The sequence below is a fragment of the Dama dama genome, chromosome 27, assembly GCF_033118175.1.
Source record: "Dama dama isolate Ldn47 chromosome 27, ASM3311817v1, whole genome shotgun sequence".
Taxonomy (NCBI): Eukaryota; Metazoa; Chordata; class Mammalia; order Artiodactyla; family Cervidae; genus Dama; species Dama dama.
The window spans coordinates 37,499,434-37,643,612 of record NC_083707.1 but is presented as its reverse complement, the minus strand read 5'-3'; the positions used below and the strand labels follow the sequence as shown (position 1 = coordinate 37,643,612).

The 144,179-nt window shown below is 39.2% G+C and overlaps 2 protein-coding genes and 1 non-coding gene across 10 annotated transcripts; 2 read left to right on the top strand and 1 right to left on the bottom strand.

Annotated features, from left to right (window-relative positions):
- Window positions 1-23,129: 23,129 nt before the first annotated feature.
- Window positions 23,130-23,262, top strand: LOC133047869 (small nucleolar RNA SNORA70). Its single transcript, XR_009690876.1, has one exon. It is a non-coding gene; the product is annotated as a small nucleolar RNA SNORA70 (small nucleolar RNA).
- A 4,236-nt stretch (window positions 23,263-27,498) lies between these two features.
- On the bottom strand, window positions 27,499-62,878 carry NDC80 (NDC80 kinetochore complex component). Its single transcript, XM_061131350.1, has 17 exons — window positions 62,726-62,878; window positions 60,964-61,073; window positions 59,464-59,541; window positions 55,038-55,161; window positions 54,760-54,932; window positions 53,979-54,081; window positions 51,520-51,609; window positions 49,287-49,380; window positions 48,132-48,238; window positions 47,174-47,318; window positions 45,584-45,789; window positions 41,746-41,898; window positions 39,057-39,146; window positions 31,615-31,707; window positions 31,027-31,157; window positions 30,139-30,241; window positions 27,499-27,920 (listed from the first exon to the last, which is right to left on the bottom strand). Exons 2-17 carry the CDS (start codon window positions 61,062-61,064, stop codon window positions 27,783-27,785), a joined length of 1,929 nt encoding a protein of 642 aa, XP_060987333.1. The 5' UTR covers window positions 61,065-61,073; window positions 62,726-62,878; the 3' UTR covers window positions 27,499-27,782.
- A 100-nt stretch (window positions 62,879-62,978) lies between these two features.
- METTL4 (methyltransferase 4, N6-adenosine) lies at window positions 62,979-89,831 on the top strand. Of its 8 annotated transcripts, none has more exons than XR_009690758.1 (11): window positions 62,979-63,300; window positions 63,957-64,161; window positions 65,133-65,266; window positions 65,924-66,320; window positions 67,780-67,842; window positions 71,479-71,848; window positions 74,229-74,298; window positions 80,404-80,578; window positions 83,011-83,083; window positions 83,466-83,557; window positions 89,629-89,831. XR_009690758.1 is itself a non-coding variant. In XM_061130705.1 (11 exons), the coding sequence occupies exons 4-11, from the start codon at window positions 65,931-65,933 to the stop codon at window positions 89,634-89,636; spliced, it is 1,275 nt and encodes a 424-aa protein (XP_060986688.1). In that variant the 5' UTR covers window positions 62,979-63,300; window positions 63,957-64,161; window positions 65,133-65,266; window positions 65,924-65,930; the 3' UTR covers window positions 89,637-89,831. The 8 variants fall into 8 exon arrangements, 4 of the variants coding, with proteins under 4 accessions (XP_060986688.1, XP_060986686.1, XP_060986687.1 ...); XR_009690757.1 differs by having other exon boundaries at window positions 83,463-83,557; XR_009690760.1 differs by lacking the exon at window positions 89,629-89,831 and adding an exon at window positions 89,358-89,392.
- The last annotated feature ends 54,348 nt before the right edge of the window (window positions 89,832-144,179 follow it).

The following is a 144,179-nucleotide window of genomic DNA, read 5'->3' as shown; positions in this document are numbered from 1 at the left end:
CCCTGTCCTTCACTATCTCCCAAAGGTTGCTCAGATTCACATTCACTGAGTCGGCGATGTCATCTAACCATCTCATTCACTGCCACCCTCTTCTTTTGCCTTCAGTCTTTCCCAGCATCAAGTTCTTTTCCAATGAGTCAGCCCTTCACATCACGTGGCCAAAGTGTTGGAGCTTCAGCATCAGTCCTTCCAATGAATATTCAGGACTAATTTCCTTTAGGATGGATTGGTTAGATCTTCTTGCTGTCCAAGGGATTCTCAAGAGTATTCTCCAGCACCACAATTCAAAGGCATCAATTCTTGGGCACTGAGCCTTCTTTATGGTCCAACTCCCACATCCATACATGCCTACCAGAAAACAGCTTTGAACTATACAGATCTTTGTCAGCAAAGTGATGTCTTTGCTTTTTAATATGCTGTCTAGGTTTGTCAAAGCTTTCCTTCCAAGAAACAAGCGTGTCTTAATTTCACGGCTGCAGTCACCGTTCACAGTGATTTTGGAGCCCAAGAAAATAAAATCTGTCACTGCCTCCACTTTTTCTATTTGCCATGAAGTGATGAGATCGGATGCCATGATCTTCAAATAGGAATCATTTATTTGCTCTTGATTCTGTAACTTTGGCTAAGCTTAACTGGGCAATTCTGTTGAATTCACTGTATATGACAAGCAGCAGTCACCGGCAGCTTGACTGGGGCTGGATGGTCCATGATGGTCTCACTCACATGGCTGGCAGTTAGCCCGAGCTTGTTAATAAGTGGATCTCACGTTCCTCCATAGGCATCTCTAATAGCATAGTTTGGTTTCCCACTTAAGCTGTCACAGAACCTCAAAAGAAAAAGCTCCAATATGCAAGTGCCTGTTCAGCCTGCCTCATGTTTTCTGGTGTCATTGGCCAAAGCTAGTCACATGTCCAAGCTCCTGAGTGGTCCCCTGCCATAATAGAGGGAAGTTTATAGAATTCACTTCTAATCTGGAAGCTAGCACTGATATGTGTGTACTGTGATGAAATCAATTTGATAAAATATTACAAATATGGTTGGCAGAAAGAAGAGGGGAGTAATCTCGTTAGATTTGCTGTGAGACTAAATTCCCCCAAAATGAAAACACCTGAAAAATAAAGGGCAAGGAAAGTGCGTTCTTAACTACTTCTGTCTTCTCAAATTTATTTTGTAAGTGTGTTTCTTTCTGGAAAGGTAAAGTCACAGTTTTAGTGACTTGAGTTTAGACTTTGCCAGCTGTATTTCTGCACTTTCTGTAACGCATGACTCTGAGACCCCGTCTATGGAACTGGTAGCGAACATTTAAGAGCTCCAGTTCCAGTTTTAACAAGTTCCAAGCTCTGGGTGGTGAGCCTAGAGGCTCTCCTTTGTCTATATACCCTCTTTGGATCCAGTGATTTCCTGTTGCTTTTGTACCACTTGGGATGTGGGAACCACTTGCAAGGTTTCTTTTAATCCTAATTCCCTAGATGGACTGTTTATGTATTTAGGAGGGTAGGGAGGACCATCTCGTCTTACCAGCCTAAACAGAATCTTGTGAATCTGGAGGAAAGTTCCTCTTCATCATTCTTCAAGGTACTGTATCAATGCCTCTAAGTCTTTTTCTCACCTCTGAAGTCCTTTTCTCTATCCCCTCTCCAAAACTCTCTGCATTCTCCTAAGAACTTCAGTTTTTAGGGGGGAATAATCTGAGGGGGAAAGTATCTTTTCTACTCTGCACTCTGTTTCAATTATCAATTGCTGTACCACAAATTAGCTCCAAACCCAGTGGTTTAAAACAACTATCATTTTCTTCATTTGGCTCATGCCATTTGGGCACGGCTTGGTGGAACCAGGTTCACATGGTATCAGCCTGGGCAGTTCTGAGGGGAGTCACTTTCAAATGCCTTCCTCACATGGGCTATCAACATGGTGCTGGTTGCTGGCCAACACCTCTAAGATCTCTTTCTGTGCCTCTCCTCTGGGCTAAGGTTGGGAGTCTCACAAAGAGGTAGGAATACTTCTTACCTGAGGGTTGACTTCCCCTGGAGAATAAAAGTGGAAGCCCGTAGACCTTAAGTTGGGCCTTGAAACAGCACTCCTTCTGCCACACTCTGTGGGTTAAGACAGGTCACAGGACCATCCTGGACTGATGAAAAGGGCCATGGCAGAAATAGGAATACGGGGAGCATGGTTCTTTGGAGGCTACCCTGGGACAAAGTTCTCCTGGGGCAAGAAAGCATAGAGTCTGCCATTTTCTTGAATTGGTGTAGGGGGTTGGTTGTGTTTGCCTGAGGGAAAATCAAAGACGGGAAAAAAAGTTAAAATATGTTTAGTCAGTTCAGTCACTCAGTCATGTCTGACTATTTGCGACCCCGTGGACTGCAGCATGCCAGCCTTCCCTGTCCATCATGAACTCCCAGAGCTTACTCAAACTCATGTCCATCTAGTCAGTGATGCCATCCAACCATCTCATCCTCTGTCGTCCCCTTCTCCTTCGCCTTCAATCTTTCCCAGCACCAGGGGCTTTTCAAATGAGTCAGCTCTTCACATCAGGTGGCCAAAGTATTGGAATTTCAGCTTCAAAGTCAGTCCTTCCAATGAATATTCAGGACTGGTCTCCTTTAGGATGGACTGGTTGGATGTCCTTGCTGTACAAGGGACTCTCAAGAGTCTCCTCCAACACCACAGTTCAAATGGATCAATTCTTCAGCATTCAGCTTTCTTTATGGTCCAGCTTTCACATCCATACGTTACTATTGGAAAACCATAGCTTTGACTAGATGGACCTTTGTTGGCAAAGTAACATCTCTGCTTTTTATTTTTATTTTTTTAACGTCTCTGCTTTTTAATATGCTGTCTAGGTTGATCATAGCTTTTCTTCCAAGGAGCAAGCATCTTTTAATTTCATGGCTACAGTCACCAGCTGCAGTGATATTAGAGCCCAAGAAAATAGTCTCTCACTCTTTCCATTGCTTTCCCATCTATTTGCCATGAAGTGATGGGACTGGATGCCATGATCTTAGTTTTCTGAATGTTGAGTTTTAAGTCAACTTTTTCACTCTCCTCTTTTACTTTCATCAAGAAGCTCTTTAGTTCTTCTTCTCTTTCTGCCATAAGGGTGTCATCTATATATCTGAGGTTATTGATATTTCCCTCAGAAATCTTGATTCCAGCTTGTGCTTCATCCAGCCTGGCATTTCGCATCATGTACTCTGCATATAAGTTAAATAAAGAGGGTGACAATATACAGCCTTGATGTACTCCTTTCCCAATTTGGAACCAGTCTGTTGTTACATGCCCGGTTCTAATTGTTGCTTCTTGACCTGCATACAGATTTCTCAGGAAGCAGGTCAGGTGGTCTAGTATTCCCATCTCTAAGAATTTTCCACAGTTTGTTGTGATCCACACAGTCAAAGGCTTTAATTTAGCATGTTAAAATATGTTAATGTCTTATAATATACTTCCAGTCACATGGGCCTTTGTCAAATTTCTCCTGATGCATTACCTCTAATTTCCATGTTATTTAAAGGAACTAACTTTGAATAAAGAATCTTAAAAATTTTAAATTAACTGTTGGTGTTTTCGCATTTTGGTTGTAAAACAGATTCTTTTTTCTTCAAAAATCCATGCAGTTGAGGGACTTCCATGGCAGTCCAGTGGTTGTGACTCCAAACTCCAATGCTGGGGGCCTGAGTTCAATCCCTGGTCAGGGAACTAAGATCCCACAAGTGCATGACTTGGCTCAAAAAAAAAAAAAAAACAAAAATAAAAATCTTGCATTTGAATTTTTTCTTTTTATATGAAAAATGATACTGATCATTTATTAAGATCTTGAATTGCCAGTATGTCTACAAGGACTTTACATTTTCTTGTTCAATCTGTTTTTACATTTTTATATTTACTTCATACATTCAAAAGAGTATGTATAATCTAATTGTCTGTTAAAAGACAAACAGCATGTGTAGCCACCACCCAACTTAAGAAAAAGTGCGTTCCTGACATTCTGGAGGCCTGGTGTACCCCTCCCAAAATGTCATCTCTCTACTATGAGGGTGAGGTGATTGGATGGCATTACCAACTCAATGGACATGAATTTGAGCAAGTTCGGGGAGTTGGTGATGGACAGGGAAACCTGGCGTGCCGCAGTGCATGGGGTCGCAAAGAGTCAGACATGCCTGAGTGACTGAACTGACTGACTACTATGAGGTAATCTCTCTGATCTGAAGTGTGTGCTTTTTCTCTCTGTTTATAATAGGTTATTTGGCTTTTAAATTAAAAAAAAAATTTTTTTTTTTGGCTGTACCACACAGCTAGTTCCCCAGCCAGGGATTAAACTCACAGCCCCTGCATTGGAAACAATGTAGTCTTAACCAGGGAGCCACCAGGGAAATCCCTTATGTTTTTTGTTTTGAATTTATTTACCCTAAAAGAAAAACCACACACTCCTGCTGTGCGTGTCCTCTGCTCTCAACAGTCTACCACAACTCTACTTCACCTGTGACACCAGATGTGTAGGCTTTGCACCCATGAAACAATCTGTGACACCAGGTGGGCATCCTACAGTTTAGTTCAATTCTGACCCTATCTACCTAGAGAAAATGTCAGATACCACAGGTTAAGGGTTCAGTCCTGTAGGACTGTCCCCCTTCCTGACTTCAGATGCCCAATCAGAGGTATAGGTTGTTACCTGAGCTTCTAACCCAATGGCTCTAAATCGGAGGATCCTATGACCTCCACTGCAGTTTCAGTTAATCTGTTAGAGCAGCTCAGAGAACTCAGGAACACAGTTTACTGACTACTTTACACTTTATTACAAAAGGTACAAATCAGGGAACACCCCTGGTGGTCCAGTGGTTAGTAATCTGCCTTCCAATGCAAGGGACTCTGATTCCTTCTCTAGTCAAGGAACTGAGATCCTGAATGATGCAGGTACTCAGCCTGCATGCTGCAGCTAAGACCCAACACAGCCAAAGATAAATAAGTAAGTAGGTACATAAGTAAATAAAGATACTTTCTTTTAAAAAGGAATTAAATAGGGTCTTCCCCAGTGATCCAGTGGCTAAGACTCTGTGCTCCCAATTCAGGGGGTCCTGGTTTGACCCCTGGTCAGGGAACTAGGGCATCAGCGACTCAATGGACATGAGTTTGAGCAAGCTCCGGGAGATGGTGAAGGACAGGGAAGCCTAACATGCTGCAGTCCATGGGGTTACAAAGAGTCAGACATGACTGAGAGACTAAACAACAGTGAACTAGATCCCATGTGGGGCAGCTAAGACTCAACATAGTCAAATAAATGAATACATGTTTTTTTTTAAAGAATCAAATGAATAAAGTTACAAATCAGGTAGGGTTAGATGAAGGGACGCACAGTGTGAGGTGTGGGAAAAGGGCACAGGGCTTCTCTGCTCTTTGGACTTCTGCTCTCTCGAAACTCCTATGTGTTCATCAACACAGAAGCTCTCCAAGACTTTTGCCTTTTTATGGAGGTTTCATATGTAGGCAAGATTGATTAAATAAATCTTTGGCCATTGGTGATGGGTCAACTTTCAACTCCTCTGCCATTCTTGGGAGGTACAGTGGAAGACTGAAAGTTCCAACCCTCTAATCCAGGTTGGTTTCATTGTCAACCAGCCCCATCCTTAGAGGCTTTCCCAAAATCCCCTCATTAATATAAACACACTTGTAGTTGAAAGAGGCTCATTATAAATAACCATAAACAGCTTTATTATTCTTATCACTTAAGAAATTCCAAGGTTTGGGGGACTATATGCCAGGAACAGTGGACAAAGATAAAACATATAAATTCTATTCAGTTGCTCAGTCATGTCTGACTCTTTGCAAGCCCATGGACTGTAGCACCCCAGGCTTCTCTTACCTGTCCTTCACCATCTCCCCAAGTTCGCTCAGACTCAGGTCCATTGAGCTGGTGATGCAATCTAACCATCTTATCCTCTGTCGTCCCTTTCTTCTCCTGCCTTCAATCTTTCCCAGCATCAAGGCCTTTGATACTGGGAAAAATCACAAATTGCATATACATTTATACATTCTTCTGCAACTTTTTTGGCTCAACATATTTATAAGATTCAATCATGTTAATACATGCAGCTGTATTTCATTCTTTTTTTAAACTGTTACATAGCATTTCTTGAAATGAATACACAACAATTTTTCCATTCTCTTACCCATGGACATTTTAATTATTTCCAGGATTTGGGTTTCTTGTTTGCTTGTTTTTGCCTTTTTATTTATTTATTTTCAGTTTTTGCTTTCTTAAAATCAGGCTTCTGTAAATATTTGTGTGTGTATTCTGATATTCTTATGCAATGGATATACTGCACAGGATACATGTCAAGTGTCAAAGAGAGTGTGTATGTTTACAAATTTACCTAATGACACAAGGTTATTTCCTAGCAGGGTAGAAGGCTTACTACTGCTCCACTTCTTTATCAACACTTAGGAGTGTTTTTTACTTTAAAAAAATTGTCATTCTGGTGGATGTAAAATAGTGGTTCACTGTGGTTATAATTTGCAATTCCCTCCTTATAAGTGAGATTGAGCATCTTTCCATATGTTTACTGCCTAACTGTGTTTCTTCATCTGTAAAATGCCTGTTCATGCTTGGGGCTTCCTTTTCTATAGGTTTATTTTATTTATTTTTTTCCTATTGATTCTTAGGAGTTCTTTATATCATGGCTACTAACTTTCGGTTGGTTATATGGGTTATAATATCTTTCCTTAGTTCATGGTTTGTACTTACTCTTTCTGTGATCTTTTAATGAACAGTAGTACTTATCTTAATGTAATTAAATTTGTCAATCATCTCCATTACAGTTAGTCTCTTTTTAAGAATTTCTGGGAATTCACTAGCTGTCCAGTGGTTAGGAGTCTGTGTTTTCACTGCAGGGGACAGGTTCTATCCCCCCAGTTGGGGAACTATGCCAAATAGGAAAAGAAGAAAAAGAAGAAGAAGAAGAATTTCTCTACTACCAAGGTTTCCTCAAATTTTATTCTTCAAGTTTAAAATTTTTCCATTAAAAAATTTGAGTCTTTAATTCATGTGGAGTTGATTTCTACCCATGATACTGGAAAGGGATCCATTTTTTAAATGAATAATTAAATATCTGAGCATCATTTATTGAACAGTAGTCCACCTTTTCCATGCTATAACCTGTGTAACTTTTATCACATACCAAGTTTCTGTAAATGCATGCTTCTATTCTTGGATTTTCTTTTGTCCTTTTTTCCTTTTTGCTGCACCACATAGCATGCAGGATCTTAGTTCCCTGACCAAGGATTGAATCCGGGCCCTCTGCATTGAAAGTGCAGAGTCCTAGCCTCTGGACCACCAGGGAATTTCCTGCTCTTGGATTTTCTAGTCTGTTCTGTTGGTTAATTTCTGCCCCCAGCCCTGCTATTATTGTACTGTCTTCATTTTCTAGTTCTCTTATGTTTTGAGACCCTACTGCGCAAACCACCTCACTTCATGCTTTTTCAGGAGTGTCACGTAGTTGGTTCTTGAGTGTCACCGCAAGAATGATAACTTCCTCCTCTTCTTGCTCAGTGTTTGCTCACTTAAGAGACACTTCAGGTTGTGGTCAACTACATTTCCATGGCAGTAAAGCCCATGGCTCAATAAGGAACTGAGTACATTACAGGAGTTTTAAATGGACTGGTATTGCTTATACTAAGCACTTAGTTGTGCTTGGAACGCTGCTGTTTGCCTCCACATCAAGTTCTTTGAGAAATATCACAAACCCTTTTTCATTTTGTTCGTAATTACCCTGTGCATTCTGATTCAGTTACAGCACTAATACCAGGTTCCTGAACAGCACAGAAGGATCCAATTTTCTAATCACTGACTGCTTAGATAAAAATTTCTCCTTCCTGTGTTTTCATGATTTTCACTCAACTGAACAAAATGGGAAAACACGATTCTGCTGATTTTGCTTGTATATAAACATGCATGAGACTTTCCAGGTGGCTCATAGGTAAAGAATCCACCTCTAATGCCGGAGATACAGGGGACACGGGTTCAGTCCCTGGGTTCGGAAGATCCCCTGGATCAGAAATGGCAACCCACTCCAGAATTCCATGGTCAGAGGAGCCTGGTAAGTTACGATCCACGGACTGCAAACAGTCAGACACGACCGAGCGACTAACATGCATACAGAATGTCTGGTTGGAGATCAATGTGCTATGGAAAAGAGTTTCAAAGAATGTGGAGTCCCAGGGGCTAGAAGGTCACAATTTTATAGCGTGGTTAGAAGACATTTTCTGATAAGGTGACATTTGAGCAGAAAGCTGAGGGAAGTGAAGGAGCAAGTTGTAACGATCTGTTAGACAAACTGAGGGAAAAATAAGAACAAAGATCCTGAGTTCTGAGCATGAATGGCATTGTGACAGTAACCGAGGATGCAAACAGAGAGACAAATGGGGGAAAGAAGGAATACTGTAAAGAACATCGTAGGTCACTGTCATAACTCTGGCTTTTGCGCTGAAGGTAATAAGACATATCGGAGGACTTCGAGCACAGGGGTGATAAGGTCTGATGTATTTTTATTTTATTTATTTGGATGGGGCTGTCTGACATATTTTTATTTTTATTTTATTTTATTTTTTTTTGTCTGACATATTTTTAATGCTTTTTATTGTGGTAAAAGTCACACAATATAAAGCATGCTATTCCAACCATATTTCACTGTACAGTTCAGAGGCATCAAGTACATTCACATTGTTGGACACCTCTCACCATCGTCCATCTGAATTGTTCACTTTCCTAAACAGAAACTGTGTCCCCATCAAACACCAAGTCACCATTCCCCCTCCTCACACCTCACCTCCAGCCGCTGGCATCTACCTGTGTTACCTTCTGACTCTATAAATTTGACTATTCTAGGTACCTTGCATAAGTAGAATCAAACAGGATTTGAGATCTGATCATGGTGGCTCAGCGGTAAAGAATCTGCTTGCCCATTCAGGAGACTTGGTTTCAATTGCTGGGTCAGGAAGATCCTCTGGGGAAGAAAATGGCAACCCACTCCAGTATTCTTCCCTGGGAAATCCCATGGAGAGAGGAGCCTGGTGGGCCACAGTCCAGGGATTGCGTAAGAGTTGGACACGACTTATTGATTAAACAACAATATTTTTAAAGAGAAGTTCTTCGACTTCTAGGTTGAAAATAAACTGTAAGGGGCCAAATGTAGAAACCAACAGACCAGCCAGGAGGCTGAGTCAGTAATCCAGGCCAGAGATAATAAGGGCTTGATCTATGCTGGTAATGGTGGAGCTGAAGGGGGTGGTCAGATTTTAGACAGATTTTGAAGATGAGGCTGAAAGATTTGCTAATGATTTGGACATGTGGCATGTGAAAAAGAGAAATGTCAAACTGGTTTCCCAAACGTGTGGCTCCCCAGGATGTGCAAGATGTACCTGCATATTTTTGGCCACCCAACCTCTCTCTCGCTTCCTAAGTCTGGAGAATTTCCCATCATATAAACCTAAGTGACAGACAGCACCTCTCCAACAGAAGGTGTGACTCCAGTGGCGAACAACTTGTTCCAGTCTCCTAGGCCCCTGAGATGCACCCAGGTGACCAGTCAGACGTTAATGGGGCTCTCAGTATGTGGGCCACGGTGTGGGGCGGAGTGCACTGTGCAAGGGCGGGGCTTTTCTCATAAAACTGTGTGTTCCGACCAAGTCGTTTTCAAGCAAGCTTTGCCAGCCTCCCAGAAAATTCAGTTTCCTAGCCAAAAATACTGTTTCTGCTTTTATTTAGTCTATGTTTTTATTTTTCAGCCACACTGGGCAGCATGTGGGGTCTTAATTTCCCCACCAGGAATTGAACTTGCATCCCCTGTATTGGAAGCACAGAGTCTTAGCCACTGGACCACCAGGGAAGTCCCCGTTTCTAATTTTAAAATAGCCAGAAATAGTTTCTTTTCCTTGTAAATAAAAACTTCAATTGGGGGACTTTCCTGATGGTCCAATGGTTAAGACTCCACACTCCCAATGTAGGGGACCTGGGTTCAATGTTCAGTCCCTGGGTGGAAACTAAGATTCTGCATGTCCCATGGTGTGGTTAAAATTTTAAATAAATAACATATATATATATATTAAGAAACCTCGATTGATACATTAGGGATTGATATTCTTACTATGAATGTTACATTAATAACTGCCTTTCATTGAGTTATTGAGGAAGTTATGCTAATTAATTCTGCTAGATAAAACTCTTTGTGACTTCACGGACTGTAGCCCGCAAGGCTCCTTTGTCCACGGAATTCTCCAGGCAAGAATACTGGAGTGGGTTGCCATTTCCTTCTCCAGGGGATCTTCCCGATCCAAGGATTGGACCCGGGTCTCCTGCATTGCAGGTGGACTCTTTACCATTTGAGCAACCAGGAATACTCCTGTGTTAGAACTGAGGAAACTGAAACATAAAGGATAAAACCACTCTGTAATTGACAGAGCTAGGACTAAAAGTCAAATTTGTCTGTCTCCCAAGTTTGAACATTTATACATTACAGATAAGTTCATTTGGGGCTCATGTAATATTGTGAACTATCATTTTTCCACTAATTGAGTTCTCTGTATAACCTCTATGCATATTCACAAGTACTAAATTTCCTTGAAATCATCTAAAACTATAGAACATAGTGCTGAAATATTAAAATGTGTCATTCTTTTGAAAACGTATTATAGTTTGCCAAAGACCATAAATCTAATTCAAAATAGATACTAATGTTTGTTAGTCTTGTTTGAATTCTGGGCAAATTTTTCTGAAAGTTTTAATTTTAATACATTGTGCCTTGATCAGTAAGAATCTAGAGGTAAAGTTCTATACTGATAAATACACCAAACTCTTCTTTAGACGGCACCTACTATCACTGAGACATTATAGTACCAGGTTTGATGTTAAGAATGAAGACAAATTCAAAAGGACACGCTTTTTTGGTGTTCCTTTAAATAAATTAACTAAAACGTGCATAGTTACCTAAAATAAAAGGCAGTAGTTTTTTTTTTTTTTTTTTTTTTTTAAGGCGGTAGTTTTGAATATTGAAACTCACTGCTTAAAAAAAATGTTGCTTACTAATAAGAGGAGTGACTAAAAGAAACGAAACTGGATTGTCAGAAAAGAAACTTTCAGTTTGTTAGCCTCTGAGAAGCACTCAGAGGAGCAGGTTATTATGAGCATTTTGTTTTAATGGGGCAGCATTAAGGGATGTGAAAACTGAGCCAAGAGTAAGAACACTGGCTCTTAAGTGCCCACCCTACCCCCTTGCTAAGCTATGCAACTCAAGATGATTCCACCAATACTGAGCACAGAATTATTGAGACAGATGAGTAAAACAGACACATAAACATAGATAACCGTGATGCCTTATTAGAAGTGATCATTCATTTATTCACTAATCCATGCAGCATTTGTTGCCCATCACATACTTATTGTGTGTCAGGTACTAGGGCTTCAAAAATGAATGAGAAAAAGCCCCCACCCCCCAACCACCCCCACCTCCATCCTCCCAAGGAGCCAGTGGCCCAGGAAATAAGTGTCCTGTGGCGAGGGACACTGACATTGCATTCCTCCCTTCCATAGACTCCAGTGGTCCTTCCCAGCTCTTCCTTTCACTACCAACCACCCTCCACATCCTTAGTTTAACTCAGTGGATTCAGTTTACACCTTATCTCCCAAGGAAGACTTTCCAGCCTGGGGTTGGGGGGTGTTGTTGCTCTCTTCCCCACACCTCCTGGACCCAAATGATCTTTAGACACTTCAAGCGCTGAAAATATGGTTGTTTCCTGCTCTGAGGATAAAAATACATACACCTTAAAGCAATAAAATGAGGAAAACTACATATAATTAATCTGCTCTTCCAGATATCTAAATCGTGGAAAGTCTAATGCAATTTATCATTAAATTGGATGGGTCCGAGTACAGATCAGCATTTGCAAACACATTCACGGGGCTCAATGATTTTCTGAGATCCATCATGGTTCCCAGATGATACTAAAATACTGTTTATTCTTAAATTAAGAAATGAGTCAGATGCCTAATGGCCTGGACTCACCCGAAATTCTGTCCTCTATCAGGAATACAGTGGGAGTAAGGAGCTATTGAAGGTTTTTAACCTCAGATGGGGCGTGCTTCCATTTGCACTTCAGAAAGTTCTCTCTAGCTATAGTATCTGGGGGTTTCCAGCCTCCTCCAACTGCATGGGGCATGGGTTTGATCCCTGGTCGTGAAACTAAGATCCTTGCATGCCTCATTGAGCGGCTAAACAAGAGAAGCAAACAAACAAACAAAAGAACACAAAAATGGGCAGAAAAAGCTTTCCCTAACAATGAGTAGTTCCCTGAACATATCTGCATTATTTCAAATGTAGTCCCCAAACAAAGCCCAGGGAGAAAAGCACAAGTTTCCCTATGGACAGTTTCTATTTTCTACCTAGGTTTCACTTTCCTGAAAGAGATCTAAGCTTTTTCCTGAAAGCTGAATGCTACTCACCCTCCCCCCTACAGGGCACTTGGCTTGTTAGAGAGTTAGAACATAGCATCCCCACTAGGGGCTTCCCAGGAAGCCTGCCTACAATGCAGGAGACACAGGCAGATGTGGGTTTGATCCACAGGTTGGGAAGATCCCCTGAAGGAGGGCATGGCAACCCACTCCAGTATTCTTGCCTGGAGAATCCTGCGGACAGAGGAGCCTGGTGGGCTATATAGCCCATGGAGTTGCAAAGAGTGGGACACAACTGAAGCGACTTAGCGTGCATGCACATCCCCACTAGAGATACTTAAATGTTATAGCAAGTAGCTCATTTTCTTTTATGTAACCATATAAATTATGAAAAACAAGGACGGCTTGTACTTTTCACATGCCTCAAGTCTATTTTTTTTTTAAGTTGTAAACACTATCATCGATAGCTTAATTCAAATTGACCTTTGTCCAGCCCAGCCAGTTGTTCTTTACAGACCTTCCTCCAGCTTGAGATGAACATTACTTCTGTAATTGACCCACTGCTGCCCCATGGGACTCAGCTCCTAATGCTTCTGAAATGTGATCCAGAGAAGAAATATTCTCCAAAGCAATCAGTAAGTTTGCAGAAATGAAACTGCTTGAATCACACTGGATTCATTGCGCAAAGAGATCCAAGCACTCCCATTCCCAATCACGCAGAGACAAAGTGTGAATTTTTTCAGGAAAGTTAATGGGAACAAATTACACAAAAAATACACAAAAGATGCTCTCAGTTTTCATGTTTTTGTTCTTCAGTTTTAGAGTAGATGTTTCCTGCTTCCTCAGCTGTTGGGTGTGTCCCTCCTGTTCCTGTGTTCTAAAGCTTAAAAAAAAAAAAGGCTTCTCAAAAAAGAAGAAAGAAGTCGAGCAGAATCACAAGTATACACACATATGCGTGCATGCACACACATTCACATGCATATGTACTCACAGAGTCCCCTGAACGTTTATGACTTTCAGATTCACAGTCTATCAACCCTTTCCATTCTCCAGAACGTGTTTGCCTTTCATTGCAAAGCTAAGCCTTTCCAATCCCTGTTGCCTTTGCAGAACAAAGGGAAGTTTATACCAAGTAATGTGTTGTCTTCCACTTTGCTAGCCTTAGAGAGAAACTACTCCCAACTAAAAGCCAAATTCTTCAAGGTATTCCAGCACAGAGCCAACTACAACAGGTAGGGGGAAATGCTTAACATAATGCTGTTCTTGCCCTGTGAGCCTAAGTCTTCTCACGGAGTAGGATCCCCATGGAAGTGCAGGAAGAGTTTTTGGGTGTTCTAGGTGAGGTTCATCTCAGGTATTCCAATAACTGCGGAGGGACCTCCTTCCTTCACATAAGCTAAACTCCCCACTTTCCTCTGCTCAGGTGAATTTTTCCTCGAGTTATCTTCTGGAACCACAACCCTGCCGAGGCCTTTCGATGGTCTTCTAGTCGGCCAAATGACCTTCTCCAACCTTCGACCTCTAACCCACTTAGGACCTGATTAAGTGCAAAGCCACTCTGCTATTAGTCAGACTGTGTTAGACAATGTTTTGAACAGGACACAGTCAGGCCAACATGACAGTGTCTTGCTGACTTTGACAGTGTCTCTAACCAAACACACTTAAGGCTATACTGGGGTTGGAAAAATGACTAACAAGCCATCCTTTCTCAGAATTGACCGGCACAAGCGCGCACACCCTGCTCTGTCTTACTGAGACATCCCATGAGTAGTTCTTTTGCACACCAGGGAGTTCAATAAAGTCAGCCTTTTCCTAGAGGTGTGGCTTGTTGATCTTTTCTTTGGTTGGTGGGCTTTACCTGGCTTTGGCTGGCTCCGGTAACTTCTTCAACTGAGCGATGTCCCATAGAACTGGGGTCACCTGACTCTCTCTCTTCCTAGAAGCCAAATTTTCCTGTTCACTCAATACATGTGCTTGCTAAACTGCTCAGTCATGTCTGACTCTTTCTGACCCTATGAACTCTAGCCCACTAGGCTCCTCTGTCCATGGGATTCTCTAGGCAAGAATACTGGAGTGGGTTGCCATTTCCTACTCCAGGGTATCTTCCCAACCCAGGGATCGAACCCTTGTCTCTTATGTCTCCTGCATTAGCAGACAAGTTCTTTACTACTAATGCCACCTGGGAAACCCATTTACTTGATGGAACTTCTCAAGTTCCCTTTCTCTGCACTAATCTTTAGCTGCAGCATGTGGAATGTAGTTTCCTGACCAGGGATTGAACCCAGGCCTCTTGCATTGGGAGTGCTGAGTCTTAGTCACTGGACCACCAGGGAAGTTCCTCCCCTAGAGATTGAGAGCACCCACAAAGGGGGATTTGGGGTTTGCTGCCTTCAGTATCCACTCCTTGCTCACTACCTTCCATCTGAGGTTTCCTGTTCGACGTGTTAAAGCCTCACTCCTTTCTCCACTGGCCCGATTCAATTCCAAAGCTTTCCTTGCTTGTCTCAGAATGGATAGTTTCAAATGATCAGCTATTTCACCTCTCCAAATCACTCTTCCAAGAAGTGAATCATGAGGGTGTAAGTAGACCAACACATCTGGGATTCCCTTTCAGGATCCAAATAACTTGAACATTGACTCCTCCTCCCCCAAGGTGCCTGGAAAACCAACTCTCTCAAAGAGACCTAACCTCCTCTCCCCTACTCCAAAGTTGTTTCATACCTGGGGATCGAACCCGGGTTCCCTGCGTTGGGAGTGTGGAGTCTTAGTCACGAGACCATCAGGGAAGTCCTTCCCCTACACATTGAGAGTTTTACATCCATTCCGTTTCTCTCCCCTCATGCCAGTGGAGTTTTGCCTTCTCTACTCTCATGAGCAAAGGACCTTCCCTTAAGAGCCTGGACAACTACCTTATTCTCTGATTTGTAAAGAACTGATGCTCTTTCTACTTCTGATGTTGAAAGATAAGCAGGGAGTAATTTTCCCCTCTAATGACATTGCTCTGTCTTCTTGCAGACTGAAAGACTTTCCTAAGACAGACCCATTTCTGCCAGTAGAAGACTAGCTTCTTGAGCACAGATATCTTTCTCCTTTCTTAGGAGTTGGAAAGCCTGCCAGTGGAGAGCAGTTCATTACCCCACCCTCTACTACAGTGGCACCGTCACCTCCCTTTTGTGGGCAAACCACTGGGGACCTTCCCTCTTTGTATCTCAACCCACACTCGTCTGGTGGGTAGAATCTCTTCAGAGCTGATAATTGTCCTCCCAGTTGGAGGTTGGAAGGTCTGCAAGGGATAAAATATCCCTCTATCATCACCCACTTTTTAAAAAAATGTGGAATTCTTTTTTAAAAAATACTTATTTTTACTTATTTATGTTGGCTGTGCCAGGTCTTAGCTGCAGCATGAGAACTCTATGCTGAGGCATGTGGGATCTAGTTCCTTGACTGGGAATCAAACCCGGGCCCCCTGCATTGGAAGCGAGGAGTCTTAGCCACTGGACCTCCAGCGCTATGCTCACCCTCTTACAGATGATTGGTGGAGAGTGTCTCCCACTTGTTCAGTTGCTTGACATTAGCCACTTACCATTCCCAACTTGACCTCATGCACCTTGCCCTGCCACACCACACCCTTGCTAAGTACACATGCCCTTGGCAACTTCACTGGCCTATAATCCCCTTAAGTTTCAGTTCCTTTTTTGAGAGTCTTGTTACATTCGTACAATCACTCAGCTTTTCGGAGAATAAACTGACTTCCCGACTACCTTATTAAATTGCTTCACAAGCTCCTGTACCCTTTTTATTGCTTTCATGTTGTTCCCTTGGGACACCTCTCTGTCTCCTACTAAATGGTTTAAACCCCAAGTGACACCATACAGAGACAAATCTAATGAATGTCCATGGAAGGCAGGTGGTATGATAGTTCAGAGCTGAGGTTCGGCCATCATACTGCCTCAATTCTGTTTCACCATTTACTGATGAATTTTACCACTAACTATTGAGAACTCGGCAAAAATCACTTCACCTTCCTTTTTCTCAGCCTGCGAGAGATCAAGTACATAAAAGATAAGTGAATTATGGAGACCTTAGTAATATGATTGTCAATTGTATAATATAGAATTATATATAACATAATTGATAAGGTAGATCTAATTGATGATATATTAATAGCACATAATACATCCGAAAAAAGAAAATGCCCTTTCCTTTCGATTGCTTGTGAACATTCACAAAAACTACGAGGCCAGAAAGAAAAACCTCAGTAAAGTGCAAACACTGAATAGTAGAGATAGTATTCTCTGATCACGGTGCAATATAACTAGAAGTGAATAAAAGTGAGGGGGGCAAAGCTCCTTTTATGTGGAAATGTCAAACTATGTTAAACAATTCTTTGAACAAAGAGAAACCACCAACTGAAACTGTAGATGATGAAGGCACAGGATCATGAGAACCTGGGGGGTGGTGGGGGGCTTGCTGCAGCCACCCCGGCTTGTGGCCTCCCGCACTCAGCCTCCGAGGGTCACAAGGCAGGGAGACATGGATGTGCTTGTCGTCGACTGTGGCTTTGACATGTGCAAAACCGGCTTTGCTGAAGATAATACCCCTAGCTGTGTTCTCATCCATCGTGTGGTGCCCCAACAAGACAGTGGGTATGGGGCAGAAGGACAGCTACGTGGAGGGCAAGATCCAAGGAAGGCTCAGTGTCCAGACCCTGGAGTGCCCCATGGAGCAGGGCATCATCACCCACCCTGATGACGTGGGGAAGATCTGGCACTACCATACCTCCTACAAGGAGGATGTGTCCCTTAGAAATGGGAGCTTAAGCCTTGCAATTCAGGGCTTGAGATGAGCACAGTCCCCAGTTGGTGACTGGGAGGGACGGCCGCTGGAGAAACACTGGCTTCTACCCCTAGATTCCCACTCCCATGAAGCCTTCCTACTGGCTTCCCACCGAACTCTCTGACTTAATAAACATGTTGCATCTTTTCTTTTTTTTTTTTTTTTGGCCAGGTCAAATGGCTTGCAGGATCTTAGTTCCCCAACTAGGGATCGTATCCCAGTCACCACAGTGAAATAAATCTCAGAGTCCTAACCACTGGACCACTGGAGAATTCCCATAAATATGTGGTATTTTAAAGGTTGTGGACTTATCCCTTCAGTCTGCTTCCCCTAAGCTGGCGTTTCAGTTGCATGTTTAGAAGAATAGTCCCTTGGAGGGACTTCCCTCGTGGTCCACTGGCTAAGACTCCCTTACTCCCAATGCAAGGGGCCCAGGTTTGATCCCTGGTCAGGGAACTAGATCCCACAAGTCACAAGTAAAGAGTTCACATGCTACAACTGAAAGCCGGGTGCAGCCAAAAAAGAAAGAAAGGAAGAAAAAAAAAAAAAGAAAGAAAGGAAGGAAAAGAATAGTCCCCTGGATAATCCAGTCCAAAATAGACCAATGTATTCTGTGGTCACGAGCTCAATCCTCCATTTCTTTCATTGATCAGATGTTATGTGTGTGGAACTCTGCATGGGTGAGTCAAGCATTCCTAAAGCCCCAGACAGGGCTGCAAGTTGAGGCTACGTGGGCAGGAAAGGCAAACTCTCCCTCAGAATAGGTTTCTATTTTGGTCAAGATGAATTGCTGCCCTTCCAGGACAGACAGGGCCTCGTGTGGTCAATTTGCCACCTAGTGGCCAGTTGGCCTCCTCTAGCCATAGTGCTAGAAAAGAAAGACCTGGTGAGCTACAGTCCATGGGGTCAGAAGGAGTCGGCCATGACTGAGCGACTGAACAATAACGAGCCACAGTGTTGTGCCGGGGGCATAGTGTCGGTCTCTGTGGCTGACAAGACGGACATTCAGAAGGAGCGGTAGCCAGATTAGTCTTGGTAAGTGGGAGTCTTTGCTTCTGGACCTACATGGAACTTCAGTCTTCTCTTTTGCCCCTAGGATCACCATCTCTATTAACCAGCTCCACGGCATCTTCAAATTAAGCCGCCTTGACTGCTTTCCTGACTTTCTCTGCGCTGTGGGCAGCCTCCTGCCTTTGTTACTTGGAGCTCCATTATCCCCATGGATGTTCATGAGCTCATTGTCTGCCCCCTCACTGTCATGCCAGCCTGCAGAGGGGCCAGCACTGAACTCCCCAGTGATGCAGCTACCCCTGCCACCAGGGCAGTCCCTGTGGACTCCACGGATGGGGTGTCCTTGGGGTCCTCCTGTGGAACACAGGGGGCCCATCTGGCTTCAAATTATGTATTCCAGAGAGCTCACTTTCCTCGACTTTCCTGTTGTTCAGTTGGTAAGTCGTGTCTGGCTCTTAATGACTTCACGGACTTCCGGGTCCTCTGTCCATGGAATTCTCCAGGCAAGAATACTGGAGTGGGTTGCCATTTTCTTCTCCAGGGGATCTTCCCAATCCAGGGATTGACCCCACGTCTCCTGCATTGGCACATTGGTTCTTCACCACTGAGACACAAGGGAAGACTTCTATTTCTTCTTATACTCTCTGTCAGAGCAACCTAGGCACTCCCCCTTTGCTGAGAAAAAGCCATTGTCTTATTCAGCCTCCTAAGAGTGGTGAGTTCATCCCATCCCCTGGGGTCCTTTCCAGGGTGTTAAATCCACATTCTTAAAAAGTCGCCTTAGGCCAATGAATTCTTGAATATTTGACCTGTATTCTGGCTCCCATAATCAAGCACATGTGTGGTGTTGGATTGGAACTGGAGCTCTCGGTGTGAACTCACGGTTTTTAATATATTGATACAGATATAGATATATGTATATGTATAGATATATAGATAGATGTCTTTATGTATGTAAATACTTACATTTTCTACTTCTGTACTTGGAGATGAGCCAGATGTATTGGTACCTTAGGTACAATCAACACACACACAGTGTTAGTTTTGGTTTCCAAATATTATTGTCCACTAACACACACTTGGCATCCTCGGAGAATGGCTGATTGCAGGGTAGGCAAGGAAAGTATAGAACAGACCTGGAACATTTTCTTGTGCCAGAAAGCAAGGAAATGCTCAGAGTGTGTTGGAGAAATTTCAAAAAAGGACAAGGAACCAGCCTGCAGGGGCTCCCACTGGTCAAGTCTGAGAGTTCCACATAGGTCCAGAAGCAAAGACTCCCACCTACCAAGACTGATCTGGCTACCACTCCCTCTGAATGTCCATTTTGTTTATTTTAAACATCAAAATAAATGATAATAGTATTACAACTCACTGATTAAGAATCCACGGATTCATACTGATTTAAATGAATAAATAGAGGAGAAGGGAAAGTTCTTTCTTACAGTAGGATGTCAACTAATTAATGTAGAAGTAAGTAATAGAATTAGAAATGTAAACATTACTTTTTGGCATTTTTAAATTTCTAGAACTAGAAATTTTTTAAATTGCTTAATTACAGCACTGTGTCTATAGTTTACAAAACTATATCGTACATTTAAAAGCTTCTAAAAAAGCAGATATTAAAAGTTCTCATCACACAAAAAAATTGTAACTACTTCTGGTGATGGATGTTTAACTAACTCATTGTGATGGTCATTTTGCAATACATACAAATGTCGAATCGTTATGTTGCACACTTTAAACTATGTGCCAACTATATCTCAATTAAAACATCAGTCTTTGGCAACACAGTAATGATTCATTCAGGGCACACTGATGTTGAATCTATTAAGTGAAAGCTTGATGACAAACATTATATTTATATAGCTCAGTTCCAGGAGATAGTGAAGGACAGGGAAGTCTGGTGTGCTGCAGCCCATGGGGTTGCAAAGAGTCAGACATGGCTGAGTGACCACAGAAAGTACCCTCCCCCTTTTTTTGTCTTTTTGCTGCACTACATGACATGTGGGATCTCAGTTCCCAGACTAGGGATCGAACTAACATCCCTTGCATAGAAAGTAGAGTCTTAACAACTAGACCACCAGGGAAGTTCCTCCTCCCCAATTCTTAATTACAGGGAAAGAGTAATCTTGCAGATACCATCCAAACCAAGTGACTCAAGTTAACATTCAGTTCAGTTCAGTTGCTCAGTCATGTCCAACTCTGTGACTCCATGGACTGCAGCATGCCAGGCTTCCCTGTCCATCACCAACTCCCAGAACTTGCTCAAATTCACGTCAATCGAGTTGGTGATGCCATCCAACTCAGGCCATCTCATCCTCTGTCGTCCCTTTCTCCTTCTGCCTTCAATCTTTCCCAGCATCAGGGTCTTTTCCAATTAGTCAGTTCTTCGCATCAGGTGGCCACAGTATTGGAGTTTCAGCTTCAGCATCAGTCCTTCCAATGAATATTCAGGACTGGTTTCCTTTAGGATGGATTGGTTGGATCTCCTTGCAGTCCAAGGGACTCTCAAGCATCTTCTCCAACACCACAGTTCAAAAACATCAATTTTTCGGCATTCAGCTTTCTTTATGGTCCAGCTTTCACATCCATACGTGACTACTGGAAAAACCATAGCTTTGACTAGACGGACCTTTGTTGACAAAGTAATGTCTCTGCCTTTTATTTATTTATTTATTTTTTTATGTCTCTGCTTTTTAATATGCTGTCTAGGTTGGTCATATCTTTTCTTCAAAGGAGCAAGTGTCTTTTAATTTTATGGCTACAGACACCATCTGCGGTGATTTTTGGAGTCTCCAAAAATAAAATCTGTCACTGTTTCCATTGTTTCCCCATCTATTTGCCATGAAGTGATGGGACCAGATGCCATGATCTTAATTTTCTGAATGTTGAGCTTTAGGCCAACTTTTTCACTCTCCTCTTTCACTTTCCTCAAGAGGTTCTTCAGTTCCTCTTTACTTTCTGCCATAAGGGCAGTGTCATCTGCATATTTGAGGTTATTAATATTTTTCCTTGCAATCTTGATTCCAGCTTCTGCTTCATCCAGCCCAGCATTTTGGATGATGTACTCTCCATATAAGTTAGATAAGCAGGGTGACAATATACAGCCTTGATGTCCTCCTTTTCCTGTTTGGAACCAGTCTGTTGTTCCATGTCCAGTTCTAACTGTTGCTTCCTGACCTGCATACAGGTTTCTCAAGAGGCAGGTCAGGTGGTCTGGTATTCCCATCTCTTTCAGAATTTTCCACAGTTTATTGTGATCCACACAGTCAAAGGCTTTGGCGTAGTCAATAAAGCAGAAATAAATGTTTTTCTGGAACTCTCTTGCTTTTTCGATAATCCAGTCCTCTGCCTTTTCTAAAACCAGCTTGACCATCTGGAAGTTCTTGGTTCACGTATTGCTGAAGCCTGGCTTGGAGAATTTTGAGCATTACTTTACTAGTGTGTGAGATGAGTGCAATTGTGCGGTAGTTTGAGCATTCTTTGGGATTGCCTTTCTTAGGGATTGGAATGAAAACTGACCTTTTCCAGTCCTGTGGCCACTGCTGAGTTTTCCAAATGTGCTGGCATATTGAGTGCAGCACTTTCACAGCATCATCTTTTCAGATTTGAAATAGCTCAAGTGGAATTCTGTCACCTCCACTAGCTTTGTTTGTAGTGATGCTTCCTAAGGCACACTTGACTTTGCATTCCAAGAAGTCTGGCTCTAGGTGAGTGATCACACCATCCACGGTTATCTGGGTCATGAAGATCTTTTGTGTATAGTTTTTCTGTGTATTCTTGCCACCTCTTCTTAATATCTTCTGCTTCTGTTAGGTCCATACCATTTTTGTCCTTTATTGAGTCCATCTTTGCATGAAATGTTCCCTTGGTATCTCTAATTTTCTTGAAGAGACTTCTAGTCTCTCCCATTCTATTGTTTTCCTCTATTTCTTTGCATTAATCACTGAAGAAGGCTTCATCTCTCCTTGCTATTCTTTGGAATTCAGCATTCAAATGGGTAAATCTTTCCTTTTCTCCTTTGCCTTTCACTTCTCTTCTTTCCTCAGCTATTTGCAAGGTCTCCTCAGACAACCTTTTTGCCTTTTTGCGTTTCTTTTTCTTGGGGATGGTTTTGATCACTGCCTCCTGTACAATGTCATGAAACTCTGCCCATCGTTCTTCAGGCATTAATCAGTTAACATTAATGGAACCATAAACATCATGTACCTTTTGAAGCAGTGTACTGAGAAGAATGTGACATCAGTTCTGTCATATCCTTCAAGGTCTATATACCCTATATAGTCACAGGAACATGTTAAGAAAAAATTGAACAACAGTCTAAGTCACTGGAGTCTTCAAAAATGTCAAGGTCATGAAAATCAAAGACAGAATGAGGAACTCTTTTGGTGTAAAAGAGATTCAATAGATCAGGCAACTATTAATAAATGAAATATGTGATTCTGAATTGCATCTTAGAACAGGAGAAAAAGTCCTAAATAAAGGACATTATTGGGACAACTGGAAAAATTTGAGTAAGTTCTGTAGATCAGGTAATAACATATCAATATTAATTTCCTGATTTTGAAATTGCCTTGTGGTTATATAAGAGCTTGTCATTGGTTTTAGGAAATATGCACTGAAACATTAGAGGTAAAGGAGTATCATGTCTGCAACTTACAAGAGAGTCAAGATAGAGAGCTAGCTAAATAAATAAATAAGTAAATAGGGAGGGCAGGGGGAGAGAATGATAAATAAATGTAGTAAAATATTAGTTATGGTATTTGTGTGAATGGGATTATTTGTATGTATGCATCTTACAACTTTTAAAAAGTCAAATTATTTCAAAATTAAAAAAGAAAATAATTTTCTGCCAGTTAAATCGACTGTGTTCTGTTCCCCACGGGGGCCTGGTGTGCAACGGTGGCAGACAGCAGCCTTCTCGGTAGTGTATGCCACCTGTTGCCTGTACAGGTTGTCCTGAGGGACCTTGTCCAGTGGACAGTCACGACTGGCATGCTGGGCCCAGTCTAGGCTCCAGACAGGTATGTGTGTTGCCTTTGGAAAGACCCAGGGTGACGTGGCCAGGGTCCATGCCAGCCAGGTCATAATGTCCATCCACACCAACCTGCAGAGCAAGAAGCGTGTGACTGAGGCCCTCCGCAGGGCCAAGTTCAAGTTCCCTGGCCACCAGAAGATCCAGTCTCCAAGAAGTGGGGATTTACTAAGGTTCATGTGGATGAATTTGAAAATGTGTCAGAAAAGCGGCTTATCCTGGATGGCTATAGGGTCAAATAATCACTAATCGTGGCCCCTGGACAAATGGTGGGCCTTTACTCATGAGACCCTTGGTACTGTTCCTGCCTTACTCAAGCCCACTAATAAATCCTAGTTTCCTGTCCAAACAAAAAAAAAAAAAAAAAAAAAAAAAAGGAAGAAAGAAAGAAAAGAAAAAATACTCCTATAGAGGAAAGGCTTAAAATAGTAACATCAAAAGCAAAGTAAAATAACAAAGATCAAAACAATTGAGGAAAGACTGACTTTATCAAACACAGGATCAAATATAAGATATATAATAATAAATAGACAACCAATGTCACTGAGTGGAACTGGAAACTATGACCAGCCAACTGTTCTGCGACAAAAAGTCGAAACTGGAGGAAGTTACACAAAGGTAGATTTTGGCCCAATATGAGATAGAACTTTATGGCAAGCAGTGATGCTCAGTCATTAAATGCTTCAAAGGAATGAACCATTTGGAAGCAGTCCTATCATCACACTAACCAGATGAGGGCCAGGTAACCATCTACAGAAATGTGATGGGAGGGGTTCCTCATTGACCTGTATATCTAAAGCCTTTTCTGACTCCAGGATTCTTGGAACTTGTAACTGGAACAATATCTATTGTACTGTAATCATGTTAGTTCTGGAGAGAAGTGTGTCCCTAAGAATTCAGAAGAGAGCATGTAGAGTGAGGTAAAAAGTGTTAAGTGAAAACTGAAAGTACAGGCATCATTTCTGTCTCCTGAGCACGTTCCAAATTGTGCTGAGGTAATCATTTTGGTTAAACTTAGTGCAATTTTATTGTCATTCCTAGAGTTTCTATTAAATAGTGTCACGTTATGGATATTTAACTAGTGGTGACTTTCTCTTTTAAAAAAAGCAGTGCACCTCAAATTTTAATGTACATATGAACAACTTAGTGGCCTTTTAAAAATGCACACTTGAATTCAGATTTTGGCTTAGTAGTCAAAAGTATAAAACTTCTAGAAAAAACATAGGTGTAAATCACAGTGGTATTGGCAAAGATTTCCTGGGCTTGGCAAAGATTCCTTAAATCTTACTACATGATATGCAGAAAGTAGTTTATATAAAGCAATAAATCTGGCCTCATCAAAATTTAAAACTTTTGTTCGGGTTTCCCTGGTGGCTCAGTGCTGAAGAATCTGCCTGCCAATGTAGGAGACACAGGTTTGATTTCTGGTCTGGGAATATCCCACATGCTGCAGAGCCACTAAGCCTGTGTGCCACAGCTATTGAGCCTGTGCTCTAGAACCCGGGAGCCACAACTACTAAGCCCTCACGCAGCAACTACTGAAGTCTGTCTGCCCTAAAGCCCGTGTTCTGCAACAAGAGAAGCCACCATAATAAGAAGCCTGTGTAGCAGAACTGCAACTAGAGAGTAGATCCCATTTGCTGTAACTAGAGAAAAGCCCAAGTAGCAGTGAAGTATAGATCCCCCCAAAAAGTATAAATATGAGACTAGATTGGGAACTTACAAAAAAGAGCCCATTAAAAAAAATAGGGCTTCCCTGGTGACTCAGATAATAAAGAACCCGCCTGCAATGCAGGAAACCTGGGTTCAGTCCCTGGGTTGGGAAGATCCCCTGGAGGAAGGCAGTAATCTTGCCAGGAGAATATCCATGGACAGAGGAGCCTGGCAGGCTACACATGGGATCGAAAAGAGTTGGACACAACTGAGTGACTAAGCACATTAAGAAAATGAGAAGGCAAATCACAGACTGGGAGAATACATATACATAATGTATATGGTTGATAAAAAACACATATGAAAAGATATTTAACACCTTTGTTCATTAGGGAACTGCAAATTAATATCATAATAGATAGAACCACATACCCTTAGAATGGCTAAATTAAAACCATACAACTGTGAGTAAGGACGTAAGCAGCTCATACACTGCAGGTAGGAATCACGTAAGGAAACATTAAGTTTCACAAAAGTTAAATATGCACCTGCCACATATGAACTAGCGATTCTACTCCTATGTGTTTACCCAAGCGAAATGAAATGATATGCCCATACAAACATCTGTACATGAAAGCTCATAATGACTTTATTTATAAAATAGCCCCAAACTATAAACAATCCAAATGTCCATCAACAGGTAAATAAATAAACTCAATATATACATACAATGGAACACTACTCATCAATGAAAAGGTATGAACTATTGCAACATGGACCTCACAGCTTTATAAAAGAAACAAAAATGTACATACCATATGGTTCTACTTAGAGAAAATGTAAACTGAAGTAACAGAAAGCAGATCAGTACTTGCCTGAGGATGCATGTCAGGCAGGTGTCAGGTAGGGGCAAGAGGAAGGACTGAAAAGGGCCAGGAGGAAATTTTAGCAGTGATCGATATATTCATTAGCTTGTGAGGATGATTTTACAGGAGGATATATATATATGCCAGAACTTAAGAAAAGTTTAAATACGTAAGTCTGTGTCAGTACACTGCAAAAAGTGCAGATTCTGATTTAATAGGTTTGGGGTGGGGCCAACAGTCTGCATCTTTAACGAGCTCCCCAGTGATGTGGGTGCTGTTTCCATACTATGTTCTGAGTGGCACAGCCCTGAGTATGTATTTTGTTGTATATATATATATCATCCGAGTACACAGTAGATTCGAATGGCTGGTACCACACTGGTTAGTGAAGACAGAACACTTCCATCATTGAATAAAGTTCTATTAGATGTCAGAGTCAAGATGCTTGAATACACTGGTAACCATTAATCTTTCCATACCTATTAATTATCTCCCAGTGATGACTTGTCTTTGATTGGACACTCCAGGCTGAATGCCCCTTCCCTGCCCTTCCTAAAAGACATTCCATTCTGTATATGTTTGTGTTTAATTGCTAAGTGGTGTCCAACTCTTTACAACCCCATGGACTATGGCGCACCAGGCTCCTCTGTTCATGGGATTTCACAGCCAGTGATACTGGAATGGGTTGCCATTTCTTCCTCCAGGGGACCTTCCCAAAAGAGGAATTTGTGTCTCCTGCATTGCAGGCGGATTCTTTACCTGCTGAGCCTCATGCTGTATACTGCTTATGTTTCATTTTATCATGCTTTTCACTCTGATGTGCATTAGAGTTGGAATAAAAAGAATAGAATGTTCAACTGGAGGTGGATGCGAGTTCAAGGAGAGTCCCAATTTAGACCTGTCAAAGAAACTTCTTTTTCCAACGTGACTCCGTCCCCGTCCAGAACATTCATATTTCAGGGCTCCTGTGGTCAGGATTGAGTACAGGTTTAAGAAGCTGAGGGGGGGCTTCTGCCACTAAGAGGCATGGCCTGAGGTAAATCAGAACTTCTGTAGGAATAAATTTTCATCTCTAAAATGAGAGGGGTTGAACGAGATTATTTCCACTGATTCTCACATTCCACATCCTTCAGCTTTGAAAAATTCAGAGTAAAGATAGCATGGATCCAGATATTTAGTTTCTCAGCTCTGGATACAGTGGGTGTGAGCATGTGTCCAGAGTGATTAGGAAAGGTTTTCAGTCGGTCGGTCAGTGCCAACCTGGGTAGTTTACCTCAGGGGCTGGCAAACTTTCTGTAAAGGGGTGGATAGTACACATTTTTGGCTTTTCAGGCCATCTGATCTGTCACACACAACAAATTCTGCTCTTTTTTCTTTTTGGCTACTGTGTGGCATATAGGAGCCCAGTTTCCTGACCAGGGATTGAACCTGTGCCCCCTGCATTGGAAGCACAGAGTCCCAACTACTGGACCACCAGGGAAATCCTTAAACTTCTGTAGGGGGAAAGCAGTCACAGATGACTTGTCAATGAATGGGTGTGATTAGATTTGCCCTAATTAGTTTGCTGATTCCTGTTTAATTATACTTTAAAATTCTTATACTCAAAATACTTATTTTTCTAACCATGTCAAGTTAGGCAGAGAAATCAGGGGAAAAACACACTGTATTGAGGCAATTTATTAACTCCAGGTACATAATACAACTGGTCTTTCATATCTAAATGTAACAATCCAAGAAGTTACCATAATTTCAGGTTCTACATATCTTAAGTTAATGAACTAGATTTAGAAAAGATATAAAAATATTTCACGGGCTTGGGAAGATGTGGTCATGAGACTTCATTGTAAGGAGGGACATAGGATATGCTAAAGATTTTTCAGACCTACAAAGGACGTTTCAAAATTTACACTGTTAATAAAGTTCTTGCTTAATCAACACTTTATCTTCATTCATCAAGAGCCTGAATTAGAGCAGCTTTCTTCTTGTACTTGTCTCCAATTTCCCTGATGTTTTCCAAGAGATCTTCAGATGCGTATTCTTTACATTCTCTATCATTTTTAGCAATCTGTTCCTCAAGGTGTTTCTAATGGAAACAATTAGCAATTGTTAATGTAAAAACATCGATTTCTTTTAAAGCATTTAATTGTGAAATCTATAAATAAGAGTGCAACATTTGTAAGAATAAGAATAAACAGAACACTCTTACATCTGCCTGGTCAGCCCCTCCTGTGCTCCTTTTGTATAGCTATAGCTTATTCATGTACTTCTATATAACATTCTATTGAATGAATATATCAACATTTACTTATACATTTTACTGTTAATGAATTTTTGTTCCCAGGTGTGGCAGGCTGAAGACACTCCTAAAAGCTGTCCATGTCCTGATCACCAGAACCTATGAATGCTATGTAACATGGTCAAAGGAACTTTGAAGATGTGAACAAGTTAAGGATTTTGAGAAAAGGAGATTATTCTGCACGATCCTGACGGGGCCAGCGTAATTATAAGGGTCTTTGTGAGAAGGAATCAGCTGTGTGGGAGTCAGAGAAGGCAGGCATAAGGACAAAGAGAGGTTAGAGAGGACAGATGATGCTGGGTTACTGGCTTTCAAGATGACGGAAGAGACCACAACCCAAGGACAACTTGTGACTTCTAGAAGGAGTGCAGCCCCAAGGGATCATTTTAGACTTCTGACCTCCAAAAATGTAACCACTCAAATCATTTTCTGGTCTGTGGTCCAGATGAAAAATAACTCTTGAACAAGGAACCATGAAAGGTTATGGAGACACTGAGTAGTGGAACTAGGAAGATGTGGGTAGAACCCAGGTTTTCTGACGCAGTATTTCAGGGTGCTTTTCTTAGTTTTTCCCACTAAGCAGAAAAGAGCACTGGCCAGCAAGTGAGCAGAAGTTCAGTGTCATTCAGGAGAGATGAGGGGAGAGAAGATCACATGCTCTGTTGTCTAACAAATGAAAACCTTTTAATGTGATATTATGAGCTCCCCCCAACTTTATCTCCTAGTGAATTTCTAAGGACCTTCAGATTTAGCAATTTATTTTAGTTTGTGGGCTCTGCACAGCAGGTCACAGAGATAGTTTTATTGTTAAACCTTCAAGCTACTTGAAAGGTGGAGACAAGGTAAATTACATGTTTCCAAAATACTTTATTCTGTGTTTACATACATGAAATTAACAGGAAAGAATGTTAAAAAGAAACATCAGGCTCAAAATGGAATCACTTTAGCTAAGCTTACATCACTAAGGTGGGACTTAATACTCAGTCTAACTGCAGTTTCAACCTTCCCCAGCAATGTCATTATAACTGGTCCTTCTGGAATTTCCTGGTTGGCACCAGTGAGGTCATCTGCCTAATACAACCTCTGTCCCACAAAGGGAGGTGACCTTGCCACCTTGCCTGAATAACCCTGTTTAAATTTATGACTTCTTTGTCCCACCTCCTCTGACTTTTAAAACCTTGTCTTTTCTGGAGCTCCTTTTTATCTGCCACATGGGATGCTGCCCAAAACATGAATCACTGAATAAAGCCAATTTGATCTTCAGATTGACTCAGTTGACTCTTGCTTTGTAACAGGAAAAATATTTGTTATTAAAACATGCTCTTTCACCTTAATTAAATCTTGTATGTACTAATATGTTTTTGGTGTGTAGAATATGGCCTGCCACATCATTATACACTGTTGGATGTAATAAAATATCATTGCATATTGCTTATGCAAATAAGACAGATTACTTATTTTTTATTAAGGGCTATGCTATTTTTTGTATTTATATTATAACTCAATGAAAACAAACATGTCTTAAGGAACAAGAAGAGTAACTTAATCAAGTGACAAAGCTGCACAACCGTCACCACAACCTTTGTGCCCATCTGCCCTTATTCCCACCCCAGCCCCTGGCAACATAAACCTACTTTCTGCCTCTGCGAATCTGCCTTTTCTGGACATTTTATATTAGTTAGTCATAAACATGTGCACTTTTGCATCTTTCACTGAGTATCACGTTTTCAACATTCATTCATGTAGCATGCATCAGTGCTTCTTTTCTTTTATTGATGAATCATATACCAATAAATGGGTATAATCATTCATTAGTTAAAAGCCTATGTAAAACAGATGACTACAAATTCACACTGCTATGTAAGACTCTTCTGATGAATTTTTACTAGATCATATTTTCCAGAGAAATAAAAATTATCATTTAATTTCTGTAGAAGCAAAACAGAAATACATCAGAGTTTGAAAAAGCTTTCTTAGATTGTAGGAAAGACCTCCATACACTTACCTCCACAGACCCGACATGTATAGCAACCATCTCTAAAAGACGCTGCAAGTTATTTCCCACTTTCCGTCTCTCTTCAGTTGTGGTCTGCACGACTAGTTGGTATCTGTAGGACAGAAACTCTTGTTTGAATTGTCTAGGAGAAAACCTAACATGTCAGCTCCTGCTAGCTCACTTCTTTTCGTATTTCAATAAAACTAGGCTGTGGTTGTCTATGTTCTGCTTGTTCTGTGTCTAATTCACAGAGGTCCAGTTTGTAATCAAACAGAAATAAAAACATTTCCAAGGATCCCATGCAAACAACAGCACCGAACAGTACCAAACCTTCACACTTTTAACGGATAAAACTTGGAAGCATACTGTTTACCCGAGTCTCCAAAAGGATTATAAATGTAAATACTTTCAGGGACAATACACTAAATACAGATGAAGGAGGGAACAGGAGTCCTACTTTTAGGCATTCGGATTCAAATTATAAACAAAAACTATCTGCCCCCAACACCTTCACCTGAATTTCCTATCCCTGGGCTACAAGTAAGGAAACAGGGACATGTGACTTTAAGGATTACAGTTCCAGACTCGAAGAAAGATTTTTTTTTTAAAGTTTTTTGAGTGTATTTGAATATAAATTAAATAGAGCCTATGGATTGTAACCATTCAGTTCTCTCCTGACTGGAAAGGTAATGGGGACAACAGCTGTGACGGAGAAGAATGTATCATCCAGGGGAAGTATCTTAAGCTGCTCTGCTTCATTCAGTTCTACTCACGCTCCTTCTCCCCAAACCAGCTCTAAAATGTAAAGCCAAGCAAATAAACCAGGTCCAGTTTTACAAAAACGGTAAATAATTGAGCAGAAAGCACACATGGCAGATCTGGGCGAGCTGGACTTACTCCCGCTGAACAGCGTCTAACTCGCTCACAGCCTCACTGAGGCCCTCGTTAACCGCGCCCTCCAGCAGCTGCTTGTGCTTCTCCAGGGACTCCAGCTCATCCGCGCACTTCTTGTCCTCTTCCTCAGCTTCCTAGCAGGATAAAGTCACAGTTATGGTTTTTCAGTATTCACATTCTATATGCTCCAGGGGGATGAAAAAAAATTTTATGTCAAGCATTTAAAAAAATCAGGTGGCATCATCATTTGTATTCATAGGATTGTTTACTGCTTTACACGTGGTAAGACTTTAAACAGTCTTTCGGAAATTTTGTACTATAAACATAAATGTGACCTTTCGAACAGGCCTATACTGCATTCATTTAGCAGTAATTTCAAGCCTGTATATAGGAAATATACTGAATCACAAATCTAAGTATAAAATAGTAGTGGAATATTAAACATGGTCTATGGTAAAATAGTGGAATTCCAGAAAAAAGTTCTTTAGAAAAAAAATAACTCCTTACAATAAACTTTGGACAAGATTACTGTAGACAAGATATAGGACAATGTGGCTTTGGAGAACCTAAACAAATGGGCAAAACGCTCACCTTCACTTTTTGTTGGTAAAGATCATCCAGCTTTTGAACTTCTTCTTTCAGAGTTCGTACACTTCTCCTGCTTTCTGTGATCATCGTACTTAACTTGAGGAATAAAACTTTGGTTGAGAAACCATAACTATACATCAAAAATTTTTTAAGAAGTTATAAAACTTTTGTATTATCAATCAACTAACTGAACCATTTTTTTTTTCTTCTAATTCTTGTGGACTTACCTTTCATGTCATCCAAATTTATTACTTTTCCAAGAAAAGTTAATTTCAAGAAGACATTTCTTTAAATACGTAATATTTAAATGCAGAATGGTATGGCAGGGCATTAGTTAGGAATAAAAAAATTTGACTTAAAAAAAAAATTTGGCTTAATTCTCAGAAAATAAAGATACCAATATCTGATTTTCTATTTTTCTGTAGCTGTGAGAGTCCTTAAATATAAATTGTTTTGCTCTGTAAGTTTTTTTTTTCATTTAATGGATAGGTTTTATTTTTTATTTATTTTAAAAATTGGAACAGAATTTGCTTAACAATGTTGTTAGCGTCTGCTGTACAATATGGATCAGCTATATGTATACCTATATCACTTCCCTCCCCCGCCATCCCAGTCCGTTAGGTCATCACAGAGCACCGAGCTGAATTCCCTGTGCTATAGAGCAGCTTCCTACTATCTATTTTACACATGGGAGTGTATTTATGTCAATGATACTCTCTCAATGAGTCCTACCCACTCCTCCCCCTGCTGTTTTGAAGTCTTAACTTTATTTAGATTTTATCTACTTTAGTTATGTGGCTTTCATTTGTGTGTTCGCTTTCTGGGATGTTAAAGAGAACTACTCACACTGATTTTATTTGATAATATTTACTAATTGGTTCTAGTCAATGCATTCTTCCGGAGAATAATCAAGTTAATATTTAATCTTGTTGAAGTTTGAGCTTTAAGATCTGCTGAAACCAAAACAGGGAAGAAAAAAAGTGTTACTTAAAAAAAAAAAAAAAAAAAAGGTGTTTCCTTCATTTCCTGTTACAAGCGCTGATACCAGTTGATACCAGTAATTAATACAGAATAGTCTCAGCTAGATCAAGAGGGTAGTATTTGCAACAGGAAACAGAAAGTAGTTGACTTCTTTCTTTAAAAGGATTATTCTACACACACATAAATTTAAAGCAAAACATACGATTTGGGAAAAATTTAGTGAAGCTATTGTTATTTGGTAAAAGGTAGGATGGTAAAATGACTAAACTTATTTAAGAAACTTGCAGTATAGTACTGTCTTTTTTTTTTCTTGCACACAGTACTTCTCATTCAGTCATCCAAAGTCCCTTGAAAGGGACATTCCTTTTCTATTCACCAGAGAGAGAAGAGTGGGTTAGAAAGAATGCAGTTTACTCAGGATCATTCAACTAGCATATGCCCAGAAATCAAAACTAACTCCAAGGACTTTTTCTACATAACTTGCCTTTCACATTTTAAAGACCAGTTTCTGAAGCTATAAGCTTTTGCTTCCAATCTAAAGATGCTACTTCTGAAGTAAACTGTTTCATTAAATTCATTTGCAACCAAAATTGACACTCCAATAACCAGAATTTCTACTAGGCCCTCAATGGTTGGTCAAATGTGTTTACTTTTAACTGAGTAGCGCTTCTTGCCACGTCAGTTTTACCAATTAATTAGACATTTCCTCTCCCCCCTTTTGATTATGAGTACACATTCCATTGCAGTAAACAGGAGAGGAATTAAAAATTAGTCGCCAATAATTCTGCAACTCCTAAGAGCTATTAATATTTGACTTCCTCCTTCCCTCCCTTCTTTCTTAGCTCTCAAGTCACTTATAAACAAAGAAATCATCAATTAATCAGATGAATTTTTTCTTTTATAATTGATAGAAGCCACCAGACTGGAATTCCATCACTTCTTGCCTCCAACCAACCAACCAACCAACCAACCAACCAACCAACATGAGACCTTTCCTTCTTCCTTCCAGTTAGTTTAAGGATGCAAGGCACATTTTCTTCATGAAGAGAAGTAACCTCTTCAGCTCTTTTCTGATCTCGTGCCTTTGTATTTCTTCATGGATCACATTCAATCCAACAAGGTCTTGTGTTCCTGCTTTTTTAAACTTCATCCTTTTCCCGTTGAACTCTCCCCCTCATCTTCAAAACCAAACAACCCTCTCCTATAAAAACAAAAAAAACCACACACCAAAACCAAAAACCTTTCCCACACACCACTTTTCAGCCACAGTTTCATTGCCTTTCCTTGGATTCAAACATTTGCAATAGATTTGTAGCAGCCCATGAAGAATAACCTATTCAGATTATAGTATCTTCCTGTTTCACCATTTACACTCCACAGTAACATGCTTTCTGACTCCTCTGGTTCATGTTGCTTTTGTAAGTGTCAGGAGGAACATCATTATGGTTAAAGCCAATGTGCACTTTTCAGACTTAATCTGAATAAGATCTGTGGTTACTGACCACTCCCTATTGAAACTTTCTTCCTTGGTCTCTAAGATCATGCAAACTCCTGGTTTCCTCTTTAAGTCTTGGGGGGGGGGGGGGGTGTCCTTCTAATTCAATAGATTTCTTTCTTTGCTTGTACTTTGGATGTTCTCCTAGTAGTCTCTCTTTGGCTGTATCCTCGTTTGCTCACTTGGGAGAGCTCTCGCTCATTCTCATACCTGGGGAATCTCCTGGCTGTTAATTACATGCAAGCTAAAAATACCTACCTGTATCTATATTACTTCCAAACTCCAATTGCCTACTGGACATTCTCTACTTTGATGTCCCAGAGACCTGCAACAGCATGTCCCAGCCTGAAATTCTGTTCTACAACCTTCTTCGTATTTTTCATCAAGGTTATAGAATATTGTCACTGACAAAGAATCTCTTTTTGACCAAACTATTCAGGATCTTCTGAACTCTTCTCAGTTAGGTTGACTTTTGGGCTTTCATGTTTGTCACTGTGTTATCCAATTTTAAGCAAGAATCCTGCCAAGTGACTTAAACCAGAATCTCCTATCCTGAATATCTGATCATTCCTCATCCCCTGCTCCAGGTGATGACTCGTCACCTTGGCTGGCCTTCAGAAATAAACCTATTAGGATGGTGCTTAGACAGAATACCCCTACTCTGATATTTCCAGCTGCTGATCCCTACCCTACCCTGCCCCTTGGCTATAAATTCTCACTTTTCTTTGTTGCATTTGGGATGAGCCTACTACAAAACTCCACTGTAATAGCCCCTCGTGAATACAGTCTAACTTAACACTGCTAACAAGTGTCATGAATAACTTTTCTTTGATATTGTATACAAAAGCTGGACTCCTGGACATTCTTAATCTCACTCTCTTCCTTAACCTTCACATCCAAGTGGATGACTAGATAATGTTGCTCAAATCTTTTTTTTTTGGTAGTGCTGCATAGCTCACAGGATTTTTAGCTTCCCGACCAGAGATGGAACCTAGGCCCTCAGCAGTTGAGAGCTTAGAGTCCTAACCACTGGATCACCAGGGAATTCCTTAATCTTTAAATCTCTGTTCTCCATCCTCACTGCAATAGTGTTGGTTTGCCTCCTTACCATTTATGGCTCAGGATACTGTTCGGTCTCTTAATTGTATGTCTCCAGTCGCATTTACCTCCTAAAGTATTCTTCAGAATGTCAACACTGTAAGCTTACTAAGATACACAGGTTTTATTCCCTTCCTTAAACCTTCAGTGGTACCTGCTGCCTACAGAATAAAAATTCTACCAGTAAGTAAGAACAAGTAAGTCTTTTCAGAATTAGGTTTTTGTTTTTCCAAGTTTCTTCCCTATCCTACTTATACTGAAGGTAATTCTTTAACACATCATGGTCTTCGGTGTCTGGGCCTTCAGAGGCAGGTGTGTGTGTCTGTGTTTGTATCCTTTTGTGCATCCACTGGCCAACTCCTACTTGTTATTCACAACTCATCTCATCTACTACCTCCTTCAGAAAGAACTTATGCTTATCTTAGGTAGGTGTATTGAGAATCCACAACATGCTGCATTTATACTCTAAAAATGTTATGAATTTGTTATAATTGTTTTCACGCCCACCTTTCCAAACAAATAAGAATTCACAAAGACAGATATTATATCACCAACATTGACTGTAGTACAGGCATATATAGCAGACTCTTAAAAAAATTACTTGCTAAACAAATTTTAATTGCTAATATTTAAACTTTATACTTATATCCATAAGTGTGATTGGTTTTTCTTCTTTTGTGGTATCTTTGTTAGGCTGTGGTATGAGGGTTAAACTAGTCTTATAAGCAAAATTTCTTAAAGATAGATTTTTGTATTACTTCATAATTTAAGTAAATTCCTCCATATTTATAGTGCATCCATTTCTCATTTTTTCTTGAATGGTTTTGGGAATTATTTTAAAGTACTTATCAGATTGACTAGTTTTGCTATTGTTTAACCTTTACTATTTCAAACTGCTATTTTATCTTATGCCATCTTAACCTGGTTAAACTACTTGTCAAATCAAAAAATAGTTTTAGCACCCTAATGTTCACTGTAGCACTGTTAACAATAGCCAAGACGTGGAAGCAAACTAAATGTTCATAGACACAGGAATGGATAAAGAAAATGTAGTATGTATGTATATGTATGTTATATATACATACACACACGCACACACCATGGATATTACTCAGCTATTAAAAAGCATGAAATAATGCCGTCTGCAGCAACAAGGATGGACCTAGAGATTGTCATATTGACTGAAGTCAGACAGAAGGAGAAATATATGACATCTCTTAAGTGTGGAATCTAAAAAGAAAAGATACAAATGAACTTACAAAACAGAAACAGACTCACAAATTTAGAAATGAAATGAACTTAAGGTTGCTGAGGGGAAGGATGGAGGGAAGGGATAGTTAGGGAGTTTGGGATGGGCATGTACACACTGTTATACGTATCGCACAGGGAACTCGGCTCAATGTTACGTGGCAGCCTGGATGGGAGGGGAGTTGGGGGAGAGTGGATCCATGTATATGTATGGCTGAGTCCCTTCGCTGTTCACCTGAAACTATCAGGTTGTTAATCCGCTATAAAAGTTAAAAATAGTTTCAGTTTTTAGTCTCTGGAGCATGACATCTCTGATCACTCTCTTTTTTTCTAGTTTTATTGAGATATAATTGACATATAATGTTGCATTGGTTTACATGGGTAGACCTATGGCTGTTTCACGTTGATGTTTGGTAGAAACCAAGGCAATACTATAAAGCAATTATCCTTCAATTAAAAAAAAAAACATTGCATGGGTTTAAGATGTACAGCAAGATGATTTATGTATATATCGTGAACTCTTTGGTTCATGGAATTCTCCAGGCAAGAATACTGGAGTGGGTTTCCTTCTCCAGGGGATCTTCCTGACCCAGGGCTTGAACCTGGGTCTTCTGCATTGCAGGAAGATTCTTTACTGTCTGAGCCACCACGGAAGCCCCTTTTCACTTACTTTTCATATACTGTGAACTCTTTACCACATAAGTTTAGTTAGGGTCACTCTTTCTTCTTTACTTGGCTTTTACAGTATATCCTCCCTCTTCTGATTATTCTCCAACTATTCTGTCTACTTCCTTCCTTTGCCAATCTTTTGCCACTTTCTTCTACACATTTTAAGAAATGTCACCCACACCCCTGGCTTCAGACCCAGTATCTTTTTTATGTTTTCAATCTATTGCTTCAGCTTCCTTTTGGTTGTCTCTCATGGACAGCAAGCTCAACATCTCCTGCACTGCCCTGGCCACTCCCAGCCTCGTTTTCCTAATTTACGCTGCCCACCCCAGAAAAATGGAAGTCACTGTTGCTCCTTCTTTCTCTCCTAGCATTCATTCAGCCACAAAATGCTTGGGTCCCGCCTCCTTAACATTTCTTCAGCTGTCCCCTTTCTTAGTTTCCCCCCTTCATTTCCATAATTTCCAAATTGAGTACTACAGCTTAACCTCTTAATTTCAGTTGCCTTCTCTCTCAGTCACTTTATTCTATGACCAAAGGAGTTTTGCAGGGGGAAAAAAAAAAAAAAAGCAAATCTGATTAGCATAATAGCATATGTTAGTCTTCTCCGAATGAGACTTTATATTTCATATAAACTTTGGTTATATTGATCTTTGGGACATTAACATGGGGCCTCAACTATAGTAGGCATTTCATAATTGCCTCCCTACCCTGTCCAAATTTTTCTGCCTATAGACTTTAAAAAGTTTCAAGTCAGTCTGAAACAGATTTCAGTCAAGAGGCTCCTACTGCTTGAAATTCATACTTTTTTGAGTCTTCAGGTTTACTGCCCACTCCAACCAGAAAGAAACTGAACTGAAGTTGGCTAACACTTCACCTCAAATAACCATTACCACTGGGAATCACCCGTTAAAGCAGTCCTAATTCTTATCTTTTCCCCACATTGTGATGTCACAAAACCCATGCATTTGTAGAAACCCCAAATTACAATAACAATAGTGTCAAGAAACTCTTCACTTATCTAACAACTTTTATGGGAGGTGTGAAAAATTCTTTCTAATACAAAGTAAGTATTGATGAAAATTTGTTAACATAAAAAACATGTTTTATGTTAACATAAAAAAAAAATGTGGGTTACTTTCAAAGTTATTTGTGAAATGCATAGATTTTCAGATGAGAAAAAATTAACAAGCTTCTATTCTCAGAAAAGATAGGATTTCTTTTATATCTTAAAATCTGTTAGCCAGAACACATAGTTCTCAAAGAGATGAATTAGCCAGGGGATTCCTTTAATTGTTCCCCTTGGGCAGAGGAGCCTGGAGGGCTGCAGTCCACGGGTTTAAAAGAGTGACTAGGCACTAACCATGTAAATAATACCTTTTGTTTGTATTTGAGGAGTTTTTAACTTTTCTTAATCTACTATAACAATGTTTACCCTACCCTAAAGGTTACTGAATACAATAGTCTTCTTTATCAGCTATATTGGTGATTGTATGTTTCAAGTATCTCAGAGGCAGGAATTCTCTGAAACTACTTTCAGAAGCAGAATTTTATAGGCATTTAAAGTTGAATCTCCCTGAATTCCATGGTCCTGAAGAATCTGGTAAAAGGAAGTCTCTTAATCCATCATAGCTAGTTAGCTTCTAACTGCAAATGATATATACTCACTTTTAAGGTAGCCATCTCAATTTCCTTTTACTATAAAAAAGAATATTACTAAATCACCTCAAGTTATAGGAGGTGATTTGCCATTAGAAAAAAAGGGAGATTTACTCAGTTTCATATCACTTCATCATCAATGATATGTGACGCTTAGAATGTTTAAGTTACTTAAAAAGTTACTTCAAGTATTTCTAGGTCAAGGGTATACCTCTCATTTTTCATATTTTATTAAAAATCCATTCCTTAGCAATTGGAAACCACAAAACATTGTTTAACAACTGTTTTTACTTACTTGTTCTAAAGTATCCTCTAAACCCATCTTTTTATTTAGAGCTTTATTAATTTCTTCTTCAGTTTGGTTCAAGAGTTCCTTGAGTGGTGCCTATAAAACATATAGGAATGCCGGTTACATATGACATAGTTCCAAAAGTTCTCTCACGAGGAATCTTTTGGAGAAAAGAAGTGAAGCCATAGTGTTTTTATATCTAAGTTAATACACCATCAATAAGAAAATAAAACTAATTTTAATGCAATTTCCATAACTATGGAATGTAACTTGCTTTTGGTTTTGAATACTTGCAAAATTCTAGATTGGCTTCTCTATTCTGGAAATTCACTGCTATTACTAAACATTCTTTAAGTACACATAGTTCAATGTTATCTTTCTTGAAAACAAATTATATGCAGGTTTTATTTTTATGCTCTGTTCTCTAGATGCATCATTTTCCCCTTAATCCTTTCCAATTCTTTAGCCTTATAATTATATTTCTTCTTCATTTTTTTGCTCCTCATTCTAACTCTGTTGTTAACAGCAGAAGACTTGAAATAAGACAATTGTCCACCAAGTAATGGATGCAGAAGCCGCGCAAAGTAGGACTGAGGCTGCAGAAGAACGAGGAAGATCTGGACCCCGTCAGAGAGAGGGCAATTTCCCCCTATGCCTTTCCTGAGTTCCTGTGGGAGGACTTAACACAACAGGAGAGAAAAGGGGCTCTCACCACTTTCCGTTCCACTGGCTTTTGTAGTCTGAGGTCTAGGAGGCTGACGAGGTAAGAAAGCTTAGCTCATACCTGCCTTTGTCAGATGTCCCAGGATTTCTCAGCGGCCAGTTTTCCAGCTGGTGATTGCTTAAGTTGGCGTGCCAAAACTGGGAGGCAGGAGGGAGGCTTTCTCTCACCCACACCTCTTTTAAAGTATATAGCTCCATGGCATTTAGTACATTCACAAGGTATTCTCATTCTATAACAATTTCATTGCTCCAAAAGAAAACTCTGTACATGTTTTCAAAATCCTACTATGTTTTCAGTAGGTCTTCTGAAATCTTTGCTGAGTTTTAAATTTTGGGTGTTGTTTTTTGAAGGATACAGTTGACTCTTTAATCTCTTTAAGAATCTTTCTCCAAATACTACTTATGACAGTTGAGGCTGCATCTACTTGATGATATTTCTATTGTCCTATTATCATGTAAAACTATTTCCAGGGGGCAAAGAAAAGCTTCTTCTTTTCTGAGCATATGCATTCATTTTGCATTGGGTAATCTTTTCTACAGTAATTTGATCCAGAAATTGTTTTCTTGCACTAACACATCAAACTACTCAAAATACAGGTGAGTAAACTCTATAGTCCTGGGTGTTCATTGGAAGGACTGATGCTGAAGCTCAAACTCCAATACTTTGGCCACCTCATGTGAAGAGTTGACTCACTGGAAAAGACCCTGATGCTGGGAGGGGTTGGGGCAGGAGAAGAAGGGGACAATAGAGTATGAGATAGTTGGATGGCATCACCGACTCGATGGACATGAGTTTGAGTAAACTCCGGGAGCTGGTGATGGACAGGGAGGCCTGGCATGCTGTGATTCATGGGGTCGCAAAGAGTCGGACACGACTGAGACTGAACTGAACTAAACTGAAACTATCTGCCTATCTACCAAGCAGCTGCTTGAGAAACAAAATAGTAAAAGATTAAATGTTCATTGGATGCATTTTTTTCTATTGAAAATGAGCTTAGATTTATTTAATCAAAATCTGTCAGCCAATAAACAACAATATGGAAAGTAGGGACTGTATCTTTACTTTTTTTTTGTTGTTGTTTTTTGGTTGTGCTGTGTGGCTTGAGAGATTTTAGTTCCCCAACCTGAGATTTAACCTGGCCCTGACAGTGAAAATGCTGAGTCCTAACCACTGGACCACCAGGGAATTCCTCTTTCTGGGTATTTTATCTCAGCATCTGGCTGGTATGGAATGTAGTTGATACTCAATAAATAATTCATAGAATGAATGAATGATTCTCAAGAGAAAAATGCATGATTTTAGACTTTAACTGACATCCTTACATTAAAAACTATTTTGAAAATTAACATTTTTGGGGAGGACTTAAAATTTTTCTTCCTCAAATTACATCCTTGGCCATATTTGAAAATTATGTACAGTACTCTCATTATTGGCCGCTGGTGGTACTTAATACTCTGTTATAGTTCATGCCTTCCTGTGTGTCCTTGTGCCTGAAACCTTTCCACAGATCACCCCATAAATATCTCATCTTTGAAGATTTCATTCCAGGTTCACCATTGCTGTAGAGACTTCTCTCAATTGAGAAGAACTGATCTTGTTAGTATACCTTGTGAAGACTTCTAATAAAGCATGTATAAAGTATTTATTTTGTCTTTCTCCCCTGAGATGAGTAGCAACTTGAGAGCAAGCATCAGGTCTCATTTTTGTCTTAATAATCCTTGCATCTATTTTATATATAATCACATCTTTTAGAGGAAGAGAAGATGATGAGGCTTTATAATTCGAAGAGTAAGGTACAACAGACAGCAGGTATCTACTACCAGGAAGAAAGAAGGCAAGTTTCAGTGTTGTATCTTTACATCTAGTCTTGAGTTATGGACTTGCTGAAGTTTAAATTGTTAGTTATAAATATTATGAGCAGACATCAATCATATCACTTAAAAACCTTCTGAAGTACTCACGATTACGTACATAAACTTGAGCTCTGTATTTGACAAGGCAGTTGGCACCAGCATCAGGATTAAACTTAATTTCAAAGTCATAACCTTTGGAATTTTCAGCACCCTTAGGGATAAGTTTTAATTTTCTAGCCAATTTATGATACTCTGCTAATTGTGTTTCAATCTGTAAGAAGAGAACACAAAAAGAAACACTGAAATAAAACAGTTCCATTCTACAAGTTTTTCAATTGGCTTTTTTTTTTTTTTTTTTGCAGCTTTACTCAAAGATTATGTGTTTTTCATTAGTTTTAAAGTTGGCATTTTTAGTAGTAACAGTAGCAGTTTTAAAATATAAAGAATGAAAGATTTTATTCACACTAAATTTTAAGATAGTTTTAACACCATAATTAGTTAGTAAGCAATACAGTTAGACAGCATCACTAACTCAACGGACATGAGTTTGAGCAAACTCTGGGAGATGGTGAATGACAAGGAGGACTGGCGTGCTGCAGCCCATGGGGTCACAAAGAGTCAGACACGACTTAGTGACTGAATAACAACAACAAACTACTACTGTTCTTCCATTTATCTGACAAGGAGTTTGGAATAAAAGTCCATGTAGAGGTATTAACTGAAATTCACTTTTTAAAGTACCAGACAGAGAAATTATGAAACAGAAACAAACCTTAGCTTTGTCAATACACAAAATAAAACATTTATTTAAAATGAGCGAACTGTAGTCACTCAAGTCTCTGAATGTTATTTCAACTGTTTTGATAAAAATATTTTACTAACATATTCCACATTCCTGGTCTTCTTCCCTCCGTTCAGGGTTCTGCTCACATTACATCATCAGAAGGCTTTCCCTCTAACATTAACACCCCCAATTTCTCTACTCTCTAACTTTATCCTTCAGAGCACTTGGTATCACCTGACAGAGATTACTCTTGTGTTTATCTCCATCTTCATCTCCATCACCTGAAAGCACGCTCCGTGAGAGCAGCTGCATCCCTAGCAACTAGAACAGTAGTTGGCAGAGTACTCAGTATCTGACGAAATAAACGAACCTGCAGAGTCCAGGCAATTTGTTTTCATATAGTTACCATCTATAAAATGAATACTTTGAAAGAATGCAAGGGCAAAAGTACCTATCAGAACCTGCTTAAATAATCTTCAATTTCCAAAAACTTAAAAGCAACACTTATATGCAAAATTTAAGATTTCATATTAATAAATCAGGAAATCATTTCAATTACTATAATTTGTAATAGCTCTCCAGGGATGACTGCTGTATGGAGTTCTCTCTGGCCTTATACTAAGTAATCCTAGAACTATCCTGTTTTTCACTGTGATTTTGTTGCTGTAATAAAGCAATTTTCACAAGGCCATGCACTCCATCCTGCCAGACTGTGGCGACAGCAGATGTACGACACACTTCTCCTTCCACCAACCAGTTCAGACAGAGAGCATGTACCACATTCCTCCTGAAGAGTCTGGAGGTAGCCTCAATGCCCATCTCAGCAAAGAGCTCCAGAAGGGGACTCCCAGTCAGAGGTGATGGGTGGGGTAAAAATCAGTCTGGAAAGAAAACTAAGGGGTGGACTCTTTATGCTGGACTTTAGTATCTTGCTTCCATTCTTTAATCTCTCCTACTCATTACCCTAAGGTTTTCTTCTCACTGACCACGGCCCAACTGGCCCCTCACTAGGCCACTGCTTACCCACTTCCTGGGTAATTTTCTTCTTTCAGCCTGATCCTCCAAATCAAAAACAGCACTTGAGCTAGTTAACAGAGTTCACCTAGTCTAGAGATTCATAACTTCCCCTCTCCCACACAGTGCTTGAGAGGCAAAATGTACTAACTGCTGAAGTGACATTTCAGGTTCACCGACCTGGTCCACTCACACTTCAGTTTGTAAATAAGGAAACTGAGGCTCTGAGAAGTCAGAGTTGTGCTGAGGTCACATAAACATGTGCTGGCAAACCCAGGGCTACAACACAGGTTTACCAAATTCTGGGTTCAAAGACTTTTGCGATCACCATACCATCATTGGCTGTTTCTTAGAAATGCATATTTTTCTCTTTTATACACAGGGACAGAGACGAGCAGGTCAGGAGTAAGAGGGAGCACAGATAATTAAGGCAAAGCAAAAATCTGTTGAAATGACTCAAAAAATGAGGCAGTGCTTATTGCTCAGGCTGAACTGTGCATTCCATATTAAGAATTACATATGCAGCTGTGTAAAATACAGATTTTTAATAATGTAAAACAGTTAAAATGTGACCAAGAAACTTTCATTATGCTTATAATGAACTTCACAATATGATCAGGGTGAAAAACCCGCACTGCCCCATAGGCAAAGGTAGATGCTTAAAGGAGCCTTTTTAAAAAGACATGCCTTCTGGGACTTCCCTGGTGGTCCTGCCCTTCTAATATAGGGGATGCAGATTCGATCCCTGGTAGGGGAACCAAGAACCTACTTCCTTTCAGGCCTTTCTTAAGGGGTCTCTGTCCACTCCCAAGATGCTGGTATTTCCAGAATTCTATCTTCCTCCTCTGTATTCTTCCTTGGTGAATTCGTCTACCCTGTGGCTCCAACGACAACATATAGATTTTTACCAAATCTATACTGCAAACCCAGGTATTTAACACTGCAGTACAGGCCCATGTAAAATAGTCTGTAAGATAATTTCATTTAAATGCTGCATATGGGCACAACATGTCTAGCCTACCATCTCTACTCCTGACTGCCAACTTCTCCATCTCTTCTGTTCCTAAGTGAAGGATACTACTCATTGCCTGCCCCATCACTCAAGCCAGACCCTGGTGTCGGCTTCCTTTCTTTCATCTCTTTATTCATTCTACCTCCTAAGCAGACAGAATCCACCCATTTCTTTGAATTTCCACTAGCATTATCTAAACTTCAGCCTGTAATTCCTACTAATTACTTCCCACAGATCCTTATCTGACTGCTTTGCTTCCTTCTATCCACTTTTCACATTATCAATGAGATCTTCCTGAAATGTGATCTTATGTGTTTAACATATTAATGGCCTGCTTCCTGGAGCTTTCAGGATAAAGTCTAAACCTGAGAAGATGTTCCCCACCTGGTCTTTCTTATCCTTGAGTCTCATCTTCTGCACAGGCCGCATCCCCTGCTGTTAGGCTCTAGCCACACGGAAAGCTCAGGACAGCAGACTGCCTGGTGCTGCTTTCTCCCTAACTTCCCCACACACGTCACTTGCTGGCTCCCCAATCTGGCCAGGCTAATCCTCCCTCCTCACATTCCCAATTCAGCTCAGGTCTTACGTCTGCAAGGAAGCCTTTCTGAAAACCACCACCATCCATCACCCTACACTACGCACACCAAAATCTTGGTCATGTGTACTATAGGCTTCTTCAGTATGCAGTGGAGGTCTGATCTCATGGTAGAGAAATGTCAACTAGAACAGCAGTTTCTTAAGTTCCTGTGTCTCTTTATCCTCCCTCTGCACCCAACATAGTAAGTGGTACACAGCAGATGTTAAATACATGTCTGAGCAGTGAGGACGTAAATGAAGAAGTGACTCATGTCCACTTCTAGAATAAGAGGCCTGGGACTTAAGAAAACTATTTCCACGGCTTTAAAGACTTTTTTGGTTCATTTCTTGGTTCACTATTGGAAAATACAGGATATCTTAAGTATGACTGAGAAATTGGGCTGTTACTGAATTGACATGAAGAGATGAGTGTTTTTAGTAAAATGTCAATGCTGAAAAATTTTACCTCTTTCGCCAATTTATTCTACCCACTTAGTTCTTCCAAATTGGGATGGACCTTTACAAAGGGAAGTTCTGATGAGGTGCTGCCCTGGGAATGGTAAGACATACCGCCTCTTTGCCTCGGGCATATTTCAGCTCTTCATTCCACAACTGCTGCTGTTCAGCCTCTAGGTCCTTGGTTAATTTATTAATGGTCTGCTGCAATTCATTTCTTTCATGATTTATTCTCTCAATGTCTGCAACCGAGTACTTCTGGTTGTCAACAATATTCTGTAGTCGAGAATTCTCCTGTTTCATTGTTTCACATTCTAGTTCTGCATTGCAAAAGAAATAAATTAAGTTCCTTCAATTCTAGTTGATTAAGATGTCTAAATTTCCTTGTCATTATGGAGAACAAATATTAGTGGTCAAGTGTGAACTATTTAAAGAGCTGATGTAGAGCAAAGCTAATATATGTAATCAGACTTACTTGGAAAAAAATAAATCAATTTAGCAAATACTCCAGATAATTACTGTCCTTGATATGACAGATGATTAATATTCCAAAGAATAAGAGTTAAATCAAATATCCTAAGGAGTATCTACATAATTCCTACATGAGACAGACATAGCCGTAAAATCCTTAAAAGAATAAAATCAAAGTAGGCAGAGACCTGGGAAAATAGTAATAGTAGGTCCACATAGCTATTTATTTTGTAAATTGCCAGCCAATTTCTCTGTGATGTGTAGCTATCTTTCTTTGTGCTACTTTTGGCACCACAGAAGCATCCCATAGAAGCAACTCATGGGCCACAGTATTTTCAGTTTTATGATTAAGATCCATATGTGTTTATGAAACCAAGGTTAGGAGCACACAAGATATAAACAAGCTTTCTTTAGTTAGGCTTTTATAGCATCTTTTCATGTTATTTTCAATCAGGTTAAGCTGCGGAGTAGCCTAGGAGGTAGTGATAGTGACAGAGAATAAGGCAAATATAGCAGACTGAGGCTAGCAAAGATTTAAAACCTGGCATATTAATTACAAGGTGGAACTGAAGATATGTTTATGTTCAGGCAGCATATGTTCTTAGGTTAGGTCCCTCTTGGCTTCAAAAAGCCAGGTATCTGAAAACATGTGAGAAGGTATAGTAGGTTGAGTCATGGTCACCCAAAGATATGAAGTCCCAGACCCTGGAATTTGTAAACAATACTTTATTTGGACAAGGAGTCTTCATAGATGTGATTAAGTATTTTGCAGTAAGGAGATTATCCTGGATTATTGAGGTGGGCCCTGAAGGTCATAAACATTCTGAAAAGACAGGCAGAGAGAAATTAACACAGAGAATGCAGTGTGTGGATGGAGGCAGAGACTGGAGTGGTGTGGCCACAATCTCAGGAATGCTGGAAGACTCCAGAAGCTGGAGGAGGCAAGGAATGGGTTCTCCCTCAGGGTCTTCAGAGATGTGGCCCTGCCAATCTCCAGCTTCTAGCCTTCTGTGAGTGGATAAACTTCCACTGTTTTAAGTCACCAAGTTTGTGGTAATTTGTTACAGCAACCTCAGGAAACGAATATAGAAGTCACCAAAAACTTGCCCTGCTACCAACATTTACCATTAAGAGGCAAAAAGATACAGATGACAAAGATGGCTCTATATGTGGTAAGTCCCATGTATGCTCCCACCCCAGTCTACATGAACTTTCAGCACTAGTTGTGCTTACCTACTCTAGAAATTTCTTCATCGAGACCATTCAATTTCTGGTCAAGAATGGCTGAATGAGACTCCAAATTGCTCATGTATGCCTGATACTTCTGAACATCTGCTTGTAAAGAAGCTTTCAGTTTTCTCAATGACTCTAGACGATTCTTTAAAAGAAAAAAAATATGAAGTTAGTTATTCTTGTCAATAATCATTCCATACTTTACTTGAAAGTAAAGCAATACTCAAATTCATCTTAAAGAAAGGTAAATTAGAGTTTTCTTTTCATTTTTAGAGGGAGTCAAAAAGAACTAAAAGGGGAGTTTACTCTTATTACCCAATTGAGAGGAGTACTTTTCAGAAGCCAATCTGGGATAGAAAAGTCAAGGGCCAGATTGAAAAAGCACAAACATTTAAAAATCTGTTATTTTATAGAACATTTCAGTATCATAATACACAAAATAACATTAGATATCTGGATATCATCATTTAGCTTTTAGAAAGCCCTCAGGATACAATATATTATATAAACTCGTTAATTATCATTCTCTTTCCACTGACTACAAAGTTGAGGGCCTCTTGTTGGTGCTCCCATGAGGTATGTAACATGGGGACCTTGTTCTAAAGATCCTTTAGGTCTGATGTAAGTAGATAAGATTCTTTCATCATATTCTGAACACCGTTAGTCCAAGACCAATAGACCACAAGGGAAAACAAAGCTCTAGGGAGACCAGACATGTTTTCATTAGGAGTTGTGGCCTATATAAAAAAATCTAACTTCGAAGCTTATTTTGCTAATGCATTTACTAATGCATTTGCTAATGCAAATTTATGCATTTAAATGCATTTTGCTAATGCATTAAAAAATTTTCTTTCTCTATATAGCTGTTTCTTCATAAAGAAACAGCTAGTTTTCTCCACAGAGATCCAAGAGTGTCAGTAAGCGTGTAAGCCTATTGAAGATAAGCATGTTTACTAACCGGTTCTTTTTCTCTTTCTTGCTCCAATCTTGCAATTTGTTCATTCAATGCTCTGTTTTTTGCTGCTAATGATTCCAGCTTGGAAGCATCTACGTTAAATAAATCCTCTGGAGAAAAAAACCCCCAAAATTTCATAAGGTCTCAGATCTGCCTAGAAAATTCTTCCCCAGGTTTTTACCATTGCTCTCTCCCTCACTTCCTCTAGTCTCTACGTGAAACCCTCAGTGAAGGACCTCCCACCATCTGTAAAACTGCAATCCCTCCCCGTGGTCCTCTGTACTCTCTGCCTCCCAGCCCTGCTTCCTTTTCCTCTGTAGCACTTACCACCATCTGACTTATTGTTCATTTGATTATTGTCTCTGTCTAATAGAATGCAAGCTCATGAGGGCAGAGATTTCTCTCACTCATTATTGTATCTCTGGTGCCGACATGGTGGGCGGCACACAGTATGTATGTAATAAATAGTTTGAATAAATGAATATAATTTATATGCCTGATATAACCGAAATACCAAAGAAGTCACTAGTGCTTTTGGTTTTAGATCACTATGAATTTTCCCCTTTAAAAAGAAACCCAACATCATATACTCTGCTTGCTCCCTTTCTCATGTGGACACACTTGTCCTTACTATTCCTTAGGGAGGTATATCCCATGGATATGCAAGAGAATGCCTTCTTTTTTTGGGCTGAGAGTGGCAGGGTATCCTCCTATTCTGAATGATTCTAGTCTTTGGAGGATAGCTTTACACAGCTTAAACTGATCTATTTTATCTACCACTCTGGCATTTTATATATGACTATTATAAAAAAAGAAAAACGATGTACAATACCTCTGGAACATTTTTTAAAAGTTAATCAGTAAGTTCTGTATGTCACTAGATCATAGTTAGAGTGCAAAAATAATTTCTTTCTTTGAAAATACAATGGCCCCTTAGCTTCCTGACATAAATTATGGGAGACCATAGATCTTTTCACTAACTGGTACTTTACTTACTAAAATAATAAGGCAAGGACATCCTTTATTTCTCTCCACCAAAGAAGCAGTTATAATAAAAATCAGGAGGTATCTAAATACATTCAAAGTGAGGCGCTCATACAAACATTCGGCATAGTAAGATAAGCTACACACCAGCACGCTAGGAGCAAACGCACTTACTCAGCTTGGACTGCAGCTCTGCATTCATCTCGTCAAAGCTGTCAGCGCCAGTCATGAAACTTTCATAGCATTTTATGGTGTAGTCCAAAAACAGCTGGTTGGGTAAAGCAGATTTAAAAACTCAAGTCATGAGTCTCTATTTAGTTTGTTTCACTTTTCTAAGTGAAAATTTAAATATGAATTAAAATAATGAAAGTCAGGAATACCAAGTGGTCACATGAACTCCTGTAAATGAGACACAAATCTAGGGAATATCATTAATTATGCTGCACAGATTTACTCAGTCTGCTACTTCTAAAGTGAATAATGAGGATTAAAAGAACACTTAAATTTGAATAAAGGTGTTATTTAGTAAATGGTTAAAAAAAAAACCCCACAAAAGCCCATATCTTCAGAGAAGGGTTTTGAGAAGGTGAGATGATGCTTATTAATGCAAACATAAGCATCTCTGGGGATAATCTAACCTATGAAAAATTTAAATGAACTGCTAATCATTGAAATCCAATTAATCTGACAAGATTTGGTTATGAAAGCCAGAACATAATTAACAAAGGCTATAATTTACACTGTAACTTCAGGTTAAAAAAATGGCATGGTTAATGGAGATTTGAACAGTAGAATATTAGCACTCGATATTTATCCAAGGGAAAGTAACATTCCATTTTGCAGTTCTGAGGTATTCTGGTCACTAAGGATGTATCCTTTGTTAGGAGGCAAGGAGAGCTGATAAGAATTTTCCAGTCAGATGAAGTCAGCATCCCTTAAGACAAACCAATTCCCTTTGCCCTGATGCTCTGCTTAGTAAGCAACCTTCTCATTACTTGGTTGATACGGAAGGGGTACCCTGAATGGGTGGCATGAGTATTCCTGTAACTGGAAAGATGGATCACTGGGGGGAAATAAATAGATTTTCATTTCTCTTCAGGTGTGAATTTAGTAAGAGTGAATCAGTTTTCTTAAGTTTGGTTGATTTTGATTTTGAAGGTTAAAAAAAAAAAATTGAGTCTCTAGATCCACAAAGCAGAGATTCAGAACCTGGTGAAGTTGGGTATTTTGGTAATTCTTTTAAATTAAATTTAAAATTAATTTTTAATTTAAAATTAAATTAAAAATAGTATTTTATAATTTCCAAAGTGCTTCTTCATATATATTGTCATGTGAAATAACAGCTAAGATAGCAGGAATAACTTTGACTCATTTAATCTTTAGGATGACTATCAAGAAATTAATATTTAATTAGTTTAGTAGGTATTATAATTTTATTTGGGTAAAAACTGAGGTATAATAAATTTAGTCTAGCAAACATATTGCAACATGGGAGGAGAATTCTCTCAAGAGGATCAGAGGCTTTCTAGCTGCTTTTCTAGCAGGGATCACCGATAAAGTATTAAGTTTAAAAAAAACAAACAAACAACTAGGCAACACTACCATGGTAGTCAGTAAATTTACCTTTGAATTTGAACCATTCCCTAGGTAGTAATAAAAGATGAGGTTGAGGCTATTTCCACTTTCTTTTTATAACAAATGTTCCAGAAGGTGAAGAACAGAATTAGAACACAGAATGTTTATCTTTCATCTTAGGGACCTGCATAGTGATCGGTCTTTTATATAAGCTAGGGGAAACTGATGTTAAATCTCAATACTATAAATTTATTCCTTGGAGTGGGTGTTTGCTCCATTTGGAGAAGTAAATTTGTGTGTTTCAGGAAATAGGGCGGAGTTAGTTACATAGTTTAGGCTCCATTAAAGGACAGTCTGGGAACCAATTTAGACTATCTATTTTATCTCAGTCACTTTTAGAAGTGGCAACTATCCTAGCTAAAAATGTCAAAACAAAACAAACAAAAAACCCACATGCCATCTATTTTAAGACCAGTCTTTTATGCTTTGTGTCCACAAAATACATTAGAATAATGATGCCAGTATTGATTATCTTCATTCTAAAAGACAGGGGAGAAAAAGAAATATCTACACATAAATAATAACATGTTATGTTTTAATTCTAATTGCCTTGTCTTTTTTACTTAACATTTTCAAAGTTCTGTGCTTATTTATTTTTAGGAAATTATAGTTGTGAATCCAAGAGTAAATCCATTGACTAGCATTTCCAAAAATCAATTTTAGATTTTCAGGAAGCAAAAAAACAAGTTCTACAAAAGATTATGTTAATTTCAATAATGACACACTTAGTTAATAATATCAGGTGACTAATGTTTATGGTAAAGTAAGGTACCTTATTATGCATAATTCCATCTTCAGTTTCTTCTCCCCAAGGCTGTCCATCATCAAATAAAGGTGAGCTTTCTTTCATGGCATTATGTAACTATTCAGTATACAAACAACATATTAAATTGATTAACTTTATGAGAAAAACACATTTTTCAAGTTTTGTCAAACTTGTTTTCAGTGTCATTTTTAGAAGCATTTACATTATTGCATGATAAAGTCTCTTGAGAGGTTATTCTTTTAAACCTTACAATATAATCCTTTTGACAGTTTAATAACTAAGTCCCTTAGGATTAAAAAAGAATGGGATCCATATTTAGTTCTATTCTACAAAGAAAAATATGCTTTCCTCGGGGTTCAGTTGTAAAGAACCCGCCTGCGAATGCAGTAGACCTAGGTGCGATCCCTGGGTCGGGAAGATTTCTTGGAGGATGGAATAGCAATCTACTTTAGTATTCTTGCCTGGGAAATCCCATGAAAAGAGGAGTCCATGGAGTCACAAAAGAGTTGGACATGACTGACTGGTTAAACAATAATAGAGAAAAATATGCTGATCTTTTACACTGTTAGTAGCCCATTGAGAACATATGTATTGCTACACATTTTAACATAATTTTGAGAATTGAAAACAGAACTGCCATAAAAGCTAGGCCAGTAATAATTATTTCTCTTAAATGAACTTAATTTTGGTGCTCGAATGTTATCCACTGACTCCTTCAAAATGTTTAAGAATGTACCTTAGGTTGAATTCTACAATATAAAGTCTTCATTTAAACAAATATTTAAGCTGAAAGTGATAGCAAATAATAAATTATAGCAAAACATTCAGATGTTTATAATTAACAAGCCGGCAGGAAAATGCCTAAATGTTTTTAAGGCACAGAAATTCCACTTCGGAACTTCTGTTTTTTTTTTTTTTTTCATTTATTTTTATTAGTTGGAGGCTAATTACTTCACAACATTTCAGTGGGTTTTGTCATACATTGACATGAATCAGCCATGGAATTACATGTATTCCCCATCCCGATCCCCCCTCCCACCTCCCTCTCCACTTGATTCCTCTGGGTCTTCCCAGTGCACCAGGCCCGAGCACTTGTCTCATGCATCCCACCTGGGCTGGTGATCTGTTTCACCATAGATAATATACATGCTGTTCTTTCGAAACATCCCACCCTCGCCTTCTCCCCCAGAGTCCAAAAGTCTGTTCTGTACATCTGTGTCTCTTTTTCTGTTTTGCATATAGGGTTATCATTACCATCTTTCTAAATTCCATATATATGTGTTAGTATGCTGTAATGTTCTTTATCTTTCTGGCTTACTTCACTCTGTATAATGGGCTCCAGTTTCATCCATCTCATTAGAACTGATTCAAATGAATTCTTTTTAATGGCTGAGTAATATACCATGGTGTATGGAACATCTGTTTTATAACTTGTTTTAAAAATAAAATTAAAAAGAATTTGCTATAAAACCGAAAGATACAATGTATATCCAGTATGATCAACACTGGGCTCTAAAAAAAATGGACTATGCATTAGGAATATAAAAGAACAATAAATTTTCTTAGCCTAGCACTCATTTACAGGATTGCTGAGTGGGGATACTGTTCTGAGGCTAGAGTTGATTGTCCTATCTGCTCCTTTGCTGTTCCAAAGGCACTCAATCCCTTTTGTCTATCTAGAGTGGATGCAGGCAAGCTCTGTCAACTCATCCTTTACCTTTTCTTCACTTGACAAGGCCTCATGTGACAATCAGATTTAATTAAGACTGAAAGACATGCATGGCACAGACCAAGATGAAAAACAGAATCTCCTACCTGTCATCAGGGTAGATAAAGACAGTTTCTGTTGCCGTGTCAAAGGTCCTTGTGAGAACTCTTGCTACTCTGCAAAGTTCAAGGTGAGCCTTATAGAGGCACAAACAGATTCCCAGAACTAGAGAAAAAACTCTTTTACTACAAGAACTGAAAATTCTGAACTGAGATTTGGTTGAAAAAATTTCAATTTGTAATCATATAAACTAGAAATATGGACTTGAGTAAACTTCTCTTATGTAAAGGTGTTATTTACTAACAAACCACCACTCCTCAATATTATAAAATATGAGAGGAGAAAAGGACTCAGAGGAATCTGAGATAAATGTTCGGGGGAAGTTCCTACTGACATTATTTTGCTGTGTGTTTTTTTTTTTTGGTTGTTGTTTGTTTGGGTTTTTTTGGGTTTTGTTTGTTTCTAGCTGTAAAACCTCATGAAAACAAATGATCTCCTTGCCTTTTGGATATTGCCCTTCCTCTCCTGTGGACTCATGTAGTAACATTTTGAAGAACATAAAACCAAACATGCTCTGAAAACTGACTCAGACTTGGAGCTAATTGGTAAAAGCAAGATTGGGAGAGAAAAAGAAATATTCTGAGGAGAGGGGAAAAAATCTTTCCTATGTATATATTTAAAATGAGAAATCAAATACCTTGATGCAGTCTATTAGCCAAACCAAGGCTGCCACAATGTGAGGCCATGTATGAGGGGCCCCCACTGTATACATAGAGCTTTTCGATAATGCAAAAGGATACCTATGAAAAATGAGAAAAAATAAGCTGGCATGTTAATAATGGCTAAATTAAGCAAGAAGTTACATTAAAAAAATTCCAAGTATATACCAACAGTCTTGACTTGTTCAGAAGTAAAATATTTGAAGAGATTCTTTCCTTTGTCATCTTACTCTCAAAGGATTTTGTGTATTTTTTTGAAGATTACTTTGTACACGTATCCCCTAAGCTGCAAAACTTGACTTACAACCAACAGGCTGGACTTCTCTTCTGAAAGATTATTTGTTCTCTCAAACGCAATGTACCCTAAATAAAACCATGTATGTACTTCTCCTCCTCAAATCCACCTCTCCCTGTGTTTATCCTACGCAGGCTTTTCTGGACTCTTATCTCACTCCATTTTCACCAGGTTTTGACACCTATCCTTTCTGATCTATAAAATTCACAATATCTAGTCCATCCTATCTATTCCTTGTCACATGAGTAGTTGAGGGCTTTAGGATCTATCATCTGTACTTCAGTAAAAATCCCCAAATAGTTGTTTATTTTTGCCTTTTCGATTGATCTTGCATATGTGACCCACAGGGGCCATCTTAAAATGTACTATTTCTCTAACTCAAAATCTTTACACACTTATTGAGTTTCATTCTTTTCTGTGTTCCAATAATCTCTCTAGGCTAAAGAGAAATATAACATACAAACCCAAGATCTCTAAAGATTCTTGGAACCTCTTCTTCAAACTTTGTGTCAGGAAGTTCATATGAAGGGCAGAGGAAGCCATAAAGAAAAGTGAAGATCTTCAGGAAGTCTTTAACAGAAGGAGCTTGTAGAGATTTCATGGATACACTATATGCATAACCGTTTTCTGAAAGAAACTACAATGATTTTTATGAAATGTCAAATGTTTCACAATAGGAAAATTATTGAAAATTACTTAAAGAGAACACTCACAATTTACAATATTAAAGAATATAAAATACCTCACAGAGTTGTCGAATACATTGCTGAATGAATGCTTTGTCATTAAGTGGTCTTGGGTCCTTGATTTTTTCAGAAGTGGAAAATATACCAAACTGACTATTCCGGGATCCATGTCCACTAGTTCTGCAAACAAAATCAGTCAAAATTATTTCCTTCTGAGCGGAAGCCTAATTATTCCAAGGCGATCTTACATATTTACTCATTTGGCCACGCTGGGTCTTAGTTGCAGCATGTAGGATCTAATTCCCTGACCAAGGATGGAACCTTTGTCGGGCCACCTGCATTGAAGTCTTAGCCCCTGGATCACCAGGAAAGTCCCATGATTTTATATTTTAACATCAGCATCAAAAATTAAAATTCTTCAGTTTTTATTTAAACAGATTTCTCTTATTCAAAGCAGAGAAAAGAAGAGCAAATAATGAAAATTAAAGTATAAAATGAGGCAGGAAGAAATACTCTTTTGGTGGTTTGCATCACTAACACACACATTATTCTCTAAAAATGTGTGTTCTGAGTCTGGCAGGTTCTTTGCACCAACTGTTTTCCAGGTCTCAACAACCCAGATCCTTTCCATAGCCTACTCACCCCTTCATGACTGCTCCTTTACTTCCAATCTCTTTATTTGCCATTATTTAATGTGAGACAATTACCTTTGAGATGTTGAAATAGATTGTGTGGGCTTTCTTCATGAATGTTCTTGTCATGCGATATTGTGTATCTGACTGTGATTTACCATAAATAAATGTGTTACTACTTTTTGGTCATTAATAGCTATAACATTTATGCTCCATTCTAAGCGCCATCTCCCCAAACAAAACTTCCATTTGTTTAAACCTTTATAGTAACTCCTTTTGCTAATCTTTGTGGCCCAACTTACCTAACTATTCTAGTTTATTAAGTATACTTGGAACAGTACTTTTCTTTACTGGACAGACTCCACAAAGCTGAGTTACAGTGAACATTGCTCTAATATCTCAACTCTGTTCATCAAAACAGAGTTTCTCCCTGCAAGTTTGCTTGCTGCTTTCAAGTTCTCTTCTGCCCAGGCTCTAAAAGTTCTTTAGCGTGGGCCCTCTTTCACTGCTACTCTGACTAATTAGCTAATTTTCTCCCTGAGAATTTGATAACTTGAGAATCACTCTTCTCCTTACTGCTAGCAGTTAATCTTTAATATGTATTATTCTACACAAACACTAATAGCTTTTCAAAAGCATTAATAGCTTTTGAAATTATAAAAGTATTTCCTAACCAATCAAAATACTGTATTACTCAACTTACAGTTTAAGAGCGTAGGGTCTAGAACCAGAGTCTGTGGTTAAAAAAGCTATCTCTGTTACCAGTTGTATGACTTTGGGTAAATTACTTAACGTCTCAGTGCTTCAATTTCCTTATTGATAAAATGAAGACAGTGACTATCTACATATAGGGCAGTTCTGAGGATTGAACAGACGAGACATAAAATAGCACTTTTCTGGCTTACAAAAATGCTCAGCAAACATTAGATTTTATCATCATTATCCCCATTGTCTCTGAAGTTCAGCTCTGAGATGAATGTTACATTATAAAAATTCCTTAAGATTTTTCAGCTAGAGTGAACACCAGAGACAGTTTAACCTGGGTTTATGACAAAGATTTCTCATAAGGTAACAAATACGTCATCTCTAAATGTTTTCAAAATAGTTAAATCAACACCTGTCTTAAAGTTATATTTTAAATTTTGGTGAAAGTGGCCACAGGACTGGAAAAGGTCAGTTTTCATTCCAATCCCTAAGAAAGGCAATGCCAAAGAATGCTCAAACTACAGCACAATCACACTCATCTCACACACTACTAAAGTAATGCTCAAAATTCTCCAAGCCAGGCTTCAGCAATACGTGAACCAAGAACTTCCAGATGTTCAAGCTGGTTTTAGAAAAGGCAGAGGGACCAGAGATCAAATTGCCAACATCCGCTGGATTATCGAAAAAGCAAGAGAGTTCCAGAAAAATATCTATTTCTGCTTTATTGACTACGCCAAAGCCTTTGACTGTGTGGATCACAATAAACTGTGGAAAATTCTGAAAGAGATGGGAATACCAGACCACCTGACCTGCCTCTTGAGAAACCTGTATGCAGGTCAGGAAGCAACGGTTAGAACTGGACATGGAATAACAGACTGGTTCCAAACAAGAAAAGGAGGACGTCAAGGCTGTATATTGTCACCCTGCTTATTTAACTTATATGCAGAGTACATCATGAGAAACACTGGGCTGGAAGAAGCACAGGCTGGAATCAAGATTGCTGGGAGAAATATCAATAACCTCAGATATGCAGATGTCACCACCCTTATGGCAGAGAGTGAAGAGGAACTGAAAAGCCTCTTGATGAAAGTGAAAGAGGAGAGTGAAAAAGTTGGCTTAAAGTTTAACATTCAGAAAAAGAAGATCATGGCATCTGGTCCCATCACTTCATGGCAAATAGATGGGGAGACAGTGGAAACAGTGTCAGACTTTATTTTTTTGGGCTCCAAAATCACTGAGGATGGTGACTGCAGCCATGAAATTAAAAGACGTTTACTCCTTGGAAGGAAAATTATGACCAACCTAGATAGCATATTAAAAAGCAGAGACATTACTTTGCCAACAAAGGTCCATCTGGTCAAGGCTATGGTTTTTCCAGTGGTCATGTATGGATGTGAGAGTTGGACTGTGAAGAAAGCTGAGCGCCGAAAAATTGATGCTTCTGAACTGTGGTGTTGAAGACTCTTGAGAGTCCCTTGGACTGCAAGGAGATCCAACCAGTCCATCCTAAAGGAGATCAGTCCTGGGTGTTCATTGGATGGACTGATGCTGAAGCTGAAACTCCAATACTTTGGCCACCTCATGCGAAGAGTTGACTTATTGGAAAAGACCCTGATGCTGGGAGGGATTGGGGGCAGGAGGAGAAGGGGACGACAGAGGATGAGATGGCTGGATGGCATCACCGACTCGATGGGCATGAGTTTGAGTAAACTCCGGGAGTTTGTGATGGACAGGGAGGCCTGGCGTGCTGCGATTCATGGGGTCACAAAGAGTCGGACACGGCTGAGTGACTGAACTGAACTGACTGAACTGACTGACTGAGATTTAAAAAAAAAAAGTTTGCTTTGGAGTTGGGAATTTCTTTAAAAAAATTAAATTTATTGAGGTATAATTTGCTTAGAATAAAATGCACCAGCTTAAAGCATACAGTTTGATGAGGTTTGACAAGGAACACACCTGTGAAAATTCTAACATGATCAAAATTAAACATTTCCATCATCCCAAAGTCTCATCGCTCTAAACAGTCAATCCTTACCTCACTCTAAACAACCTCTGATCTACTCTAGACAGCGCTTCTCCAAGTGTGATCTAGGGGATCTGAGAAGTCAAAACTCTTTTCACAATAAAATTAAGGTTCTTTTTCACCCGTTTCGTTCTCATTCTCTCTCTCCTGAGTGTACAGTGGAGTTTTCCAAAGGCTGGCTACATGATGTCAGATACTGCAGCAGACTGAGCTCAGAAACAGATGAGAAGCTAGCTACCTTCTATGAAGCCAGACATTAAGAGACTGCAAAAATGTAAAACAATGTCACCCTTCTTACTGAAATACTTTTGTTTTTAAAAAATGTTTTAAAAAATAAAAGCATGTTATTTATGTTAACATGTAATGGGTTATTGTTATTTTAAATTCAATTAATAAATATTAAAAACTTCCCCTTCAGTTTCAATTTCTAATATAGTTAATATCTATAGATATGGCCCATAAGAGTCCATAATATTTGTTTTGTTGTTGTTCAGTCACTAAGTCATATCTGGTTCTTTGTGACCCCATGGACTGTAGCTCGCCAGGATTCCCTGTCCTTCACTATCTTTCAGAGTATGTTCAAATTCATGTGCATTGAGTCGGTGATGCCTTCCAACCATCTCATTCTCTGTCGTCCCCTTCTCTTCCTGACCTCAATCTTTCCCGGCATCAGGGTTTTTCCTAATGAGTCAGCTCTTTGCATCAAGTGGCCAAAGCACTGGAGCTTCAGCAGGAATCCTTCCAATGAATATTCAGCATTGATTTCCTTTAGGATTGACTGGTTTGATAATATTTAAGAGTATTAAAAAGTCTGTGACTAAAATGTTGGGCTAGATGACGATTCCGAACCTTAAAATGCTCTGATCCCAGAGTGTCTATGTGAAGAATTTTCCATCAAGTATTCACTTGTAACAATGAAACAGTGGTCTGAATGTTCTGATGTATCTTTCAGCATCATTTAAGGCAAATATAACCAATTTAACCATTTAAAACAGAGGAAAACAAGATTAAAACTTTCTCTTAAAAGGGATCATGATATATAATTTTTTGTACTTTGTGCATTTAACTCAATGTATGGCTATAAGAATCTTTTCCACTAAAATTAATAAAAAATATCATTACCTTTTACCAAATACAGAGGTTTTTCTTTCAGATGTGGGTCTGTTTATATTCAATTTTCCAAAGGTTGATCTCTCTTTGCTTTAAGAAAAGGAGAAAAACAAACTCTTCAAATGAATGGAAAAATATTAGTTCAAGAGACTTTTGGAAATACGTTACCCATTTCCTACAAAAATAATCCAAAAGCATGAAAATTTTCAGCAGCAATTACAGTTGTTATAAATGGGATAAGCTTACAATATAGTATATATTTGCTTAACTAAAGTGTTAAGAAGTGGGAAAAAATCCACATCTACCTTGTTACTTTAATTATCTTAAAATATGTACATTTATGGATAACAACTTCAAAGGAAAATGAATAATTTAAAAATAGGTATTTTCAATCATAGACTGATAGTCACACTTAAATTTTGTTCTTTTGAGGCTTACTCTTTATTAGAACGTGGCTATACTCAAGAACATACATTCTGTCAATTACTGACCAAAAATATTGACAAAAAAGCAGTCTTTTACCTTCTGACACAATTTAAGGCACAAATCTTTTGCAGTAGTAATGTACAAAAGTACAAAAAATTTGATTTCAGAAGAAAAAAATGTATAAATATTTCAGATTTCTAAAAGTAGCAGAGGCTCATACAATGTAAATCTAAGTAATTTAAGAGCAATTAGCAAGTAACTTGTACCTTGGTAATATAAGATTGATACAACTCACATAGATTACAAATAGCCTTCTCTTAATTTTAAGAAAATCATTCATAGGGAAAAATTAGCTTATGATTGAAAGTTCTCCCCCCACAGTTGATTTTTTATTTAAAATTTAAAAAAAAAATTTGAATCATAGTTGATTTACGATGTTACAGGTATACACCAAACTGAGTGTTTATTATATAGGGTTGGCCAAAAAGTTTGTTGGGATTCCTGTAATATCTTGCATATATATACGTATATATATATATATATATACATGCATGTACTTTTTCAGATTTTTTTCCATTACAATTATTATACATTATTAGAGGATATTGAACACAGTGATAGCAAGTTCTTCTGGACACCTTTTTTGGACACCAATGAATCTCCAGGAAATAGTTCAGAGAAGCAGTGTTCTATAGGTGGCTCCTAAACTGCAGTTAATTGTCAGAGCAAGTAATGGTTTTGATTGAGAACTGTGCTAGTTGAATAAACTGCAGTAAACTGAAAATTATAGCACAGAACCTGCTAAAACAAGCAGCTCTGAGGAAAGCAGGAAAATAAAAATGAAAGAGCACTGAAGGGGAATTGGCAGTCCCTTAGGGATTGCCTTACAAAGGATGTGGCTTTTGAGATTTAAGTATCAAATGAGATAAGACACAACACAAGTGTCGGGCCCACTCTCAGCCTTCATTGACTCCGAATCAGGTACTGCTGACAACAGACAAGATTCATCACAATATTACACTACATCTTTGCATTAACCACCTTTACAGATTTCTCTGCCAAGACAATAAGGCATGTGGTACTCACGTTTGAGGGGTATGGAGACCTGGTTTATTTAAGTCCTGGGATCTTAATTCCTGCATAGACAGGCGGCCAGCACCACCGGTGGAAACTGAACTGCGTTTCATGCTTATGACCTGCATTCATGAATTTGGTATTAAACAAGTCTTTCCAGATGTAGATGGTACATTAAACCTCAACTATTATCTTCATCCTCAAACAGAAAGGCAGCAAGTTTCATTGTTCCTTCCTGGGTTATCTTGTTCATGTAAGGTGAGGTCCTCATTTACAGGGAATATTTATCTATTTGATTTCCTTTAAAAATACTCAACACACGAAAATACTTACTAACTGCCTACCATGTACAAGGGAGTGTGCAAAGCAGTGCAAACAATAGAAAGGTGAAAAAGGTATGATTCCTCTTCACAAGGGAATTTATGGTAGTTAAAACCCTGAATCCTAACTCAGATCACATCACCACTGTTGGCTGTGCCTATTTAGATGGGAAGTCAGGCCACCTGACAACAACTACCTTTGATGTTTCCTTTGGTCTCAAAGGAAACCATCCTGTTTTCTTTTCCTAATGTCCATCCTCTTTAGCTCTGTCCTTAACCTTCTCTTTCTCATTTATATTCTTCATTTACTGGCCCTCTTGCTTCAATCTCCCTTTTATCAAGGATAAATTATCTGGCCTACAGGCCACTTCCACTTCCTCAGACTACATTCACCTCTCACTCCCTTTCCACCTCCTGGAGTATCTTTCACTGACAAATCTTCGGATCCTATTGTTACTGAGTCCAACCTCACTTGATTGCTGCAGGACAGGCCAATTAATCTGAGACATGGTGTTGAAAGAGCTAACTGAAATGCCAGGTTCTTTTATAGATCAGAGATGCCAGGGAGGTGAGGAAATAAAGTAAAATGGCCATTAATCTTGAAAATATCTCTTAGAATGGCAAGCCTTAGGCAGGGGACGTGTTAATTTCTTCCCTCCTGTTATTTACAGGGGGACAGGGTTCTGAACAAAGGCACTTTTACAGTCAGACAGAGGGGCAGGATTCTGAGGTTGGCCATAATGTATGATTATAATAACAAAAGCAACAGAAAACAAGTCAAAGAAACAGTTCTAACTAGAGTCAGAATTGGCTTTTCTCTGCAACAGGATCTTGTCTTTGAGGCATTAGACACTGTACTCCTCATCTTTCCAGGTCCTGCCCTGGTTTCCAGGACAATGGACATCTGTGGTTATCCTTTTCTCTAAGCTCTCCTTTGTCTTTGAAACTGATACACTCTTTCCTTCTTTGTGTGGACACCCATTTCTTCTTCAGTATACACTTCTGTATCTATTAAACTTTTCCACTCTCATCTATATGTTCCCTCCCAATCTCCACTTAAAATGTACTCTCAGAATCTGAGATTAATACTTCTGGATGTACTCCGTACACGGCAATCGGGATGCTACACCAATAGCTCAAACGCAAAAACAGCAAACAGTTCCTCATCTTGTCTTCCTCTGTGTGCTGTCATGAATTCTTCCCTTTTTCCTCTCTCCAGGCCCTCTTCTTCCCATCAGTGTCCGCTTGGCCCTCCCCTTCTCCCTCGGAAAATCACTGCCGTAAGAAATTTACTGGACTCCGGGAAACTAGCGCCTCGTACCGACTGGCTCGAGAGGTCTGTTACAACAACAAACATCAAAACGTCGCCTCCCAGGGTTTGTGAATCTAACTTGGCGACCTGGCGTTCTCTCTCCCGCTGCCCAGAGCAAAATTAACCCAAAATCATTAGTTACCTTTCTCCCAGCTTCCCGACACGATCCAGGGACCGAATTACTGTAAACCCTGCAACTGCCCGCTGGACAGGACAGCAGCCGCCAAAACACAAACTCCTTCCACCCGCCGCCGCCTTTCGAATTTTAAAATCTCCGCCAGCGTGTACGTCATCGTGCAGGACGTGAGCGCGCGTGCGCAATTTTCGTGCGCAACTCTCGTACGCAATTCTCGCGCGCTGCTCCTCGTCGCCGGAAGTTTTGCGTGTTGCTGGGGCGCCGCCACCTCACCGGCTGCACTGGCATTTCCTGGCCACTGTAAGCGTCCTCTGCAAAGTTAGGTCCGACCTTTGAATTTAACGGTGAATGTCGGAGCGCTGTACATCACTGAGTAGCGAGCAGAGCGCTCCAGGCCTGGAAACACGTTTTTTTTTTTTTTCTTTTTCCGTACAGCAACATGGCCGCTCCCATCGACTCTTAGAAAAGGAGAAATTTTGTTTACCACCCCCCTCCCCCACTTTGTTCTGAAAAGCGTGTCTTTCAGGATCTCTGGGTTAGACGCGTGCTGTTTCATGAAGCAAGTCTGGGAAGGCGGCGAGGTAGGCGTTAGTGACGGCGGAATGTGGGCGCAGTCGGCCTCAGGGTCGCGCTGCTGATGTAGACAGATTCTTTACGGTTGAGCTAGCAGGGAAGCCCAGTAAGCTACTTTGCTAAAACGGGACATCACCCGCTTCCCTGAGTTTGAACTCAGAGGCAAACACAGCCCCAAACCTGAAAAGTGGTGGGAGTGACAGGGGAGCTCAGAGCTCCAGGACTGGATACCTGGGTCTTGTAGCAGTTGTGCCATCAACGAGTTGTACATACTGTCGTGGTCCGCGTGCGGGTTGGAAAAGGATTTCCAGACATGAGACAGAATGAGAGGGAAATACAGTTTATTAGAATGGGAGACGCTGTTAAAACAGCGGGCCAGCTCAAGGGAAAACCGACGTTGAACAGGGGTCCTTAGTCCACTTTTATCCCCAGGGTACAAGGAGTGGAATAGGGGTCTTGCGGGTCATTTGCTGATTGGATGAGGCATGTATACCGGGTGGGGGGAGAGTAGGGCAAATACCTTCTCTTTATGGAGTAGGAGGGGAGACAGGTTATACTGTTCCATTAATAGTTAGAACATGGGGAGGGAAGGACCATAAGGGTCTGGTTTTTCTGTTCCTGCATTTCAAGACCCTCCTTGGTTTTATCTGCTCTTTCGTCCTAGGGTCACCACATACTTTAGGGCAAGTCACCTTTCCTGTGTGAGTTTCAGCCTTCCCATCTACACTTCTAGCGTGCACTATCCGTTTTAAGATCGCTTCACCACAAGTGATGACTCTGATGCTCAGTTGCCTCCACTCTTGATACCCCATGGGCTGTAGCCCGCCAGGCTCCTCTGCTCATGGGATTTTCCAGGCAAGAATACTGGGGTGAGTTGCCATTTCTTCCTCCAGGGGATCTTCCTGATCCAGGGATAAAATCCCCGTCTCCTGTGTCTCCTTTGGCAGAAGGATTACTTTACCACTGAGCCACCTGGGAAGCCTGATGACTCTGAAGGGAGGACCAGTAACAGAATTACTGTCACCAGTAGTAGTTATTGATTGCTTTGTGTGAAACAGGAGCACACACTTAAAGTTAGTTACCTCAAATAATTCCCTAAACTGCCCCCTAAGATGTCCTAAAATGATAAAATCGAAGCTCAGTGAAATCAAATGACTGGTCCGTGGTCATAATGCTAATGCAAATGGTGTTAGAAATTTCAATCTATATACATTGCTACTGTTATTAACTGCGCTATTAACCGCTTAATGTATTTCTTATTTTATTTTATTTCTTATTCTATATCCCCTTTTAAGTTCTCCACTACACAATGTTTAGTAAGGAAAATCCAGAACTTAACGCCTTTTTTGGTCTTTTTTTTTTTTTTTTTTTTGGCTGTGCCATTTGGCCTGTGGGATCTTAGTTCCCTGCCTGGGACTGGAACCAAGAACCTGGAATCCAGACTCTGTGAAAGCCCAGAGTCCTAATCACTGGACTACCAGGGAATTCCCTAAAAACTGTCTTTTAGGAAAAGATAAGTTCTGAAAAAACCTAGTTGCCAGAAGAGGACTGCTTAGAACCAATTGCAGATCCGGACTCTTTACCTTGCAGTTTTACTAGGGGTTAGTGCTTCTGATAGCCTGTTAAAATTGCATTTTGCTCTGTTTTGACTCTTTCTGCACTCCATTGGTAACAGTAATTAGTAAAGCAGTTGTGCTGGAGGGGCTTACTGTAGTAAGTGTGGTTTAAAAACGAGCTGACACCCCAACAGCTCCTATGGAAATTCTGTGGTCTTCTCTAGGCTTATGTCATTTAACAGGCTGAATTCTCATAGGTAATGCAATATTCTTTGGTTTGACAGGACACTCACCATTTGAGGATTCAGTGTCTTCGTGACTTGTAGCTGTAGACCTACTGGCTAGAGCCAAGTGCCAAGCAGGAGGTTGTAGGGAGGCTCGAGAAACAGGAGGATCTCATTGGGATTCCAGAAATAAGGTCAGGTTTTCACCCTCTTTGGTCAAGTTGGCTGAAATTTTTGAATTATCAACCCTGAAATTAAAAGTTTACATTGTTTTAGACATAGAGAATAGACTTATGGACACGGGGAGCTGGGAGGAGAGGGTGAGATGTATGGAGAGAGTAACATGCAAACTTACATCACCGAATGTAAAATAGATAACCAACGGGAATTTGCTATATGTCTCAGGAACCTCCAACAAGGGCTCTGTGTCAACCTGGAGGGGTGGGATGGGGAGGGAGACGGGAGGGAGGTTCAAGAGGGAGGGGATGTGTGTATATCTATGGCTGATTCATTTTGAGGTTTGACAGAAAACAGCAAAATTCTGTAAACTAATTATCCTTCAATTAAAAAATAAATATTGAAAGAAGTTTATATTGTTTTAATGTTTCATTGCAATGTTTTATTTTAGTTTTTCTTAGTCCTACTATACATATTAACAACTCAAAACATTTTAAATTCGCGTCTGTGTACATTCAGCTTTATATACTTGCACATAAAATCTATGTGTGTATGAAGTATATTTTTATTGAAAAATAGGACATTTAAGAATTTCTCAGGGAAGTTTTATTTCTAGTCAAACTAGCGTTTTACTTCTAGTCTCTAATTCCAAGAGGTGTTTGGATGTTTTAAAGGAAGAGAATGTCTGTGGTGCATGAGCTGTTACCCGGATGGCTGCTGGATCACCTCGCTTTCATTAACAAGATAAGCTATGAACTTCACCAGCATCATGAGCCTTGCTGTAGTAAAAGCCAGCCTACTTCTTCTGTTCACCTTGATTCTCTTCACATGGATTCTGTGTCCTCTTTTGGAGCCTCTGCTACATTTGTTGCTTCCACCAATAAGCCAAAGAATGATGATAGAGGAAATTGTGAAATGTTCATACAGAAATACGTATTTCGATCTGAACTGTTTGATGTCAGCAAACCTTATATAACTTCAGCTAGTCACAAAGAGTGCCAAGAAAGTAATGAAAAGGAAGATCTAGTAGATGATGTTAAGAAAGAAATCTCCATTTCTGTTAATGGCAAGGTAATAACTCTTAAGAAATTTTTATTTTTCTACAGAGAACACAAATGTATTATTCCAGTGTCTCAAATATCTTGTGATTTACTAATTATAAAGAATAGTCAATAAATCATAGTGATACTTTAGCATATCCAGAGTAATTTTAATTTTTTTGCTAACATTCTACCATTTTTAGAAAGCCAAATTTGCATATTTCAAAAGTAAGCAAAGTTGATTCAAAAGTGAATGCTTTGTAAATTAACAAAGCTACACACACACAAAAACCCTGTTTGCTTAGGTTTCTGTATTATGCATGTTTTTACATATATTTTTGCTCAAAAACATGTTTTGTTCTCTATAAAATTCTAAAGCAGTGTATAGATTTGGGGGGAATTTTAGAGATTTTTCCTTTGGGGATAAACTGGTATAATAAATGTTTGGAAGAAGGGTAATATTTTTGAAAGATTTCTAGTAATAAAAGTAGAAAGTTACTATGGAAAATGTGTATATTCTTAAAGTATATATATTTGTAGACACATCGGTGTTATCAGAAGTTTTGAGAATGCCATTAGGGTCAAATTAATTATGCTTTAATACTTTTTATGTACTTGAAGAATTCAGAGATAATTATACCAAGTCCATTTCAGATAGATTATATTAATATTTTTTTTTGTTGTTAGAGATAGGAGTTACATTCATTATTCAACCAATAAATGTTTCTATATGCTGTTGCAAACAGAGTAAGGAAACAAGATAGATATAATCTGCTTTTTGGATCTTATAATTGAGTGGGGAAGAAAGATAACAAATAAAGCATGTTGAGAAGTATAATAAGGAAAGTAATAGAGATTCCATTTATTTATTCAGCCAGCAAACTTTTGTTGTTAGCCTGCTAGAAGTTTGCAACCATGTAGGCATTGAGATTTCAGGAACAAAAAGTAGAAAGTCCCTGCTGTGTGTTGTACTCACATGTTCTTTGGAGTTGTTAGATGTAGGACAGATATATCTTATTTGTACCCAATCTTCAGATTGTGCATAAAGATCTATTAAAAGTACATTGCAGATTTTTTTCTTTGGTGTAGAAATTAAGAAATTTCAGAATAATTACCCCATATAGCAACTGATAAATTACACTGGTGACTCTTTATTACAGTATCAGTTTCCTTGTGTCTATGGATGTCAGTGCTGCATTTTATTATATTGTTCTAGTTCTTTCTAATAGGAGATGAGGCCTAGGTGGCCTTTTATCACCCATTAAGTTTGCAGTAATAGTAATAATAATTATGATTATTTGAGAAAGTTTACCTCCCTAGTCCATACTCTTTGCACTTCTTTCAATCTCAGTAGTTAATTATTAAGTCTTAAAGAATGTGATAGACAGTATGGAAAATGTGAAAAATAAAAAAGAAATATTAATGTATTTCAAAATATCAATATTGTGATGGATGGCCATAAAGTTTTTTCCCTGTAATTTACTCTTTAGAAGCGAAAGAGATGTGTTGCTTTCAATCAAGGTGAACTGGATGCTATGGAATACCATAGAAAGGTACGGTGTAAAATGTTCATTGATGACATTGAAAGGTTAATGTGAACTAGTATAAGTAAAAGGACAATGTGAATAAGGGTGGTCTTAAAAATCAAGCAACCATTTTGATCAAGGTTAGAATTTAACAGTGGAGTGGTTTACTGTTACTTTTATAGTAATTAACAATTTAAACCAATTTTTATTAAAACTCCATATACTTAACATACATTTAACATACATAAACTTATGCTATATTGGTAAAGTCTAGAAATTTTTTAAGTTATAAAAGTGTACTGTCAGTAGGTAAAAGATAGCATAAACTTCTGCTACATTGCTTAAGCATATATTTCACATAAATAAACTTATGTTGTATGAGTGTGGTGATATCTTATTGAGGATTTTAGCTTGCATTTCCCTAGTGACTAATAATGTTGAGAGTCTTTTCATTGCTGTACATCTATATACATTGTTTGTTAAAGTTGTTTAGGATTAATGTTGATTCATCTTTGAATATTTTATGTGATTCACCAGTGAGATTATCTAGGCCTGGAGTTTCCTTTTGGGGAAGGTTTTTAGTAATAATATCAGGTTCTTTAGTAGAGCACAGGGATTTTCAGATTTTCTGCTTTTGCTTATGGCAATTTTGGCAAGTTGTATTTTCCAAGAAACTTGTCCATTTTATCCAAGTTGTCAAATTTATTGGCATGATGTTGTTCATAGTATTCTTTTTCCATACTTTTAATGTTTATAGGATTTGTGATGATAAATGATCACCCTTTTCATTGCTATGTTGGTGATTTGTATTCTTTCTTTTCTAGCGTGGGTCTTGTTTTTTGGTTGTATTTTTCAAAGAACCAGTCTTGTAAAAAAATTTTTTTGGTAGCTTTTTTTCTTTTTTGTGGCTATATATAACATAAAATTTACCACTTTAACCACTTTTAGGTGTACATGTTAGTGGCACTGAGTACATTCACATTGTTTTCTAATCATCACCATTATTTATATCCAGAATGATTTTGCCATCCCAACTGAAATTCTACCCATTAAACAGTAACTCCTCATTTCCTCTTCCCCCTACATGCCACATTTTATTTATCTGTTCTTCTGTTCATCCACATTTGGGATGTTTCTGCCTTTTGGCTGTAGTGAATAATGCTGCAGATATAACATGTATATATAAACATGTGTAAACACATACATGTTTATACACTCACACATAAACATGAGTGTCCCTACTTTCAGTTTTTTTGGGGAGTATACCCAGAAGTGGCCTTACTGGATCATATGATAATTCTGTTTCTAATTCTTTGACGAACTGCCTTAGTGTGTTCCACAGTGGTAGTACCATTCTGCCTTACCACCAGCAGTGCATAAGCATTTCCAGTTTCTCCATATCCATTTCAGCACTTATTTTCTGTTTTTATTTTTTTTCAGTTGCCATCCTAATGGGTAAGAATGGTGTCTCATTGTGGTTTTGATTTACATTTTTCTGATGATCTTTGATGTCGAGCATATTTGTATGTGCTGTTGGCCGTTTGTATGTCTTCTTTGGAGAAATGGCTGTTCATGTCCTTTGCTCATTTTTAAATTGGGTTTTTGTTGTTTTTGGAGTTCTTTTATATTCTGAATATTAATCCTTTATCAGACACATAAAGTGATGTCAAGTATATTCAAAGAACCAGCTTTTAACTTAGTTAATTTTCCTTACTGTCTGTTTTCTATTCTGATGATACTTGTTCTCTATTATTTTCTTCCTTTTGGTTTACTTTGCTCTTTTTCTGTTAATAACATCTTAAAGTAGAGCCTTTTGTCAGTGAATTTAGATCATTTTTCTTTTCTAATATAAGCATGTAAAGCTGTAAGTTTCCCTTGAATTGCTGCTTTAGTTGCATTCCACGTATTTGGATATGTTGTATTTTCACTTTCATTCACTTCAAAATATTTTCTAATTTCCCTTGTGATTTTATCTTTGACCTATATGAATTATTTAGAAGTCTGCTATTTCATTCTCAGATATTTGATGTTTATCTTAATATCTTCTTGTTATTGATTTCTAGCTTAAATCCATTGGAGTATAAGAATATACTCTGATGTCAGTCCTTTTAAATTTATTGAGTTTTATTTTACAGTCCAGCATGTGAATTATCTTTGTGACTGTATTGTGTGCTATTTTTTATGTATTTTTGAATATGTATTCTTTAGTTGTTGGATACAGTGTTCTATGAATGTCAGGTTAAGTGGATTGATAGTGTTGTTCAGAACTTCTGTCTTTAGAGATTTTTGGTTTATTGGTCTATCTTTTGTTGGGTCGATTTTGCTTGGGTGAGTTTAAAATGAGGATTTAAGTCTAAGGCTGATGATTATTCCCTTTTACTGACACAAAACCTGTTATGCACCCAGTACCCCTGTCAAGAACAATGATGAACTGTCTGAGATCTTACTTTATTTGGAGGCTAACAGGTTAGCAAGATTTTATTAAAACAGATTTAGATCAAAGTAATAAAGTAACGAGTTTATTAAATTAAGAAGTCACATGTATGTACTGGTCACTGCTCAGCTGGAGACTTGACCTTCTGCAACTCTCAAGAGCTCTCCGTCTGTGCAGCTCTCTGCTCTGGTGTCCTCCCTGCAAACTCTCGCCGCCTTGGCCTTTCCAGACTCCCAGCTCTGGTTCCTTGGCTCCGAGAGACTGCTGGTCTCTGAACGAGTCTCCTCCCTGTCCTGCTACATGAAAACTTTCTCAAGGCAGTAAGCTGGAGCAATTGGGTTTCATTTTATTTAGGGAGTACAATTCTGGGGCTTCCCAATGGTGCAATGGTGAAGAATCCGCCTGCCAATGCAGAAGATGCAAGAGATGCAGGTTCAGTCCCTGGGTTGGGAAGATCCCCTGGAGGAGGACATGGCTGGAGAATGTCAGCCATGAAGAATTTCTGCCTGGAGAATCCCATGGGCAGAGGAGGAGCCTGGTGGGCTACAGTTCATGGGGCCACAAAGAGTTGGACATGGCTGAGTACATGTGTAATTGTATTAATAATAATATTCTGCAGTGCTTGACATCCACCCGAGGTCTGAAAGCCTTTTTTCTGAAAATAACTTTTTAAAAGTAATTTCAGATGAAAAGTACTCCATCTTATCCAGAAGCAGTACTGGCTTTTAATTTTATAATTATTTTGGTTCTGTTATTGCAAAACTTTTAAAATTATATTCATTTTATAGAGTTGACTTTTTCTTCTTTAACAATTCAAGCTATATTTTTATGAAATCAAAGATATGTTTATTTTAAAATTAAATTACTAGAAAAATTAAGATTAAATGTGATTAAAACTTAATTCTTTTTATAGACTAGAATTTTCACTGCTAGAAACATTATCAAATTCATCTTATAAATTTTTAAGGCTTTTTTAAAATATATATTGTTTGGTTATTTAGTTTCCAGTGAGTTTATGAGATTTATATTATTCCACAGTTAGGAAATAGCCGTTCAAAGGTATAGTCACACTTTCTTTTTCTTGTAGTATAAAATTATTTTATTGTAGGCATTAAGAATGTTGGTTTTAATCCATAAGTTGAAATATTCAAAGCATAGTAGGAAACTTTATTATTTAGAAAATTGTTTTAATGTCAGTGATGTTTTAATATACTTAAATTCTATTACAGATCAGGGGGCTGATTTTGGATGGATCCTCACAGTTAATCCAAGAAGGTCTCACAAGTGGCTTTCTTCATTCATGTTCTGAAAAATGGAACAAGTGCAGTGAGCCAATTACTCTACCACTTGATACCTGTAATTTGTCAGAATTGTGTGAAATGGCAAAGCATTTGCCTTCTCTGAATGAAATGGAACTTCAGACGTTACAGTTGATGGAAGATGATGCCTCTGTTACAGAGCAGGATTTATTTTCACGGGTTGTTGAAAATACCTCTAGCTTTACAAAAATGATTACTTTAATGGGACAGAAATACCTGCTGCCACCAAAAAGCAGTTTTCTTTTGTCTGACATTTCTTGTATGCACCCACTTCTGAACTGTAAGTAGTTATTATGTTTATTATTAGATAATTTTTCTGTGGCCTCAAAAGTCAAGAGCAAGTCTGAATGTTGAGTGAGCATCAGCATTTTGTGATAGGGTGAATAATTTTCTCTGTTTTTTTTTTTTTTTAATTTAAAACTTTAAATTCAGTTTTAAAGTGCTGACTTATGCTTTAAAAATTAAAAAAATAAATCTTATTACAAGCAAGCTATCAAAAACTTAACTAGTCCCCAAGAGAATAAATATATTTACTGCTCTATACTTAGGAATTCAGGGTACAATTGTGTTTGACCAAATAATTTTTTTTTTTGACCAACTAATTTTAACTTTTATTCATAGCAAAGTAGAAATGCTTCAAATATGAATGTTAATTCCGAAACTATTCTTAGACTTTTAGGTTACATTTTAAGCTATTTTCAAGTTTATTATCTAAAGTTTCTCAAAAGTATTTTCCCGTGTAAAGTTGAAAATTTAGGTATTGATGTTCAGAGTTATCTACACGTAAATTTGAATTTGGATTTCTGAAGCTTAACTATGAGTCTTTACACACTTCACAAAACTGAGCCTCAGTTTCCTAATCTATAAAATGGATATGATGATACCTACTTCTGAGGGTAATTTTGAGGATTAGTTGAGATAATTTGCACCACAAGCTTAGCTCAGTGATATGTTTCCAATAAATTATAACTATCATAATATTCTAAGGGATGAGATAAGAGATATATTGGTTAAATTGAATTTAATCTGCTCTATACTGTTATTTGTACATTTTGTAGCAAAATTTTAGGTTATTAAAGTAACATAGCTTATTAATGATAAGCTTCTTTTAATTACTTTCAAGCCGTTTTAAACATGAGTGGTTATTCATGTCACAGTGTCATAAAATTCTTCAGGGTAAATGACAAGATAACAAAATAATGAGAAAATCATGCAATATTTGAACATTTTTTTCCCCATTCTTTCTCATCTTTGTTACTCTAATCGTTTAAAAACCATTACATCCTTATTTTAATTTGCATTCTTTTGATTACTTATGAGATTGTCCACTTTAAAAAATATACCTTTGTGTATAAAAGGGAAAGGGACAGCTTTTCCTTATAGTAAAATCCCAATTAATAAATGTAGGTGGAAAAAAAAATAAATGTAGATGGAATGATGTAACTAGGAAATTTCTGTTTGACACATAGCTTAGTACTTGGGTGTCAAAATAGTGGGTGAAAAGATGAGATGCAGGCTATTTGCAGAGTCTTCAAGTATGTCCCTACCAGATAGTTAATAATTACTGAGGTAGAACTGGAGAAACCTGGCTGACAGCACTTTAACCAAACAAAAGACTCAAGGTGGTATCACTGATCATGAGACACTCTGACACCCTGTGCTTCCTGCTGATGACCAGCCAGTAGTAGTCTTCAAAAGTATCAAGGTCAAAAAAGATAAAAACTGAGAAACTTTTCCACATTGGAAGAAATTTATGAGACATAGCAATTAAGTGTGATTTTGCTGGGGATCCTGGACCAGGGAAAAGGATACTCATAGACAATTGGGGACATTTTATCAATGTTAAGGTCAGTATGTCAGTTAAAAAATTGAAGTTTTATTTCATGTAAAAAGTGAAAAAAAAAAAAGGCAAAAAACCCCACATCCATCCTGTGTTTGAAAGGACCATTTTAATACGGCTGCCAAGACTTACATAGGGCATTTACAAATCCTCGATGTCTAGCTAGGGGCTTCCCAGGTGGCACTAGTGGTAAAGAAGTGAAGTGAAGTGAAGTCGCTCAGTTGTTTCTGACTCTTTGCAACCCCATGGACTGTATCTCACCAGGCTCTTCTGTCCCTGGGATTTTCCAGGCAAGAGTACTGGAGTGGGTTGCCATTTCCTTCTCCAAGTGGTAAAGAACCCACCTGCAAATGCAAGAGACAGAAGAGATGAGGGTTCGATCCCTGGGTTGGGAAGATCCCTGGGTTGGGAATATCCTCTGGAGGAGGGCGTGGCAGCCCATTTCAGTATTCTTGCCTGGAGAATCCTATGGACAGAGGAGCCTGGCGGACTACAGTCCATAAGTTTATAGAATCGGACATTACTGAAGCGACAGCACAGTGTCTAGCTAAGGGAGCTGTAGTTATTTTTAGGAATGGTGCAGCAGGTGCAATTACATTAAAATCCCAGAGGTACTAAATTATAAGGGGAATCTCAGTTTTTTTGGATGAATTATTCTATTTGAATAAATGCCACAAATCCTTTTTTTTGCCAGCATATTAAATATATTTGCCAGCATATTTATGTCCGTAGTGAATGCACTTCATTGTTGAAGAACATGTTTAGTTTTTAAAGTGGTACAAGTAGAAGGTATTTTCTGAAATCCTTTCTTTGTTTTCAGGTAAGAAAACATATGATGTGATTGTGATAGATCCACCATGGCAGAACAAATCAGTTAAAAGAAGTAACAGGTAAGTGTGTCTGTTACATATGCTTTCTGAAAGCTATAGTTGTTTGTACATTATAGTTACATAAACTGAAAGTGTTACTTTATGGTACACAGTGTCTGAAAAACTAAAACACTTTAGTTTTAAAATTTTAATTCCATTAAGTGAGTAGGTTAAGTAGGTAATTCTCTTAAACTAGAACTATATATAGATATAAGAATGTTAAAAGTAAAAAAAAAAAGAATGTTAAAAGTAATGTTTATTAAAGATGAAGGTTGCTGACTGAATTAGTTCAGAAATATTCCTATAACACCAAAAGACAACATTTTTGCCTTCTTTGAGGCTTCCCTGGTGGCTCAGATGGTAAAGCGTCTGCCTGCAATGCGGGAGACTTGGGTTCGATCCCTAGGTCAGGAATATCCCTTGGAGAAGGAAATGGCAACCCACTTCAGTACTCTTGCCTGGAAAATTTCATGGACAGAGGAGCCTGGTAGGCTACAGTCCATGGGGTTGCAAAGAGTCGGAGACGACTGAGCAACTTCACCTTTCACTTTGCCTTCTTTGATATCAAACTCTAAAGTTTTGAAATATGTGCCAAAATATAGTGTATTCCTTAGTAATCTGCTGTGAATGAAATTGTCTAATTCATTCTGAAATTTGTTTTAATTTATGCCACTGTTCAGTTTATGTAACCTTTTAGAGTGATAAGTTCAGTTAGTAAATAAGAAGAAGTTAAATAGCTTTTCAAAAAACTAAAAATTTCCCTCTAGTTCCGGTGAATATCTTCAGTTATATTTCGTCTCACTCTTCAGTCTTCTAGACTGAACAATTTCTGTTACCTTGACTTAAACTTCGTGTGAAATTTCTTCTCCTCCACAGTTATCTTCAGTTTCCTTATGTTTTTTGTTTATGAGCTGTACCAATAATTGGATTTTTCCCTCTTAAAAGTTGCAAGGATCATACAAAAAATTCATCTATCTATCCTCTATATGTGTGTATTTGTGTGTGTGTGTGTAGATATCTGTATATATATATAATTTTTTTCTGAACAGTTTGAGAATAAGTTATTTAGGAGAAAGAGTAAGTTACTCTGAAATATCTATTCTGTATTTCTTGAAAACAAAGATATTTTCTTATATAATCATAGTGCAGTAATCAAAATAGGTAATTAAGTTTCCTTTTCAATTTTCTAGTTTTCCTTTATTAATAAGAATCATACAGGGAGTTACTGTGATATATGCATTGTTCCCAGTTTTACCATCTGTGATAGGCAAAATAGTGTTCTTTCCGTCCCCACCCCCTACCCCTGTTCCACACTCCCTTCCATGTCCTTATCTTAATCTCTGGAATTTATGAGTATGTTAGGATACATGGCAAAAAGAAATTAAAATTCCAAATGGAATTAAGGCTGCCAAGGAAAGGAGATTACTATGCATTATGTGGATAGGCCAGTCCATAGCTAATCACAGCTAGTGACCGAGAGGAGATCCCCCACGTACAAGGTCAGGAGCAGCGGCTGCGCTTTGCTGGACTGGCCGTGAGGAGATTCCCCACTTCCAAGGTCAGAGAAACCCCAGTAAGGTGGTAGGTGCTGGAGTGGCTGTGAGGAGATACCCCATGTCCAAGGGCAAAGGAGAAGTCCCAGCAAGACTGTAGGAGGGGTGAATTCGCGTTTAGAATCAAACCCCATTCTCGCCAGAGACGCTCAGAGGGCATAAACAAACCCTGTGTGCACCAGGACCCAGAGACCCCACAGAGACTGAGACAGAACTGTGATTGAGCGTCTCTGTGGAGGTTCGGGTCAGCAGTGGCCTGCCGCAGGGACAGGGGCTCTGGGTGCAGCAGACCTGGGTGTGGTGTAAGCCCTCTAGGAGGAGGTCTCCATTTACCCCACCATAGAGCTGCCAGAACTTACACAGGCCTGGGAAATAGACTCTTGGAGGCCACAAACAGAACTCTGTGCACCAGGACCCAGGAGAAAGGAGCAGTGACCCCACAGGAGACTGACCCAGACTTGCTTGTGAGTGTCCAGGAGTCTCCAGCGGAGGCGTGGGTCGGCGGTGGCCTGCTGAAGGGCTGGGGGCACTGAGTGTAGCAGTACATGCGTGGGATCTTCTGAAGGAGGTCGCCATTCTCTTCATTACCTCCACCATAGTTTGGCCCTAGGTAAATAGCAGGGGTATCTCCTCTCAGCTGCTCGTTGCTCCAGCGCCATGCATTCAGGTATGACCTAAATCAAATCCCTTATGATTATACAGTGGAAGTGAGAAATAGATTTAAGGGACTAGATCTGATACACAGAGTGCCTGATGAACTATGGATGGAGGTTCGTGACACTGTACAGGAGAAAGGGATCAAAACCATTCCAAAGAAAAAGAAATGCAACAAAGCAAAATTGCTCTCTGAGGAGGCCTTACAAGTAGCTGTGAAAAGAAGAGATGCGAAAAGCAAAGGAGAAAAGGAAAGATACCCATTTAAATGCAGAGTTCCAAAGAATAGCAAGGAGAGATAAGAAAGCCTTCTCAGTGATCAGTGCAAAGAAATAGAGGAAAATAATAGAATGGGAAAGACTAGAGATCTCGTCAAGAAAATTAGAGATACCAAGGGAACACTTCATACAAAGATGGGCTCAATAAAGTACAGAAATGGTTTGGACCTAACAGAAGCAGAAGATGTTAAGAAGAGGTGGCAAGAATACACAGAAGAACTGTACAAAAAAGATCTTCATGATGCAGATAATCACGATGGTGTGATCACTCACCTAGAGCCAGACAACCTGGAATGTGAAGTCAAGTGGGCCTTAGGAAGCATCACTACGAACAAAGCTAGTGGAGGTGATGGAATTCCAGTTGAGCTATTTCAAATCCTTAAAGATGATGCTGTGAAAGTGCTGCACTCAACATGCCAGCACATTTGGAAAACTGAGCAGTGGCCACGGGACTGGAAAAGGTCAGTTTTCATTCCAGTCCCCAAGAAAGGCAATGCCAAAGAATGTTCAAACTACTGCACACTTGCACTCATCTCACACGCTAGCAAAGTAATCCTCAAAATTCTCCAAGCCAGGCTTCAGCAATACATGAACTGTGAACTTCCAGATGTTCAAGCTGGTTTTAGAAAAGGCAGAGGGACCAGAGATCAAATTGCCAACATCCGCTGGATTATCGAAAAAACAAGAGAGTTCCAGAAAAACATCTATTTCTGCTTTATTGACTATGCCAAAGCCTTTGGCTATGTGGATCACAATAAACTGGAAAATTCTGAAAGAGATGGGAATACCAGACCACCTGACCTGCCTCTTGAGAAACCTGTATGCAGGTCAGGAAGCAATGGTTAGAACTGGACATGGAACAACAGACTGGTTCCAAATAGGAAAAGGAGTACGTCAAGGCTGTATATTGTCACCCTGCTTATTTAACTAATATGCAGACTATATCATGAGAAACCCTGGGCTGAATGAAGCACAAGCTGGAATCAATATTGCTAGGAGAAATATCAATAACCTCAGATATGCAGATGACACCACCCTTATGGCAGAAAGTGAAGGAGAACTAAAGAGCCTCTTGATGAAAGTGAAAGAGGAGAGTGAAAAAGTTGGCCTAAAGCTCAACATTCAGAAAATTAAGATCATGGCATCTGATCCCATCACTTCATAGGAAATAGATAGGGAAACAGTGGAAATGGGCTGACTTTATTTTTCTGGGTTCCAAAATCACTGCATATGGTGATTTCAGCCATGAAATTAAAAGATGCTCACTCCTTGGATGGAAAGTTATGACCAACCTAGATAGCATATTAAAAAGCAGAGACATTACTTTGCCAACAAAGGTCCGTCTGGTCAAGGCTATTTTTCCAGCAGTCATGTATGGATGTGAGAGTTGGACTGTAAAGAAAGCTGAGCACTGAAGAATTGGTGCTTTTGAACTGTGCTGTTGGAGAAGACTCTTGAGAATCCCTTGGACTGCACGGAGATCCAACCAGTCCATCCTAAAGGAAATGAGTCCTGAATATTCATTGGAAGGACTGGTGCTGAAGCTGAAACTCCAATAGTTTGGTCACCTGATGCGAAGAGCTGACTCATTTGAAAAGACCCTGATGCTGGGAAAGATTGAAGGCGGGAGGAGAAGGGGACAACAGAGGATGAGATGGTGGGATATCATCACCGACTCAATGGACATGAGTTTCAGTAAACTCCAGGAGTTGGGGATGGACAGGGAGGCCTGGCATGCTGCGATCACGGGGTTGCAAAGAGTCGGACACGACTGAGCCACTGGACTGAACTAGCATATCTGTAGATAGGAGACCTAACTGAGGGCATTTCTTTTTTCTTTTCTTTTATTTTTCTCTTCTCCTCTTTTCTTTTTCCCTCTTCTTCACCCATTTCCCCCCAGTCTTTTCTCCTCTTTCTTCCTTTAAAAGGGTATAGTATGTAGAAAAACAATAATGAAAAAGAAAATAAAAAGTAAAAGTGTATAGTATAAGCATATTTATAGGCTGATGGTAAGAAACTACTAGAGAGGTTGAAAATACAGAAGGAGGAGAGTACTTAGCATTACTCATAGACTAGAAGATGGGAATAAAAGAACATAGCTGTAGGGATAAGCTTTAAACACATGAAACCATGCTGTTTCCTTTAAGAGAAAATTAAGAGAAATAGGTAAGTGAAGGTGTATAATGAGGGTTATTATACACACCTGGCAGAGGGTTAGGTGGTTGAAGGAGTCTGAAGACCTTTATTTTGACTGATATTTGGCATATTTCATCTGCCAAGAGTGTGTTTGGGCAAAGGACTTAAGAAGAGATGAGAGTTTGTAGTAGTTGACCAAGGGTAAGTAAAATAATTGATGAGTAGTTTTGAGAGCCTGAGAATGGATTGCCAATTTTCAGTTTAGCATTTTTCTCCATCTGATTTTTTTCTATATGAAGTTGAATAGAATTGTGTTGAAGTTGAATAGAATTTAAGATTGGAGGTTTGCAGGAGTTGTAAAGTAAAGGAGTAAGGGGGTGGTGATCATAGTGCATACAATTGTATTTATTTAGGGGAAGAATAGTTGAGCGTGCACCTCATTTAGATTGTCCTTTGACATCACCCAGGATACTGGCAAGATTTACTTTGGCTAGGCATAAAGATCTTAGAACTTAAGTCTTCATTGAGTATGAAGAGTGAGGATGTAATGGGTTCCATAAGAAGGCTGGAGGCTAGATAGCATAATTCTCAAAGAGAAGGGGGTTTCACACAAAGGTAGATGACTGACAGCCTGGAACTGGAGGGGAGCCAGGAGAATACCGACCTCTCCTCTCATGGCAGTGTATGTTGGGATTGGACAAATGACCACATTGGTTTGATGGGGAGTTATGGAACAAGTAGAGTTCTAACAAGAGAAACCAGGCTTTGTACTACTGATGGCCGGGAGGTTCAGGGCTGTAGAATTTTTTTGTAATGAAAGCATGAGTGTTTCAGAGAGCCCAGTAGAATTGACTGAAGGATGAAAGAAGCAGGATGATAGATTGAGTGTTGGAAATGTGGTGGGATATTGAGACAGTTTCCAGAGTGTTAACGGGGTCTCTGGGCTTCCCAGGTTGTGCTAGTGGTAAAGAACCTGCCTGCCAATGCAGGAAATGTAAGAGACACGGATTCAGTCCCTGGGTTGGGTTGGGAAGATCCCCTGGAGGAGGGCATGGCAACCCACTCCAGTATTCTTGCCTGGAGAATCCCATGGACAGGGGAGCCTGGTGGACTACAGTCCATCAGGTCCCAAAAGATTTGGACATGACTTAGCAAATTCACAAGCGCATGTGTAGTGTACAGATCATCACAAGATTATATTTGCTTAATTTTAAATGGTATAAAAGCATATAGAAAATATTAGTAAAATTACTGAAATGTAATACATTCAGAAGTGATAAAGAAATTTGGCCTGATCATTTTGAGTTAGTATAAATGAAAAGTGGTTATTTCCAACTTACCTGTAACAATGTGTCCACTGGGTGTCACTGTGGCTTTGTATTTAGTTACACAAATAAATAATTGTAGCTTTGTGTTTGTGGAATCAGTATTATACAGGTCTTCTCCTTGCTTATTTTTCTCTTTTGCAGTGAATTTTGCTAATATTTTTTTCTGTTTATTTTTAGATATAGTTATTTATCACCACTGCAGATAAAGCAGATACCTGTCCCTAAGCTGGCTGCTCCAAGCTGTCTCATTGTTACGTGGGTGACAAATAGACAGAAGCACCTGCGTTTTGTCAAGGAAGAGCTTTACCCGTCTTGGTCTGTGGAGGTAGTTGCTGAATGGCACTGGGTAAAAGTAAGTCCCAAAGTTAACGTATTCGTTAACTTTATTTGTTCATAAGGTGCAATGTACAAGTCACATAAAGGTAGCACCTACTTTTTAATGTTTAACATGGCATCACTCTACTTCTTCAACATGGTCTAATTAAAACATTTACTTTGCTGCTAAATACCTTTGTCTTCTTATTCTCAATGCTTTTTGCCTATTTGTTTTGTATCTTTTTGGAGTAGAACCCCAAACTCCTGGTCGTAGGAAATCACTCAGATGGATATCAGGATGATACTTTAAAAAGCTCTGATGGTCTGTAGTTTGAGAGATAGTAAGCAAAAACCTTGGGGGATTTGTCCACCACTAAACATAGAAATTGTCTTACTGTTCATCTTTTTCCTCTTTACTCATCCAAAACTTCAGCTGCCCTTTGTGACTTCTTTTTCTTTTTTCTTTTCTTTGTCATTTCCCACTCCCCCCACCCCCCCCTTATGTTGCTGGGGATGGAAGGGAAAATAGCAAAGAAACCTAGTGTGGAAAAGTTGGGAAAATGCTAGCAGCAAGGCCTTTTATACTGTGAATCTTAACTGTGTTCCTCAGTGCTTGTTTTTGAAAGAAATGATTCCAACTCCTTGATGAGTTGAAAGGTCTTTAATATTAATCTTTGCTTGGTTTCAAGAATACCAAAAAATATAGAAAAGTCATGTGTCATTCAAAGTTCATTGGCTATCCTTTTAAAGGTACGCTGTCTACTTAAATGAATTCCACAAAAGCCATCCTAAATTTTAAAAAGACAAACCAGGTTTTATGGACTGAATGTTTAACATTTATGTTACTGGTCTGTTCATTTTAGACACAGGAGAGGGCTATTTTTAATGTGCTCTGTAGTGTACTGGAGCATCTTCTGAAAGCTGTGTGCATTGTTTGTTTGTACCTATTTTATGACACTTGGCAAACAAGTGCTTATGATTGTTTGTTTGCTTTTGCAGTTGTACTCTGGGCTTAGCTGTGGTTGATTTGCTATAGGATCGTTACGGGCATGTAAAACTCCATTCTACTCTCTCTGTTACGACAGTCCTTTCATAATCAGAAACTGGGACCAAAGTCAGGAAAAGGTTACCTTCTGAAATTAAAACCAGTAAAATGTTAATACATGAAAACTAAGACTGTTTATTTCTAGTAGTAATCAGTTCTAAGAGGTGGTATGATAGTTTAAAAGAAAAATATGTTTTGCTTATTTATGAAATATGTACAATATGTAAACATATGAAATACTTATTAGGTGTTTGCATATGTTGTTACATTAGAGGGAGTAATCTGTGTTGAGTGTAAAGGAATCTAAAGCGTCAGAGTTCGCCAGTGTTTATACAGTGCTGTGTGGAATAGCTGCTGCTATTCGCAGGCCCTAGAGGTGATAAAAGGACTTCACTGGTTTGGTTTTTAGGTACCTTGATATACGCTAAAGGATTCCATAGAGGATATATATGAATATTATGATAGTGCAAATATCTGCCTCCATGCTTAATTAACGAATTGAATATTGTTTTAAATTGTGTTATGAGTTTGATTAGTTAGAGTGAGTCTCTGGGAGTCTGATCAATCACTCCAGGATGAAATGATGAGATTGAATTTCTGGATTTATAATGCCAAGAGGTTAGAACTTGCATTGTCTGTCTCATCAGTTCCCAAGCTACTTTCATTATTAATTTTGACTCTTGACAGTATTTAATGACACTGTTTCCTATAAATAAAGGAAAATACTTTATGGCAATGTGCTTAGTCACATTGCCAGTAATGTAGGTAAATGTTATTTGAATGAACAAATGAATAAATGATGGCATGGTTTCTAGTAACATATTTTAATGAAAAATCAAGAGTTTTATGTGCAAGATGACAGAAATTTAAAATAATGTTTTAGTCATGTAATGCTGCCCTGCCCACTATGGTATGGTATGGTATGGTAGGTGTCACCAGCTATGTGTAGCTCTTTAGCACTTGAAAGGTGACTGGTCCACATTGAGATGAGGTAATAAATGTCACATGTAAGTCTTTTGAATTTAAAATACTTAATATGAAAGACTGTAATATACCTCAGTAATTTTTTGAATTGGCTACATACTAAAATGATAATATTTTAGATATGTTAGATTAAATTAAAAATAATTTAAAATTAAAATATAGTTAAAATGAATTTTACCTCATTCTTCTTGCTTTTTTAAAATGTTGGTACTGGAAATTTTAAATTACATGGGTGGCTTCCATCTGTGGCCCACATTACATTTTTATTGGATAGCAGTAGCCTTGAGGTTTAATAATTCTTTTTCTTTGGTAGAAACTGTATACTGGAAGGAAAAAAAAACCCAATCCTTTTCCTGGATATTTATGGGTGTATGGGTTGTTTTTGTTTGTGTCTCCTTTTTGTCAGATCACCAGTTCAGGAGAGTTTGTGTTCCCATTAGATTCTCCACACAAAAAGCCTTATGAAGGTCTTATACTGGGAAGAGTTCGAGAAAAAGCTGCTTCACTGTTAAGGTAGGAAGGATGATTTTTCAAAGTTGTATAAATGTATTAATTTTCAGACTTTCAAAAATTAACACAGTAATCATTGGTTTTCCTGAATTTTTACATTTTTGAAAATCTGGAAATGGCCCAGACAAGAAAAGTGTGAATGCTAATGGCACATGAAATTGTATATTATCATTTGCTTTATCTAATGTGTAATAGTCATGATTGTAGAAGAGGAAACTATCTGAAATTTCTTAATACTTAAATTGTTGATTTCCACTATTCTCTTCTTAAATTTATTATAAATGAAGATGCTATTTGAAAGATGAAAAGACATCAAGACAACTGTGGCTTAAATGTAATAAATTTTCCTTTAAAATACAATTACGTTGTTGTTCTGTTTCAGTAGGAATGCAGATGTGAAAGAGCTGCCCATTCCAGACCACAAGTTAATTGTCAGTGTGCCCTGTACGCTCCATTCACATAAGCCACCTCTTGCTGGTATGTTTCTATAAAATAGAATTGTTCTGACTTCTATGAAATTGACAAAAGGATTGATTATTGCATTTGAATGGTCTAGAGATTTGGAAATTCAATCAGATATGTGTTATTTTAATTAATATTCTAAAATCATATAGCAGAATTTGGGCATTAGAGAATAGATTGTTGTTTTTTTGTCTTCTTTTTTTGCTCCAGAAACCTTTTATTGTTTGCATTTGGTCCCTGGCTTTGGGGAAAGGGCTCCAGATGGTTAACCAGCTGCTGGTTAACCTGGGAGAGGCTCGGCCAGAGGCCCTGACATCAGGTAGGGGAGCCTGGCCTCCGAGGGGGAGCTGGGCTCGCTGGCCTCTTGTGCTCTGGGAGCGTCAGCCTTCCCAGGAGGTACCAACCTGGCTGGCCTGCAGAGGTTGGTCAGGTGGCCACCACATCCAGGAGGTGGCGCTTCAGGAAGGCACAGAGATGGGGGATCTATGCGAGCAGAACCCAGGGCGTGCAGATCCAGAGCGGCCTGGTTCAGGTCCTTCTCCAGGCCCGTGGTGGCATCCAGTGCTTGTCCCACTTGTCTGGGGGCGGCTCGGGCCTCAGGGAAGGGGGGGATGCTGCCGCTGCCGCTGCGCTGGCTCTGCATCTTCAGAGGCTGCCGGGCCAGCGCATGGGAGGAGCGGGGTCGGGAGCCCTCCAGGGGCACATCATGGCCTCGAATCAAAGCCCACAGAGAGGTGGGTGTCGGAGACCCGCCCACCAGTGGCTGACCACTTCCTCCGCTGGGTGGAATAATTCCCATGGGTCTGGGAGCACATCATCATGGTCGGCAGTAAGGAGCTCACAGCAAAAATGGTGCTGAATGGTCTTGGAGGTTGTGATCTGAAAGAAGTCTGGAGGGTGGCTGGAAAAGGGGTCTGTTAGGTCCAAACTCTGTTGAAGCAGAGATGGATCCGTGGGAACACCCAGGGGACAGTATAGAGTCGTCTTACCTTACCTCAGTCTTTCCTCTCCCACTGTGTTTTAGGGTCCCCTGACTAATGGGGCTCATTGGCGCAACCCAGTGAAGACTGGTGGTACTTCTGAGGACTGTAGTTCGGGGGCTTTATTGTACTGTCAGGGCTTCACCCCTTGCTTGTTCTAAAGCCCAGAGCTTAGAAAGCAGTCTGAGAGATGCTTTGGAGAAGGCAATGGCAACCCACTCCAGTGCTCTTGCCTGGAAAATTTCATGGATGGAGGAGCCTGGTGGGCTGCAGTCCATGGAGTCGCTAAGAGTCAGACAAGACTGAATGGCTTCACTTTCCCTTTTCACTTTCATGCATTGGAGAAGGAAATGGCAACCCACTCCAGTGTTCTTGCCTGGAGAATCCCAGGGACGGGGGAGCCTGGTGGGCTGTTGTCTCTGGGGTCGCGCAGAGTCGGACACGACTGAAGGGACTTAGCAGCAGCAGTAGCAGCAGAGAGATGCTTACAATTCCCTTGATATATAGTAGACAGTCTCAGTTTTATGTTGAGTAGTGTTACTCTTCTGAGCCGTTGGAAAGGTAGTTGCTGTATCTTGCAGTTCTTACTAGTCTTAATGTTTTAGCATGATGTTCATCATTTAATGAAACTAAACAGCAAGGAATAGTGGAAAGTTTTGGCTTTTCAGGTTGACCTAAAGGACCTTGAATCCTGGCTTTGCTACTTGAGCAAGTTACTGATAATTTTCCACCTCAGAGTTGTCGTTTGAAGAGTGAATAATGATATTTAGTCTTTCAGAGTTGTGAGGATTGGTTGCATTTGAAAGTCTGTCACATATAGTAGAAGATCAGTAAATGCTAACTTTTTCAACTGAAAGAATAAAAAAATAGGAAGGAATATAAGTACTTGAGAAATACTGAATTTGACATTCAAAGTTCATGAGCTAGGATACATAGGAAGGTGAATTCACATTCCCAAAAGTATGTTTACTGGTAGCACTCCAGATTTCTCGTATCTTAGATTGCTTATGCAGAAGAATCTTTAGTGTTAATTCATTTGAGAAATATTCCGATGTCTACCTGTTGATCCATTTTTTGACCTAGAGGGATTCTCAGTGAGTAATTGCCTTTAAACTTTGGACTGTGATAGATTCTTTAACGCAAGTAAACATTTGACTTAAATGGAAAGTCTGTACTGTTCTTTGAGAAAAAAATTATGTTTGCTACCAGTTATACTCAGTGGAGGAAATCTAAGGTGTGTTCTTCTCATTTGAATTTTCATTATCATTTGGTGAGTATCAAAGTTTAATAAAAGGTTTGTCTTTAGGGCTTATTTTTTTTACTTTGAAAAATTCAAAAGCCAGACCCAAAAAACCTTTCATTCCCAAATGATAGTTAAACTATTTCTCACTTCATTTTACATAGATTATGTTTAAAGATGAGTCTTAAGATACAAGGTTTTATAAAATAGTGATTAAAATTAGTGTTTTATTACTATTAATAAAAATTAGCACTACATTTTATAGCTTGTATTTATGAAGTGCAGTTCTTCTGTATACCCAGTAGAGAGCAACACAAACACATTTTTAGGATTGAGAATATTTAAAAAGAAAAGTTAGATTTTGAGGGGAAAATTTTTGCATGATTCAATATATGTAATCCTTATGTTTTGGTTAAGTACTGGTAGACAAGAAGTATTTATAATCCTTTATTTTTGAGTTCATGTTTCTGTATAGTAAGTGTCTGTGTTTTGAATGTAGAGCTACATAAGGCCATCAGAAAGAAACTTTCAGATTTCTGCAATATATTTTATTCTGAAATTAGAACTCTAGGATTTGGTTTAATACATGCTGTCTATGTAATGCTTAAAACTTTTACATGTAAATGTTCTTAAAGTGCTTTTTGCAAATTCACAGAATGAAGTGTTCTCTCCTTAACTTCTAAAAACACCAAGGTGTTTTTTTTAAACAAATTTTAGTTTGTTATTTGTACTGCAAAATTTAAAGAACACCAAATTGGCAGCATATTCCATTTCAAAATGATGCATTTACTCTTTTTAAGTTTTGAAATTTCTTCCTGTGGATTGAAACATAAGCCAACAATAGCTATGGCTTTCTAGCCTAATGTAAATTTATAATCTTTTAAGTTTAAAGATTTAAGGTATGAATATAATGAAATAAAAGTATTTGAATCAAAATTTTGGTTTTCATATTGCTCCTTAGAGGAGTTTCTGCTTCTTTTCAGTGCTTTACTCACTAACAGTTTGTATCTGGAGAGTTAAATACAGTTTGATGAGATTCTATGCACTGACATTTGAGTACTTTTCCCCCAGCTGCCTCTTGCTCCCAAGCAGAAGGGGAATGAACTAGCTATATATGAACTATTTCCTCTCCATTGGTTAGAAGTATGTTTTACTAATGCCAGATGTTATGTAATTATTTATATATATGTCATATTTAAATTTATACATGTGAATTTACTTTTAAAAATTGGGATATAAATGCCATATGACATCATATTAGTTTCAGGTGTGTAATATATGATTCAAGGTATATATACATTTTCACTGATCACAATAAGTCTACACATAATTATAATATTTTTTCCTGTGATGAGAACTTTTAAGATCTTACATTTTCATTTAAATTGATATTTAAAATTAGTAAGAATAAAACATTTCCATTAATTTGCCTCTGTTTCTTTTGCTTTGTTTTGAAATTAAACATATGTAGTTAACATTGTAAAAACTTGACTCCTTGATTTTCTGTGTTTTGCAACTAAAAAGGAAAAAAGTGATGCCAAAATGTGTTCCATTGATAAAGTGGGAGAGGATAAATGGGTTTAGGTTTTATGTATTTTTTTCACTTCAAATACTTGGCCATCTTTTTCTGTTAGTTTGTGAAGTCTTAGAAAACATGGATATCTGTTTCTTTTATTAAGTCCCATAGTGCTTATAATGGGTGCTCAGAAATAGTAAACAGTTTTGATTGGCTGATTTCAGTTTGGATTCTAGTTTAAAATGCCAAAGTAGAGTTATTAACATCTTTGTACTGAAGAACTGAACAAACAAGCAGAAGCAAGAAAACAAAACCTTACTACAGTATAATGTTGCTGCTGCTGCTGCTGCTAAGTCGCTTCAGTTGTGTCTGACTCTGTGCAACCCCATAGATGGCAGCCCACCAGGCTCCTCTGTCCCTGGGATTCTCCAGGCAAGAATACTGGAGTGGGTCAGTATAATGTTAGACCACTTTAAAAGTGAGTTGAGGCTGGTGAGGCATTGAATTCATGGGGCAAAATATGGAAAAGTGATATAAAAGTTTATTGTCCTTTAAGACTCTGGGGAAATGTTTCTCACTCAAGGTTAGTAGCATTTAGTTATACACTTTTGAAAGGACTAGAGGTCTCATGTCAGCATCTCCTGCTGCTACTGCTGCTGAGTTGCTTCAGTCGTGTCCAATTCTATGCGACCCCATAGACGGCAGCCCACCAGGCTCCCCTGTCCCTGGGACTCTCCAGGCAAGAACACTGGAGTGGGTTGCCATTTCCTTCTCTAATGCATGAAAGTGAAAAGTGAAAGTGAAGTCACTCAGTTGTGTCCGACTCATAGCGACCCCATGGACTGCAGCCTACCAGGCTCCTCCGTCCAGGGGATTTTCCAGGCAAGAGTACTGGAGTGGGTTGCCATTGCCTTCTCCGTCAGCATCTCCTAGAAGCTATCAAAGCCCAGATTTGAGTTTGTTTGAGTTGTAGGCAATGAATACTTTTGATTCTTTGATAGATAGGATCAGTGTTTTTAGACAAACAATTATTTTGCTGTGAGAGCAACTAAAGAACTTCATGAAATATAAAATTTTTCATATATTACCTTTTAAATCTAACCTCTATGAAGTATTTCTAAGGAACCCTTATCATTCCTAAAGAGAATTTGATGGATTTCTTTGAAGCTCAATCCTATAAAGCTATTAGGAACTATATTTTGCCTGTTCTAATGACTTTTCATACTTGAATTGTTATTTTCATACTAAGTTCCTGTTGAAGAATAAATATACACCAAAAAATATATAGCTCACCAGCAACATGATCAAGGTTAAACCGACTTAAATATTTGTCATTCAAATGAGCATGTGCTAAAAAAAAAAGCTTCTGTTAGTGTAGATTACAGCTATGAGATGCCATTTTCCGAACAAAATACAATGCTCAGTAGTTATGAATATATTGAACAAGGAATGTTTAACTGTGGAAATAATATAGTGAAGTTTTAGGTAAAGAAGTATCTGTAATTTGGAATTGAAGGAATGTTCTCAGTACTGCCAAATTATAGCTGAGGAGGTAAGAGTTATTTGTTAGGAATATGTTCTGAATGTTTATCTGTGTGTCAAACTCTTAACACTAAAGTATGTTTTTGTGGAAACTTACCCTGATATTTATCTTAGTTTGTAAAGTGGATTGTCTTTGTATTATTCCTATATATTTTTGTCCATGCATGGATTACATTTATTAAAAAATAAATTAAGCTAGTACTTGGGAGCTATGTCAGCATTATTGGAAAACTGAAAAGTCACCGGTGTGGGTGTTAAAATCCTCATTTCTCCTCTACAAATGAAAACTGATAAATCAGGACTATTGAAAGTTCTGATGGTATTGTTCTCAATCTCAAGGGTGCTTATTTCAAATGACTTTCTAATTATAAATAGTGAAGTCTATGATGAAATCCTTGAAATTAACTTGCTGTTTTTCTTTTTTAAGGAAACATCTCTGCTTTTCTCCTCTTAACTACTAAAGGAGGTTGATTCCTTCCTTAATAATAATTTTTGTGGTTTTTTTTTTTTTTTTTTTCTTTTCTCTTTTTTGGACAGAGGTTCTAAAAGACTATATCAAGCCAGAGGGAGAATGTTTGGAATTGTTTGCTCGAAATTTACAGCCAGGTTGGACTAGTTGGGGCAATGAAGTTCTCAAATTTCAACACATGGATTATTTTGTTGCTCTGGAGTCTAAAAGCTGACGAGGCTCTTAAAATTGTGCTTTTCTTCGGTTTTTCCTTACTCCTTTCATTCAGATTGATGTTTCCCTTTTTTTTTTTTAACCAACAAGTATGCTTAGAGATGTAAACAGAACTTTGTTTTTCAGCAAAGTGACTAGAAGTGACTGACCGTCATATAATTTCAAGATGAATTTTACTTCAGGTGCACTAGTATTCCACATTATTCTGGACTCTCTACAAATAAAAGAGGTAAGCAGTTTGAAAGAAGGCAAGACTTTGTTATTGAAAAAGTTCAGAAAGCATGCATTATGGACCTGAAGTCATAATTCTGCATATAGGTGTGTTTGTTTAGCCCACGTGGTGTTGTTAAAAAAAAATTTTGAACCATAAGAGAATTTCAGGAAATCAGGAAATTTCACATACTAAGTCTTTAATCATCAGAAGCTCTGGCTAGACAGTCTGTACTGTACTGGCTATACAGTCTGTAGTTTTTGCTGACATCAGTCTGTGGGACCCAGTGATGCCAACATTTGGGAAGGGCCGTGTACTCTTCAGTTTACTAAAGTAACCTTGCCCCATGCCAATCAGTTATATGTTCTACTTGACCCCTGTACAACCTGAATTTAGAAGTTCTTGTTTAGTGTTACATTCTGGAATACATTCAAAGGCCTGTCAAGTACCACATCATTGTACTGAGTTCATGAGACTTTTTTTGGAGGGTTTTAAATTGCATTCATGGTCACTTTTCAAGTATTTTTTAGTTTTGCTTGTTCCTCTAGAAGGAAAAAAAAATTCTTACAATGTTAGAGAGTAAACATTGCTTGGACTTAATTGATATTTATAGACTATTCCATCTGAAAGCAGCAGAATACACATTCTTCTCTAGTGCACTTGGAGCATTCTGTAGGGTGGATCACATGCTGGGTCTCAAAACAAAGCTCAGTAAATTTTAAAAAGTTGAAATCACATCAAACATATTTTCCAACCACAATACTATGAGATTAGAAATCAACTACAGGAAAAAGCTAGTAAAAACTCTAAAAACTGTGACATGCTGATGAAAGAAATGGAATATGACACAAACAGATGGAAAAACACACTGTTCTTGGATTGGAAGAATCAATATTGCTAAAATTACTATACTACCCAAGGCAATGTACAGATCCAGTGCAATCCCTAACAGATTACCAATAGAATTTTTCACAGAGCTGGAACAAAAATTTAAAAATTTGTATGGAAACGTGAAAAACTCAGGATATCCAAAGCAATTCTGACAAAGAAAAATGGAGTTGGAGAAATCGGGCTCCCTGACTTTGAACTGTATTACAAAGCTACAGTAATCAAAGCAGTATTGTACTGGAACAGAAACAGAAATATAGATCAATGGAACAAGATAGAATGCCTAGATAGAAACCCACGCACCTATGGTTAGCTAATCTCCAATAAAGGAGGCAAGAATATACAATGGAGAAAAGACAGTCTCTTCAGTAAGTGACACTGGGAACACAGATATATATTAAAGAATGAACTTAGAATATTCTCTAACACTGTACACAAAAGTAAACTCAAAATGGATTAAAGGCCTAAATGTAAGACCAGATACTATAAAACTCTTATAGGAAAACATAGGCAGAACAGTCTTTGACATAAATTGCCTCAATATCTTTTTGGATCTGCCTCATAGACCAATGAAATTAAAACAAAAATACAGAAATGGGACCCAGTTAAGCTTAAAAGCTTTTGCACAGTAAAGGCAACCGTAAGCAAAGTGAAAAGACAACTCACAGAATGGAAGAATATATTAATATTTGCAAATGAGGTGACCAACAAAGATTAATCTCCAAAATAATACAAATAGCTCTTGCAGCTCAATATAAAAAAACCCAAAAATAACCCAGTTTAAAAAAAAAAGGGCAGATCTAAATAGGCATTTCTCCAAAAAAATACATACAGATGGCCAAAAAACACACGTAAAGATGCTCAGCATTGCTAATATTTAGAGAAATGAGGTATCATCCCACACTGGTCAGAATGACCATCATCAAAAATCTACAAACAATAGAAGAGGGTGTGGAGAAAAGGGAACCCTCCTGCAGTGTTGGGAATGTAAATTGGTACAACCACTATGGAGAGGAGTATGGACATTCCTTAAAAAAACAAAATCAGCCATATGATCCAACAATCCCACTCCTGGGCTCATATCCAGAGAAAACCATAGTTCGAAAAGATATGTGCACCCCTGTGTTCATTGCAGCACTAGTCACAGCAGACAAAATATGAAGCAGCCTAAATGTCCATTGAGAGAGGAATGGATAAAGAAGATGTGATATATGTACAGTGGACTGTTAGCGATAAAAAAAGAAATAATACCATTTGCAGCAATGTGGATGGACCTAGAGATTATCATACTAAGTGAAATAAGTCAGAGAAAGACAAATAGCATGTGATACCACTTACATGAAAAACTAAAAAGTTGATGCAAATGAATTTATTTACAAAACAGAAACAGACTTATAGTCTTTGAAAACAAATATATGGTTAGCAAAGGAGAAAGGCTGAGAGGGGGGAGGAATAAATTAGGAGTTTGGGATTAACAGATGCACAAACAGATAATCAACAAAGACCTACTGCATAGACAGGGAACTGCACTCAGTGTTCTATAATAACCTGTATGGGAAAAGAATCTGAAAAAGTGGATGTTTATTTGTGTATAATTGACTCACTTTGCTATACACCTGAGACTAACAACATTGTAAATCCACTATACCCCAATATAAAATTTAAATTAGAAAATAAAAGTAAAAAAAGCCCCCCCCCAAAAAAAAAGTAAAAAAAAAGTAACCACTGCTTATGATTGTGAAAAAGTTTTTATATATTATTTCCAGATTTTCTACAAATAAGTGTTTACTAAGTAAAATATTTTTACTGGAATTATTCTTTGAAAAGCATGCTGACTTATTATGTGTAACCTGTAAAAATTTTTTTGAGGTATATTTTTTCATAGAATAATGTTCTCCAGTTTTCAGTGTAGAATTCAGTGAGTTTTGAAGATGTATATATAGGTGTCTGTCTACAGCCATAAACATTATATAGAACATTTCCTTCATCCCCTGAAATTCATGTGTCCATTTGCGTCAGTCATATTCTCCCACCTTTGCCATTGTCAAATAATGATTTGTTTTGTATCATTAGTTTTGCATTTTTTAGAATTTCATATAAATGGAAACATAGACTATGTAATCTATTGTGTTTGGCCTTTTAGCATTTTGAGAAAAGTGTTTATACTATTTACAGATTTTCTACAAATGTTTATCTACTAAGTAAAATGTTAGATTGAAATGACTGACTGACTGTCAGGATTGCCAATTTACTTGCTGATTTTGCCAAATAAAAATGCTGTTTTTGAAGTTTGTTAATTCTTTGAGTATGTGAGTTTCAGAGGCTTAACTTTGAGCCTTACTTTAGTTGCTGCCTTTGTTCTGACCTTGTAGACTCTATCTGCCTTGTCCTGTTCTAGTCATCAAGATTCTGGACTCAAACTCACTCTCACCAGAAAACCCTAGGCCCCCAAATCTTACCTTTCCAGGCTTGGAACTCTAGAGACCTATCTTCAGCGATTTTTATGTATTCAGCTTCAGAGAGACATTGGATTTTTTACTGACTGTGATTCAGAGGAAGATTATAATCACCTTAAAGGGCTTTCCCTTCCTTACAGATGCTGCTTAATTCACTTCATTTGACTCACATCATGTCCTGTTGGGTTACCACATGCTGGGAAGCACCACAACACTTTTGGCATAGTTTTTGGGTTATCAGAGTTCTTTTACTTCAAGTTATGTCACTTTATCCTCAAAGCAGTCTTATGAAGTTGAAGTTATAATGAGGGAACAGTTTCATAGAGGTGAGCCGACATGGTTAATAAATGATAACCAAGATGTGAATTCTATTCTGTTTCCTCAGTTAGGACACTTCATGTTGTACCATGTTTCCTAATGAACTTGAGGTCTTATTAGTAAGCATATCAGCTACTAATCAGAGGATCCACCATGTGGCCTGAAGCAAATTTAGAATGGTTCATAGGTAGTCATCCAAAATAACTTTCTCAATATATGATGCCATCAGTCTTGGATTAGGAACACAACATTTTTTTGTTAGGGATTTTAGTGACATTAGTTGGAGTGACAGCCTGTGTGTGACTCAAGAGTCAGACGGGCTGTTAAACCCTTTGACATAGGCTGTTAGCACATTTACCATGCAATTGTATTTCCTCAATCAGAATAGCCATTTTTTAATTCACATTTTTAAGGAAGCTCTTCTGCAAGAGGTAGACTTGGCCTGGAAGGTGGCGGTTCTGCTTATTAGAATAAGTGACAGAAGTACAGGTGCAGATAATTTGATGCACCATGGTTATCTGCCATCAGTGTTCGGTTGTGTAGACCAATCCCAAACTCCATTGAGAATCTTAATCAAATTCATGACTCTGTTGATCAATCTGATCCAGGTTGAAAGCAAGTCAGAATACCAGAATACCATGATAATTTCACGGAATATTTTTTTCTAAATATTCCTAGGAGTTAACATAGATTTTCTACGGCTTCTGTGAACTTGAGTGAAAACTACTGGACTTTTTCAGTATCAGTGCAAGTACTTGGGGCTATATAAAAATGAATTGATCTCTAGGAGTGGAGAGCATGAGGAAAACTTTTTTCCAACCACTTTTACTGATTAAATTTTGGCCTGGTCATCAGATAACTGTGACACAGCAGTGGGGTAGCTTTGGATGACAGCTAAGGTGAGTGAATGGTCATTTGTAGCATTGAGGTCAGGCCACAGCTGTGAAAGCGAGTCCTAAGTACTAGACCACCAGGGAACTCCCTGGAAGAATCCACTTTCAAGTTCATTCAGATTGATAGCAGAATTCAGTTGTTTCCTTGCGGGCCATTGGCTAGGAGTCAACTCAGCTTCTAGAGGCTGTTCTCTGGTCTTTGCACATGACTCCTTCCATCTTCAAGGTCACAGAAGTGCACTGAGTGCTTTTTACCCTTTGATTCTCTGACTTTGCCTTGTATTGTCATCTAGAGAAAATTCTGTTTTTAAAGTGCTTTTGTGATTAGATTGGACCCACCTGGTTAATCTCCCTTTTTTAATAGATGAAATAGTCATGGGCGTGATAATTCATCATGTCACAGGTCCCCACCAAACTCAAAGGGGAGAGGGTTATACAAGCAAGAAGGTCAATGGGAGTCATTCTTAAGATTTTGCCTAACACAACACAACCCCTGACCCCCAATAATCCATGTCTGTCCCACAAGTGAAATACATTTACCCTATCCTCAGGTTCAAAATGGAATCTTTCTATTACAGCGTCACATTCAAGTCCAGAGTCTATTATAAATTCTACCAGCTTAAAAGTCCCATATCTCATCATCTAAATCAGATTAGAACAGGCTCTGGTGTAATCCATTAAGTACAGCTCCTGGGCAAAGTTCTACATCTGTGGACCTGTGAAACTAAAGAAAATGTGACCTGCCTCCAACACTTCCACAGTAGTTGAATGGGCTTGGCATAAGAGTTACAGCTTTTCCAGTTAAAAAATAGGGGAGAATGGGAAACAAATAGCATTTTTACTTGTCTGCTTGTCCAAAGCAGTTTAAAAATCCAGCTAGGTAAACTCCAGGCAGAGTTCCTTGATTAGAGCTTCAAGGCTGGGCAGTAATGGGTGGTTTTCAGCTCTGCATTTTGGGTTCTTGGCTCCATCCTCTGAGCTCTAATTCTGCTCTCTGCTTTTGTTTCCATCTTTTGAATCATTCTTTTTTGAAACATTGAAGTATAGTTGATGTACAGTAATTTACTGGTGTACAACATGGTGATTCACAGTTTATAAAATGCTATACCACATTTATGGGCTGCCCAGGTGGCGCTAATAAAAGAACCAACCCTCATGCCAATGCAGGAGATGTAAGAGAGATGTAAGAGACGCAGGTTCAATCCCTGGGTAGGGAAGATCCCCTGGAGGAGGGCATGGCAACTCACTCCAGTATTATTATTTTTTTAAATTAATTTAATTGGAGGCTAATTACTCTACAATATTGTAGTGGTTTTTGCCATACATTGGCATGAATCAGCCATGTGTGTACATGTGTTCCCCATCCTGAACCCTCCTCCCAGCTCCCTCCCCATTCCATCCCTCTGGGTCATCCCAGTGCACCAGCCCTGAGCACCTTGTCTCATGCATCGAACCTGGGCTGGTGATCTGTTTCACATATGATAATATACATGTTTCAGTGCTGTTCTCTCAAATCATCCCACCCTTGCCTTCTCCTACAGAGTCCAAAAGTCTGTTCTTTACATCTGTGTCTCTTTTGCTGTCTCGCATATAGGGTCATCATTACCATCTTTCTAAATTCCATATATATGTGTTAATATACTGTATTGGTGTTTTTCTTTCTGACTTACTTCACTGTGTATAATAGGTAGGTTCCAGTTTCATCCACCTCATAAGAACTGATTCAAATGCATTCTTTTTAATAGCTGAGTTATTCCATTGTGTATATATACCACAGCTTTCTTATCCATTTGTCTGCCAGTGCACATCTAGGTTGCTTCCATGTCCTGGCTATTGTAAACAGTGCTGCATTGAACATTGGGGTACACGTGTCTCTTTAAATTCTGGTTTCCTCGGTGTGTATGCCCAGCAGTGGGATTGCTGGGTTGTATGCAGTTCTATTTACAGTTTTTTAAGGAATCTTCACACTGTTCTCCATAGTGGCTGTACTAGTTTGCATTCCCACCAACAGTATAAGAGGGTTCCTTTTTCTCCACATCCTCTCCAGCATTAATTGTTTGTAGACTTTTTGATAGCAGTCATTCTGACCAGCGTGAGATGGTACCTCATTGTGGTTTTGATTTGCATTTCTCTGATGGTGCCACTCCAATATTCTTGCCTGGAAAATCCCTAACCCTAACAGAGGAGCCTGGTGGGCTATGGTCCATAGTGTCGCAAAGACTTGGACATGACCAAAGCAACTTTGCATGCACATGTCATGTTTATAGTTATTACAAAATATTGGCTATATCCTCCATATTGTATAATAAATCCTTGTAGCTTATACCTAATAGTTTGAGTTCTCCTTTTCTATGAAAGGTAGCATGTATTTACAGTTGAATTATTTTATCAGCCTGCTTCCTGTCCGTAGAATTTGGGAGATTTGACAGCCTTTTCTTTTTTCATTTTATATCCTCTCCTGTTCAGTCCACATTAGTCTTGTGTCTGCTGATGTAAGATTCTGAAGAACCAATGGATCTTGTTTGAAATTCCCATTCACTCCCATCAGACAAGACCCAAATCCACAAATCTTTTTTTTAACAATAGAAAAATGAACATATAAATATACACACATGTATATATGTCTCATTTACACGAGATGCCCAGAGGAAAAAGAGAACTCCTCTAGGTGGTTTAGAATTCCAGCTTATATAGTATCTTCAACAAACAATAATAACTTTGTGGAGAAATAGCAGGACAAAGAAAAGCAGTTTCAGGCTTCCAGGGGTGGAGATAAAAGGCTAGTTAGTAAAGTTTGTTATGTGGATTCCTCTGGTGCCTTCTCCAGGCTGATAGGGTCTAAAATTGTCTCTGAGGACTAACCTTTGTCCTTCCAGATAAAGAGAAGGGACCCTGTTTTTAGGCAGACTGAGAGAGGTCACAGAGATTTTCTTCTATCTACTTCTTTTCAGTTGTGAAGTTTTCTTCCTATTGATTTCATCTTGGTAGCAATTATTCTCCAAATACTAATCTTTACATGTATATTGACCTAATTCAACTAATTAAAGTGGAGTTTCAGAGGTACTCAGGCCACTTGACAGGGAGAGATTTGTGTTCTCTTAGCTCACCAAAAATGAAACTAAAACCAAAAGCTTAATAGACATAGCAGATATGGGCAGATCCAAATAAATCTTGTATTCCCAGGAGGCTCAGTGGTAAAGAATCTGCCTGTCCATGCAGGAGACACTAGAGAAATGGGTTTAATCCCTGGATCAGGAAGATCCCCTGGAGTAGGAAATGGCAACCTGTGCCAGTATTCTTGCCTGGGAAATCCCATGGACAGAGGAGCCAGGCCAGTTACAGTCCATGGGGTGGAAAAAGAGTCAGACAGGACTGAGCGACTGACTACACACACACATACACACCCACAGATAAATGCTGCATACAAAAAAAAAAAAAAAAAAAAAAGCCACTTAGGTTTCCTCCTTTGTGAATTTTTTTTTTTTTTTTTTTTTTTACCATTTTGACAAATTCAGTACTGAGCTTCATAAAAGAAAACATGATTGAACTGGTTAAATTGATAATGTAGAGGCTTCCTCTTTACTCTGTGTGGGCTCTGGAACCATGCTTGTCCCTCCCTTTTAGGGAAAAGTAATTTAGATGTTTAAAGAAGTCCTCAGGTGCATACAACTAGACTGTGGTGTAGAACTTGACATAAAGAGGGAAGTCAGAGAGAAGTATAAGGAGGTTAAAAGTACTTTTTCTGCATGATTTGTTGGGGAGCAAGCATTTATTTTGGATCTCCTCCTCTCCCTTTTCCTTCCTTTTCACTGCTCTTCTCTCCAGTGTGGCCCAGGGCTCCCTCCCCTTTCACTTTCGCCCTTGGAAAGCCTAGAAGGACTAGGGTGGAGTACAGAGGATGAGTGGAGGGTATGATTCTAGCCTTGAAAGGGGTTTTGCATCACTCATGGTCCATCCGAGCTCATCTGGGTAGGAGAGGTCTCAGGCTTAGGACCAGGAACATGCTTTTGTGGATCTCTGCTGAGGTTAGGCAGTCAATGGAGGAATCAAGGACTCAGAGCTTCTGTCAACCTTTCCATTGGTGAAGACTAAGAAATGTTATATTTTTGTTATTACATCACATTTTTATTTTAAATGTACTGATGGAAAAGATGGTTCATTGTCTCCAAGGGCACATTGTTCTATAGCATGTTCAGCTCTGAAAATTTTTAATGAGATAAAAGGTATGTTTCCTTTCTTGACATTCTTAAAAGTTAGCAAGCGAAAGAGCAGAAAGAAAGGAAAATGAGAAAAAAAGCTTTGGTTAAAAAAAATGTCAAGCTTTTTGATTATTCTGTACATGATATGTCTCAAGGTTGTTCTATTCTTTCAAATACAATGGGACCGCTGAGCCCATACGATTTTCTCCTTCCTCTTGACTGTTCCTTCTTTTGATCTTTAGCTCTTAGCATAGTACTTTATTGCACAGTGGGAACTCAATAAATGTATGTTAAATGTTGGATTGGAGATACTTGTGTTAAAGTTGAAGGTGAATGGAGTGGGGAGAGAACTTGGACAGGGCGAGCTGAAATTTTACATGCCAAATACAATACATTATTGTGTCTCTAAAACTTTGCAGTTTACAAAGGGCTGCTACGTACAGGGTCTTAGTTTTCCTCACAACAACCCTGTAGGATATTCCTGTATTCCTCTTTTATTTATGCATCCCAGAGAGGTTAAGTGTCTTGTCTTACCTACAGGCAGAGTTAGGTCTCACACCCAGTTCTCCTTTCTCCCCAGCTGTAAGAGAGAAAGTTTTCCAGAAGCAGGGGATTAGCAGAGGATTCAGAGATGCAGAAATTTTAAAGAAGATATAATTTTGCCATAGTCTTCATGGTTTTGCTGAGAAAAATCCATTTCGGAAGAGTTAAGGATGGGAAGAAGACTATAAGAGTGGATGCCCTTACTTTCTTCAAGGGGAAAATCCTTTCTAAGTAAAATTGTTTTCTCCCATATTTAATAACTGAAAAAGTCAATGATTTGAATAACTCCACAAGATGTCCTATAATATTAGCCCAATTGTAAATGTATAGTTTATGAATGATTTCAAGTTGCTAAAGTGAAAAAAAAATTTACAAAGTAAGAGAGTATTGGTCAATTTGTTTTGCACTTAGAAGCAACTATTTTCTGAAATATTTAAGGGCTACCAATCTGTACCCTGTTTCTTTAAGTATTCATAAATATTTGCTAAAAGACATATGTTGGTAAGGATTGTTACTATGCACAATATACTTTAGGATTTTACTGTATTTCTTATGTCATTCAGGTTTTTCATGTCATTTTTTTTTCAGTGTTCCACAGTTGATTGCTGAAATATCTGTGGAACTCAATATTTTAGAAAACTCTCTTCTATACATGTCAAGACATTTCTGTGTAAAATTATACAAATGCTGCTGTCTGGTAGTCATGAGCCCACTACCGCCCCATGTCTAAATAGAGTAGCGCATGCTCTCACCTGTAGGGATGAAATGAATATATGGAGCTTGTCCCCAAAGCAGTGAAACCTAGAAGGTATCATGTGTTGATATACTTTATTTTTATAATATTCTTAGCATTCTATGTGCAATTTCTTTTTTTGCTTTAAGTTTGCTTTAAGTCCTTAATCTGTGAACTAATGCTTTTGCTCATACCCGAGAAAAAGGGCCTAAAAAATGACACGAGAATATTTTAGACATTTTCTCTTGAGTTTTTTGGTACATCTTGAAAAAGTGGGAGATAGACGATAGAGTGTTTGGCCCCTGGGTCAACAATGTAATTCATTTACTAGCTCAAATATTTATTGTATACCTACCTATCAGGAACTGTGCTGGGGAGATAGTGTGGAAAAAGACAGACACTGTCCTTGGCCTCCTGGGCTTACAGTTTATAATTAATTACCAGATAGCATATAGAATAGAAGCAAAGTGATTGAAAATTTGTGTAAAGATGAAAGTAGAACAGGAGTCCTGTGAGTTTGTGGGTGAGGACAGAGGATTGCCTTGATGCCCGTTATTCTGCTTCCTTAAAAGGTCATCAGAATGCTGGTCACTTCTCTTGTGATATGGGCCTCTCTCTCACTTGGCAACTCAGTCCACTAGCAGCTATAATTTGCTAAAGCATAAAAGTTTTTTTATTTTTTTAAAACTGATGTTCAATTCAGAGCACAGATCAGATCAGTCCTCTACACATTAGAGATTTCTGCCTGCACTGCAGTTAACAAAGGCGACACGCAATAATCCATTCTGTCCCAGTGCAGTAACCTGTGATGACTAGTTAACCTCACTCTGCCTCCAAGCCCTGGCATCTTCCATGTCCCTGAAACGTCAGCCCCTTTCGGCCTGTGCCCTTTCCAGTGTGGCTATTCCAGCCTGGCTCTGTGCTGCAACCCTTTCCTCTCAAACTGTCCCCTTCACTGCCCTCTTTGCCAGCTTTTCCACCTGCCATTTGGACCTCCTATGTGCTGGAATCATCCAGATTAACAGGGCTGCCTATCATGGAAAAGGATTCTGTAGTTTCAAAACTGAGTTCATTGAAGTGTACCATATCAGTTTTGATTATGTGATATATAAGTTTACTGCCATGGAAGTGAAGCTGAATCCAACAGTTAAGAGCCCAAGGAGCAGAGACAAAGTGATTTTATATGGATTGGAAGAACATCGGGACCTTTCTTCCGTGAGACCTAATGCCTGTGAAATAGTTTTTCCTTCTCATGGGAAGCAGATGGGAGACTATAGAGTGTGACCATAACCTGCTGTGTGTAAGTGAGATGACCCTCATTTTTGTGTCCTTCCCAGAGGTGGGCTATGTGATCATCACAAGAAAACATGGAAGGGCTACTCATCTGCTAGAAACCTTTTCAGTTAGCAATCATGGTTGTTTGCCTTACAAGTGTTTCTTTCAGTAGCCCCCATAAGGTAAAGGGAAATTATAACTAGATATGCAGTTGGAATTGTAACTTCTTGCCCGAGTGAAACAACTAGTGGGATGGGAACATGATCCTCTTCCTACTTCTCCCTCCATCCTCTGCCCTGCCTTGAAAAGACTGTAGACACATCAATGGAGGCTTCACTGTCAAGGTCAAGGAACATCATCTAAGGAACTCATTGCCAAGGATGTTTCACAATCTTTCAAATCCAGAAATGCCTACCTAATTGTGGAATCTCACCTCCAGGCAGCATGTAGGAATTGTGCAAGCAGTACTACAAGGCTCCACATTTGATGAGAAATAGAGACTAAAATCTTTTGACAAGTTTTGTCTCATATAATTTCTTTCTTATGGGGATCAAAACAACCAACACATGGTCTTGATGAGAGAAGAGAAATATTCCTAATTTTGGAAAGCTGTAGGACACCTCAACATTTTCTCATGTACTTTTGATTTGCCTTTTAATTTTAGCTATGGTGTATTTGGACATGGAACTACTTTAATTTTTCCTTTGTCACATCACTTTTCTCCTTTGAACTTTTGCTTTTATGTCTAGCAACTCTGTGACGCTTCTAATATTACAGTTTAGAGCTCTCAGGAGAGCCAGGGACTTTAGCATAGTGCATCCTTCATTCTGCCTCTGAAAGTAACTTGTCATCTGTACCCGTTAGAGTTGCTTGTTGCAAACAAGAGAAACCAACTTTGGTTAACTTAAGAAGAAAAAGAATTCATTGTGAAGATGTCTAATAATGGGAAGGATTGAGAACCAGGCTCAGGAGAAGAAGGTAGGTGATAGGGTGGTGAGTCTCTGGGGGAGGAGAACCAGACATAAGTGGAGTAAAACCTTAAAGCAAAGTTAGGACTCTCCTCGAAACAACAATCCCCCATGCGACCTAAACCATGGAGAATTTCTCAGGTTGGCTGCACTCTTGTGTGACTGCCTCTGGGGTGGGGTGGTGTCAACCATGGAACTGGCCAAACCTGGACACAAGTTCTCTTTTCACTGGGCAAGGGGAACGGAGACTGCTTCTTCTTTGGCTTCTTTTCTTTTTTATTCCCAAGGCCAAGGTCTGGTTTGGATACTGGGGGGCCAGAAAAAGAAAGAAATCTAAACCTGAGCACTTGGCTTTCCTCCAGAATCCCCACTCCCTTCAGTGCTACAAACTATAGACCTGGGAACGGGTGAGGTGAAGTCGGTATTCATTTGTCCTCGCTAACCCTTCAAAATCTTTGTCTCTCCTCTCTCGTTGGACCTCCCTTGGGGCTTATGCCGTCAGCTAGAATACCCTTTACACCATTCTGGTTGGGATTATATGCTACCCCCGCCCCCCACTCCTTATTTGTTAAAAATACATGGTACCCCATTCTGCTAACTGCTCCTGCTTCTGCCTGTGTCCTGAGAAGTGACCGTCAGTGGAGTTATGCACAAATCATCTAACACCATGACTTTACAATTAAGGTTGATCTTTAGGCTGAATGTACGGTACAAATTGATCTCCATTTGGATCCTATAGATAAATCTACTTTAATATGTTAAACAGAATTTATAATCTCCTTCCAAATCTGCCTCTATTCCTGAATTCTCTTAGGGGATAGCATCACTATCTTCCAAGTTTCTCAAGCCAGAAATCACTGAGTCATCCTGTACCCTCTCCCTTTCTGAGTACTCCGTACACCATTTCGTTTGATGTAGATAACCACTTCCTTAAACTCTCTTGAGTCCATTTCCTGTTTTGGGTTTGTTTTACTATTGCCTTAGTATGAGTTTAGATGTCCTTTCATGCAGAAAGCTGAAATATCTTTCTAATGGATTTCTATTTTTAAAATGCTTTCTGTTCAGTCTATTCCCACATGCCAAAGTAATCTTCCTAAAACAAATCTGATCATCTCATTCTTCCGCTGAAATCCTTTTGTGGCCCTCTCAGCTCTCAGAATAAAAATCAAGTTCATCGCTTTAAGATAAAAGTCTGTTTTTGATATGACCTTTGACTATTTCTGTAAATCAACTATTGTATCTCCTGTAACATGTTATTTTGTTTCAGACAAACAGAGTTCTCCTGATTGGTCTTTTAATCCCTACTTCTTTCCTATGCCCATTCCTATTAATGTTTTAAAACTCAGTTTGGCTTTCAAGTGATATATTTTTAGATAGGTAATATGTTGACATTTTTAGCATGGACCTGTGATAACAGCTTGTGTCAATCAGAGTCACTGTCTGGGACTTTTCTTCTGGAGGGGCAGGAAAGATCAGATCTTGCCTTTTAGGTAAGGTTGCTGCAAAGATGCGAACTTGGGGCCCCTGTCACTTGCAGGATATTCATTGACGGAGAGAATGAGGCCAACATCCACAGAGAAGCAGAACTAAAATTGGAAGCACGGTAGTACTAGGGGAGTGAGAAAGCAGGTCTTGGTAACATTGGGCCCTGGATCTAATGTGGGTAATGTGGATCTGTGACGATTCTTTGCAGTTTTTAGCTGATTCATCCACTCCCCCCTTTTCTTTCATTTAAACTAGGCTGATTTCAGTTTTATCACTTTAGACCAAAAGAGTCCATGTAGATACAAAAGAATAAAAGAGTTAACTAACATTATTTATAAACTTAGTTTTTACAATTTTGGCTCTAGCTACACACAGAATAATTTTGATGATGGTTTTCAAGGGAAACCTACAGGTTTATGTGTGTGTGTGTGTATGTTGATTTTTATTTCTACATAAAGCAAGTTCTTCTTAAAGGACAGTTCTAACTTTGCCTGAATTGGCACTGGAAGTAGACAGAGGGAAAAATGTAAGAATTTTTTTTTTTTTTTAAAGAAGGTTTATGTGTAATCTTGTATCATTTAATGATTCTCAACTCCAGCTGTACATCAGAATCACTGGAGGGACTTTCTTTTTTTTTTTTTTTTAATTTTAAATGCTTCAATTAATTTTATCTTTTTTTCCTTTCTTTTATTATTATTATTATTATTTTTTTTTCCAGTGGGTTTTGTCATACATTGATATGAATCAGCCATGGATTTACATGTATTCCCAATCCCGATCCCCCCTCCCACCTCCCAAGCAATAAATGCTGGAGAGGGTGTGGAGAAAAGGGAACCCTCTTACACTGTTGGTGGGAATGCAAACTAGTACAGCCGCTATGGAAAACAGTGTGGAGATTTCTTAAAAAACTGGAAATAGAACTGCCATATGACCCAGCAATCCCACTTCTGGGCATACACACTGAGGAAACCAGATCTGAAAGAGACACGTGCACCCCAATGTTCATCGCAGCACTGTTTATAATAGCCAGGACATGGAAGCAACCTAGATGCCCATCAGCAGACGAATGGATAAGGAAGCTGTGGTACATATATACCATGGAATATTACTCAGCCATTAAAAAGAATTCATTTGAACCAGTCCTAATGAGATGGATGAAGCTGGAGCCCATTATACAGAGTGAAGTAAGCCAGAAAGATAAAGAACATTACAGCATACTAACACACATATATGGAATTTAGAAAGATGGTAACGATAACCCTATATGCAGAACAGAAAAAGAGACACAGAAATACAGAACAGACTTTTGAACTTTGTGGGAGAATGTGAGGGTGGGATATTTCAAAAGAACAGCATGTATACTATCTATGGTGAAACAGATCACCAGCCCAGGTGGGATGCATGAGACCCCTGGAGGGACTTTCAAAACTACAAATGCCTGGGACTCTACCAGACAAATTAGAATCTCTGGGGCTGGGGCCCGAGCATTGGTATTTTTTAGAAGCTTGCAGAGAAGGCAGTGGCACCCCACTCCAGTACTCTTGCCTGGAAAACCCCATGAACGGAGGAGCCTGGTAGGTTGCAGTCCATGGGCTAAGAGTCGGGCATGACTGAGCGACTTCACTTTCACTTTTCACTTTCATGCATTGGAGAAGGAAATGGCAACCCACTCCAGTATTCTTGCCTGGAGAATCCCAGGAACAGAGTAGCCTAGTGGGCTGCCGTCTGTGGGGTCGCACAGAGTCGGACACAACTGAAGTGACTTAGCAGCAGCAGCAGCAGCAGTTTTCAGCTTTCAGCACAGGGTGAGAATCAGTGATCTGACCTAATATTTTCCCTCTGTTCCTTGAGGAATTCAAGTTCCTTACACATGACTTTTTGTTGATCTCTTTCCCTCATTGTAATTTTCTCTGTAATGAACAGAACATGAGAAATCAAATCATTGACTTTTGTGCTGTCTTCTAGATTGGGCTTTCCGTAAAACTGGCCAGGGACATACGATTAGGCAGTGCTCACCTTTAATTTTGAATTTAATAATGTGGCTGTAAATGCAAATCTCTATAAATTAAGTTATTCTAAGTTGTCTTGCTTAGATTTATATTTTCTCAGACTTATTGAGATAAAAGTTATCTTTAGGGAAGTGACTCTGGAAGTAAGATGGTAACTTTCAATAGTAAAATTAATGCAAAAGAACCTATTAGAATAAAATAAAAAACAACTTATGTTATTAGGAGTTTAATATGTAGGACAAAACGTTCCTTATTAATCAGATATACATTTTGGTCTATTTCTTCTAAGAGCTCACCATTATTCTCTTGCTAAAACTAGGTGCTGTTCAATAATAAAAGTATTTTTATTTTTGAGACTTCCCTTGTGGTTCAGTAGTTAAGAGTCCACCTTCTAATGCAGGGGATGCAGGTTTGATCCCTGATTGGGGAACTAAGATCCCACATGTGTCAGGACAACTAAGCCTGCATACCATGAGGAAGAGCCTTCATGCTGCAACTAAGACCTGAGAATATATAAATACATAAAAAGTATGTTTAAATTTTTGATGATGTGTCTGATTAAAGGCAGACATATTTTTCTTACTTTTAAGTTTATGACATCTGCCATAAACTTATTTTATTTACTTTAATTGCAATTACATTTAAAACCACAAAAAATAATAGATTGCAAGAAAACAATGTTAGAGAAATGTAGGGATTAATTAAATTTGCTTAATTAATTAATCATATAAGAATTTAGTAGGAAGACTTCTTGGTGTCTAGCATTGCTGGAAGGGCTGAGAGAAGTACAGTCCTGATCACCTGAAATTTGCAATTTAACTGTAGCGATAAGACAAAGCAGAAACAGTAAATAAACTTGCTGGGAGTATGTGGGTTGATGCATCTGAAGAGGGATAACAATAAGTACTGCATCTTCGAAAGGGTGAGAAGTAAGCTTTCTGAAAGACGTGGAAGATTGTTTTGACTTTTCTCTGTATATTTCAATACCCTGTGGTGGGTTTTTATTTTTTAAAAAATTTACTTATTTTTTTGACCATGCTGCACAGCTTGTGGAATCTTAGTTTCTCAACCAGGGATTGAACCCAGACCCTGGCAGTGAAAGCTCCTAGTCCTAACCACTGGCCCTCCAGGGAATCCCCCAGTTTCATACTTTAACCGGGTTTCTCAGGTGGTGCTAGTGGTCAAAAATCCGCGTGCCAATGCAGGAGACTCAGGAGATGCAGGTTCAATCCTTGGGTTTGGAAGATCCCCTGGAGGAGGAAATGGCAACCCACTCCAGTATTCTTGCCTGGAGAATCCCACAAACAGAGAAGCCTGGCAGGCTATAGTCCATAGGATCACAAATAGTCGGACACAACTAAAGCGGCTTAACATGCGTACTTTCAACCAGTTCCAAATCACAGGTAAATTCCCTGGGTGGCCAACATTTTGTTTTCACAATCTATTCTTTACCTAGTATTTTAAAGAAAATTCTATGATGGTGTGATGTGGGGTAGTTGTGAGCTTTTAGACTGGATTTTGTTAATTCTGATTTCCTACCCTCAAAACGGGCTTACCACATGACACAGTGGTAAAGAATCTTCCAATGCAGGAGATGCAAGAGATGTGGTTTTGATCGCTGGTTTGGGCAACCCATTCCAGTATTCTTGCCTGGAAAATCCCATGGACAGAGGAGCCTGGTGGGCTACAGTCCATGGGGTCACAAAGAGATGTTCATGACTGAGCATGCATTATTGATTACCCTCAAAGTATAAGGCAGTGTGACTTGTGTAGAGATGTCTTGGCTCCTGGTGTGGAGGACTGGTTGTGAGTGGCTGGTTTCAGATCCAGAAAATCTTTTAACCTGTGGGCTTCCATGAACTTGTTGACAAGTGGACAGATACGTTGGCCTTCTCTAGAAGCTCCAGTTGCCCTTCCTAGTTTGTCTCACTCTCTGCTTGGTAGGGCAACAACCTGAGTTGTCTAAATCGTGAGATATATTCCATGTAATGAATAATTTAACTTTCCCCATATAGTACCTACCCCACAAAGATGGTACAGTCGCACATTAACAATTCTAGAGTTGAAGAAACAGGATGAAATATGGTGAAAAATTGCAAATCTACATCCTAGCTTTTTTAAAAAATTGCTTGTGGGAGATACCTCTTAAAGGGAAACATCATTTGGTCATCTGTCATGTGTCTTGGAAAAAAAGGATATGAAACAGTCACTCTAGTATAAGGACAGAGCTATTTCTCCCTGGTCTCATCCTTCCTTTTGGGGAGAGAAAGTTTTTTTTGTTTTTCTTTTATCTGCGTCTCAAAACCACTTTTTGGTGGCTGGTCAAAATTGCTTTCCTTTCAACCACTTGAACGCCGATTCAATTAGACCCTCTCTCCTCAGGACACCTAGCCCTTATTATAAAAAATCACCTATGATGTCCTCAATGTCTAACACCACCATCCAATTCTAACAACCTCTTACTTTAGTTTTTCTCCTGAAGTTCTCTAGCTTTCTGTACAAGTTTGCCTCTCTGGCTTTTTACTTTAGCTCCTCACCTGAGAATCAAATTCTGGTCCATTGTCTCAAATAAATATTAGTGTATCCACCAACTAATTGCATTTCAAACCCTCTAGGCTCAGGTAGCTTGGGATTTCTTGAATCTCTTTTGATTTGGTAAAAGATTTTTTTCTTTTAAATGTTTCCACTGCAATTGTTTAATGATTCAATATTCATAGAAACCCAGACTTCAGAGGAGCACATAGCCTCAACATAAATCTAATTAAGCTCATGTTACTCTAATGAAGTAGGGAGAATAAGTAAGCAGGGAGGCTGTAGTTTCCTTGGAAGCCCATTTAAAAACAAAGTTTTAAAAATGTTAAACCGGTGCTAATCTGCGTGACTGCTTCAGGTTTCATTGGAGAAAGAATTGTGGCTGCTAATATTATCATTAAAATATGTGTATCTATTTCCATAATCAGAGCCCTGTGGGATGGCGCATAGATTTAATGTGGCTTTGGTGCTTGCGTGTTTTCCAGTGCATCGATTAATACTGTCCTCTCAAGTGGAACCCAATCAGGGGTAACCTGCCAGAGGACTGTTTTCTAAAAATTTCAGCTGAACTAATATCTGCAGAAACCTTAAGACTAAAGGAGAGTTGATGAATAGACCACAATTAAACTTGCCTTGTGAATTGAAGAATGGGGTAGAGGATAATGAACATGTTGAAAAGATTCCACATGTTTTATGCATGACACATTTGTAATTAAAACAGATCCTGAAGGTAAGTTTGCGTATACTAATATGATGATTTCAGAAAAGCAGAATGTGTTATTAAATATCTACAGGGCATATTTTCCAAGCAGGGAATGTGAAAATTTGGCTCATTTTGCTTCTTCAAGAGTTGTTTATCAGAAATTAGAAAAAAAAAAAAAAAGAAATTAGAGATTGAGTGTACCAGCGAACCACACTTGTTAGGAAATTTGTTTATATTGATTAACTATATGCTTATTGTATAAATCTGTCAGTTTACCCTCAATATATAGTTTTCTAAACAATGTTTTATGAATAACTTTAATTTTAATTACTCAACTAAACTTGAATGTTTGTCAAAATTCCTTGGGCTTCCAGAAGCCTTTGAAACCCTTAACAGTTCAACAGTGACTATACATAGCAACTCAAGGTTGCATGGCTATTGTAGCCAGAGTCATTTTAGGATTTAATAACAAAAATTTATACCTGCAAACTATATCAACCCCATTGCAGTTTATAAAATATTATTACAAACTTTTAAATCATTTGATCCTTAAAGTAATCTTGTAAGGTAGAAATAAATATTGTTACTGTTTTATAAATGAGGAAAACAGAGGCAAATAATATATTCTATACTTTGATTTTTAGGTTATGAATAAGTGCTAGTCACCAATAATCTGTTAAAAGAGTTATTAAAGTTAACTACAATTTGGTCTTCATGGGCTTCCCTGCTGGCTTAGTTGGTAAAGAATCTGCCTGCCAATGCAGGAGACTCTAGAGACACAGGTTCAATCCCTGGGTCTGGAAGATCCCTTGGAAAAGGAAATGGCTACCCACCCCAGTTTTATTCTTGCCTGAAAAATCTCATGGACAGAGGAGCCTGGTAGGCTACAGTCCATGGGGTTGCAAGAGTCGGACATGACTTAGCAATTAAACCCCAACACAGAGGCCTTTCATTTAGCATTTTAGTGTTAGTTGCTCAGTTGAGCCTGACTCTTGGTGATCCTATGGGCTATAGCCCACCAGGCTCCTCTGGCCATGGAGATTCTCCAGGTAAGAATACTGAAGAGGATTGCCATGCCCTTCTCCAGAGGATCTTCCAGACCCAGGGATTGAGCCTGGGTCTCCTGCATTGTAGGCAGATTCTTTACCTTTTGAGCTACAGGGAAGACCTCATTTAGTACATTAGTCAGGCTACTATGTAGTGCTTGGCAAGTTTATAAAACTTCTGTTGCACTTGTTCACATGTGGATAGTTGCAGTTGCCATGGTATCAAGGAGAAACTGTCATCCCTATATCACCCATGAATGATATCATCTTGAGTATGGGATGATTTTTAGCGTTCTTTTGCTTTGGAATTATAAATAAATTACTGTTAGAGTGTGCTGAGTTGTTTGGTTAATCTTACAGTATAAAGTGTTGCATCTTTGCAGCAAATGTATTCTTGGTCCTTACTTTTCATCTTAAGTAGACTTTAAGGTGAATTGTTATCTTAAGGTAATGTAATATGTATACATTATATATACAAGTTTACCTTAAGGTAAGTATATATAACATGTATTAGTACATACACGTGTGTATTATATGTACATGACATAGCTTTATATCTATACATAGTTGTGTATGCCAACCACTGAGTTGTATGTGCCCCACTGAGTTGTGTATGCACAGATATAAACCAGCATACTTCTATTAATATATTTAATGAAGCAGTTGTTCCTTGCAGTGAGAGTGGATGAAGTGGATGGGTCTGGGCTTGCTAGGTGGCGCTAGTGGTAAAGAACCTGCTTGCCAATGCACAAGACATAAGAGATGCAGATTTGATCCCTGGGTTGGGAAGATTCCCTGGAGAAGGGCATGGCAAACCACTCCAGTATTCTTGCCTGGAGAATCCCACAGACAGAGGAGCCTGATGGGCTACAGTCCATTGGGTTGCCAAGAGTCAGACAGGACTGAAGCAACTCAGTACATATGCATGAATGGTCTAGGGGTCTTTGACATTCCTCAAGTGGGCTGCATTGGGAAGTGAAAGCTACCTGTCTTCAGGAGTTGGAGAGTGACAGGCACCTGCTTACTTGACATGTGGTCACAGGAACTCAGGATGGATACTTCCAATTTCCATAAAGACCATGTTGATGCCATCTGTTTGTAGAAGAGATCAGGATGGTTTGCTTAGAATCTGGGCTTTTACTTTGTGATTGTGACAAAGTGAATCACAGTTGTGTGGGTTGGAGTCACCATTAAGCTTCATATGTGAAATACAGAGAAGTATTTTTTTATTTTTTCTTCTGAAGCTACGGTTTCTTACAAATGCCTAAAACTCTACACTTAGAGGAGACCTTAGAGATTTGCCACTCTAACTTCTGTATTCTTTGAAGGGAAAAATGAGCCACAGAGGAGATGGAATAAGAGCGCAGGACTGAGATGGAACCAGTGATCAGAGTTTCCTGATGCTCAGCTTAGAGTGTCTTTTTCTTTTTTAATCTAAATTTTATTTATGTATATTTTTGTATAGGAAATACATACATATGATTAAAAAATTCAAAAATTACAAAAAGGCTTATAATGAAACTCTCTCCCATTCCATTCCTCCACCATCCAATTCTTCTCTTTGGAAGCAAACAGTGCTATCAGTTTGTAAATGTATGCAAATGTCAATAAATAAATAGGTAGATATTCCCCTCCTCTGATATACATGATAAAATACTCTTCATACAATTTTGCACCTTGTGTGGTTTTAAGACTCAACGTTTGAAAGCCTTCCATATTGTTACAAAAAGAGAATCCTTATTAGTTTTTATAACTCCAGCATATTTCATTGAGTGGATATATCACAGTTTATTTAACCCAGTCATCTATTGATGAACATGTAGTTTGTTTCCAGTCTTTGCTATATCAAGCAATGTTGCAGTAAGATATCTTGTGTGTAATTTTGTACAAATTTTGTACATGTTTGAATATGATTTGATAAATTCCTCGAAAACGACTTTTCTTTGTTAAAGATGTAGCACAGGCAGCTGTATTGACTATCTTGTAATAACCCTATAATGGAAAAGAATCTGAAAGAGAATATATATATGTATGTATATTATATGTATATATATATATCTGATTCACTTTGTTGTACATCTGAAACTAACATAACATTTTAAATCAACTATACATCCATAACAAAAAATATAAGGGAAACTGCTCTGGGGACTTAAAAAAAAATAACAGAAAAAGAGTAGATTATCTGATACATATTGCAAAATTGCTCTTCATAGAAGTTGGATCTATACAACTTCCACCAGCAGTGTATGATACTGCCTATTTCCCCATACACTTACCAACACAGAGTGTTAAACTTTTTAGTTATTTCCTATCTAATAGTTGACAAAAGGTGGCTGAGTGTTGTTAAAATTTTCACTTCTCTTATTTTGAGGAGAGTTGTGTATTACTTCCTATTACTCCAGAGACATTCTGTCTTTCCTTTTATGCCAACTGTTCATATGTTTTGTTTTCCTACTAGTTTATTGGTCTTTTCCCTATCAATTTTTTTGGAAGTTCTTTCCAAATTAGTGAACTTGATACACTGTTTTTTTCTCAGTTAATCCTATTATGTGCCAGCATTTGACTAGGATATGCTGCTTACATTTGAGAGAGATAATAGGACTTTTGTTTTGAATATTTATATATTCAGAGGTTAAGAATCTTTTTTCCTTGGCTGCATGATAAGAATTGAAGGGTCACTGAAAGGAAATCTGTATAACAGTACGGTATATTTAGAAGCTCTGAATATTTTTTTTTCATTTATTTTTATTAGTTGGAGGCTAATTACTTTACAATATTGTAGTGGTTTTTGCCATACATTGACATGAATCAGCCATGGATTTACATGTGTTCCCCATCCTGAACCCCCTCCCACCTCCCTCCCCATCCCTCTGGGTCATCCCAGTGCACCAGCCCCGAGCACTTGTCTCATGCATCCAACCTGGACTGGCGATCTGTTTCACACTTGATAAATATACATGTTTCGATGCTGTTCTCTCAGATCATCCCACCCTCGCCTTCTCCCACAGAGTCCAAAAGTCTGTTCTGTACATCTGTGTCTCTTTTTCTGTCTTGCATATAGGGTTATCGTTACCATCTTTCTAAATTCCATATATATGCGTTAGTATACTGTAGTGGTGTTTATCTTTCTGGCTTACTTCACTCTGTATGATGGGCTCCAGTTTTATCCATCTCATTAGAACTGATTCAAATGAATTCTTTTTAATGGCTGAGTAATATTCCATGGTGTATATGTACCACAGCTTCCTTATCCATTCGTCTGCTGATGGGCATCTAGGTTGCTTCCATGTCCTGGCTATTATAAACAGTGCTGTGATGAACATTGGGGTGCACATGTCTCTTTCAGATCTGGTTTCCTCAGTGTGTATGCCCAGAAGTGGGATTGCTGGGTCATATGGCAGTTCTGTTTCCAGTTTTTTAAGGAATCTCCACACTGTTCTCCATAGTGGCTGTACTAGTTTGCATTCCCACCAACAGTGTAAGAGGGTTCCCTTTTCTCCACACCCTCTCCAGCATTTATTGCTTGTAGACTTTTGGATAGCAGCCATTCTGACAGGCGTGTAATGGTATCTCATTGAGGTTTTGATTTGCATTTCTCTGATGATGAGTGATGTTGAGCATCTTTTCATGTGTTTGTTAGCCATCTGTATGTCTTCTTTGGAGAAATGTCTGTTTAGTTCTTTAGCCCATTTTTTTGACTGGGTCATTTATTTTTCTGGAGTTGAGAAGCTCTGAATATACTGAAACTGCTGTGAGTCCTCATCAGGGAAGCCTTCAATTGTGCTACAGTGAATGGAGACAAGTGAAAGCTGAAAAGTTTCTAGCTACCTGGAAAAATAAACTCTATCTTCTAGGAAACTGCTAATTTCTTAAAGGCCTTCATTTGCATTTAGTTTTGGGAATTCATATTAATTAAAAATTATGATTTAGTTTGGGCTTTGCTCTGTGTTTCATCCTTATTTATGTGAATCAGTAAGCTCACTTAAATACTTAACACCAGGCACTCTTCATTGGTTAAGAATGTAGAGTAGGCATTATTCTCCCCACTTGAGCAGCAAGGAAACCTAAACCTGGAAACCTAAAACACGGAGAGGTTATGAAAAATGAAAACTGAAAAAGGTGTCATTCTGTAATATATAGATCTGAGTAAAATCTATACGCATTCTTTATTTGAAAAAAGCTAGATAATCCTAATGTTCAGCTTTTAAATTCACTCTTCAAACCCTCTGTGGTTGTGGATTTCAGTGGTAACTCATAGAATGAGAGCAATGCAATTTTCTGCTGATACCTCAGAAACTGAAAATGGTGAAAGTATATATAAGAAAGAAATTCAATTTGGTATTACAGTGTTATTTAAAATATGCTGCATTGAGACAAAAGATCAATTATCATCATTGTTTAAGAGGCATAGATGGAAAAATTATTGAAACTATTTTCTGCAAATGCCATAAGATATGAATGGGCTTCCCGGGTGGCCCTGTGGTAAAGAATACACCTGCCAATGCAGGAGACACAAGAGATACAGGTTTAATCCTTGGGTCAGGAAGATCCCCTAAAGGAGGAAATGGAAACCTACTCCCCCATTCTTCCCTGGAGAATCCCATGGACAGAGGATCCTGGCGGGCTACAGTTCATGGGGTTGTAAAGAGTCGGACATGACTGAGCGTGTACGTAGATACTATGCATCCTAATCTCCTGCAGTGAATTATCTAATATACTAATGATAGTATCCTGTGAAAAATCAAACTAATATTTATACCATTTATGGGTATTGATTTACTAGTTTATTGATAGTCCACTGTATTTAGCAGTTTCTAGAATATACTTTCCTGTTATGTCAACTACTTATAGTACTATACTTTCATAATAAAATATCAAAGTATGTTATTGCACATTTGATGATGAGAACTGAGATATATTTTGGTATCTGGTATCAACAGTGTAATACTCAGTAGTATAGAAAAATTCAGTACTCATGTTGGTACATTACCAGTCTGGACTCTGGATTATTGGGTTTTTACTGAAACTTGCCTATGAGTGGGCATCTATGAGGTGACAGAACCCAGATGGAGGGTCAGCCATTCTGGTCTGTCAAAGTTATTTTGCTATTTTGTATCATTTTCCTGTTCTAATATGGCTCCTTAGGTTATTGAATAACTGTGATGATGAGTAAAAGACATGAAAGGAAGATACTATCTCGAGAGAACAAAGTATAATACTATAACATATCATTTAATATATAATAAAATATATAATATTTTTTATAGTTATCAGAATATAGTTATCAGTAAAGTATATAATAATTTTTCTAGTTATCAGAATGTGCTTCTTAGGTAGCCAAGAATCCAATTGTCTTTTATTCTTTTAAAGTGGTGTTTTGAGAGTACTTTACTTCCTTTAAATTAGTTTATTGCACTGTTGGTAAAATAACAAATTTTGTTCTTCTTCCTCATTGAGAGCTTGAGTCATGATTGTGTTTTCTCTTCCAGTGAGATTATTACAGGACCAAGGCCAGATGAATGTCAGGAAAAACAGGACTTCAGTAAATAGAATTTCTAGAATCTTGTTATAAGGAGTAACCAGATGGGTTTTAAAGAAAATATGAGTATCTGTGTTGAGACACAGGGTGGATGGTTGGGAAGAGGAGTGAACTGAGACGATGGATGAGTGGGATGAGCATAAAGTCTTCTTTCAGCTTTCTTCTTCAGGACCCTGGGAAAAATTTGTTCATCACTTCTCTTTTCTGGTCACTGACTCTTGAAACTCAGAAGGGCAGAGAGAGAGAGCTTTGATGAGCCACATCTCGATAAAGCGCTTTAGCAAAGGTGTGCCTTTGTCTCAGCCTGGGAGCAGAATCTGAGATAAGACTTGTGTGTGGGTGAGGGAAGGAGGGAAAGCTGATCCATCACTTGGCTGTTTACCACAGCGACAGCTTGATAGCTAAAGACAAATCCTACTGGACTCTCCGAGGAGCCGTGTACACTGCACCTGTGAATTGTCTACCTGAGTGGCAGAGGAGGGTAGTGCTTACTTGTGGGCTGCCATCCTCCATGGCTCCAGGGTTGCTCCATGGCTGGTAGTTCATTCAAGCTTTCGGAGGGCACACCTGTGAGTGTCTTAGTGTCACAGAGGCCCTGGGGCAGGAGGGGGGAGATGCCTGGTCCAGCAGACAGGAGGACCAGCAGGACTGGCTGCAAGGGCAACCTGTGCTAGTGTACAGGGCACTGGGCTTGGTTTAGTTCACTCATGTCATGTCTTGAAAAGCTTAATTGTTGAAGAAGGAGCCTTTCCTTTTAATTTTGCTGTCAGCTTTAAGCCCACCTATCCATACACAGAAGCTGGAAAAATGTGTTCTTTAAGTGAATCTTACAGTGAACACATTTGTAAAATAAATAAATTCCTCTAATTTATAATTTTGTAGTGTTTTTTTTTTAAATGCCCTCGTTAATGGGTCTGAAATTGTTCAACAATAAGTGTGAAGGGTGAGAGTGTTTGATAGAAAGAATTCCTAAAGTAACTTTTATTTTGAGTCATAAGAAAAGAGACCTTGAGGTAGCACTTAGTCCAGAAGCTGTTTAGTTCTCACTAGTGGTGAGAGGAGTCGTGGTCCTTGAGATCACCTGCATGAAGGGTGAATTTAAAACAGGCCGTGTTGTTATGAGCAGTAGAATAAAGGCTGTAACAACTGAAACGTTTATGAATCTGAGCTTTGGGAAATTTCTGACAGAGAAAATTAATCAGCTTTGGTGAAAGGACTGACCAGAGCAGACGGGACAAGTTTCTATGTGACCATAAAAGAGGATCAACAGATTAGATACATTGGACAATGAAAGAAAAATGGATCTGTCCAGAACGAGAACAGGCATTGTTCCCTCAGCTGCCCCGGGCTAGCGCTTTTACCAGTGCTCAGCAGAGAGGCGCTCGGGTGAACACCAGAATGACTGTTATGTTGTGGTGTGGGGTCTGTGTATGCTAGGCTTATGTTTCTCCGTATTCCTGTATTCTTTGTGATACGTTCCATTAGGTATGTCCGGTCAACATTGCTTCCTGTGCTGTGTTCGTTCACGTCCAACTGTTTGGGATCCCATGGACTGTGGCCCACCAGGCTCCTCTGTCTGTGAGATTTTCCAGGCAAGAATGCTGGAGTGGGTTGCCATTTCCTTCTCCAGGGAATCTTCCTGATCCAGGGACCGAACCTGCATCTCTTGCATTGGCAGGTGGATTCTTTACCACTGCACCACCTGGGATGCCTCAACATTGCTTAAACTTGTATTTTTAGGATGCTGAACCAACTAACTGATCAATTAGCCAACCAACAAAATCAAACAAAAACACTTAAGCCTTCTGAAATGATTCGGGACAGAGACCTGAATCGGATCAACAACTGTGGATGATGTTTGTGTTTTGCCATGTGGGCTTCCTTACTGGCTCAGTGGTTAAGTATCTACCTGCAATGCAGGAACCATGGGTTTGATCCCTGGGTCAGGAAGATCTCCTGGGGAAGGAAATGACAACCCACTCCAATATTCTTGCCTGGAAAATCTCACAGACAGAGTAGCCTGGCGGGCCACAGTCCATGGGGTCGCAGAGTGGGACATAACTTAGTGGCTAAATCACTGAATCATGTGGGTGGACAGATATGCAGCACCGCCCCGCTGGCCGTCCCCCGCCCCGCCCCTTCACAGAAGAATCTGGTTAGGCTTGTTTCTATCTCCATGTAGTTTTGCTTGGATCAGCAATGTGAATGTTTCTATAACAAGTACAGTACAAGTGACTAGAGTGCAAAGCTCCTTCAACTGCTGATGGGACTCTATTTCAGGCAGTACACCTTCTGTTTAAAATCTTCTCTGGACAAGTTCCACTTGATCGCCCAGTATGAAAAGAGTGGCAAGCTTATTGAAGCAATCATCCCCTTAAAAAGGATAAGAAAAGATGAGCCTGGGTGTGATTACTCCAGCTCAAAACCCATCTAAACAGTCTCTTTCTCTGCAGTAAGCTTATTTCCTTTTTGGTCCCTTGTGTTATCCTCCCACACAGATATCTAACAAGGCATGGGAATGAGGCCCTTTTTTGATAGGGAGGGTGTTTAAAAAAGTAGCTGGATGCTCTCTCTCCTTTCTGGTAATTATGTTGTTGTTATTTAGTTGTCCAGTTGTGTCCAACTCTTTTGTGACCCCATGGATTGTAGCCTGCCAGGCTCCTCTGTCCATGGGATTGCCCAGGTAAGAATTCCTCCTCCGGGGGATCTGCCTGACCCAGGGATCGAACCTGAGTCTCCTGCTTGGCAGGTGGATTCCGTACTGCTGAGCCACTTGGGAAACCCTCCTGGTAATTTACCAGCAATGAAAACCCCAGCAGTGGCCCTGGAGCTTCCTATTCTAAACAACGAGATCTTTCTGGTCAGAAACTATCCAGAAGTCATAGCTGACTCTTTCTTCCCTTCTTGGAAAATGTGATTTGTGGTAGTGAAGATGCTTCTGACAGAAGTGAATGCCCTGAGGTATGTGGCATGTGTAGCGAGAAGCGGGACAGTTACCTTTATGTGATGGTTATTGTTACATATAAATCTCAACCGTCTAAAGATGGATATTGACTGGTTTTGCTTCCTTTTCATATTTTTCTGCTCCACACTGTTACTGCTTTCTATTTTAAGATCAAAACAAGCAAGAAAGACTTGGAGGCAGTAACTTAGATAAAAACCTAAAGGGTTTGATTTCATACCATATATGAGAGAGATTTGCTAATAGGCAAAATAGCTATATTTCAGTTCACATTTGCTTTAATTGCATAAAAGATACAAGGATCCTGTCCTTTGTGTTTCATGTGTGTGTAATTAAAATTTTCTTTAACATTTCCTTTGAACATTTGTGTATATTACTGATATCGTAAAAATATTATGTGTGTATTTACATGTTAAGGCCTGATGGAGCTAAGAAAATGTTACTGTGAGAAATTGTGTCTTTTAATTTACTGTGTTATAACATATCCTAACCCCAGTCTGTTGTCACCTGTTTTTCTTCTTGAAAAAACCAGAAAACAGAAATGGCATAATATGCTACTTGATGACTAAGGAGGAAATGATTAGTATTTGGCTTTGAACTGTTTCTCACATTGAAAGTAATTCAGTATTTGGCTTTGTAGCACTGAAAGTTGGTGACTATTTCTCACTCCTGAACCAGCTGGAATGGAGACTTAGATGCTTCAGTATTTTCCACATAAAGTCTGAACTGGACATTCAGTGTTTTATGTGTCAAAACGTCTCCCCTTTTTTTGGACCAGTGCTTCCACTGTCATGCAATCGAAGCTGCCATCTTTTTGGCCACAGTGATAGCCTGGGGTGGATGTTGGAGCCATGCTGGGCCATGGATAGAGTTGCTTCTGGCCTCAGTGACGTGGTGCAGTGTGGGATGTGGGGCCTGGAGTGGCTGAGGCTCATATTCCCTGCCCCTGGCAAGGAGAAGAGATGAGGTTGACACCTATAGACAGCCGAGATGAGAGATGGAGAAAATCAATGCCCTCCAGTCTCTGGTTTCCAGCCCTGTACCTTCTTCCTACCCCTGTCTTTCCTAGACCAGTTAGGGTTAGGATTTTTTTTTTTTCACTTGCACCCTAAAGAGTCTGTAAAGGAAGAAAATTCAGGCACATGCAGAATTTTCTGGATTTTGATAGACTTTGTGTTTTTTTTTTTTTTTGAGGGAAGTTATCCCACTCAACGTTTCCCTTAAGTCATCTCCCTCCAGCATCTTATTGCCCCAATTTCTTCTTCCCTTGAGCCCAGTGTCTTTCTCTAGACTCTCCTCCTCATCAGCATTGGGCTGCTTAGGTTTTCCTCTTTTCCCCTCACTCAAGCAGAACATTTCTCTCTCTCTCTTTTCAATGCTAACTACTATCTCTCTTATCATTCTGTGCATGGGATTCTCCAGGCAAGAGTACTGGAGTGGGTTGCCATTTCCTTCTCCAGTGGATCGTGTTTTGTCAGAACTCTTCATTATGACCCATCCATCTTGGGTGGTCCTGCATGGCATGGTTCATAGCTTCATTGAGTTATGTAAGCCCCTTCACAATGACAAGGCTGTGATCCAAGAAGGGAGACTAGGGGAGGTAGTGGAGTACAGAGGAGTCTGTTGGACCATATTCCACGGGGTCGCAGAGGGTTGGACATGACTTAGCAACTGAACAACAGTAACAACAACATTTTCTCTCTTCCTCAAGAAACCAAAGCCTAGCCAATTTGTTTCTGTTGCAAAAGAACGCATCACAGCTTCTTCTTAATAAAGGTGGTGCTCTCCCTACAAAAAAGTTTTGTATCGACTGCTAAGAGAATACAGTTTCCTACAAGTTAGAACACATGCAATGTATTTAGAGTGTTCTCCTCATTAACCAAGAGCTTCCCTGGTAGTTCAGAGGTAAAGAATCTGCCTGGCAGTGTAGGAGATGTGGGTTTGATCTCTGGGTCAGGAAGATTCCCTGAAGAAGGCAGTGCCAACCCACTCCAGGATTCTTGCCTGATAAATCCCATGGACAGAGGAGTCTGGCAAGCTACAGTCTACAGTCTCAAAAGAGTTAGACCTGACTTAGCAACTAAATGACAGCAAAAGCCTCATTAACTGAACTCCCTATGGTCATTCTCAAGGCTCAGCAGCAGCACATTTTATTTAAATAACTGATGTATATCTATTACCTTTCTTTTTCCACCCAACATTCCATGCAAACTTTAGATACATGTCTCATCAGAATCTATCATTTACTTCCCAAGCTGACTAATATAATCTAAATATTCAGTTTTTTTTTTTTCCCATTGAAGACCTTTTGAAATTCTACCATCTCCTCATATTTTATGATTTGAGTAATGAAGTATTTGAAATGACTTGTTCTTTAACTCAAAATAAAAGCATATACTATATATAACAACTCCTCCCTCACTCTCACCTTTCTCTGCCTCCCCCAACTGTTCTTGGCAACCACTTTGCCCAAAGCAAGCTACAAAGCCTGCCCAGATTCAGAGAGGAGTAGAGACTCCATCTCTTATTAGGAGGGGCTGAAGGTAATTTATAACCATGTTTTAATCCAACACAATCAAAGTAACTGAGGAAATATCAATGCCTCATTTGTTGAAAGCAAAAAGAAGCCTTCTTAAACACCATCCCAACATCTTCAAATGTTCTTATTAATCTTTCAGAGAGGGAATTATGCTCCAGGCTGGAGCTATATTAATCATCTTCTTCCAAAATTTCCCCTCTCATCTCAGTAACACTGAAAATAACTTTATAAAGTTGTTCTTTCTTCCTTTCACATCTCCTACCCTCTCAGACACACCCCTATTTTATATTAAAGTGGTTGCCAAGAATGGTTCTTCGCATCAGGTGGCCAAAGTATTGGAGCTTCAGCTTCAGCACCAGTCCTTCCAGTGAATACTCAGAATTGATTTCCTTTAGGATTGACTGGTTTGATCTTGCTGTCTAAGGGACTGTACCTCGTGTTATTGAAATTTCCTCAAATTTGTCTCCTTCCTTCCCTTGTCTCCTGCTATAGTTTATTTACCAGGAGTCATCTTTTTAAAAATGTAATTCAGGTAATTGTATTCCTCTCTTTGAAATCTTCCATTGGTTTCCCATTAGCTTTAGAATAATATCTAGACTCTTACTTTTTGTCTTCAGGATCTTATAGGAACTGGCCCATACTTTCTCTCTGATTTAATCCTGAACCATTTTCTGCTTCATACATTGTACTCCAGGTACACTGGCCTTTTCCTATTTCAAATACATGTAGAATTTGTTTCTATCTCAGGACTTCGCAGTAGTGGGTCCCATTACTTGGAAAACTGTTTTGGACCTGAATTTATTTATTTTTTGTTCACTTTTTGGCTTCTTGCCCCCCTTGAACTAGATACAAATGTTTGATATGTCTGATCTATCTCATTGGCTGAGTGTGCTAGGAGAGCTCTGGATAGGTGCTCAAGAAACATTTTTTTTCATGGGAAAAAGAGATACCTCAAAAGTAGATAGCGTAGAATGTAGTTTGTCTATGGTTGGTTGAGAAGGCTTAAGGCTGGGCTTATTCCAAATTACTGACCCAGGTCTAATAAAGTATTACTTCTTTAAAAAATTTTTTTTTTAATTGGAGTATAATTGCTTTACAACGTTCTGTTAGTTTCTGTTGTACAATGAATTGTATCAGCCATAGGTATACATATATCCTTTCCTCTTGAACCTCTCTCCCACCAAATCCTATCTACACATCTAGTTCAGTCTTGAAAGACTCATAGCCTTTAAGATTCCTCTCTTAAAATGCAGATAACCTTATGAGTTTATTTCCCAAATCAGTATCAACTGATGTTTTGGTTCTTAGTCACCACCTAGGAAGAAGCTGACATAGGATGTGCAAATGACAGAGTGTCAGGAGTGGGGGAATTAAAAATAGAGCCCAAAGGCAAAGGGCCATCAGAGGGGATAAATAGGGATAAAGAGATGAATGGCGGTAGGATGAGAATTATATCAGAATTTTACCGAGAGTGGAAACATTCTTGTTTCCCAATCTGCAAGACAGGGGCACACTGTTGGCAGCTGGTACTATATATTTCCAAGTATCATAAAAACTTTTTAAAAAAGCCAAGTCTTGATAGGTTTTCATGGTTGCAAATAAAGAAGGGAAAGCTGTGCATTCTTAGTTAAAAAAAAATAAAAGGTAGAAGCAACCATTACAAAAGACAATGTATGCAGCTCAGCATGAGTATTTCAGGGAGAGATTTGGTGTCTTGTAATGTTGCGGTTACTATGGTGACAATGCATTTTTAATGGTACCGTTAAATGGTAGTATAACTACTTGTAACTAAGGAGTGCTGAGGAGTCACAGCTGTGATGTTAGGGGTTTATGTTTCTTTTCTCCAGGATGGTTTTTTTTTTTTTTTTTTTCTTTTTAGTGACTTCAGAGTAAAAGTGTTGTATAACAGAATCTTTTGGTGTGAAATATATGTTCTTTTTAGAAATAAAAAAGACTTTAGAGAATAATTCTCTCACTACACCTTACACACTCACATGAACACACACACATACATGTGCATATTTATTGTTGAAGATTGACAAAGATTGACAAAGATTAAGTAACTTTTCCGAGCTCATTTATTTGGTGACAGAATTAGGATGAGAGCTCAGGTTTTCTGGCCCCTAAGACACTTTCTTCTTACAATTGCACATTGCCTTTCTCCAAGACAGTACACACAGTGAATTCTACATTTTTTTCACACATCAAAATTAGCAAGATGTTGCAATGAGTTTCTATCACCCTGAAGGGTTTTTAAGATGGTTAGGACCCAGATGAAAGAGTAATGAATGAGTGTTGTAATTAAAGAGTCTATAGATGGAATTCCAGAGGTCTATAAGCCCTTTAAAATTGTTTGCAGATGTGTATGTGTGTGTTCATTTTCTGATGAGAGACTTCATCAGATTCTTGAGCTGGTGACCTCTCCCCAAATAAGTAATGAGTTACAGCTCTTTCCCCATTTAGGTTATCAAAACATGATAAGCAGAATGGAAAAGTAAATGGTATATTGAGAAAAATATTTGTTATGATATGATAAAAGATTAATACCCTAATTTACAAAGAGAGGATACACATCAACAAAACAGAAAAACCTGGCTGAAATTGGAATAAAGGAGATGAATGCAAATATGCAGAAAGGAAGTATAAATAGCTAAGGGAAATGAAAATTATTCTTCCTCTTTAGTCATCAATGAAATGCAAATTAAAACAATAAAAATTTTGCCAGTTTCACCCAACAAATTAGCACAGATTAAAAGCAACCATGACAACATACTAAGTGGTGAAGAGGCGGTGGGATAAGCAGGTTTCTCTGCCATTTCTAGGAATATAAATCTGGACAAAGGTTTTTGGAAATCAAATTAATAATTTAAATTTTGCTGTCACATCTCAAACTGCAAAATTTTGGTATTAGTGCATGATTGACTCTTGGCAACCCCATGAATCACAGCATGTCAGGCCTCCCTGTCCATCACCAACTCTCAGAGTTTACTCAAACTCATGCCCATTGAGTCGGTGATGCCATCCAACCATCTCATCCTCTGTTGTCCCTTTCTCCTCCTGCCCCCAATCACTCCCAGCATGAGAGTCTTTTCCAATGAGTCAACTCTTCACATGAGGTGGCCAAGTACTGGAGTTTCAGCTTCAGCATCAGTCCTTCCAATGAACACCCAGGACTGATCTCCTTTAGGATGGACTGTTTGGATCTCCTTGCAGTCCAAGGGACTCTCAAGAGTCTTTCCCAACACCATGAACTGAAGGGCTTAGTTAAGATGATGAAGGCATTACATTTCTGTAGTAAGACAAGTGTCCCCAATCCCCGGGCCACAAACTGTTATTAGCCTGTAGCTTGTTAGGAACTGGGTCAGACTACGGGAGGTGAGTGGCAGGTGAAATCGAAACCATACCCCTACATTCCTGGGTCCATGGAAAAATTATCTTCTGGGTACCGGTTAGTTCAGTTCAGTTCAGTTGCTCTGTCGTGTCCGACTATTGGCGACCCCACAGACTGCAGCACGCCAGAATTCCCTATCCATCACCAACTCCTGGAGTTTGCTCAAGCTCATGTTTTTCCAGTACACGACTATTGGAAAAACCATAGCTTTGACTAGATGGACCTTTGTTGGCAAAGTAATGTCTCTGCTTTTTAATATGCTGTCTAGGTTGGTCATAGCTTTTCTTTCAAGGAGCAAGCATCTTTTAATTTCATGGCTGCAGTCACCATCTGAAGTGATTTTAGAGCCCCCCAAAATAAAGTCTGTCTCTATTTCCATTGTTTCCTCATCTATTTGCCATGAAGTGATGGGACCAGATGCTATTCTTTGTTTTCTGAATGTTGAGTTTTAAGCCAACTTTTTCACTCTCCTCTTTCATGTTCATCAAGAGGCTCTTTAGTTCTTCTTCACTTTCTGCCATAAGGGTGGTATCATCTGTGTACCTGAGATTATTGATATTTCTCCCGGCAGTCTTGATTCTTCCACTAGTCATGTATGGATGTGAGAGTTGGACTATAAAGAAAGCTGAGTGCGGAAGAACTGTGGTGTTGGAGAAGACTCTTGAGGGTCCCTTGAACTGCAAGGAGATCCAACCAGTCCATCCTAAAGGAAATCAGTCCTGAATATTCATTGGAAGCTGAAACTCCAATACTTTGGCCACCTGATGTGAAGAGCTGACTCATTTGAAAAGACCCTGATGCTGGGAAAGATTGAAGGTGGAAGGAGAAGGGGGCAACAGAGGATGAAATGGTTGGATGGCATCACTGACTCAATGGACATGAGTTTGAGTAATCTCCTGGAATTGGTGATGGACAGGGAAACCTGGCCTGCTGCGGACCATGGGGTCACAAAGAGTCAGACATGACTGAGCAACTGAACTGAATTGAACTGTACTTCATCCAGCCCAGCATATTGCATGATGTAATCTGCATTTAAGTTAAATAAGCAGGGTGACAATATACAGCTTTGATGTACTCTTTTCTCGATTTGGAACCAGTCTGTTGTTCCATGTTCAGTTCTAACTGTTGCATCTTGACCTGCATACAGATTTCTCAGGAGGCAGGTAAAGTCATCTGGTATTCCCATCTCTTGAAGAATTTTCCACAGTTCGCTGTGATCCACACAGTCAAAGGCTTTGGCATAGTCAATAAAGCAGAAGTAGATTTTTTTTTTTTCTGGAACTCTCTTGCTTTTTCAGTGATCCAACAGACGTTGCCAATTTGATCCCTGGTTCCTCTGCCTTTTCTAAATCTAGCTTGAATATCTAGAAGTTTACAGTTCACATACTGTTGAAGCCTGGCTTGGAGGATTTTGATCATTACTTTGCTGGTGTGTGAGATGAGTGCAATTGTGCAGTAGTTTAAACCTTCTTTGGCATTGCCTTTCTTTGGGATTGGAATGAAAACTGACCTTTTCCAGTCCTGTGGCCACTGCTGAGTTTTCCAAATGTGCTGGCATATTGAGTGCAACACTTTGACGGCATCATCTTTTAGGATTTGAAATAGTTCAACTGGAATTTCATCACCTCCTCTAGTTTTGTTCATAGTGATGCTTCCTAGGGCCCAGACATCACATTCCAGGATATCTGGCTCTAGGTGGGTGATCACACCATATTGGTTATCTGGGTCATGAAGATCTTTTTGTATAGTTCTTCTGTGTATTCTTGCAACCTCTTCTTAATATCTTCTGCTTCTGTGAGGTCCATAGCATTTCTGTTCTTTATTGTGCCCATCTTTGCATGAAATATTCCCTTGGTATCTCTAATTTTATTGAAGAGATCTTTAGTCTTTCCCATTCTATTATTTCCCCCTATTTGTTTGCATGATCACTGAGGAAGGCTTTCTTATCTCTCCTTGCTATTCTTTGGAACTCTGCATTCAAATGGATATATCTTTCCTTTTCTCCTTTGCCTTTCGCTTCTATTCTTTCCTCAGCTAACTGTAAGCCCTCCTCAAACAACCATTTTGCCTTTTTACATTTCTTTTTCTTGGGGATGGTCTTGATCCCTGCCTCCTGTACAATGTCACGAACCTCTGTCCATAGTTTTTCAGGCACTCTGTCTATCAGATCTAATCCCTTGAATCTATTTCTCACTTCCACTGTATAATCGTAAGGGATTTGATTTAGGTCATACCTGAATGGTCTAGTGGTTTTCCCTACTTTCTTCAATTTAAGTCTGAATTTGGCAATAAGGAGTTCTTGATCTGAGCCACATTCAGCTCTTGGTCTTGTTTTTGCTGACTGTATAGAGCTTCTCTATCTTTGGTTGCAAAAAATATAATCAATCTGATTTTGGTATTGACCATCTGGTGATGTCCATGTGTAGAGCCTTCTCTTGTGTTGTTGAAAGAGGGTGTTTGCTATGACCAGTGCCTTTTCTTGGCAAAACTCTGTTAGCCTTTGCCCTGCCTCATTTTATATTCCAAGGTCAAATTTGCCCATTACTCCAGGTATCTCTTGACTTCCTACTTTCGCATTCCAGTACCCTATAATGAAAAGGACATCTTTTTTTGGTGTTAGTTCTAGAAGGTCTTGTAGGTCTTCATAGAATCATTCAACTTCAGCTTCTTCAGCATTACCAGATATTGATCCTTTTGCCAAAAAGTTTGGGGACTGCTTCAGTATGAATTTTTAAAAATTCTTTTTATTTATTTATTGGCTGTTGATCGAATGACAGCCAATAAATTGTTAATCTCTTCCTGTGCTTATTTTATAAATTAAACTTTATCATAGGTATGTATGTGTAGGAATAAACATAGTACATGTAGGATTTGATGGTGTCTGTGGTTTCAGGCATCCATTGGGGGGCCTTGGGCATTATCCCCTACAGATAAGGTGGGACTGTGTGTGTGTGTGTGTGTATTAATTGCTCAGTCATGTCTGACTCTTTGCAACCCCAGGACTGTAGCTCACCAGGCTCCTCTGTCCATGAAATTCTCCAGACAAGGATACTGGGTGGGTTACCTTTCCCTTCTTGACGTGATCTTCTTGACCCAGGGATTGAACCTGGGTCTCTTGCTTTGCAGGCAGATTCTTTACTATCTTACTGACCAGGGAAGCCCAGGGTGGGACTGTAGTATTAATTTAATTTATACTTGAAATATGTAGCTCCAGACAAGAAGTTTTAGTTTTTGCTCCTGGATACTAGTGGTCATTATGAATAAATATTATTTCAGCATTTCTGATAGCCAGCTTTCTCCTCTCTGCTGTGTGTTGTGAGAGCAGATGCATGCTATTCTTCTTCTTTAAGATGGTAATGCTGTCCAGTGGAGGAGGATTAGATTGAAATAAAGAATACACAGTGTAATTTCAACCTCAAAGTTACACACTCTGTGATCTTCAGCCAAGAATCACTTAATCTCACTGTAATTCATTTTCCCTATATTTTAAAATTTCTTAGTCATATGTTAACCCCAGTCAGTTCTCTGAGACTTGCTTGATGAACCAACACCTTCAGAGAATTCATGAAATATAGAAAGAGTTCAGGAAAGGATTCGAAAACTAGGAGTAATTTATGGAAGATAGGATCGAGATTGCAAGGAAGATAACGAGGCATGAAATTCAGGGAATCTCTGTGAGATGCTGAGATGTGCAAGAAAATCTTGGGACTAAGAGAATATGGGGCTTCCGCAATGGCTCAGCAGGTAAGGAATCCACCTGCTAACGCAGGAGACAGAGGAGATGCTGGTTCGATCTCTGAGTTGGGAAGATCTGCTGGAGGAGGAAATAGCAGCCCACTCCAGTATTCTTGCCTGGAAAATTGCATGGACAGAGGAGCCTGGAGGGCTACAGTCCATAGTGTTGCAGAGTTGGACACAATGGAGCACATGGCACTTGAAGAGAACATGAACTTTGTTTTGTTGAAGGAAAGTAGAAGGATGATACCAAATAACAACAACAAAAGTAAGAGAATAAATGTCACATAGGAAAGGGCTTTAAGATGTCGGATGTAGAAGGTTCTGGAGACATAAAGAAGTAATTCAGTGAAATAACCATGGGGAATATTTTTCTATTTTGTAGAAAATAGGCCAGGATGAATCACAAGCTATATACCAAACTTGGCTTATTTACTTGGAGTCTGAGAAAAGAGCTTAGGGCTATTTACTGAAAAACACCCTTGTAAAATTACATATAGATACCGCTTTGTTTTGGTAAAGCACTCTCTACTTTTGCTTTGAGATTTTCAATGTGAAAGCAGTACTGTTTGTTCAGAGATTAAAAAATTTTAATAGACTTTACTTTTCAGAACAGTTTCAGGTTTATAGAAAAACTGCCCAAACTACAGAGTTCTCATAGATCCTCTTTTCTGCTGCACAGTTCCTCCTATTATTTATAGTTTCTCTTATCATTTACATTTTGTTTTAGTGTGGTACATTTGATACTTAACAAGCCAATATCAATAAATTATTATTAACTGAAGATGATAGTTTACATAAGTGCTTCCCAGATGGGTGGTAAAGAATCCACCTGCCAATGATGGAGATGAGGGTCCCATCCCTGGGTTGGGAAGATCCTCTGGAGAAGGAAATGGCTACCCACTCCAGTGTTCTTGCTCGGAAATTCCATGGACAGAGGAGCCTGGCGGACCACAGCCCATGGGGTTGCAGAGAGTTGGACATGACTGGGCAACTGAGCACAGGCCCACTGAAGTCGGAGAAGTGCTTGTCCATGTAGCATATCCATACCTGCAGGCATTCCAGCCTCTATAGCTGTAGGTAGCTCAGCTTCACCTCCAAATCAACAGGGTGGAGGAGGCCCACAACTAAGAAGGGGTTCAACTGTCTAGTAGCAAAAAGGAAGGACACTTTTCCAGGACAGTTTTTGTTCTTGATATGTTGTGGCTGGACCTCCCGCAGGCTGGAATGATTAACCAGAAGAGTTTTTACTCTTTGCTTTGTTAGGGGGCATCTTGGAGTTTGTTCCCCTCCCCAAACCCTAACCATGATTGCCCTGTGGATCCTGCTCTGCCGTGACTCGCCTTGTCTTTCTTCACCTCCTGCCCTCTTTCTCCTTTTCCCTCCTCCCCTCTCCTCTTGGCCTCTCTCCTACCCCGCCCATTTTTCCTCCAGACATTTCGAAAGTTGATTTGAGTTTTCTTCCCTTAAGGTTTCTGTGAAAAGGGAAGTCATTCTTCCTCTATTAGAGGCTGCTATAATCACTGGCTTATGGAGTTAATGAAGCTTTCAGGGGAAGTTCTTTTTCATTTTTTAGGCAGGCTAAGAAATCAAACACCCTGGGCTTGCTCTAGGCAAAATGTTGAAGCTGAGAAGTTGATTTTTCATGCCTCCAGGCTCTCTTCTGGTCCTTCCCCCTCCCTCACAGCTTCCTTTCTTATTTCACTTTCACCTCTGTCACTCACTGCCCTCCTTCCTCTCACCCCCAATTCAAAATGGTCCTTAGGAAAAAGTGAAATGCTTAATGATGCCTGCAGTCAATAATACACAGAATCACCGCTCAGGGAGTATTTACATTTAAAGGCTTTTTTTTTTTTTTTTTTAATTTAAAAAATTCTGATAGAGGAATCAAAGGTTTTGTTCTAAGAAAAAATTTCGAAAAACATCAGTCAATTGGAGAAGTTATGATTTTGTATCTGCTCACTTGGTGAATTAAAGGGTCTTACTCAAAGACTTTTCCCACTTTTCTACTGATTGTAGTTGTCTACTCTCCACTGTTACAATTGGAGAATGTATCAGTGTTTTCCCATCTCTACCTATGTCTCATGACATGTGAATGACCCCAGAAGTGATGGGCTGCTGGAATGCCCTGGCCTTCATGAGCCAACACAGGAATGATGTGTTCCCCTCAATCCCGCTGCTCCTGAGCACTCCTTTTTTCCTGAATCAGAAAGAGCCCTTTTTAGAGTTGCCAGCTTCTGTACACTCTCCTTGCAGGAGCCAATGCCCCCTAGGGTTTTGGCTTCCTGACTCTAAATCATTCAGGATCAAGGTCCCAAATAAATCCCTTGTTTACAACACATTTAAATATCTTTTTAGAAAAATGAAATGTGGCCCTTCTACTTTTCATAGCTAATAACTTAAGGGGCTGATGTTTAGGCTGATTGGACTACCTTAGCTTGGTAGAAAAAGGTATTTCTCTTCCCTGGGAGATGGATGAGGACAGGGAACTGTGTTCTACAATAGTGATCTTGAATTTGACCCTAAGCACTTGTGGTAGAAGGTAAACAGCAGGCTTATGTGAAAGATCAAAGCAGAAATTGAATGCGGAGAATAGAAAATGAAAGAACATTTCACAGTGCTATAAATGCTCTGAGGCCAGTGTTTGGTTTTCTCTGTGGTTGGAATTAACTTTTAATAACAACTCACTGGCATTTATGTGATGTAGTTACTAGGGGAAAATAATTTGAATAAATTTAATTTCAATAAATTGAATAATTTTAAATAATTTGAAACATTTGTGAGAAACAAGATAAACTGGGAAAAATATACTAGACATATCACAGACGAAAGGTTAATACTTCCCTGATGATCCAGAGGTTAAGACTCTGTGCTCCCAGTGCAGGGAGCATAGGTTTTATCCTTGATCAGGAAACTAACATCCTTCACGCCACATGGAGTGAAGTGAAATGAAGGTTGCTCAGTCATGTCCGACTTTGTGCGGCCCCATGGCATGGCCTAAAAATAAATAAGAACAAAACCAAAAAAACCTACCACCACCACCACCACCAAAAATGCCATAAAAAGTAAAAGGGGAAGAAAATGTAAGTACTTAACAAATACTAAAAAATATATGAGGGCTTTTAAAAATAGAGAAGAAAAATTCTAAAACTCTATAGAAAAATTGGCACAAGATTTGAACATGCAGTGAATAGGAAAAGAAGTAAAAAATTCCTATAATATGTAAACAAATATTCAACCTTGCTCACCTTGAGAGACAAAAATCAAAATTATACTGATACCTTTTCTTACCTATCAAAAGTACCTGCCCTTGTAAATAGAATCGTTTGATACTCATATTCTGTTGGGGAGTCTAGGTAGAAATAGGCACTGTCATATATTGTTGTGATGTGCTCAGTCACTCAGTTGTGTCCAACTCTTTGTGACCCCATGGACTGTAGCCTGCCAGGCTCCTCTGCCCATGGGATTATCCTGGCAAGAATACTGGAGTGGGTTGCCATTTCCTTCTCCAGGGGCCCTTCCCCACTCAGGGATTGAGCCCATCTTCTGCAGCTCCTACATTGGCAGGCAGATTCTTTGCCACCAAGCCACCTGGGATGCCCCTTCATATATTGCTGGTGGAATGCAGAGCTGTATGACTCTTGTGAGGGTGGATATGATAATATCTAGCAAAATTATATATGCATTTCTTTTTGACCAAGCAATCCTACTTCTAAAATTTATTAAGATTCACTGGCAAAAAAACAAAATGACTGATGCACAAGGTAATTTATTGGAGCACCATCTGTAACAGAAAAGATTGGAAACAGCCCAATAATTCATCAATAGAGGACTGGTGAATAAATATTGATGCAGTTACCTGAGGGACTACTAGGTAGATGTAGACAGATCTCATCCAAAAACTCTCTTACAGAAGCATCCAGAATGGTGTTTGGCCAAAACTCTGGGCACTGTGGACCAACCAAGTTGGCACATTAAATTAACCATCACAACTATAAAGAATATTATACAGAATGTACTTGCTTTTATTTAAAAAATTAAATTAATGAAAAAAAACACAAAAATGATTCTAAATAAATTGGTTTTCTATAAGGGAATGGAGGTAACAGATATAGAAACTTGAATTCTCTGAATGTACCTTGATTTACTTTTGAATTGGGAATTATGTAAATTTTTAGTAATTATACAACAAAATTAAATCAACATTAAAAAGCAATTCTAAATAGCTGAAAGGAAAATGAAACAAATAAACTTGTGTTTACAGTTGGTAGCTTACCCACATTGAGAAAAAATATTTCAAGTGAATTTATGACACATCAATTTGAAACTGGTGGGATGTAACCTAAAGACATAAATCAAACTTTTTTTTTTTCAGGATTCATACCATTGCTGATAATACTGGTATTCTTATTTTGAAAATATACTATACATGGGGTTGGCTAAAATGAGTAATTTTCATGATGTCATGAAAATTTTTTTTTTTCCAGCGTGAGGGAAAATAGATACAAATATAAAATCAAGTAGTTACATGAATCTCCTAAATTTGAGTTGGAAATTTCAATGTGGACTCATGATATATTTTTATATCTGCTCCACAAAACATCTAGAAACAATGATCAACCCAGTAGCTAAGAGTACCTTGTTGTGGTACCTTGTTGTGTAGATATTTGGTCTACGAATATCTCCTAAAAGGCTGTGTCTCCTAAAAGGATCCAAGGTTCCTTGGATGAAAAGCTAATTTCAGATCTTAGGGAGAAAATGCTCAAGATGACAGGGATCATTTTGTATCAAACAGCAGAGTGACTCTCAAGACAACTGGGGTCATGTCAAAAGGACCCACTTGAAGGGCTTTCCACTAATGATGAACAATTTGAATATTGGAAAGAATAATTACTACAGTCTACTGAAACACATAGAAAATGTTTAAAAACTCATGATTCCATAAGGATAATAATGGAAAAAAAGCACTTATTGGTCATCATATTATTATTCTGAAAGCAGATGGATGGGGGGAAAACTCAAACTACTGCAGAGTGCTTCCTGAGTAACACTATTTCAGGGTAACCACATAGTTCATGTAGGAAAAACTTTTTAAAGGAATATTGCCTAACAAATGAAAAGAGTAATACACAATTAAACTATCTTCATTTTGTGCCCCTAATTTAATTATGTAATGCATCTAGGCAATGCTCACCACTGCTGCTGCTAAGTCATTGCAGTTGTGTCTGACTCTGTGCGACCCCATAGATGGCAGCCCACCAGACTCCTCTGTCCCTGGGATTCTCCAGGCAAGAATACTGGAGCAGGTTGCCATTTCCTTCTCCAATGTATGAAAGTGAAAAGTGAAAGTGAAGTCGCTCAGTCATATTCGACTCTTCGCAACCCCATGGACTGTAGCCTACCAGGCTCCTCCGTCCATGGGATTTTCCAGGCAAGAGTACTGCTAAAATCATTAGCATTAGAGAAAGCCTGATGGGGACTGTGTCAGGTGTCTCTGAAGCTCATGCAGCATCCTCTGGGACCACCTCTTATTTTAGCCTCAGCTCTGGTAGACAGATATGCTGCCCTCAGATTCCTCACCCACTATCCTATCAGTGTCCCTCAGTGCACATGGAGTCTTTTTACTTCCTGCTCCAGAGCCTTCTCTGGGTTACCCTACAGGTTTCCCTGGCTCCAGCTGTCAGTCAGTCCTGAGTGTAGAAGAGTTAGTGTCTCTAGAAGCAACCCTTATCCCAGAGATGGGACCTAAAGGACAAACGCTCCTGCCTCCTGTTTTCTAGATGGACCACTCTTGGAGGTCTTTTGCGGGTGCCTCAGTGGAATTGCAAATATCCACTTTCATTGCTTTTTCCTTCCTCTTCTGTGTCACTGGCCTTGCTTGCTCACTGCTGCTTTCTGAGATCACCTCCCCAATAAACCTGCTGCATTCATGTTCTCACTCCAACCTCTACTTGGAGGAAGAGATAGTAGGGCAGAAGCTCTCATGGATTGACAGGCTGACAACATACGAGCTAGCTGGTTCATGCCATTGTCTCAGAGAGGCAATCAGACAGTGTGTATCCTGCACCATTTATAAAGCATTCTTGTTAAGTGTTGGGCTTGAATCTAATCAGCTCAGTTCAGTTCAGTTCAGTTGCTCAGTCGTGTCCGACTCTTTGCGACCCCGTGAATCGCAGCATGCCAGGCCTCCCTGTCCATCACCATCTCCCAGAGTTTACTCAAACTCATGCCCATCGAATCGGTGATGCCATCCAGCCATCTCATACTCTGTTGTCCCCTTCTCCTCCTGCTCACAATCCCTCCCAGCATCAGGGTCTTTTCCAATGAGTCAACTCTTCGCATGAGATGACCAAGGTACTGGAGTTTCAGCTTCAGCATCAGTCCTTCCAATGAACACCCAGGACTGATCTCCTTTAGGATGGACTGGTTGGATCTCCTTGCAGTCCAAGGGACTCTCAAGAGTCTTCTCCAACACCACAGTTCAAAAGCATCAATTTTTCAGCACTCAGCTTTCTTCACAGTCCAACTCTCAAATCCATACATGACCACTGGAAAAACCATAACCTTGACCAGACGGACCTTTGTTGGCAAAGTAATGTCTCTGCTTTTTAATATGCTATCTAGGTTGGTCATAACTTTGATTCCAAGGAGTAAGCGTCTTTTAATTTCATGGCTGCAGTCACCATCTGCAGTGATTTTGGAGCCCAGAAAAATAAAGTCTGACACTGTTTCCACTGATTCCCCATCTATTTCCCATGAAGTGATGGGACCAGATGCCATGATCTTAGTTTTCTGAATGTTAAGCTTTAAGCCAACTTTTTCACTCTCCTCTTTCACTTTCATCAAGAGGCTTTTTAGTTCATCTTCAGTTTCTGCCATAAAGGTGGTGTCATATGCCTATCTGAGGTTATTGATATTTCTCCCGGCAATCTTGATTCCAGCTTGTGCTTCTTCCAGCCCAGAGTTTCTCATGATGTATTCTGCATATAAGTTAAATAAGCAGGGTGAATCTAATCATGCCTTTATATTTAACTACTGTTCATAGAAACATGTTAAATTATTCCTTAGGGATGTAATCAGTAACCCAGAATGTGGGAAATTAGTCGGGACAAATGGCTCAATTTCTGCCATGACTAAATGATACAGGAAAAAAATGGGAGGAGAAAACTGGATGAAAAGGGCACTTAAGAGAACTGTCAACCAAATCTATGGTTTAGAACCAAGTATGAAAATGATAAAATATAAAAGTTATAAAACAATTAGAAAAGATTTTTGATATTAAGGAGCTGCTATTAATTTTAAGTGTGACATTTGAAGTACATGTGAATGAAATGATGTGTTTGGGATCTGTTTTATTTATTTATTTATTTCCTTTATTTATTTATTTTTTTCAGTGGGTTTTGTCATACATTGACATGAATCAGCCATAGATTTACATGTATTCCCCATCCCGATCCCCCCTCCCACCTCCCTCTCCACCCGATTAGTGGGTGGGGAGGAGGTTGGGGAACAGATGAAATAGACTCCTGAAAATGACATGCAGCCAGGTGTTGTATACATGGGGACTGGGGAGTCTGCTGTACCCTTCTCTTTTCTATTGAATGGGCTTCCCCGGTGGCTCAGACAGTAAAGGATCTGCCTGCAATGTGGGAGACCAGAGTTCGATCCCCGGGGTTGGGAAGATTCCCCTGGAGAAGGAAATGGCTACCACCTGCTCCAATATTCTTGCCTGGAGAATTCCATGGACAGAGGAGCCTGATGTGCTACAGCCATGGGGTCACAGAGTCGGACACGACTGAGCGACTTTCACACTTTACTATTGAATATGTCTGAAAATGTGTGTAATGTTTTTATTTCAAGAAGGTGTTTCTCAGAATACAGAAATGAGAAACTAATGTACTAGAACTTCCAAAACAGACATATGCTACGACCTTATGCCGAGCCATGTGGCTTCTTTGTCCCTCTGGGATTGTTATTTGTGAAGCAGGAGCACATGCAGATTAACACCATGCTCTCTTGCAGGAAGTGCTGGGCTCCTAGCAAGCAAGGATGCTCTCTGAGTCGTCTTCTCGGTAACTCTTGGGAGTTGAAAGTGATGTTTTTGTGAAGTATCTGCATGTGCTCAGTGCATGGTAATGAACCTACGGATTCATTTCCCCAGATGGTTTCTCGTTTGATGATATCTCGGAACCTGTTCTCTTTGAAGGGAGGAATTTATCTTGTTGATTTTGTCTGTCCCATAATATCCATCCCAGTGTCTTCATTAAGTGATGTTTCTTTATATTTGATGGTGTGAACTGAAGGTCTCGGGTCTTTTCTCACCTGGTAGGAGAGACTTAATGGGTGGTCTGTGCAGCCCACCCCAGGCCCCCTGTCTGGGTGGATGAGCCCATCAGTCACCTCATGGGGCAATAAGAGTGGAGTTTATGTCTATGGGTCCTGGAATGGTGGTGAGAGCCCATGTGTTCTGATGGAACGTCAGCACTGCTGTGTGCTTTGTAGATGTGATCCCGTGTCTTCATCTTCCACTGGAGCTGGAATGTTCCAGATGGCCCACCTGCCCCTGGGACCCTGCCGTTCTATCCTTTCCAAGTTTGTTTCTATCTAACAAACTTTCTATATAAGTTTGTTAGAGCTGTGATGGCAGAAAATCCCACAGCCTGAGTAGTTAAAACAACAGCAGTTTGTCGCCTCACCATCTGGAGGTTGGAAGTCTCAGAGCGGGGTATGGCAGGTTCCTTCTGAGGGCCGTGAGGGGAAGGCCGTTCCAGGCTCCCTCCCTGCTGTGTGCATGGCTCTTTTCGCCCTATGCCTCCTCCTCCCCTTGCTTTTTTTCCTCTCTACATATCTCCCTGTCCATGTTTCCTGTTTTCATTTTCATCGTTTTTTAAAAATTTTACTTGTGGTTAAAAAAAGCACAGCATAAAAAGTACCATCTTAACTGTTTTTTTTTTTTTTAATTGCACAGTTCAGCGGTGTTAAGCATATTCACTCTGCTGTGCCGCAAATCTCCAGAACTCAATCCCCAGCAACTCCTGCTTCCCCATCCCCCTGCCCCAGAAAATCTCCATTCCACTTTCTCCTTTTATGAATTTGATTACTTTAGATACCTAATACAAGGGTAATCATACAGTCAAAAAAAATTTTTTTTTTTATTGTTTTTTGGTCTCACCACTTGGCAGGCGAGATCCTTGTTGTTCAACCAGGGATTGAACCAGGCCCCCCTGCAGGGGAAGCATGGAGTCTCAACCATTGGACTGCCAAGGAAGTACCAAATTTCCCATTTTTAAAAGAACATCAGTTGTATTGGACTCACCCTAGTGCCCTCATTTTTTTTTTTTTTTGTGACCTCATTTTAACTTGATTACCACTGTAAAGAACTTATTCCCAAATATAGTTACATCATATAAATTTGTGGGGGGAGTGTGGCACAATTTAACTGATAAGCCTCCAAAAGACACAATTCCATATGCTTCTAGAATAGCTTTTTACTTTGTTGAAAATTTGGTTTGTTCCTTGCTCAAAGGTGGGCACAAGTATGGACGTTTTAGGGATGAAAAAGGTTAAGAATGTTGGAGTTGCTCTTTTGGGAGTTCTTAGACGTAGACAAGGATGAGGCTGCGGGCAAACTGTGAAGTACTTGAAAAATCTAGCTGTGGAGAAAAATGGGGAAATAATTCCTGTAACAATAACTAGAACCAGAAAGGAAATAGCAGAGAGGGTGAAATATTTCTGTTTGCAAATCTCGGTGAAGTCTTATGAAAATGGCGAGAAGAAAAAGATGTGCTGTGGGAAGGAAATAGCGAAAGGAGCATTTTCAGAAGTGAGTGCGCTGCAGGGAACAGGAGAGCCAACTGACATTCCAGTTCCTGCAGGGCCTGGCTCAGCTCTGGCCCCACATTGTCATTCCATTCAGTCCTTTGCACCCTGCTGCCTATCCACCCGCTGCTCTGCAGTCGCTCCCTATCTGATTCCCTGGGTCCTAAATGTGAACTCTCTGTGCTTCTCTGTCTTACCATCCGTGCAGTCTTTGCTACACAGACTTCCTTGCCCTTAGAGCTCATGTCAGCATTGGATAGATAAATTGCTCTGCTAACTCAGTAGTGCCACAAACCCCAACCACAGATTCTTGCGTTTTCCTCTCTTCTGACTGAAGAAATGAATTTGCAACTAGAATATAGAGTGTGTGATCAGTCGTGTCCAACTCTTTGTGACCCCCATGGACTGTATCCCGCCAGGCTCCTCTGTCCAGGAATTCTCCAGGCAAGAAAACTGGGATGGTTGCCATTTCCTCCTCCAGGGGATCTTTCTGACCCAGGAATTGAACCTGTGTCTCTTGGTCTCTTGCATTGGCAGTCGAGTTCTTTACCACTAGTGCCACCTGGGAAACAGCTAGTATGATTGACCCCGATTCTGCTCCCTAACTGCTTGAGGAGAATGAAATCAGAAAGCTGCCTATGAAAACTTCCTAGAGATATAAAAAGATACATATTTTATAGTTTTAAAGACTATACAGCTTAAGTGTGTTTGCTCTGGGGATGAAAAACAAATTCAGTGTGAAGTGGGGTTACTCACTAGTTGCTTTTATATTAGGATGCTTCAGCCTGCCATGCCTTCTGGCTGGAACGTGACATATAAACGTCGTTAGAAAATGTTTCTTCAGGGTTGTCAGAGGTTGGAAAGAGGAACACGGAGACTGGAGGATCACAAAGACAGGATCTGAGGTGGGGGGTATGCTAAGGGGATGCTTAGGGAGAAGAGGAGAAATGAAAAGGTCTTTGTTGTTATAGACAAGCCCTGGGTTTGCTTCCAGAAGACAGTGCAGTGGCTGTGGTTTCTCTGATTTGTTGAGACTGGTTTGTAGAGACAGGCTCTGGAGATTCCTTGAGGGCAATCTTTCTTCCCTTGACTTCCAGACTCCATGTCCTTCTTCTCTCCCTGCTTGAAACCTCAGTTTCTCTGCCTCTTCTTGCTCTCTGGTTCTTCTTTCCTGTCCCATGTCATGTTTGCAATTGTCTCAACACTCCCAGTCTTCAGATTACTTGTCTGTTGTTCTTTCTTTAGAAGGCCCCAGGACAAAGAGTATAAAGGTTTTTTGTGGGGAGGGAAGGAGATGAGGCAGGCTCTTGATGAAAAATAAGGACAACAGGCCTTGAAACTCTAGTGGAATTCATTGAACTTCTAGACATAATATTAATGGAATAATGTCTCTGTTTTATTTTCAAGCTAATCTTAACAGTCAGGTCAGGACCCAAACTTTCACTGTAATTCTTAACAGTTTCTCATCTCAAAATGAGGGAAAAACCTTGAGTTCTCATGGTGAATGACAATAACAACTCCTCTGGAAGAGGTTTTTCTTGGCACTTTGGTTAAAAAAGGCTCTTATACGACTATATCGTGTGGTGTAAGAAGCTAACAATTTGTGCTTCTATCTATCTGTCTAATACTATTTATCTATCAAGAGTTAATCATGTGGTCTTACCTCCTTTGATTTGGCAGTGGGCAGATGTCCTGGCCAGTGGAACTCAAGGGTCAGTCTGCTGGGGAGGTTCTGGGAAAGGTTTCTTTAACTCAAAAAGAAAACAACAAAAAACAAGCAAGAACAGACACCAGTATGCAGTGCCCCTCTTCTCCTCTGGATGTTGTCTGACAGCTGTGATGCTTAGAATTGCAGCCTCTGGGGACCATGAAGAGAGGCAATACTAGTACATCAGAGTGGAAGGGGGAATGAACTCAGGTCCTTGTGATCATCCTACCAGCAAAACAACCCTGTTTATTGTCTGTTTTGTCATGCCTCTTATTGGTTAAGCTATTTGTCAGTGCAGCTTGGTCTAAAATGCTGTCATATGGTTTACTCATGTAATTCTTTTTTTAAAAAATTAAATATATTTATTTTTAATTGAACAATAATTGCCTTAAGTATTGTGTTGGTTTCTGCCAAACATCAACATGAATCAGCCATAAGTTAATTCTTTCAAACATACCCTGGACATATACAAGGTAAGCCTATAGATGTAGATTGAAATATGAGCAGCGACAAAGATGAAATATAGGGGGGAGTTGAGAACTTAGACTCCGAAACCAGTTGCCTCCGTGTGCTTCTCTCTTCTATCCCTTAGTGCCTGGCTGAAACTGGGAAAATTGTTTAGCCCTTTTGGGTCTCAGTTGCCTGATGTTAAATGCGAATAATAATAGGACTTGCCTAGGGCTAAATGAGTAATGGAGGCAAAGCAATGAGCACAGTGGCTGGCACAGATTACATATGCAGTAAATATTAGCTGGGCTTCCCTGGTGACGCAGTGGTAAAGCATCTGCCTGCCAATGCAGGAGATGCAAGAGGCGCGAATTCAATCCCTGGGTTGGGAAGATCCCGTGGAGTAGGAAGTGGCAAACCACTGCAGTATTGGGTTGTCCAACTGGAAAATCCCACAGAAAGAGGAGCCTGGTGGGCTACAGTCCATGGGGTCACAAAAGAGTCAGATGCAACCGGGCACTCACACACCAGATGTGATGCTTCCTTCAAGTAGCAGTGGATGGTTGGGACTTAACTATTGACTAATATAAATTTGGGCTTTATCTAATTACTTATATCAAATCATCATTGAGAATTGGGAGTTAGCTGCATTGTAGGATATTCCTACATTGTAGGAATAACGTGACTGGTTTAGATTGTTCTCAACTGAAACAAAGTGTTATGTCCTTCCCCAAGCTGAATACTTAACTATTAGCTGTTCAAACACCCAATGGCATGTTTACTCCCAATACATGTTTGTGTTAACCTTACGATGTAGTTGTGTTCACTTGCAAATTGTTTTGTGGAAATAAACAGTGTGAGATAGATAAACATTCTTCACTTAAGAATATGAAGCTAACTTCATCAAAAACCCTGGGTACCATCCTAGCATTTCCTGTAGAATTCTGTAATAGTTTAAGTGTCATGCAAAACATTTTGCCATTTATCATTATAATGTAATAGAGAGGTACCTTATGGGGATGAGGGTAGAAGAAAAGGCTTTTATATGATTACATCGTATGGTGATAAATGCTAACAATTTGTGCTTATTATGAGAGCAGTTTTCTGAAGAGAATTCTTGATAAATTTTGCAATTGCTCTTCCCTAGATGTATATAGATATAACATATTATATCATAAATATAGATAACAAAGTTAGATATAGGCAAGAGGAATTGAGAATTTGTCTGGATAGAACAAATGAGAATTTGTGCATGTCTGCTCAGGTCTCGTTTTGATCAAAGGATGACTGGGAAGAATGGGGAAAAAGAACAATTCAAAGAAAATATTTACTGGAATGCTAATCCACGCCTTTGCAATCCATGACCTTTGGAATAAATTATTGAAGGGCACATAAGCAGAGGTCAGAAAGAATATTCCTTAGATAGCTGAGCTGGAGCAATACCTAGACTGAGAATTATTAGATGTCCAGAGATAAATTTATCTGTATTCTTGAGGCTCAGCTCACAAGATAAGTGAGAGGCCTCCTACTGCCCCTTGGAGTTCATTTTGGAGTAGCTGAGCTGACAATGTATGTGCTTCAGAAAGGTGGTGGTCCCTGGTGGTCCAGTGTCTAAGACCCGGCACTCCCAATACAGGAGGCCTGAGTTCCATCCCTGCCCAGGGAACTAGATCCCATATACTGCAACTAAGACCCAGCATAGCCAAATAAATAAGTATTAAAAAAAAAGTGGAAGTGGTCTTTCTGACTCCAGTAACTTTAGAGCCGATGTTACCAGGCTAGAAAGAGCTCAAAGGCTCTAGTAGATCCTACCTGTTACTGTATATCTGGAAAGAGGTAAAGCGGCTGTGTATTTTACTTGACTGATGAATAAGTCAATGTCAGTCAACCAAAACTTAGTGTTTACTGTATACTTAGCATTGTGAAAGGTACTATGAGATGTCAGGAAAGCATAATCCATGGCTCCTCCTCACTAAATGCCATAATCAGGATTTATATCCAGGTCTGCTGCTAAGTCACTTCAGTTGTGTCCGACCCTGTGCGACCCCATAGACAGCAGCCCACCAGGCTCCCCTGTCCCTGGGATTCTCCAGGCAAGAACACTGGAGTGGGTTGCCATTTCCTTCTCTAATGTGTGAAAGTGAAAAGTGAAAGTGAAGTTGCTCAGTCGTGTCTGACTCGGAGCGACCCGATGGACTGCAGCCTACCAGGCTCCTCCGTCCATGGGATTTTCCAGGCAAGAGTACTGGAGTGGAGTGCCATTGCCTTCTCTAAATCCTATATATCTTACTATGCTATACCATTGGCTAGGCATTTCTCTTACATTATTTTGTTTAATATTTACTGTAAGCTTGCAAAGAAATGATAATTATTTATAATTTATGAATAAACCAGCCATTTCAGCAGAAGGAACCCAGTTAGGGATCTGGGACAACCTGGAGGGAGGGAGTAGGGAGGGAGGTGGGAGGGGGGTTCCGAAGGGTGGGGACACATGTATGCCTATGGCCAGTTCATGTTGATGTATGGCAGAAACCATCACAATATTGTAGTTATCCTCCAATTAAAATAAATAAATACATTTAAAAAAGAAAAAAAAGAGAGAAATGAAAAAGCATTTTTCATAATCAAAGGAACGAAGCCAATTGCACCCTATATATGTGCTCTGCTTATGCTGCCGTGAAAGCCTTATCATTCTCACCTGATATGAGGATGTGAAGGTCCAGAGGAGGTAAATAACTGCCGAAGTTTTTACCGCTAGAGCAGTATATGCAGAGCTCATGTATAAACCTAAGCCTGCTGATTTTCCCTTATCTCATGCTGCCTTCCTCTAGACTGGGAATTGAAACTTAGCCAAGGCAGACAGAATTTTTATGGACAGACAGAAGGAGAGTATGTAGGAATGATAGCTACCTACTTCTTCAGGTGATTAGAGAGGTGCCCCTACAACTCTAAACAAGGCTAACCCTCCTTGGAGTACTTTGGTATGTAATACCCTTTAGTTGAAAGAGGGAAGAGCTGAAACTTCTGATCCCGATTCTTAAACATGCTCGGAAGAGACTTTTTCATGAACAGAAATTTGTCTTCAAAGGGTGTTCAACACACTGTATTAGCCCAGTTTTCTTGTGACACATGCTTTGTTGGTCAGTTGCTCAGTCGTGTCCGATCTTTGCAACCCCATGGACTGCAGCATGCCAGGCCTCCCTGTCCATCATCAACTCCCAGAGTTTGCTCAAACTCATGTGCATTGAATCACTGATGCCGTCTAACTATCTTATCCTCAGCCATCCCCTTCCGCTCCTGCCTTCAGTCTTTCTCAGCATCAGGGCCTTTTCCAATGAGTCGGCTCTTTGCATCAGGTGGCCAAAGTATTGAAGCTTCAGCTGTAGCATCAGTCTTTCCAATGAATATCCAGGGTTGATTTTGTTTAGGGTTGACTGGTTTTGATCTCCTTGCAGTCCAAGGGACTCTCAAGAGTCTTCTCCAGCAGATGATCACTAATTTTAAAATGACTGGAGGTGAAAAAGAAAGTCTGAATTGGAACCCACACTAGAGCCCTCAATGCATGTGGAATCGGTGCCCTTATTCCATCCGCTTCTGGAGGATGTAGAAGCCCCAGGCCAACAGCACACATCTTCATGTTACCGTTTATCAGGGCCCAGTGGTGCTCTCTCACCAGCTGGGATTTTATGAGCAGTAGAGTTGTTTTTCTTTTTACACAGCTTACCTACATCCCTTTTAAATTGTAACTCGGCTCTGAAGTACCAGGAAAATGAACTGCTTGGCATAACCACTAGTTTGAAAAGCTTAAATATCACCCATTTTGTGCAAGTTGTATTTTGAGATTTAGAAAAAGTTCATCTGAAGGGTGAAAAAAAGTAGTCAAAGCAGTCTTTTCCCAGAAACATCAGGTTTCCCATTGTTAATTAGTTGATATAATACTTGTAATGTGCTTAGAAGATGAAAAGCACTGTGTAATTAAGTGTCGTCTTTCTTATCAGTACCAATAGACTTTAATCACATTATTAGGTCATAGTCTATCTATTTTGCTCCACTAGAGAGTTTCTTTCTTTTCCCTTTCTTATATTGTAGGTATTTCTTTAGAAGAGAATAAAGAAATTATTCTCTCTCAGTGTTTCCTGCCCTTAAACCAGTTGGGACTTCTGTAGTTTTTGTGAGTTTTGTAATCCAGTCATAGGTACATAGGGGCTTCTCCGGTGGCACTAGTGGCCAAGAATCTGCCTGCAATGCCAGAGACATAATGAGACGTGGGTTTGA

Bases quoted from the DNA above. Each gene is read 5' to 3' on its own strand.
- NDC80 (XM_061131350.1), bottom strand. From the start codon at position 61,064: ATGAAACGCAGTTCAGTTTCCACCGGTGGTGCTGGCCGCCTGTCTATG. The intron at 45,790-47,173 runs GTAAGCACAACT...TTTGCAATGCAG, and splicing joins TGAAGAAATTTCTAGAGTAG to AACTAGAATGTGAAACAATG. The intron at 31,708-39,056 runs GTAAGTAAAAAC...TTATTCCTCAAG, and splicing joins TAGAGGATACTTTAGAACAA to TTAAGTACGATGATCACAGA.
- METTL4 (XM_061130702.1), top strand. From the start codon at position 65,931: ATGTCTGTGGTGCATGAGCTGTTACCCGGATGGCTGCTGGATCACCTC. The intron at 71,849-74,228 runs GTAAGTAGTTAT...CTTTGTTTTCAG, and splicing joins TATGCACCCACTTCTGAACT to GTAAGAAAACATATGATGTG. The intron at 74,299-80,403 runs GTAAGTGTGTCT...GTTTATTTTTAG, and splicing joins TCAGTTAAAAGAAGTAACAG to ATATAGTTATTTATCACCAC.